This window comes from Schistocerca piceifrons, chromosome 7, assembly GCF_021461385.2.
Source record: "Schistocerca piceifrons isolate TAMUIC-IGC-003096 chromosome 7, iqSchPice1.1, whole genome shotgun sequence".
Taxonomy (NCBI): domain Eukaryota; kingdom Metazoa; phylum Arthropoda; class Insecta; order Orthoptera; family Acrididae; genus Schistocerca; species Schistocerca piceifrons.
In genome coordinates this window covers 169131424-169275602 of record NC_060144.1, presented here as the reverse complement: position 1 = coordinate 169275602, position 144179 = coordinate 169131424, and the positions used below count along the sequence as shown (strand labels likewise).

General features: G+C 41.2%; 1 protein-coding gene across 1 annotated transcript; it reads left to right on the top strand.

Annotated features, from left to right (window-relative positions):
- The first annotated feature begins 58368 nt into the window (after nt 1-58368).
- On the top strand, nt 58369-114159 carry LOC124805530 (lipase 3-like). The gene is made up of 8 exons (XM_047266099.1): nt 58369-58392; nt 95376-95540; nt 101073-101277; nt 106683-106797; nt 108202-108448; nt 109885-110043; nt 113962-114046; nt 114155-114159. Exons 1-8 carry the CDS (start codon nt 58369-58371, stop codon nt 114157-114159), a joined length of 1005 nt encoding a protein of 334 aa, XP_047122055.1.
- Nucleotides 114160-144179: the final 30020 nt, after the last annotated feature.

Below are 144179 nucleotides of genomic sequence, written 5' to 3'. Positions count from 1 at the left end.
CTACTTTCCCTCCCCCAACTCCTTTTGTATTCCCCTCCTCTGCCTACCCCACTCCCTGTCGCGTCTGCCCAGCGCCCCCCATCCTTCTTATGGGTCCTCATCCTCCATCAGCTCCTTTCCCGGCTCCCCCCTTTTTTTATTTTTCCATCATCTGCTCCAGTTTCCCCCCCCCACCTGCTTTCGGCTGTAGTATGTCACATTTTCCATCTTTTTAGTGCAGTGTTCCAGTGACTGTTCAGTGTTGTTCGTCTTTCTCGTGTTGCGAACAGAAATCATGCTGTCGCTGGGTGTGAATTTTATGTCTTTTGCGAACAGAAACCAGACTGTCGCCGTGTTTTTTTATTGTCTGTCTATTGTTTTACCTGTCTGCTTTGTATGTATTTTCTTAGCTTCATCATCCCTCTGTTCTTTCTTTTAAGTTCCACGATTTCTTTTCGCCATGTTACTCTTTAAGTCTCCGGTTTTATCGCCTGTTTTTATTATTTATTCTTTTCATCTTTCTAACAAAGTCTGTAGGCTGAAGAGCGGCATACTAAGCTGCTGCCAGCCCGCTCCCTTCGGGGGGAATTGAAATTCAATAAAGGAGAAAAAAACATTGTGTGTGTTAAATAAGGGACCTAGAAACGACGGAGAGGCTTCATCCGGCCGTAGCCCTCAGTGGTTCACCACTTACCGGACGAGTGTAACCCCAGATGTTTGCATGGTAGAGTAATTATGGTGTACACGTACGTGAAGACAGTGTTTGCGCAGTAGTAGCCGACATAGTGCAATTGAGGCGCAATAAGGGGGTCCAGTGCGCATTCGCCCAGGCAGATGGAAAACCGCCTTAAAAACCATACTGAGGCTGGACGGCACACCGGACCTCGACACAAGTACGCCAGGCGGATACTTGCCGGGGACCGGCACGCCTACCCGCTCGGGAAGCAGCAAGTTAGGCCGCACAGCTAACCGGGCGGGCTTAGTTGTATCATACTCGGATACATTCTCATTTGGGAGATGAATCAAGTAAAGACAAGGACAGTTGTCCCCGAAGCGCGAAGAGAATGAAACTTGTCTGAAGTTTAAAATTATTATATTAATAACGTAATATTATGATAGTTATTGTTATTACAAAATTTTATTTAAAGCATAATTTTTATGTTGTGTTAAGATCTTTTAACTATAGAACTGACGGAAGATTTCATTCTGTCTTTCGGACAAACATTATAGCACACTGACGGATGAGATATTGGGTTTCGATGGTGGCACCCGAAATTACGGTAACTTCTACATGCGCTGCATGCTGTATGCTTGGTCTGGTGAACAAAATCACAGTGACCAACTCTGTAGGAAATTTTATCCTCTTTATTCTCACAAATAATAAACTCTGCCAAGAACTGCATCTTCTTCGAGTTATAAGAAAAAAACGCAAGTCCCATTTTCCATTTTTGACCCATTTCTGGGCCGAAACTTTGGTGGGATCTTTAAAATTCGAATTCAGTAACATTAAAACGTATGAAGCTTGACAAAAAAATTTTTACCAAGCTTTCCAGCAAGAATTACCATTTGAATGGACTAAAAAGTCGTTCCGGTAGGGCCTGTCAGATGTTAAAGGGACCAAGTAAGTATAATACAGTGGATGTGGCAATTCGTGTAACGCCATTTCAGAGATGGCATCCATGGTTTTCTGACTTGCATAGGCACGAGCGTGTTGCAAGAAGACCTATCGTGATGGTTAGCACTTTCCACACACGGCCAACCATCTTCTGTGAATATCGGCAGTGTTCACATCCTCCTACCATAGAAACGACGTCGTCCAGGGCTGTTCTTCACGATCATACTCCATGTTGCCCTAATGACAGCAGGTGGGGACTTGGGCTGTACTGTGCAAAGATTACACCCCTACTGATTATTCTGCTGTCTACGGTTAGACCAAAAGCTACGCACTTGGCAACTGTAATGATGAGTCAAATGGTGCACTACAAAAAATGGGAAAATTTTAAGGGTAAATTAATATAGATCGTTCTTCGTTTATGAAACCCAATAATTACATAAAAATACATTAGCCATATAAGTTTTCTGCTATAGGTAAGTGCTAATCTACTGTATATGCTGTAATTATGTAAAGGTTTAATTTCTTGCCATTATCGCTAGCTGTAGAACTGTTGCAATTATTTCCTTAGTAAAGGTGAATAAGTTTTTTTAGCCACATTTTTTTTTAATATTCTAATACTGGAGTCTACAAATTTAAGTTTTACCTTGTGAAACAACAACAAAAACGACTGCAAAATTCCATGAAGCTATTCTCGGCACAACCCGATTTTGTAGCTGTGGTCGCCATGCACAACTAGTGAGGCAGATCGTTAAAAACATGGCGGGAAACGAAATCTTCATCACCGGTAAGTGTAGTAGATGTAGTGCAACCGTTTCTTTCACAAAGTCCTGGGTTAAATATAGAATCTCTCGACTGTATCCCATTTAGTGAGGAGATGCGACACTATTAAAGGTGATCTGTCTGCGGAATGGAGACAGGAGCTTTTGACTTCGGTAGTCCATTAGGTGTTCTCCAATCGCTATGTGCCGATACCTTACGCTTCTACCAATTTCATATCAATAAAGTTGGACAACGCGATAGTTCACCAGTAATTATCACAATCTTTCACACTATAAGATAATCGTATCTCCTAAGCTTACTGTCAAATGACTCATGATTTTGAGTTTCAGCGTTCCAGGTCAACTGCAAAGACAAAATTAAAATGCAAATCACATCTTCTGGCTAATGCTTACTCCAAATTGAAAATTACCTTCTTCTCTCCTAAAAAATCTGCACATGAACATTTTCAAAACAAACAACTTACTGTTACATTGTCGTCGCAACAAGATGAATTTCAATACATAGGCAATGTCTAATATCGTGAAGAACAGTTAAGAAAAGTCATAATTGATCATATTTGTAACGTGACGACAATAAGTATTTCGGAAGCAAAGCTATTGGTTTCGAGTGATGTCCTTAGGTTAGTTAGGTTTAAGTAGTTGTAAGTCTAGGGGACTGATGACCTCAGATGTTAAGTCCCGTAGTGCTTAGAGCCATTTGAACCATTTTATTAGTTTCGAAGACTTCCTAAACGGAGAGGGGTAACGTATTCAACTCTGTGCTGCAATGATAACTCACATAACTATGAGCGTAGCCCGTAAAGTAATACACCACATTTTTTTTCTTCAACAATTGTTTATTGAACATAATGAGATTTATACACATGAATGAATGGTGTTTTATCTACACGCTCTATTTTTCTACGTAATCTTCATCGGTTCTATGGCCTTTCCGCAGCGCGGAACAAGGGCGTGTGTGCACTGTCCGTACCAATCCTTGTCCTTGCGGAGCCAGTGCTTCTCTGTGTGAATCACCTCCCATCGTCCTCAAAATGGCTTCCAAGAATGTCTTCCTTCAATGGCCCAAATAAGTGGCCCGACGGGGCTAGGTCAGGGCTGTAGGGTGGATGGGGTAATACTGTCCGGCCCTGTTTTGCGATGTGATCACCAGTCCTCAGTCTTGTGTGGGGCCGAGCGTTATCGTGTCGCAGAAAAACATATACTGGGTTGCCGTGGCACCGAAATCGCCGTAAGCACATCTTGAGTTTTGTTAATGGCTGGTTCAAATGGCTCTGAGCACTATGGGACTTAACATCTATGGTCGTCAGTCCCCTAGAACTCAGAACTACTTTAACCTAACTAACCTAAGGACATCACACAACACCCAGTCATCGTTTTGTTAATGTGTTAACGTATTCTTCTGAATTAATGGTACCGCCTCTTGACATATCAATGAGATTCACACCTTCACAGCCCCACAATACAGTTATCATGACCTTACCGGATGAAGCAGTTGCCTTAATTTTATTCTTCTGTGGCGAGTGGGAATGGTGCCATTCCATCGACTGTCGTTTTGTTTCGGGTTCAAAATGATGAACCCAGATTTCATCACCCGTCACATTCGGGGACAAGAAGGCCTCACCCTCAGTTTCAAAACGTTGCAACAAATCAAGACAAATGTTTTTCCACCGTTAGACACCGCGGGACCCATCTTCCACACACTTTTGAACATCCAGGAGTGCGGATAATTGCATCCACACTTCCTTTACTGATTGACAGATGCAGTCCCAACTGCCGAGTCGTAGTGCGTCTGTCCTCGCGAATGACATCATCAGCTCGCTGCAACATACCAGGTGTGACAGCCGTGGATGGTCTCCCCGACCGCTGCAAACCGTAGACCTCCGCTGAACCGCCTTCTGATGACCTCATTCCCGTGTCCAGCGACTAACTGCGCTTCTGTCGACAGCAGATGATCCATAGACTTTGCACAAGCGTTGATAAATATTCCTCACATACATCACCAACAGACGCCATTTAGCAATTTTCAGCTACGCGATTTGTCGGAAGTGACGGGAACTTGGCGCTCTCACTCAGGAAACATCAAATACATACGTAACCTTTCGTATTCATAGCTTTGTTCTCGGCTGAGAAAAAAAAATGCGATGTATTACTTTCTGGGCAAACCTCGTATGACAGTATTTTTCATAAGGAATTATTAGTGACTAAAATGATTAATACTGGTACTAATCTTTCACGGAAACAAATATTTACAGCTGATAATTTTGAAATAATACGAACGCCGGTCCAGTTGAACAAACGCCACTACAAAATCAATCGATCACGGTAGTTCCACAAGTAATCTATAACTGCGTTCACAAGTCGATTACATAATTTTGTATCGTGCCTACTGATGCAAATATTCCTTGCATAAATTTACAATACCTGAATATACTTGAATAACTATGCTCAATAATTGCGACTAAACACCTTTAATACAATAAAACAAAGTGCAATTACTGTAACTTCGAATTACTTTGAACACAATAATAGATAGGCGCCGCAGCACATTGCTACTTACCGACAGAAATTTATTTTTATTTGAATTATACATAGTAGAAAACCAAAACTTCCAAACCACTGAAACTCACTGTGAAATATCATCTGTCGAAACAACGCCAAAATATTGCGCACCATGCGATCAACACACGACGATATAGAAGAATAAAAAACTTTTTTCAATATCCGTTTAGTTCCACCTTTCAAATTAATTATCTATTTTCCACTAAAAGTATACTGGGCCGAAGCCCTGTAATTATGCACACTGGCTGTTAGTTAATTTAAATTTACTTGTGAACTTTCCAAAGAATCGGTAATTGTCATGATTCTATTAAATTCTGTTACTTATTTATGATACTCGGACATGGAAAAAAGAATCTTGGAATAAGGATCATATCCCAGGTCATTATGATATTACTTAGTAATGTTGTCTACCACATAACACTGATGCTAAACACAGTATTAAGGGAAAATTACTGTTTTCAAAAGATTCACTGAGTTTTACAATTTAAATTACTGATCACTCAAATCTTCGGTCATAGTCTCGGGATCCTGGTGCCATCAGACGTCGTAACGTTGTGTGCGAGCTTGGTTAATGACAACAATGGTGCAGAAGCCTTACCTACGTGAAGTTTGTGACAAGTTATTAACATTGTGCAGTTGCATAAACTGTTGTCGAAGTTTTCTTTCTGTGCCCGCGGCAGACCACAAGAGTCATGCTTTCGAGAAACTCACGTGCTGCTTAACGCGCCTCACAAACGCATGCGAGTGCACTTCGCCATTTGAAGTCCTTGAATTCACGATTCTCTTTGATCCATCGTATCCCAGTGATCATAATCCACGAAAGAAGGAAGTGCAAAAATGGTCAGAGAAATTCAGGAACACAGAAATACAAGTCACTTAGGAATAAAACAGACAGGAAGTGCAGGCAACCTAAGGCGAAACGGCGGCATGAAAAATGAGAAGAAATCAAAAAAGAAATGATTATCGGAAAGACTGACTCAGCATACAAGAAAGTCAAAACAGTGTTGGCTGAAATTAAAAGCAAGATCGGTAATATTAAGAGTGTAATGGTAATTCTATTATTAAATGCAGTGGAGAGGGCGGACAGGTGGAACGAGCACATTGAAGGCCTCTGTGATATGGAATCCGGTATTAGAATCAGAATTTAGAAGAGCTTTGAAAGATTTAAAATGAAATAAAGCAGAAGGGATAGATAACATTCCATCAGAATTTCTAAAATCATTGGGAGAAGAGGCAACAAAACGATTATTCACGTTGGTGTGTAAACTGTATGACACTGGCTATATACCATCAGACTTTGGGGAAAAAGAAGGATCCACGCAATTACCAAAATTGCAAGACCCGATAAGTGCAAGAATTATTGCCCAGTCAGCCTACCAACTCATGTATCCAAATTGCTGACAAGAATAACATACAAAAGAATGGAAAAGAAAATTGAGGTTCTGTTAGATGACGAACAGTTTGTCTTAAGGAAAAAAATGGTTCAAGTGGCTCTGAGCACTACGGGACTTAACTTCTGAGGTCATCAGTGTCCTATAGAACTACTTAAACCCAACTAACCTAAGGATCACAAACATCCATGCCCGAGGCAGGATTCGAACCTGCGAGCGTAGCGGTCCCGCGGTTCCACTCTGTAGCTCCTAGAACCGCTCGGCCACCCCTGCTGGCTGTCTTTAGGAAAGGTAAAGGCGCCAGAGAGATAGCTCTGAAGTTGTGGTTCATAAAGGAAGCAAGACTGAAGAGAAATCAAAGATGGTCACAGGATTTGTCGACCTGGAAGAAGCGTTCGATAATGTCAATTAGTGTCAGATCTTCGAAATCCTGAGAAAAATAGGGGTAAGATATATGGAAAGGCGTTTAATATACAGTATGTACTAGAACCAAAAGTGAACAATAAGAGTGGAAGACCAAGAATTACTAGCACCAGTAAGGCAGGGATGTAGTCTTTCGTTCTTGCTGTTAAATCTATACGTCGAGGAAGCAATGGCGGAAATAAAAGAAAGTTTCAAGAGTGAAATTAAAATTCAAAGTGAATGTTGAGATTCGCAGATGACACTGCTAACCTCGGTGAGCGTGAAGAAGAGTTACAGAACCTATTGAATAGAATGAACAGCCTAGTGAGTACAGAATATGAACTGAGAGTAAATCGAAGAAAGATGAAAGTAATGAGAAGCAGCAGAAATGAGAAAAGCGAGAGTACATAATAGCTGCGATCACCAAGTACACGAACTTAAGGAATTCTGCTACCTAGACAGCAAAATAACTTTCGATGGATGGATCTAGCAGGACATATAAAGTAGCACTGGCAGAAAGGGCGTTCCTGGCAAAGAGAAGTCTGCTAGTATCGGTCAAAGGTCTTAATTTTAGGAAGAAAGTTCTGAGAACTTATGTTTGGGTCGCAGCATTGTATGGCAGTGAAACGCGGACTGTGGTAAAACAGGGACAGAGGAGAATAGACGTATTCCAGATGCAGTGCTACAGAAAAAGTGGGAAGTTAAGTGGACCGGTAAGGCAAGGGGCGGGGGAGGTACGTATTTCAGATGTGGTGCTACAGAAAAAGTTGGAAGTTAAGTGGACCAGTAAGGCAAGGGGTGAGGGAGGCTGTCCGCAGAATCTGCGAGGAAAGGAAGGTGTGAAAAACACTGATAAGGAGAATGGACGGGATGATAGTACATCAGTTAAGACATGACGGATTAACTTCTACAGTACTAGACGAAGCTGAAGAGGGTAAAAACTGTAGAGAAAGCAGAGATTAGAATACATCCAACAAATAATTGAAGACATAGGTTGCAAGTGCTACTCTGAGATGAAAACGTTGGCACAGGAGAAGAATTCTAGGCGAGCCACATCAAACCTGTCAAAAGACTAGTGATTAAAAACATCCCATTGATTGCAATAGATATGAGGGTGCGCTGAAAAGTAATGCCTCCGATTTTTGGTTTGAAAATTCTTAAAGTTTTTTGACTAAAATAAACATTATTGTCTACATCTTTATTCTTCACGTCCACTTATTTGCAGCCCTCTGTTGCTGGAGGGCTCCGAATTGTAACGTGTAATATGACGGTGTGAACATAACTAAATCGGTTCGCGAAAAAGCGTGCTGTAATCGAGTTTAGAATTCGAAGAGTTCATCCACACACGGAGCACCGTCTTCCTCAGCATGACAATGCCACACCACACACGAGAGCTGCGAAGTCCACAACAATCCGCAGCATTGGATTCTCTGTCATCCACCATCCTCCATACGGTGCTGACTTGGCCCCATCCAATTTTCATTTGTTATCAAAACTGAAAGAATACCTCCGAGAATGTGACTTAGATAGAGATGATGCGGTGCAAGCAGAGGAGACGGTTTGGTTGCATAAGTAAAACGTACTACAGCGCTCAATCTTTACATCACATGTAACAGGTTGATGTAAAAAAAAAATGAAAGAAATCTAAATTTCGTGCAGTATACGTACACAAATAGGAACTTGAATGATAAGGCGGTGAGAAACAATCTTCAAACTGTATAATAGAGATCTGGTCGCACCGTTAATATAAGCATGTGATGCACGGGTAATAGTAAGGAAAGACCAAAGAAAATTACGGTCACGGTAAAGTCAGTGACTTACATTAGTTAAGAGTTGCACAGCTCAACAACACATTAGAAAGGATATCCGAAGTAGTTAAGTATAAAGCTTGATGAAAAACTAAATGAACTCACGAAAGGAATTATCTCTTGTGCTAGATCGATTGAAAGCTGTAAAATATTTAACGTCTTCGTAGTGAATCAGCCATATACCAGGACAGGTGTAAACCACCCTACGGAGCGACGGACGTCGGAAAAAATAGTTCAGATTGAAGGGTGATGATGACCACTATTTCTGGCTCATAAGTAAGCCCAGATAATTGAGCCAGGCACTCTTCTACACAGTAAAGTCGCTAGTCCACAAATTTATGAGAAAATCCAGAAAACTGAACAAATTTCCGCTTGAGACACACGTCTTACTTAGGAGACGTCACATCCTTACTTCACTGTCACGCATTCTTCTCACAGCATCAGGTTGGCCAAATACTGTACGACTCGAACACTGAGAGTTCCATACAAATAATGTGATTAGCTATATAGGCAGTTCATCCATCTCGGGAAGAACGTATCTCGCCGAGTTTTGATTATTGTCGGTATAAATCAGAAAAGATATAGGTCCCGGGAATTCCAAGACTGTATCAAAGTCTCTAAAGTTGTTCCAGAGCGTAGCCGAAACATGTAGAACGAAGCGAGCAGTGGACTTCAGTCTGTATACAGAGAGAGAGAAGATTTCCTAAAATATTTTTATTTACTTAGTAAAACATGACTATAAGGTACATTTTTTGTTTGCATGCAGTAGTATTTTTCTATTATGCTTTTGACATATGATTATAGCAATGTGAGTTCTAACAGTTAATGGCAAAAAGATATTTTTATGAGATAATACAATTTAACATTTTTTCGGATTTTTCTCCTTTGCTTTCTTCCTGTCTATTTCATGATTCTAGGTCAACGGGACATACTGTATAGGTTTTAATGACTGAGTTTGTGAGTATCAAAATATATGTTATAAATGGCCGTATCTTTTGATTTCATTGACTTAGAAGCTTAAGCGTTGTACATTGCCAAGGGACTATAGACCACAATATGTGACATAAATTTCGACTTGATATGCCAAACTGTTCCTGAGAAAAATGGTCCTTAACAAATGGGCAGAAAGATAGATACAACAAAATTACAAAATTTTTTATCATCTGATATAATTAAAAATTAACATTTTTTTATTTTTCCTTTATTTATATTGTTATACCTCGCTTCTTGTAAAATTTTGTAACTGTAGGATAACGGGAAGCATTCTAAGCATTCTATATGTTTGGAGTAATGAGTTTGCTAGGATCAAAATGTGTGACATAAGCGGTCATATTTTTATTGCGTAGACTTAGAAGCTTAATGTTTTGTAGCACCAAGGAACTATAGACCGTAATATGTGATATAAATTTCAACTTGATACGTGTATCCGTTCCTGAGGAAAAAGGGTTTTTAACAGTCGAACAGACAGACAGAGAGACAATGAAGCGATCGTATAAGGGTTCCGCTTTTACAACTGAGTTACGGAACGCAAGAAACTACTGAAAATTTTACGTATTAAAATAAGACATCCAAGGATCCGAAGCAATGTATGACAGGATAACGCCCTGAACCGAGAGTGACTGAAAAGTTGAAGGCCTCGTGCGGACAGAGCACTTAGTGGTTATCGTACGTGAAAAGCATCTTCGCAACGTTGCTAAGTGATTACTTCACGCTCTAATATGGAACGAGATGCCTCCAGGCTTAAAGCAGTAAACTTGTATTTCCTGCATCGGCCGCCTGCGTCCGGCGATCTAAATTTACATTTGTCATATTTCCCTACATTACTGCTGTGCAATGACGGAACGATTCACAGCCCTACACATCACCAACTGAGACCCTTCTAAATACACTAGTGAGCCAAATCTATACGACCCCTCCTTAATAGCGTGTACCCTTTTTCAACACAATACAGCAGCGATTTCCGGGGGTATGTAGCACCAGACAGCTCCACACAGGTCAAATATTTCCCGTAAAATACAGACCAGTGGTTTGTGGACGTGGAGCTTGCGTCTGATAGCGTCCCAGCTGTGTTCCATCGGGTTCAGATCAAGCGAGTGTGGTAGCCAGAACATCAACATCAGCTCACTGTCACTCTCCTCGAATCACTGTAGCACGACAGTACAGTTATCCTGCTAGAACACCCCATTACAGTCGGGGAAGGGATGCAATAACGTTCTCGTTGTTCACAGTTGTTATGTGACCTTACGTTACTACCACAAGTACTATGGAAGCCCAGGAACATGTCATCCATACCATAATACAGGCTCCACTTACCTGCGTACGTGCCTCGGTGCGTGTTTTGAGCAGCCGTTCTCCTAGATGATGACGTATTCGGGAACGATCATCTTTCTCTTCCTGTTCTTCCAATTTATTAAGTTGTCTCCATTTTCGTTAGCATTAATTGTATAACTAGTGCTCTGGTATACAGGCGCCTCAATCCCTGAGTGCTATAATTAAACAAAAGATAGAATAACCTGAACTGAGTATCTGAAATAAGTGTCAAGTGTTCAGAAAGATTCAGATTTTTACTGAGATAAATACACACTCTAAGCACATACACTCTAAGGCAAGAAGACGACGCGCCACGAAGGAATTATCCGAATGGGACAGAAATTGGTAGGTGTGAGGTACGTGTAAGGACAAGCAAATGATTACAGTTTCAGAAAAACAGGATCGGTTATTCAAGAGAAAGAGTACTGTGTCGTACTAAGAAAACAAATCCGGGGCAGAAGCACCACAGGCTCAAAGAGCTGGTGGCAGTGTCGTAGAGACTGGTCACTTGTGCGAGTTCCACATGCGCCACGGGCAGCGTTGAGGATGAAGATATCGACTTCGCCTCTGCTAACTGCCATTTTAGTACAATCCGCTGATGACAGGACGACAACGGACAAAAGCTATTCGGTAGATAGAAGAGCAGCTCTCGCCCACTTGGTTATATCCCATCGTCCAGGGCTGACCTAGACAAGGAAAGTCGTTTAATGAACGCGTAGAAGTGAACAGACGATTGTTGTGGACTGTGTTTGTCATGTACTGTGAAGTTCACCTATGATTATTTGTAGTTAACCATTGAGGGCCTTTTTGTATTATATTTCATGCGGGTTGCAGACTTCTTTATTCAACACGTCACGAAGATAAGTAAACCTTTTTAACTCATTTGTCTGACTTTGTTACTAACTTGTGGGAGTGTTGTAAAACCTTAGTTCTCCTGCATAGCTTTGTAGTGTGGCAGGGAGAAACAGTCATAGTGGTGTACTGCACCAGAAGTCGTTTCACGAACTCACAAACTCGGCCTACCGAACAATAGTGGCAACTCGGTCTCCCCAGCAACAGTGACTAGGCCGTTACAAAACTGACGACGAGGGGTTACAAAAGAGAGCTTCACAAACCGAGGGAGTCAGTAACCCGTTGGTCCACCTCTAGCCCTTATGCAGGCAGTTACTCGGCTTGGCACTAAATGACAGAATTGTTGTATTTTCCCTTTAAGGAATCCCTTATAGTGCCAAATTCTGTCGTACAGGTGCATTAGATCATCAATATGGGCCCCACCCATAATGTTCCAAATATTGTCAAATGCGGAGAGATCCGGCAACCCTGCTGGCCAAGGAAGGGCTTAGCAAGCACTAAGACGAGCTGCACGAACCATCGCCGGGTGCGGGCGGGCATTATCTTGCTGAAATGCAAACCCAGGATGGCTTGACATAAGGGGCAGCTAGAACATCGATGACGTGCCGCTATACCGTAATGGCGCTGAGGATGATAACCAAAAGGGTCCTGCTGTGAAATGAAATGACACCCCAGACCATCACTCCAGGTTGTTGGACCAAATGGTGAGTAGCACTCAGGTTAGTATCCCACTGGTGTTCAGGACGTCTCGGGACACGTATTCTCTGGTCTTCGGAGCTCAGCTCGAAGCAGGGCTCATCACTGGCGACAATTGCACTTCAGTTAACGAGATTCCAGGCCGGAGATCTTTCTGGAAATTCCCCAGACCACGGTGTGATACGACCCTGACTGTAGCCCGCCATATGGACCATAAGACCTTTCCAATAAGACTGTCTTCAGTTGCTGCTCATTTTTCATACACCAACGACTTCACGTAATATCATACGAAAAAACCCACAGGAGAGTGAGTTCTGTCAATAGCCATAGGGCAATATCTCCCCTTGCAACCCAGTCAGTTGTTCAGCTGTTTACAGAAAGCAACATCCATGCGGAATTGTCCTGTTGAAACCATGTCCACCTGACGATTTCCCTCTGTTACCTACCAGATGTCAAACTCTGCTTCTATACCTTCAACCCAGTCTCAAAGCTGGTTCTGCATTCCCTAAGCTACTACCTTGTTCGCTGGGCGTTGTTATTAGAGCTTTGGAAGACTTGCCATCAACTAGACCAGAAGGAATAGATAACATTCTTTCAGACTTTTACGAAATCATTGAGGAAACGTGGAACCAACGACTAATCATGTTCGTGTTGAGAATCTATGAGCCTGGGGACTTACCATCACACTTCAGAAAAAAATATCGTCCGCACAATACCAAAGGTAGTAAGGATAGATAACTGCGAGGATTATCGCACAAGTAACTTAACGGTTGATCCATCCAAGTTGCTGACAAGAATGATATTCAAAAGAATGGAAAAGAAAAGTGTGGATCTGTTAGATAACTATTAGTGTGACTTTGGGAAAGGTAACGGCATCAGAGATGTAGGTCTGACGTTGCGATTGTTAGTGGAAGCATGAAAAATCAAGACACGTTCATAAGATTTGTCCACCTGTAAAAAGCAATGTAAAAGGGTGCAAAATATTCGAAATTCTAAGAAAAATATGCGTATGTTATAGGGAAAGTTGGATAATATGTATAAGAAGCAGGAGAGAACAATAAGAATGGAAGACGAAGTAGTACGTGAAATAAAAAGGGTGTGAGAAGGGATGTTTTCTTTCGCCCCTATCGTCCAATTTATACATCGGAGAAGCAATGGCGGATATGAAAGACAGCTTCAAGAGTGGGATTAACATTGAAGTTGAAAGGATAGCAATTATATGATTCCCCGATGACATTGCTATACTCAGTGAAAGTCGATGAGATTTACAGGGAGTGATGAATGAAAATAACTCTTGTTAGCACAGAACATGGATTCAGATTAAACCAAGGAAATAAGAAAATAACGAGTAAAACTTGGATGAGATAAGCGATAAACTTAACAATAAAACTGGGAACCGCAAGGTACACGAAGTTAAAAATTCTACAATTTTGGAAGAAAAATACATGCCGCATGAAGCAAGGAGGAGCTAAAATGCAGATTAGATCAGGCGAAGACAGGACTCCTGGCGAAGAGAAATACGCTGTTATCAAACATCGGTCTCAATCTGAGGAGTCGTACGCTGTGACCGAGCGGTTCTAGGCCCTTCAGTCCGGAACCGCGCTGCTGCTACGGTCGCAGTTTCGAATCCGGCCTCGGGCACGGATGTGTGTGATGTCCTCAGGTTAGTTAGGTTTAAGTAGTCCTAAGTCTAGGAGACTGATGACCTGAGATGTTAAGTCCCATAGTGATTAGAGCCATTTGAACCAATCTGAGGAACAAATTTCTTAGAATATATGTTTGGAGAACTGCATTCTATGGTAGTGAATGATGAACTTAGGGGAAACCGAAAAGGAAGAGTATCGAACGTTTGAGATGTGGTGCTACAGAAGAATGTTGAAAACTAGGTCGACTGATATAAGGAATGAGTTATCCTGAGAAGCTGCGAAGAAAGCACCGACAAGGAAGAGAACGATAGGGCATGTGTCAGGACACTAGGAACTAACTTCCATGGTAGTAGAGGGAGCTTTAAAGGGCAAAAACTATAGGATAGCACACGAAATTGGAGCACATCTGACAAATAATTGAGAAGCAACTCAGAGCAGCTCTCAGATGAAGAGGTTGGTGCACGAGATAAATTTTTGACGGACAGCATCAGTCCAGTCAGAAGACCGATGATTCAAAATAGGAAAGGAAAACGACGTTTCGGAACGAGATGTGGTGCTGTGACACTCGTATCAGTCTGGGTAATGTTATTTGCTGTCTTCTGGATCACATGGACAATCTGAAGGCGTTGAGTTATGCAGGAAAATTGTATACGAATTCGTGTCGAATCCCACAAAGGAAATATTGTGAGGACAATGTTCTATTTTCATCAGTGTAATAAATCGGCAGAAATTGAAGAGAAACTTACTATTAGGGAATGGAACCTATGGGACTTTCGGAGGGCGACAGTCACGTTGGCAACACTCCGCTGTCTGGAGCGTCTCCAGAGAGGTCTCCGACCTGTAATCTCGTTGACTGGAGTAGAATGGTCTTCAGTGATCAATCGTGCTTCGAACTGAGCCCCAAAGACCAGCGAATACGTGTCACGAAACGCCCCGTACAGCCAGACTGTCACCCGCTATTTGGCCCAACAACCTGGAGTTATGGTCTGGGTTGCTATTTTATTTCAGACCACAGCCCCTTTAGTTATCGTCCGCGGCACCTTTCCAACACAGCAGTACCTCGACAATGTCCTAGCCCCGTTTTGTTGCCCTTAAAGTCATGCCCTCCTGGGTTTACATTAGTGCAAGGTTCAAATGGCTCCAAGCACTATGGGACTTAACATCTGACGTCATCAGTCCCTTAGACTTAGAACTACTTAAACCGAACTAACCTAAGGGCATCACACACATTCATTCCCGAGCTAGGATTCGAACCTGTGACCGCAGCAGTAGCGCGGTTCCGTTACAGCAAGGTAACACCCTCCCGCGCACAACGACAGTTTCTGTGACGTGTCTTTGTGTTTACCAAACCCTACGTTGGCCAGCAGGGTCGCCACATCCCTCCCGAACTGAGATTTCAGAATATTCGGAGCATTATGGGCAGGGCACAACTCGGGATTTTGACGATTTAATGCGTCAGCACGACAGAATTTGGCACACTATTCCTCAAGAGGACATCCGACAACCTTGTCAATCAGTGAAACAATTTGAGAAGCTGGGTTTCAGTATTTCGGGTCATTAGTCTCATTCTGTGATACCGTAGTAATAATAATAATAATAATTGTTCTTTTTTAATATTATTTCCTAATATTAACATTTATACTAATCATCGTTATTTAGTTAACAGCTACTTTTTCCATTATGTGTTTCCTCAGAAATATGTTCTCTGACACGTTTCTTGGAAAACAATAGCGGTTTGTAACCTTTTTAGTGTCCCGGACATTTGGAGAGAAAATATTCATTTCAGTTTCATATCACATGCTCAAAACATGAACCCAGTACCAAGTAATTCGTTTAAAACATTGTACGATTGGGAGGTTTGAAAAGTACAATTAACAGTTGCATTTAGTCTAAAACATCTCTTACATCACACAGACTGCGTTCAGTTTTTAATACAATTTCGTATCATTACAGAAAAAGTACCCACAGACGATGAAACATCGGCGTCGAAATATGTGCACGGAGTCAATTCATTTTGCAGAGGCACACTTCTATTAGAATACAAAAATCAGTAATGTTTTATTGTATTTAGTACAACTATAGTTTTCATTTTTATTCAGAGATCTAATGTCACTTCATATTTTTGCAGGACCCTGAAGAACTCGTGGCTGGATGAAAGAGACTGCATCTTGGACGTAATACTGTCAACTACGTTAATACCCGTTGCGTGCAGCATCACAGCTGGGGGAAGGATCTGGGTGCACGGTTCCTATTTGAGCTAAGAATTTGGAGAGAAAAGTTTTTGCGTTAGTCCGTACCAGCGGCCATTTGTGTAGTTAATCGAACATCTGTCTTACTATAACGACGAACCGGTGTTGATGCCCAGGTAAATAGTGCAAATCGATTAATTCCTTTTGCAAAAGATTTTAATTTGGCTGAAATTAATTCGCGGCTAATGGCCCCATGCGAATGCTCACCTTTCAAATTTTTCGTGCAAAACCGGTCACCCTTGTTCGTATTTTACGTGAGAAAACATTCACCCTTAAATAACTCCGGACTGGAGAAAGACTGGTAGTTCAAATTTGAACCACCGCAGTATCGAACCTTCGTCTAAGAAAAAGTTCAATCGTTTGAAAACATCTTGATTTGTTTGGATTTTAAGTGCACAAACCACGTTTGTCTGGGAGGTTTTTGGAGCGCACCACTTCTATATTTTAAACTTGCACGATCGGTACAAACTTTGCACGAAGGTAGATAAAGGGATAAAGTAAAAACGATTTTGTTGTCCAATAAGGTGAGCCGTTGTCGAGATGCAGTGGTTTAAAGCAGAGCTAAATATAGCTACTAAAATTGTTCTCACGTCAATTGAATGAACGGAAAGGTTTAAAGCGAATCAAATAAATAAAAATATGCATTCATACGATAAAACTGAAAACTCACTCTCTAGCTCTATTCGTATTTTACGTGTAGAGACACGTTCTACACACACCACTTCCATTTTTAAAACTTGTGCGAATCTGCACAAATTTTGTAAGAACGTAGACAAACACATGTAATTAATGCTCTTCCTGTTGTTTTGAGAAAGCTTTATCCGTTGCCGCAATATAAAGAACATGGTTCGAAAGACAATGAAAAAGCCTATAACCGATCAGTCGTCGCCAGATTCAACAAGAATCTACATCGGTTATCGAGCAATGGTGGTCAAATAATGGTAGGGTAAAAGATGGTAATCAGAACGAAAGATGCTCCTATCGTACCACAAGAAGAGTTGAATATGTCCTGACATACTTCGATTCAAATGTATTTGCAGCCGTCAGATAAGTCTAAAAGCTAGTTCCCTTGTTCTACAGCCCTAACTCTGCCAACGACATATTCGCCTTCTTTCTGTGCTACATTAGGAGTATTTTTAATTGTGGTTATAACAAATGAATGAAAATGACAATTCAGGTTTTGAACTAGAGACTACTCGTCTACCTGAAGTTTCAAATTCGTGTAGAAAACAGCTGTAAATGGGGGATAAAATTTTTTATCAGAGGCAAAGTTAACGCTCTCTGTCTTAACAAGTATGCTTACCGAGAAGTCAACGTATTTTTTCCTACACTAAAGGAATGTCAGCTACGGAATGGTACGTGCTTCTCGGTAGATGGATGTGGAGGAGGACGAACAATACTCTGGGTGCTCCACTGCAGGCGCAGTGCTTGCACACGGAGCCTACACAATGGCGCTCTCCGTGGCTCTGATAATGCCTGCCGATGCAGCGACTGCGTCAGCTCTGGCCGCCTCCTGGACAGAGCACAGCGTGAAGCTGCGACAGCCCAACACGCAAGGCCGTCTCAAGAATACGTCTGAAACCGTACCTGCTGTGGTATTTCTGGCGCAAGGGGTCTTGATCGTTTGTATCTATAATATGCTGCTTTCTGCTAAAGGATACAAAAAGATGTCTTTAGATAAACGCCTATAAGTCTTCCTACGTGGTTAAGTGCTAGTGTTTGGATAGATCGGTGGGTGTAAGTCAGATTTCAGCTCCAAAGATTTAGAGTTCTACCTCTGATAACACAAAAGGTGGAAGGCAGTTGGCCCGGATATACCTTTAGGATTTTGCGCAAATTACACGAAAGAACATTCTACCACTGCAAAAGCATTTTATCTCGCTTGAAGAAAATCATTAGAAATTACATTTTTAAGAAAATTATCGGACAAGTGAGTGTCATTATAGGCAATATACTTGGCTTCAACCGGTAGTAGAATTATGGAACACGTTTTACGCTGCCATATTATGACTTTTTTTGTTCTTCGAACATCTGAACTGAAAATTTTCATTGCTGTTGCAGATTACATGCACAAAATAAGAATACAATCACAAGTAATGCGTCAATAACATTATAAACTTTATTGGCCGGTTTGAAATGTAAAATAAAAATAGTTGTAGTTAGTCTTAGTCCATAATGCGTCTGTCCTTCGTCGCTCAAATTATGTTCATTTTTTAACACAATTTTTTATCGTTATGTACAGGGTACCCCAGGAGGAGTGTTCAGTATTCAGTAATATAACAGCAACGGTCATTCGAAGCAAGAAAGTCTAGTAAACATGGGCTGTAAAATGCATCTCTTAAGATCAATGAACGCTTCATCTTCGATACTGTGATACAAATTTCTACTATTCCAAACTCTTTGCTTTTCATATTTCTGGAGGAGGTAGAATGGGCCAAAACAAGAAAAAAATACCCAGAGAACATTGACTCTACCTGAAGTGCTGCGAGTACTTTTTCATCTTTGTTACAGTGAAATTCATCTCTTCTACTAAACAACTGCTCATAGCTCTTAAGGGGCATTCCAGAGCCCATGTTTACTACACAGCTTTTCTTTACTTGTTTTGGTCCATAGTACCTCCTCCGACTGGAGGAAGAGATTTATTTCATAGTATCAAAGGTGCATTTTAGAGCCCATGTTTACTACGTTTTTATGTTTCGAATGGTCGTTCCTCTCATATTCCTGTATACCGACTATTCCTCTTGGGAAAAATGCATGTATGTGATTAAAGAAGATACATGGTGTAATAGAACTACTCCGGCCGCTGTGGCCGAGCGGTCCTAGGCGCTTCAGTCCGGAACCGCGCTGTTGTGACGGTCGCAGGTTCGAATCCTGCCTCGGGCGTGGGTGTGTCTGATGTCCTTAGGTTAGTTAGGTTTAAGTAGTTCTAAGTCTAGGGGACTGATGACCTCAGATGTTAAGTCTCATAGTGCTTAGACCCATTTGAACCATTTTCAATAGAACTACGTATATGAAATTTTGGAGTATCTTGAGGAGATGATCACTTTTTTGTGTGACAAACCCCAACTAGGAGCCCATGAAGGTTTTGACGATAGTGATTTTCAGAGACGTGTTCAAACTGGCCTGTGATGAACATTGTTTTACAAATGTTACTGGAAATGTCGTCATTTTACATTAAGCAGCAACCATTATTCGTAAAACACGTGGTTGCTTTGAACGTGTCAGTCGATCATTAGGACACAGATGCCAGTTGCACATTAATGAAATGGAATGATCTTGTGACATTATAGGCCGGGAGGCCCCGTATCATTATTTTATTTCAGTAACGCACAACTAGCGTCTGCACGATAATGCTTGCGTAACACGCTAAAAACAACCATGTGTTTCACGAATAATGGCTGTAGCTTCAGCAAAACGTTCAGCCGGCTCTTCTGGCGTGTATATCGGTGTCTGACACACCAAACGCTTCATCTCACCCTGTAGTTGTCGTGGTCTTCAGTCCGAAGACTGGTTTGATGCAGCTCTCCACGCTACTCTATCCTCTGCAAGCCTCTTCATCTCCGAATAACAACTCCTACCTACATCCTTTTGAATCTGCTTGCTGTATTCAGTCCTTGGTTTCCCTATACAATTTTACCCCCACACTTCCCTCATAAACTAAATTGGTGATTTCTTGTTGTTTCAGAATCTTCCCTATCAACCGATCCCTTCTTACAGTCAGGTTGTGCCACATTTCTTTTCTCACCATTTCTATTCAGTAGCTCCTCATTATTCACATGATACACCCAACAAATCTCCAGCATTCTTGTGTAGCACCACATTTTAACATCTTCTATTCTCTTCTTGTCTAATCTATTTATCGTCCATGTTTGACATCCATACATGGCTCCACTCCATACAAACTCTTTCAGAAATTACTTCCTGACACTTAAATCGATATTCGATGTCAACAGATTACACTTCTTCAGAAACTCTTTTCCTTCCATACGAAGTCTGCATTTTATATCCTCTCTAATTCGGCCATTTGCTCCTCAAATACTAAAACTCGTCAACTATTTCAAGTGCTTATTTCATAATATAATTCCCTCAGCATCAAATGATTTAATTCGATTACATTCCATTACCCTGCTTTTGCTTCTATTGATGTTCATCGTACATGCTCCCTGCAAGGTGTTGTCCACTCCGCTTATCCGCTCTTCGAAGTCCTTTGCTATCTCCAACAAAATTAAAGTGTCATCAGCAAATCTCAATTTTTTTTGGTTCTTCTCCCGGGCCTTTACTCCTACTCCAAATTTTTCTTTGGATTCCTTTATTGCCCGCTCAGTATACAGATTGAATAAAATCGGGCATAAGCTACAGTCCTATCTCACTCCTTTCTGAACTACTGCTTCCCTTTCATGCATCTCCTCTCTTGTAACTGCCGTCTGTTTCTGTACAGGTTGTAAATAGCCTTCTCTCCCCGTATTTCCCCCTACAAAAAGAAGTGTATAGAAAGTCAGCAACATCTCTGAAACAATAAACATCACAATGCAGTTTGAACACCATCTCTGAACACCATTATAGTCGAATATTTTCTGTGAAAATATCTTCGCGACAATGAAAAACCCTGTAGCATGCTATCACAAAGGCGTGCAACACACGATACAGAATAATGCAACAACCCTCAAATGCTAAAATACTGTGATGTATTTGCTATTGCTGAGGCAACAGTTCAGCACAGCGTCGTTGTTCCGGTCTTCCACTGCGTTCGGTGCCACACATGTGGAGTACATCGGTAGCTCTTCATCAATAAACCTATTCACACTACTGTGTTTCACAGTTAACGTACAGTTAACACTGCCACAACAGAAGACCCGAAATATAACCGAGCAATGCTGAATACATTCTTGAGCTGGGAGAATGAAGGGGCCTTCAATATTGTCAACAGCAAGCACTGTAAATGAACGGGTCACGTTTGTTTCCAAAAAGGTCTTAAGCACATACTACCCGTAGTTAATCTGTTGCGCAAATATCTTCAATGCAATAAAAGTAAAAGACAACTGGGGTAAGAAATGAAACCAAGTTGAAAAACAAAAAAGATCTGGTGAAATAACGTGGAAGTGTCACACAGCTGCACAAAAAGTAATAGAAGTAACAATAATTAATGTAGAATTTGGAACATATACCGTGTTCGTACACCATCAAATACCTCGAGGAAAAGGATCTATTTACACATAGCATAGATTCAGAAAATGTCGTTCCTGTGAAACGCAACTTGTTATTCACACGAAGTGATGAGTACTATTAACAAGGGAACTAAAGTTGACTCTGTATTTCTAGATTTCGAGGAGGCTTCTGCTACCGTTCCTCACTAGCGACTTCTAATTAAATTGCGTGGGAATGTAGTAACGCCCCATGGTGGGCATGGATTCACACATTTCAAGTTCACAGTTCGTAGCAATTGACGGAAAGTATTCGTGTGAAGCAGAAGTGGTATCTGGCGTTCCCCAAGGAAGTGTTACAGGCCGTCTGATGTTCGTAATGTATAGCAATGATTTGGGAAACAATCTGAGCAGCCCTCTTAAAATGTTTGGAAATGATGCTGTCGTTTGCTGCGTAGTAAAGTCATCTGAAGATCAATACCAATAGCAAAGTGATTTAGACAAGATATGTGCGTGGTGCGAAATGTAACATTTGACTGTGAACAATAAAAAGCGCGGGTTCCTCAATATGAGTACAATAAGTATCCGTTAAATTTCGGTTACCAATAAATGACACAAATTTTGCTGTTAACGATTCAAATAAACGCTTAGGATCTAGGAACACGAATAACTTAAATTCGAACGACCGCAAAGAAAATGTTGTGAGGAAGGCGAATCAAAGAATGCTGTTTTATTGGCAGAACGTTTTGAAAATGCAACAGGTCTACTAACGAGATAAAAACGCTTGTCAGATCTCTTCTGGAGTACTATTTCGCGATATGGGAATCTTATCATGTATGACTGACGGAGCATATGGATAATGTTCAAAAAAAGTCAGCTGATTTTGTATTATTGCGAAATAGAAGAAAGGATGTCAGCGATATTATACGTGAGTTGGGATGGCAGTCATTGAAACAAAGGCGTCTTTCGATGTGGCGAGAAATTTCCATTAAATTTCAATCACCAAATTTCTCATCCGGATGTGAAAACATTTTGTGTGCTCCTGCCTACATAGGGTGCAATGACCTTTGCACTACAATAAGAGAAATCAGTGCGCGCACTGAACGACTTAGGTTTTCGTTCTTGTCACACGCTATTCTAGAGTGGACGTTAGAGGAACAGTCTGTAAGTATTTGTACGATCCTTCTCGCAAACACTTAAGTGTGATTTGCAGAGTAGTAGTGTAGATTTAGATGTAGACGTATTCTCGATCGATTTGCATGAAAGAAATAGAAACAAACTGCAGAAGGACAAGAGGATCGATGTTTGACGTAGAGGCTGGCGGTAGATCCAGACATAACAGTCACTTCGTCGCCTGATGATGTTCGAATAGATTGAAATTGGCTTGTGACTTATTAAATGTTCAAATATGTGTGACGTCTTATGGGACTTAACTGCTAAGGTCATCAGTTCCAAAGCTTACACACCACTTAACCTAAATTATCCTAAGGACAAACACACACACCCATGCCCGAGGGAGGACTCGAACCTCCGCCGGGACCAGCCGCACAGCCCATGACTGCAGCGACCTAGACCGCTCGGCTAATCCCGCACGGCTACTTATTAAAGACACATAAAATAATAGCTTGTTTTGCAGATAACTAGAGGGAGTGATCTATTACTGTTCGGTCACACTGCTGGTGATAAATCAGCAGAAACTGTAACGAAAAATAAATATCTAGCATTATGCATCCGGAGAGACCTGAACTGGACCTCCTAGATAGATCTAGCAGGAGGAAAACCATATTCCTGAGTGACGTTCACTGGAAGTGTCCTAACGAATGCAATTCACCCATCAAAGAGTTAAGTTAGCGAATTTTCGAACGATTTCTTTGTGCAGATCATCAGTCTGTAACCCACATCAGTTAGCACTAACAGAGAAGACACAGAGTGCTGCGTTACAGGTTCACTCACAAAGGAAACTCCCAATCGCAACCTCCCTGAGGTTTAATGGTAAGATGGTCTAGTGGATAGCCCGACAAAAAATGAGCACAAATGAAGAATGAAGCCAGATTTAAGGTGTACTGAACTGCGAAAAAAGGAGCAAAATAGAAAAAGTGAATGATCCAAGCTCAAGATGTGCTACATCGAGAGAACGGGAAGGAACCACGGCGTCATGGTTATGTGTTCATGGTACGTATTCAACTCTCCCTGATGCTCCATCTTCCTTTTTTTTTTTTTTTTAAATTTTGAGCTTCCCGTCCGGTCATTGATGAGTCTGTTCACTTTCTGTATACTACACTTTGGTTATAGAACAAATGTGGTACGAGTATATTACTGTCGCTAGTAAATGTGATGAATAGCGAGAGCAGGTGAGAGGCCGCGTAGACGTTTCACAAAAGTGAGAACACGAATAAAGGGGTGTGAACTATTTTACAACAAAGGAATTAAAGTGTCAAAATTCCAAAACGTAACATGTAGTACTTGTATGGAAGAAATAGGAGGTACGTATGTCTGGAGCCTCATCGTCCTGCAATCGTGGAATCTCAGTGTCGAGGACCGGTGAAAACACACAAGATCTCGCCTGATAAACAAAATAGGAGCCTACGGACTATCAGACCAGCTGTGTGGCAGGATTGAAGAGTTTTTAGCAAACAGAACACAGCATGTTGTTCTCAATGGCGGGACGTCTACCGACGTTAAAGTAACCTCTGGCGTGCCACAGGGGAGTGTTATGGGACCATTGCTTTTCACAATATATATAAATGACCTAATGGATAGTGTCGGAAGTTCCATGCGGCTTTCCGCGGATGATGCTGTAGTATACATAGAAGTTGAAGCATTAGAAAATTGCAGCGAAATGCAGGAAGATCTGCAGCATATAGGCACTTCGTGCAGGAAGTGGCAACTAACCCTTAACATAGACAATTGTAATATATTGCAAATACATAGCAAAAAGGTTCCCTTATTGTATGATTATATGATAGCGGAACAAACACTGGTACCAATTACTTCTGTAAAATATCTGGGAGTATGCGTACGGAACGATTTGAAGTGGAATAATCATATAAAATTAATTGCTTGTAAGACGGGTGCCAGGTTGAGATTCATTGGGAGAGTCCTTAGAAAATGTAGTCCATCAACAAAGGAGGTGGCATACAAAACACTCGTTCGACCTATAGTTGAGTATTGCTCATCAGTGTGGGATCCGTACCAGATCGTGTTGACGTAGGAGACACAGAAGATCCAAAGAAGAGCGGCGCGTTTTGTCACAGGGTTATTTGGTAAGCGTGATAGCGTAACGGAGATTTTTAGCAAACTCAAATGGCAGACTCTGCAAGAGAGGCGCTCTGCAACGCGGTGTAGCTTGCCGTTCAGGTTTCAAGAGGGTGCATTTCTGGATGAGGTATGGAATATATTGCTTCCCCTACTTATACCCCCCGAGGAGATAACGAATGTAAAATTAGAGAGATTTGAGTGCGCACGGAGGCTTTCCGGCAGTCGTTCTTACGCGAACCATACGCGACTGAAACAGGAAAGGGAGGTAATGACAGTGGCACGTACAGTGCCCTCCGCCACACACCGTTGGTTGGCTTGCGGAGTATAAATGTAGATGTAGATGAAGATGAATAAACTTTCAATATAGATCTCTTCCTTACACCTCGCTGTTGCAAACAAACGTTACACCGCGACACAGGCACAATTGAATGCAACGATCAGAAATGTCAGTGACCACACGAATAGTTTATAATTTTTTGAAAAAAAATGGGACGGAAGGGAAATTTGAACGCGGATATCCAGCTTTTCAGCCCAACACCACGACTACTTAATCACTACGCCGTTTCTATTCCAAATTCGCTAGATTTTGCACATCTCGAGCTTGCGCCGTTCACTGTTTCTGCTTCATCTGTGTTCAGTTTTGACGGGCTATCCACTAGGCTATCTTACCATTGATCTGAGGGAGGAAGAGCGATGAGGAGTTTCCATTCTCAGTAGGCGTAATAGCGGCTCATAACTTATTACAAGTGCACACTGAAAAGTTTGCTGTTAAAATTCCGAGTGTCCACGTTCCATGAAAAAGAAATGTATTACTTTCTTCCACTTGTATCGCCTCGAAATGAGCATGGTGTTAAAATTAGAAAAATTCGAACTCATGAGTAAGATTATCGACAGCAGATCTTTCCGCTCACAATTCGGGAATGGAACAGTAAAGGCGGGAAATAATACTGCTTAATAAAGCAACCTCCGTCATATGCCGTAAGGCAGTTCATGGAGGGTAGATGTAAATGTCGGATTATTTTGCCTTCGTTTTTTGTCAGTTCTCGGCAGTCCATGGTACCAACCACAAACCAAATACACTTTTCTGTGATTTTTCAAAGGAACACACCGCCATTTGACTCTATTGTTTTTTTTATTTAATAACGACCCAGGTTTCTGCCTTTTACATCTGGCATTTCGTGGGGAGCGAACATTTTTCTTAATATTATGGCCAATTTTGAGCTTGATGTCCTGCAATATATGTTAATTACGTAAACTCAATAACTTGAAAATGGCATAAAAGGCCAAAACCTGGGTGGTAATTAAATAACCAACAATACAGTCAAATAGAGATGTCTTAATTTAAAAATTATTATATGACTGTTGCTCGGCAACATCAAAAACTGTTTACTTTTCTGTGAGTTCTGCAACAAGCTTTCTTTATTCACCAACTAATTGTATGTTTCTTAGATCAAAATCACGGTGACAGTCACAACTGCAAATGAAATAAGTGTATGACGTAGAGCATTCAGAGCTGTTAGATAAAAGTAGGAGTTACAATATTCCTAAACAAGAGGACTTTCACATAGTATATACTGTCAGTTATACCATTTTTTTGGAAGTGGTTACAGCTCTCTTTTAACGAATAACATTCCATCAGAAGAAAGAGTTTGTGCTTAGCAGGGCAAACCAGTCAGGAATTATAAGAAAGTGACATACAGGTAAAATATTCAACATTGTTGCCAACACCTAAAGTCTCCTGAATAGAGGTAATAACATGGTCAGTATAATATCTAACTATAAAGAGTCAATGAAACCTATAGAGGAAGCTACATACTGAAGAGTCTGGTACAGCCATGAGTTGGCTGAACTTGAGAGTCTGAAGGTAGTTCAAAGAAATGGCTCAATTGGCTCTAAGCACTATGGGACTTAACATCTGAGGTCGTCAGTCCCATAGAACTTGCAACTACTTAAACCTAACTAACCTAAGGACATCACACACATCCATGCCCAAGGCAGGATTCGAACCTGCGACCGTAGCAGCAGCACGGTTCCGGACTGAAGCGCCTAGAATCGCTCGGCCACAACGGCCGGATGAAGGTACTTAAATGAAACTTCTGCCAGGTACTTAAGCGTGAACTACAGAGAAGTCAGGAGGATGTAGATGTAGATGAAAGAATTTCGAGATACCAAGAAGATGGTTCAGCTTTCGCTGAAAACCCTCTTTAAACTCGTCAACTATCATCCTCATTTTTTTCATCAGCAACACTTATTACTTTATCTTTTCTTTAACAATCACTCTCATTTTTATCAGTAACAATGACTACTTTAACTTTTCTATTTCGTATTTAATATTTTATTTTCCATATTACTACTTTGCATTCATTTGTTCATGGTACATGGTATTTCTTTTGCCAGTGATACCCACATGTTCCCACGAATTCACTTCAGATATACAGTGAGGTCACGAAAGTCATGGGATTTCTCCTAATAACTTGTTGCACCCATTGTTGCCAGGCGTAGTGCAGCAACTCGACGTGGCATGGACTCAACTAGTCGTTGGAAGCCCCATGCAGAAATATTGAGCCATGCAGCATCTATAACCCTCCATAATTGCAAAAGTGTTGCCGGTGTAATATTTTGCGCACGAACTGACTTCTCGATTATTTCTCATAAACGTTCGATGGCTTTCATGTCAGGAGAACTGGGTAGCCAAATCATGAGCTCGTATCATCCAAAATCTTCTTCAAATCATTCGTGAAGAACTGTGGCCTTGTGACATGCGCCATTGTCATCAATAGAAATTCCGTCCTTGATTGGAACGTAAAGCCGATGAATGGCTCCCAATGGTCTCCAGGCAGCGAACATAACCGTCTCGCATCAATGTTCGATTCAGTTAGACCAGAGAACCTAGCACATTCCGCGTAAACACATCCAACACCATCAATAAGCCACCGTCAGCTTACATACTGCCTTGATGACAACTTGGGTCCATGGCTTCATGGACACTGCGCCACACTCGAACTCAAAAGTCAGCTCTTACTAACTGAAATCGGGACTCACCTGACCAGGCCACGGTTTTCTAGTCGTGTAGGGTCTAGCAGACATGGTCTCGAGCCTGTGAGAGGCGCTGTACGCGATGTCGTGCTGTTAATAAAGGGACTTACGTCGGTCGTCTGCTGCCGTTGCCAATTAACTGCAAATATCGCCGCATTGTCGTACGGATACGTTCGGCGTTACTCCCACATTGGCTGATTGATTTCTCTGATTATTTCATGCAGTATTGCTTCTCTGTTACCACTCACAACAGTACGGAAATGCCGCTGCTCTAGATCATTACATGAAGACAGTCGGCCGCTGCGTCGTCTGTAGTGAGAGGTCATGTCTGAAATGTATTCTCGGCACACTCTTGGCACTGTTGTTGTTGTGGTCTTCAGTCGTGGGACTGGTTTGATGCAGCTCTCCATGCTACTCTATCCTGTGCAAGCTTCTTCATCTCCCAGTACCTACTGCAACCTACATCCTTCTGAATCTGCTTGGTGTATTCATCTCTTGGTCTCCCTCTGCGATTTTTACCCTCCACGCTGCCCACCAATACCAAATTGGTGATCCCTTGATGCCTCAGAATATGCCCTACCAACCGATCCCTTCTTCTAGTCAAGTTGTGCCACAAATTTCTCTTCTCTCCAATTCTATTCAATACCTCCTCATTAGTTATGTGATCTACCCATTTAATCCTCAGCATTCTTCTGTAGCACCACATTTCGAAAGCTTCTATTCTCTTCTTGTCTAAACTATTTATCGTCCACGTTTCACTTCCATACATGACTACACTCCGTACAAATACTTTCAGAAACGATTTCCTGACACTTAAATCTACAATCGATGTTAACAAATTTCTCCTCTTCAGAAACGCTTTCCTTGCCACTGCCAGTCTACATTTTATATCCTCTCTACTTTAACGATCATCAGTTATTTTGCTCCCCAAATAGCAAAACTCCTTTGCTACTTTAAGCGTCTCATTTCCTAATCTAATTCCCGCAGCATCACCAAATTTAATTCGACTACATACCATTATCGTCGCTTTGCTTTTGTTGATGTTCATCTTATAACCTCGTTTCAAGACACTGTCCATTCCGTTCACCTGCTCTTCCAGGTCCTTCGCTGTCCCAGACAGAATTACAACGTCATCAGCAAACCTCAAGGTTTTTATTTCTTCACCACGGATTTGGCACTGTGGCTCTCTAAATGTTGAATTCTTCAACGAATTCCGAAATTAAGTACCGCATGCGTCTAGGTCCAACTGCCAGTCCGCATTCAAAGTCCGTTAGTTCCTTTTGTGCGGACATAATAATCTCGGAATCCTTTTCAAATGAATAGCATGAGTACAAATGACAGCTCATCCAGTGCACTGCTCTTTTATACCTTTTGTACACGATAGTACCTCCATCCACACTTGCATATCGCTATCCCATGACTTTGGTCACCTCAGTGTAGATCCCAGCAGGCCACTTCTGCTTATCTCTGGTCTACTTCCTTCATTGGACATAAAGCATGAAGTCTGTTGTGAAATTTGCCACTGTCAGGTGAGACAGTCACTGTTTTTCTTATTCTTTTCCTACGGGTGGACGTTGTTGGTTGGTTGGTTTTTTGGGGGAAGAGACCAAACAGCGAGGTCATCGGTCTCACGTGGACGTTGTTATATATCGGTTTTGGCAGTGTTAGTAGCATTTGGTTGCTTGATACCCTTCCTGAAGCCACCACCTGACTGGGAAGAAATCTGTCTACCCCATCCATCTGCATCTGGCGTAGATTCATAGTCATGTGTGATAATGTTTTATAAATGTGAGCGTAGTGTGCACGTGTGGTGGGGTGCAGGTACTAGTCCAGTGTTTATCTAACTGGATACCTGAAATTACCTAAAATCCCACATCCAGTCCTCGTCGTTAAACTGTAAGGGCAGATACGATCCAGGGCTAACTCGCCTCCCCATGTCCCAGAAGTAGGTGCATTCTTGTTCTCAGATATCTGGGCCGGTAAGGCATACACAGCGATCTGACTTACCAATAATAAATTTTAACGTCCTTAATCGGAACATAAAATAATGTGATAACAGGTTTCGGTTGACTAGTAACCATCCTCAGAACTATGGAAACAAAAAGAAAAAATTCTTTCAGTTAATGTGAAAACCTGCAACCAGTATTTAAAAAAATACATTTTATGTAAAAGTATTTAACTTATTTTTAGTGTTTTAACACGTTTATAAAATGTTTATGGTCTTAAAATATCGGTAGGAAGTTTCCACGTAAGTCTGCTTCCGTAGCCAAATGGTCATTGAGAATGTCTTCCACACAGGTGACACGGGTTCTAATCCTGGTACTGCCAGGGATTTTCCCTTGATGGAAGAGCTGCAACACGGTTCACTCAGCCTGGTGACACCAATTGGGGAGCTACTTGACCGAAAAGTGGCGGCTCCACGTCTACTAACCGACAGCGGTCTGGAGAGCAGTATGCTGAACCCACTCCCCCCCCCTCCCCCGTGCCCCTCCCCCATAACGCATTCAAGTGTCATCCACGACACGACGGTCGGCCAAAGTCGACTGACCCGTCTGTGGCCGGAACGTCGAAGGTTTGACTTTCACATTAACTGAAAGGCTGTTCTTCAGCTTATTTCCATAGATATGAAGATGGCTGTTAGTCATCCGAAATAAATTGTCATCTAGTTGCCATAATGATCATTAAAATGTATGACATAAAAGTTAGTATGTGTAGGTTCCTGTCGTGGTCGCTCTATAAGGCATGTGATGTTGTGATTTATTTCTTCTTACGTTGTCTACATGGACAGGACTGTTGTTTTCAAACGTCTTACTCTCCTGTGAATTCTGTGATAGTCGTTAATAGGCGTACAACATTTTATAGTGAAAGGGTCTACTCCCTTTAATGTGTCACAAGAGCCAGAATGAACACGTGCCACAATACGGTATTCGCAAACTACACGAATCATGCATCAGAGGCAGACGATGCTTGGTTACATTTCGGAGCGTGCATCTTTCGAAATACGCCTTCTTTCCCGTAAGCTATTTTAGCATTTTACACACGGGGCACTAGATACACATCCGGGATGTGCAGGCTTCAAATCTTTGTCGAGTCATCTAGTGTTAAATGGGTCACGGAATCCCCGGCACAGCTCACTGATACTATCAGAAGAGGCAGTGGTCGATTTCCAACCTCATCCTTCTTTGCCTCGTTTTGGCCCCCTTAACCAGAACGATAGGACGTGTGTTAAGACGTTAAGAGTATAATATCCCTGACACTAGAGGGAGCTGTAGATGGGAAAACTGTAGAGGAAGACAGAGGCTAAAATATATCCAGCAAATAACTGAGGAAGTAGGGTGCAACTCTGAGGTGCTGAGTTTAGTCATTCGTGGGTTATGCATCAAATCTGTCAAAAGATAAACGGAAAAATAAACGCCCCTGTCCTGTAATATTCGTGGTGTTGTTAGAAAATCACCACATTAAAGTTTTTTCTTTCCTGTCTTTGTTCATACTCCCCATCCATTACGTATTTCTCAATTTTTACAAGTAAATATCAGCTATCGAACAGTTCTGAATTGAAAGGTTATGGACATACAGGGTGTCCCACTCAAACCTCCCTGATTTCAAGGACCCAGGAGAGAAAAACCACAGTAGATACGACAGTGAAAAATGCACCACAATGTAGAGCATCTCAAAGAATTCATATTCCCGCATCATAAGTGCCAAGAATCTTCGCCAGAGTGCAGCATGGTCGCATGAAGTGAAAATAGCGACTCCACAACAGCGTGTGCAAGCAGTAGTGTGGTTTGCAGAAACAAAATCACCGATTACTGTGCAAAGAAATTATCGTCGTGTGTATGAATGTGATCTACCTGATATGAAAACAATTAAGAAATGGTATAAAAAGGTTCTGGCAACAGGAAGTGTTCTGAAACATTCTGGCCTTGCACGTTACGGAATTTCAGAAGAGACAGTGGAGGACATCAGACAAACGTTTCTCAGAAGCCCACGTAAGTCAATTCGTCAAGCATCTAGGCAACTTGATGTACCTCGATCAACATTGCATCGTGTAGTTCGCCAGCGTCTTCGTATGTGTGCTTACAAAGTGCAAATTCTGCAACATCTGCTGCCAAACGACAAACCACGCCGACAACAATTTGCTGTGCATATGTTGCAACGTATTGATATGGAGCGAGCTTCCTTGAAAGATGGTTATTCTCTGATGAGGCAACCTTTCATCTATCAGGAATGGTTAATAGGGATAATATTCGGATTTTGGGTGTGCAAAATCCGCACGTTATCATTGAACGTGTTGGTACCGTCTGGTGCTGGCTAATGCACGACAGAATTGATGGAGCGATCTTCTTTGCGGAACAAACAGAGAATGGGTCAGCGTATCTGGGCATGTTGGAGCAGTCTGTTTACCCTCAGATGAAAGACTTGCAACCCAACATCTTTTTTCAACAATATGGAGCTCCGCCGCATTGGTCAACGGCTGTTCGCAAGTTCCTGGCTAGGAAATTTCCCAGTCGTTGGATCGGACGCTGAGGACCCATTGCTAGCCACCACGTTCACCCGACATTACGCCGCTTGATTTCATCGTGTCGGGATTCGTGAAGGACCGCGTGTATGCGACCAAAGTGGACGATATTCCTACGTTGCGACATCGAATCACTAATGTGATTGCTACAATAATAGAGGAAATGTTGCAAAGAACTTGGTAAGAAATTGAATATAGACTCGATATTCTTCGTGCTACAAATGGTTCAGATGTAGAGGTGACTGATGATAAACAAATAAATTTTTTGAGATGCTCTACAATGTGGTACATTTTTCGTTGTCGTATCTACTGTGGTTTTTTTCCTGGAACTTTGAAATTTGGGAGGTTTGAGTGGGACACCCTGTATTTATTAATAATATTTAGTCGCCCGAAGCTCGTGGTGGTGCGGTAGCGTTGTCGCTTCCCACGCCCGGGTTCCCGGGTTCGATTCCCGGCGGGGTCAGGGATTTTCCCTGCCTCGTGATGGCTGGGTGTTGTGTGATGTCCTTAGGTTAGTTAGGTTTAAGTAGTTCTAAGTTCTAGGGGACTGATGACCATAGATGTTAAGTCCCATAGTGCTCAGAGCCATTTTGAATACAGGGCGTTTCAAAAAGAAAGAGCAGATTTCAAACATTTATTTCTCAAAAACTACAAATGATAGAAACACAATTCAAACGTTTCTTGTCAGAGAAAGGTTCAAAGTTTTTCAATGGTCCGCGCAGAAGTTCCATGCAAATCCGCAGTGGCGCTGGCGTTTGTTTGTAGGAAAATGGCGACGACACCACAGGAACGATCATTTTGTGTGCTGCAATTTGCAAAGTTAGAGTCCATTGTTGGTGTGCAACGTGCATTCCGCCGTCAATTCAACAAACAGCCGCCTCGTCATAAGCAAATTTATGAGTGGCATCACAGATTCGTAGAAGATGGTTGCATCTGCAAGCGAAAAAGCACGGGTCGTCCACGCACATCGGATGAAAATGTCGAGCGTGTCCGTGCAGCTTACGAAAGGAGCCCTAGAAAATCCACGGCACGGGCAAGTCACGAACTAAACATGTCTAAAACAACGGTATGGCGCGTTCTGAGTAACCGTCTGCACATGAAGCCGTACAAACTGCAGTTATTGCAAGCATTGCGTCCTGACGACCACAACAAAAGGTTCGAATTTTCATCTGCAATTCTACAGGACATGGAAGAGGACAATTTTGCCGAACGATTAATTTTTTCAGATGAATCAACGTTTCACATTTCTGGTAAAGTTAATCGGCATAACGTACGAATTTGGGCGAGTGAAACTCCGAGGGACGTTATTCAACATGAAAGAGACTCACCAAAGGTTAACGTCTTTTGTGCAATTTCGGTAAACAAAGTTTATGGACCTTTCTTTTTCATGGAGAAAACTATCACAGGAACCATTTACCTGGACATGTTAGAAAACTGGCTATTTCCTCAACTTCAGGAAGATTCAAATCACTTCATCTTCATGCAAGATGGCGCCCCACCACACTTCTCTGAACCTGTACGACGGTACCTAAATAACACCATTCCAGGACGGTGGATTGGAAGAGCAGGAGCACAAGATCAATGTCATCGTCTGTGGCCTCCCAGGTCACCAGACCTTACTCCCTGCGATTTTTATTTGTGGGGGTACATAAAGGACTGTGTTTATGTCCCACCTATGCCCGCTACTCTTCAAGAGGTACGACATCGAATTGTTGCGGCCGTGAATTCGGTAACTAAAGACCAGTTGCGTCGTGTGTGGCAAGAAATGAGATACCGGTTTGATATTTGTCGTGTAACAAATGGTGCTCATATTGAGGTACAGTTTTGATATTTGTTGTGTAACATTTGGTACTCATATTGAGTGAAGGACCGTTGGAATTGTGTTTCTATCATTTGTAGTTTTTGAGAAATAAATGTTTGAAATCTGCTCTTTCTTTTTGAAACGCCCTGTATTTCGTCTTCAGTTACAACATTTATATTTTTAATTACTGTGCAACCTGTTTCGGAGGACAAATTCATTTTCAAGGGTAGTATAGACGTAATGAACGTTACATTTGCTTTAAGTTTTCATCTAACAGTAACTGAAAGACACAGTTGTTAGAGTTACTGAGGAAACTGTCTCAGGTGGGATGAATTAGAGAAATTAGAGAAATGAAGTACTGTAACGCATTACCTGTTTTTGACCACACAATTCAATCTTCTGTATTGGCTAAAATATTCCCCCATTAAACTTACTTTTTGAAGTGCTTAACGTGTTAATGACAGTTCTACAAGACGCAAATGGCCTGTACGCAACATATGTTACGGTGATGTGATGGAGAATTGAATTTCTTGTTATTTCCATTTACAATGATTGATGAAATAAAACAACTAAGACAAGTGACAGGTAAGAATTTTAGTTTACGTAATTACGTATGGAACATAAGATTTGGCACGTTTAATAACATAGAGAGTGACTCGTTACAATTTAGTTGTCCCATTCCTACTCGTGAGATTTACATAATAGTGATAACATCATGTTATTTTAGTTATTTATACAGATGAAATGAAGAACATGAAAGTGACAGTGAGGAGGTTAAGGGGGGGCAAGGCCGGCGGAGGGGGCAGGAAGGGAGAATAAAGAAACAGAGAGAGAATGAGACAGAGAGAAAGAAATCCACCAGGGTAGGTGCAATGAGATGGTGACGATAGGTTGTGTTTATGTTTGAGACATGGGTAAGGTAATTATGTTCATTGTTTCTTTTGACACTTGTACGAGCAGGTAGTCATTACTGAATACAGGATGTAATTTGTTGTATTCACTATCTGCATGTTCATTCAGCATGTAAGTGGGTTGTCTGTGTTATCTGTGTATATTTGTAGTGGTTCTAGTATATTGAGTTTTGTGCCACAAGGTTATCTATGGCAGACTATGGGAGCTTTATTGATATCGATAAGACTGGTCTGCTGTCATAGAAGTGAGTGTCATCGCAGATTTATGACGTACATTTAACCTAGAGCTGAGAAGAACATTTCAAAAAGTCAGGTCGAAGAACTTTAACGTTTTGTCTATTATATGCCCAGTGTTAAATTTGATGTTGGAATATATTGGCCGGCCGAAGTGGCCGTGCGGTTAAAGGCGCTGCAGTCTGGAACCGCAAGACCGATACGGTCGCAGGTTCGAATCTTGCCTCGGGCATGGATGTTTGTGATGTCCTTAGGTTAGTTAGGTTTAACTAGTTCTAAGTTCTAGGGGACTAATAACCTCAGCAGTTGAGTCCCATAGTGCTCCGAGCCATTTGGAATATATTGAAAACATGTCACCTCTACGTTTGAATGTAAGTCAGTAATCTTCAACGGCACTCACCTTTATGAAAGCAAACACAGTCTTATCAGCATCAATAAAGATCTCTGCCATAAACAACCCTGAAACATAAAAGTCAATATACTAGAGACACTAGAAATACAAATGGAGAACGGATTTTCCAACCCACTGACATTCTGAATGAACATGCAGATGCAGAATACAACAGATTACTTTCTATAATCGGTAATGACTGTATCTTGATGTAACAGTCTCACAAGAACCAATGGACTCAATTTCCTACGCCCTATCATCTCCGTTTCATTCCACCTACCCTGATCTCCGGCTCTCTCTCTCCCTCCGGAGGGTGTGTGTGTGTGTGTGTGTGTGTGTGTGTGTGTGTGTGTTCATCCTCTATCCCTCCTCCCACTAAACTCCAACATCGTACTCACTGTCGCTTTCATGTGTTTTCATTTCATTTGTATGCATAACTAAAATAATATCAAGTTATTACTGTGTTACAATCTTAACAAGTGTAAATTACATATTTAGTAATAGTAGCAGTAAATTTTAAAGAGTATTTTGAGTTACCTAGTATGTCAATAAGTATGCCAAGTCTCGTGTTGAATATGTAAAAATATAAAACTAAAACTGTTAAAAGTCACGTCTATAAGTAATTTCTATCTTTCATTTGTTCCGAAAATGTATGTAACTGGAAAGAATACGAAATTCAGTACTCAATCACATCATTGTAACATAGGTTAATTAACGTGATTTGAGTATGTGATACAGTCATTAATATGTTAAATCGTTTAGAATGTATGTGAAAAATGTGAAAACTTTTCGCCAATGCAGAAGACTTTCGTTATGTGGTCAAAAGCAGGTAATATGTTTCAATGCTTTATTTCTTTCATTTCTATAATATTTCTCTCCTTCATCCGGCCTGAGACAGTTTCCTAGTTAAATCCAACATCTGTTCCGTTCTTTTACCGTTAAGTGAAGTACTCAAGTCAATAAACTCCTTGAAATGGGTTTTTAGCTCCGAAACACGTTGGACAGTAACTAGAGAACGTAAATAGTGTGACTGAAGATGGAATATTATTAATAAATACACCCCTAACATAGAGGTTCCATTCATGGGCAGCCCACAACTTAATATCAATAAATAAAGTAAAATTTTTGTGTTTCATTACCGTCAGCCAGAAATAATAACACACTCTGACTTAAATCTTTCCCTGTTACTGATACCGCAAATACGGTTTTAAATATCTTATTAGATTACCAAATATTCAGGGTACAAATATGGAAGCAGTCTGTGACAAAACGGCATTGGTCGGCCTACTCTCAACAGTAGAATTGATCTTCTATGCATGTTGTAAGCCAAATTCCTTATATTTAAAATGTTCCTCTTTGGATATGTCCGTCAAAACTAACTGATGAATCTTATAGAGTAACACAACAGAGAAAGAAGATATTAAATTATTGTCCATGTTATATTCTGCCTCTATATTCGTATTCAAACAGCTGCAACAGTTCGCCCCCTACAAAAACATAAAACAACAAAATTCCGAAAACATTAGTTTGTGGCATTAAATTTAGTTGCTTATAGACATGTAACAAATGGTTCAAATGGCTCTGAGCACTATGGGACTTAACTTCTGAGGTCATCAGTCCCCTAGAACTTAGAACGACTTAAACCTAACTAACCTAAGGACATCACACACATCCACGCCCGAGGCAGGATTCGAATCTGCGACCGTAGCGGTCGCGCGGTTCCAGACTGTAGCACCTAAACCGCTCGGCCACTACGGCCGGCGACATGTAACACAAATACTTGAAGATAGTAGGATTTCATGTGCGCCCAAGAACTTTAAGTTACGAGAGAACACCGATAATGCAAGTCTAAAAATGTCGAGCAAAATGTAAAGAAAACTGGACATTACATGTCCGCCATAAGTTAGTTTTGAATACAGTTCAGGCTCTCAGTCAATGAGATCAAGTCACAGATTATGTTAGGTTAGCGCGCAAGGCATTAAATGGCGCACAGAACTTTCATTACTTATAATTCAGAAACTCTTATTACACGCGAAATTATAACCAAGCATTTCTTGACTGTACTGTATGATTTTACTGGGTGTAAGTATTGCTGTGAAAAATATCAGTTAAGTTGTAATAAATGAACAAGAGAAGACATTAACTTTGTGTGAAACATCGATGATGTTAGTTTCAATCTGTGTAATTTAGCACTAACTGGTTATTACCTATTTGCGAAACAATCATTTTACAGTTATGGTTTGGAATAGGCTGGCCGTAATTACATGCTATTCGTTATTTGCAGTGTTTATGCTTACGCGTTCATACACATGCAAAATCAGTGTTATAGTAATCAGTTTCAGATTATACAAAGGCATCATCTTTTAGCCAGTCTGAAACTAAAAATCACTGCCCAGCGCGACGAAATTACGAGTTAGGTTAGTTTCAGTATCAGCCATTAATCAACAAAGATAATAGGAACAAAAAGCAGATTTTGTTTATTACAAGATGAAACAATATTTACACACATTTCTTTGATTTATTCCAAAGAGTGCCGCGTGGAATGCCCATGCGATTAGTTGCGCTATGTCACGAACTGCGCGGCCACTGTCGCCGTAGGTTCGAGTCCTCCCTCGGGCGTGGGTGTGTGTGTTGTTCTTAGCGTAAGATAGTTTAAGTTGGTTTAAACAGTGCTGAAATCGTTGTAGGTGCGGAAAGCTGGCTGAAGCCAGTGATAAATTCTGCCGAAATTTTTACAAAGGCACAGACGGTGTTTAGGAAGGATAGATATCATCAACCGGTGGTGGCGTGTTGTCGCTGTTAGTAGTAGTTTATCCTGTAGTGAAGTAGAAGTGGATAGTTCCTGTGAATTATTATGGGTGGAGGCTACACTCAACAACCGAGCTAGGTTAATAATTGGCTCCATTTACCGACCACCCGACTCAGCAGCATTAGTGGCAGAACAACTGAGAGAAAATCTGGAATACATTTTACATACATTTTTTCAGCATGTTATAGTCGTAGGTGGAGTTTTCAGTTTACCAGATATAGACTGGGACACTCAGATGATTTGGACGGGTGGTAGGGACAGAGCATCGAGTGACATTATACTGAGTGCACTATCCGAAAATTACCTCGAGCAATTAAACAGAGAACCAACTCCTGGAGATAACATCTTGGACCTACTGACAACAAACAGACCCGAACTTTTCGACTCTGTAAGCACAGAACAGGGAATCAGTGATCATAAGGCCGTTGTAGCATCCCTGCATATGGAAGTAAATAGGAATATAAAAAAAGGGAGGAAGGTTTGTCTGTTTAGCAAGAGTAATAGAAGGCAGATTTCAGACTACCTAACAGATCAAAACGAAAATTTCTGTTCCGACACTGACAATGTTGAGTGTTTATGGAAAAAGTTCAAAATGCGTTTTAGACAGGTACGTGCCGAGTAAAACTGTGAGAGACGGGAAAAACCAACCGTGGTTCAACAACAAAGTTAGGAAACTACTTCGGAAGCAAAAAGAGATTCACTCCAAGTTTAAACGCAGCCAAAACCTCTCAGACAAACAGAAGCTAAACGATGTCAAAGTGTGCGTAAGGAGGGCTATGCGTTAAGCGTTCAGTGAATTCGAAAGTAAAATTCTATGTACCGACTTGACAGAAAATCCTAGGAAGTTTACGTTAAATCAGTAAGTGGCTCGAAACAGCATATTCAGACACTCCTGGATGATGATGGCACCGAAACAGAGGATGACACGCGTAAAGCTGAAATACTAAACACCTTTTTCCAAAGCTGTTTCACAGAGGAAGACCGCGCTGCATTTCCTTCTCTAAATCCTCGCACGAACTAAAATATGGTTGACATGGAAATAAGTGTTCAAGGAATAGAAAAGCAACTGGGATCAATCAACAGAGGAAAGTCCGCCGGACCTGACGGGATACCAATTCGATTCTACACAGAGTACGCGAAAGAACTTGCCCCCCTTCTAACAGCCGTGTACCGCAAGTCGCTAGAGGAACGGAAGGTTCCAAATGATTGGAAAAGAGCACAAGTAGTCCCAGTCTTCAAGATGGGTCGTCGAGCAGATGCGCAAAACTATAGACCTATATATCTGACGTCGATCTGTTGCAGAATTTTAGAACATGTTTTTTGCTCGCGTATCATGTCGCTTCTGGAAACACAGAATCTACTCTGTAGGAATCAACATGGTTTCCGGAAACAGCGATTGTGTGAGACCCAACTAGCTTTATTTGTTCATGACACCCAGAAAATATTAGATACAGGCTCCCAGGTAGATGCTATTTTCCTTGACTTCCGGAAGGCTTTCGATACAGTTCCACACTGTTGCCTGATAAATAAAGTAAGAGCCTACAGATTATCAGACCAGCTGTGTGGCTGGATTGAAGAGTTTCTAGCAAACAGAACACAACATGTTGTTCTCAATGGAGAGACGTCTACAGACGTTAAAGTAACCTCTGGCGTGCCACAGGGGAGTGTTATGGGGCCATTGCTTTTCACAATATATATAAATGACCTAGTAGATAGTGTCGGAAGTTCCATGCGGCTTTTCGCGGATGATGATGTAGTATACAGAGAAGTAGCAGCATTAGAAAATTGCAGCGAAATGTAGGAAGATCTGCAGCGGATCGGCACTTGGTGCAGGGAATGGCAACTGACCCTTAACATAGACAAATGTAATGTATTGCGGATATGTAGAAAGAAGGATCCTTTATTGTATGATTATATGATAGGGGAACAAACACTGGCAGCAATTACTTCTGTAAAATATCTGGGAGTAAGCGTACGGAACGATTTGAAGTGGAATGATCATATAAAATTAATTGTTGGTATGGCGGGTACCAGGTTGAGATTCATTGGGAGAGTCCTTAGAAAATGTAGTCCATCAACAAAGAAGGTGGCATACAAAACACTCGTTCGACCTATAGTTGAGTATTGCTCATCAGTGTGGGATCCGTACCAGATCGTGTTGACGTAGGAGACACAGAAGATCCAAAGAAGAGCGGCGCGTTTCGTCACAGGGTTATTTGGTAAGCGTGATAGCGTAACGGAGATGTTTAGCAAACTCAAGTGGCAGACTCTGCAAGAGAGGCGCTCTGCATCGTGGTGTAGCTTGCTGTTCAGTTTTCAAGAGGGTGCATTTCTGGATGAGGTATGGAATATATTGCTTGCCCCCCTACTTATACCTCCCGAGGAGATCACGAATGTAAAATTAGAGAGATTCGAGCCTGCACGGAGGCTTTCCGGCAGTCGTTCTTCCTGCGAACCATACGCGACTGGAACAGAAAAGGGAGGTAATGACAGTGGCGGGTAAAGTGCCCTCCGCCACACACCGTTGGTTGGCTTGCGGAGTATAAATGTAGATGTAGATGTAGAACGCAAGTCCACTCAGTAGCACTTATGAATACGTCTCTATTTACACTACTAGCCATTAAAATTGCTGCACAACGAAGATGACGTGCTACTGACGCGAAATTTAACCGACAGGAAGAAGATGCTCTGATATGCAAATGATTAGCGTTTCAGAGCATTCACACAAAGTTGGCGCCGGTGGCGACACTTCTGACGTTCTGACATGAGGAAAGTTTCCAACCGATTTCTCATACGCAAGCAGCAGCTGACCGGCGTTGCCTGGTGAAACGTTGTTGTGATGCCTCGTGTAAGGAGGAGAAATGCGTACCATCATGTTTTTGCGATTTTGATAAAGGTCGGATTGCAGCCTATCGCGATTGCGGTTTATGGTATCGCTGCTCGCGTTGGTCGATATCCATTGACTGTTAGCAGAATATGGAATCGGTGGGTTTAGAAGGGTAATACGGAATGCCGTGTTGGATCCCAACGGCCTCGTATCACTAGCAGTCGAGATGACAGGCATCTTATCCGCATGGCTGTAACGGATCGTGCAGCCTCGTCTCGATCCTTGAGTCAACGGATGGGGACTTTGCAAGACAACAACCATCTGCACGAACAGTTCGACGACGTTTGCAGCAGCGTGGAATAAAAGCTCGGAGGCCATGGCTGCGGTTACCCTTGACGCTGCATCACAGACTGGAGCGCCTGCGATGGTGTACTCAACGACGAACCTGGGTGCACGAATGGCATAACGTCATTTTTTCGGATGAATCCAGGTTCTGTTTACAGTATCATGATGGTCGCATCCGTGTTTGGTGGCATCGCGGTGAGCGCACATTGGAAGCGTGTATTCGTCATCGCCATAATGGCGTACCACCCGGCGTGATGGTATGGAGTGCAATAGGTTTCACGTCTCGGTCACCTCTTGTTCGCATTGACGGCACTTTGAACAGTGGACGTTACATTTCAGATATGTTACGACCCCTGGCTCTACCCTTCATTCGATCTCTGCGAAACCCTACATTTCAGCAGGTCCTGTACGGGCCTTTCTGGATACAGAAAATGTTCGACTGCTACCCTGGCCAGCACGTTCTCCAGATCTCTCACCAACTGAAAATGCTTGGTCAATGGTGGCCGAGCAACTGGCTCGTCACAATACGTCAGTCACTACTGTTGATGAACTGTGGTATCGTGTTGAAACTGCATGGGCAGCTGTACCTGTACACGCCATCCAAATTCTGTTTGACTCAATGCCCAGGCGTATCAGATGGTTGTTCTGGGTACTGATTTCTAAGGATCTATGCACCGAAATTGCGTGAAAATGTAATCACATGTCACTTCTAGTATAATATATTTATCCAATGAACAGCCGTTTATCATATGCATTTCTTCTTGGTGTAGCAATTTTAATGGCCAGTAGTTTATTTAGCTAACACAGTTCACAAATTTTTCAGAGTTCTGGCACTATTCGCACATTGTTTCATTGTCTCAGGTATACGGCCATAGTCAATAGTTCTCGCCAATCCGTCTTCATGCATTCTACAGGACGTTACTGTTCACCAGTCATTGTCCTGCAGCCCTTATTTCGTACATGGAATACAATGTTCAGCCTTTTCAACGTTTTAGCAGATTCACAATGTGCGCAAAATCACGACCAGCCACGCGTTACGATCACGAACGCGAGCCAGCTTGCCCACTTGCGACAGTTCACGCTACAAGTGCTCATCATCAACTACTTATTCAATGAAACACTATGGCGTAACTGATTCATTTCAAATTATTAAGAACACAGGGACAAATGACTAAGCATTATAAAACAAAATAAAAGACTAAGAAAACATAAAACTATTATTTCTGTGTGTTGTCTATAGCTAGACCGCTTCAAATCCTTTCCTTAACACTTATAGTAAACTTCTAAACCCAAAGGTATCATTGCAATTATCTCAACAACGCTTCTGTTAGTCGTTAAGGTTACGCCATTTTCCTAACCAAAAAACTGAAGCATTCAGAAGCGGTCGAGAGGATGTGCGATATTACTTCAGTGATTGCAAAATCCAGTCAAGTACGAAGAACCTTGCAGTATGAGACCACTGATCACTTTGATTTTGCATTCCCTCTGGCCTGTTTTGTATCCCGCCTGGGAGGCGGTGCGTGGGTAAGGAACAGCAACAAAAAAATGGCTCTGAGTACTGTGGGACTTAACAGCTGTGGTCATCAGTCCCCTAAAACTTAGAACTACTTAAACCTAACTAACCTAGGGACATCACACACATCCATGCCCGAGGCAGGATTCGAACCTGCGACCGTAGCAGTCGCGCGGTCCCGGACTGCGCGCCTAGAACCGCGAGACCACCGCGGCCGGCGAACAACAACAGGAAAAGGTACTAAACTCTCAGTACTGCAAATACGGTTTAAGCACCTTTACTAGTGGATAAACATATGCAAACGTATTACATAACTTGCAAGGTGGTGCGAAGTTCAAGCGAAGTATCCTGGCTGTCTGCACCTGATGAAATGGGCTGAAGCAGTCGCGGGGCTCGTAGACCTCGACAGCATCGGCTACATGGCACTGTCGTCGGTGACTCTCGTAGTGCCAACCTAGCAGAGCGGAACTACGTTGTGGCATCGTAGCTATCGATACCACAGCCTGAATACGTGCACTGAATCGATGGGGAAAGCTGTCATAAAGCCGTTGTCTGCGCAAGTTGGCCCCCCAACTGTCGTAACTAGTTCTTGATACACTAGATATGGGCACTGGGACAGTGCAAGGGTCCAAAATGGCTTAAGACACGCCCCATCGGGACAGATCTGGGGATCTTTCTGCCACGGAAGTGCTTCAGCGTGTCGCAGACACTTCAGAGAGACACGTGCCATGTCTGTTCAAGCGTTGTCCTGTCGAAAAACGCACGACAATGCTGTCGCGTAACACGTGACGCACTATGTACGTGACGTAGCTTTGTGTCGTCAGAGTACCCTCAACCACTACTTGCCTTGACGTGAAGTCATACCCGTTGGCTCTCCATATCCCCTCTCCAAAACATAGAAGGAAAGGGACTTCTCTCCACGTCGCCGCTATACTCACCGACGATGGTCAACTAAGGTAGCGCAGAACCATAGTTCATCACCGAACACAATGCGAAGCCGTCCGTCAGCAGTCCGTGCTGCCCGGCCACGTCACCACTCCAAACACAGTCGTTTGTTTGATGGTGTTAACAGCTGCCCACTCACGTGACGGTGACTTCGTAATCCGACCAATGACGCAGGATGACACTGAATGTTGCAGAGACTCCATTGGTTACTCTCCGACGGTAGACGCAGATGTGGAGGGGTTACAGTGTGCTTGTTGACAATACAGTGGATCCTCCCTCGTGGTGATCAGATATGATACACTGGAACCCTGGCGACGATTACGCCTGCCCTCGTGTTTCCATGCAGTCCTAAATTGGACCCGTGTCACATCCGAATGTCCTAGAGATCTAAATATTGCACGATTCTACCAACTGGCCAAATGGAGAACCGCAAAGAGGCGCCTTTCAATCTTTCTTCTGGTAGCGCTGCCTCCAACGAATACGTGGCAACTCGGTGCAAAGTAACCATTCACTATCTGACACTGTTCACGCCCTTTTATATTCTACCAGCCCTCGTAACAACCTAAACATGACCAACACTAATGCATTCTGGTCGTAGTTCTGTCACACAGAATCATTTGCATACTGCAGATATTAACATACCAACCGTTGGCGTGTAACTGTACGAAGTTACATTGACCTATGATCAAATATTCAGCATGCTTCACATTTTTGTCAGGCAATATATATTGGTACATCCACAATTGTTAATCATTTCAAATCATTCATGGCACACAATGACAACGAGTCATCTCAGCCGGAAGGTACGACCATATGATGGCAGTTATAATGATTCCAAAACAAGTAGTTGGATAAAATTATACTGCAACTTCCAGCAACTTTATCTTCCTTTTCCAAATAATCCAAGTTGTGCAAATCATCTACATAAAACGTATCGCTAAAGTAAGTAAATAGTGCTTAATTTGCATCGCAAAAACTGTTGGTCTCCTCACACTGAATAAAAAGATTCTTCCAAACTGCCCCTTCCGGCACACATCTCCCAATATTGCCAGCGAAACACGTTTACCAAAACCGTCCTCACTTGGCCCACATTTCTCTCAATACATCATCACTCACATCTCGTAAGTTATTAACAGTAATGGAATCCATCACGTTGCACTATATCTCGAGCACCACCCTCAGTCTGAATTCAGTCTCGACACTGTAAAAATACTCCCTGTAGCCTCCTCATGTCGAGGTGACTGCAATGAGACATCTGCTCTAGAAACATCCATGCAATGTCTTTGAAGTTTTTCTCAACATTGGTACTTTGTTTCCACCAAAACTGTATGGATAGCAGCAAATGTTAATCTTGTTGACGCCATCGCTACATCCCACTCCGTGTCCCAGAAGATTCTGCCTCACGGGAGACTGGGGACTAACACCGAAGCACTGACTGGTACAAAAATTTAATTGACGCCACATAATACCCAATGAAGGATACTTCACGCATCACATATTGCAGACAGATTGTCTTGCGCAAACGTTCCTTAGGTAGGAAAGCATGTCAGGCGCGTTTTCTCATGTGGGAGTGAATGTAGGACCGTTAGCACGCGAGTGAGAAGGGATGATTCAGACTCGTGGGTCACCGTTTTCCATGACGTTTTCCAACGACGTTCTATATTGCAAATAAGGAGACACGTTTTAGACTTTTCCTAGACATTCTTAGTTCTTTAAAAAATCGAGGTCAAAGTTGATGACAGGAAATCGTATTTGCAATGCTGTACATCGGAAGATGGTCTGAAAACCAACATTTTTATTAATGACGTATGGCGTACAAAGTTAATAATGTTTTAGTTATTAACGTTTTCGTGTTTTTCGTGCTGTAGCTTGGGTATCTGTCATTCGACGTGTCTAGCAGAAAGAGGTTGTCGGTTGAGTGGTGAACTCATTAGACTGTGTACTTCTGGTCCGTGTTTGACTCTGGGTCGTGGCATTATTTTTTTCATTTGATATTTTTGTTCGATGTTTGTGATAATAATAATCTGATTATGCGAATACCTTCCTTTCTTTTTTGAAGTAAACCATTGGCAGGTGTGACTGATGATCAAATAAGTATACATAATATACTGACAACTATTTTGATCGTGATACAAGGCGCGTTACTTAGGATTTCCACAGATGACGGTATTCGACGGACCTGCACCGTAAAAGTGATACCCCTCTTTTCCAACTGTATGATGTTTACTTTTCGCGACAGATAAAGAACTTCATCGCACGACTTCATAATCATACGACATCAGAGCATAGCAAATAATTAAAAGACAGGGCGACTGCTATCGAAGTTCATGCGTTGATCCATAACCAGTTGTCCATGTCTTTCTTTCAGGACATACTTTTATACGCTTGGTGCGCATCCAAATTGTTATCTGATAAATCTGTTTGTAGCAACGTAAGTCAAATGTATTCTCCACGAAAAATGTACTGGATGACATGTCAATGCGTCAACATTTCGTTTGCGTGTTGCAATAGAATTGGAGTGTCAGTCCATCTGGTCTAGGAGATTCATGCATCGCTGCCTTCTTGAGTGTTGCCCTTATGTCATCTTCCGTTACGGGTTCCAGTAACGTAGCTGCATTCGAAGCATCCACCTCAGTGTGCACCTACTGCAATACGTCTTCTCCCATCCGATCTTCCGTCGGCAGACGGGCGGAAAGAAGGCGATAACGTGGCAGAAACCCAGTAGCAGTGTCCTGTAGTGACTTGAAGGGCCGATCGTCCCCATCATGGTGCGCTGTGATCAACGATACGTGCATGTCCCCTTGATACATGATGCATGGGAATACATTCTTCATCGACGTTGTCAAAGCACCTAGCACGGATCGAAAGGCTCTCTAATTAACGTCTCGTTCCAGTAAAATGCGCATCTGAATGCGACGGCCTTCCGGTTGATGCTCGGGCGATGGAGCACCGTTTAGGAACATTCAAGTGTGTATGGGAGCCATCCTGCTTTTATTTCTTGCTATTAGTTATGAGAGCCCTTGCACGCTGTAGCCACCTTGAAAGAACTGTACGGTGTACCGGCAGACGGTGAGTGCATGTTTGCCACGTCTGTAGGGGACATTCGGGATCCACCATTAAGGATGAATTCAGTTTCCACGAACTATGGCTTCATCAGACCTGCTGTCGTGGGAGGGTTAAAGTGTATAAATACGCAAGGTGATTCGTAAAGGCAGTGGCCCAACGTTCGGCAGTCAGCACGTGATCTCGTAGTCTTTCAGAAACATAAATCCGATCCAGTCTGCCCACAGAGTGGCTAGTAATAAATGTATAGCCCTCACGCTGCCCAAAGATCTTTTTACACGTGTCCATCAGCGTCACGTCTCTGTAGATCGAGAGCAATGCACAACTGGAGTTAAAATTCCGGGTTTGATCCTTCGGCGTGAGATGTGATCATATCTGTGCCACGGAATAGGGGCACAGTCTCCTCCGAACAGAACTGCGCACGGCTCCGTCGATTGTGAGATCTGGAGTGTGCGAAATTGTTGACAGTACGAATGCCGTTCACGGTCATCACTAAACCTAGGGTCGAAAGAAGATAATAGAGGTCGCACGTCGGAATCCCTTCCCAGGTCCGGGTCGCTGTGCCACGTTCTACTCTGGAATGGCCCTCGGTAAATGTTATAACCACGCACTTCTAAGACGGCAGCATTGGTGGTTTCCTGTACCAGCAGTGTATCCACGTCTGTGGCGTAGATCATGTACAGTTGCAATTTCATAAGCGATCGTGTGGCATTGATGTTCACTGTTCCCCCCTCGTATGCTTAGTTTTTTGTCGTCGTCATGCTTGTGTAATTTCATTATAAACCCATAGGCTATAGTCCGCTATTCGTGCTCAGAGGGTTGCCCGCCAACGGACTTCCCTCCGTTGCTTTCGTCTTGTGGCGTGCCCCTGTAAGTGAGCCGTCATCGAGTAGGATGCCCACTTCAGTACCTCTTCGACTTGCACTGCTCAGTGACATCGGTCATCAAGTCCAGAAATACCCTCTTCTGTATTTCTATGTGATTGCCGGGTCGCTGCCACTGACACCTCCATCGACCTTACCAGGTTAATCGTTGCCTAAAAGGCAGGACATCTGGTCGCCACAGGAAGGAATCCTGTCGACGTCTTCTAAAGGCACGTGATCCATGTCAGATTTCTCTTTGACTGGATGATCTTCCGTGTCCCTTAGGATAGAGGAGGACGTGTCGCCCGAAGCATGACAGCACTTGTTGCAATGGTTCGTTGAGCATTGTTTCCGCGTCCTGCCTCCTCCGCCGTAGGCGACGCCTCAGGTTGTTCTTCGGGCGCTAGTTGATCCATTGCTGCACCACCTTCTCTACCTCCAGTTCTATACTGCGTGAGGCTGCATAAGGTTACTCCCTCTTCTGCTGTGACGGGGGTGTAGGGGGTGTCCTCCCCTTCATCTCCCTGCTCGCCGCTCTTGCACCAAGATGTCTGCGTCACGCTCCGAACTCGGCAACACCTCCGGGCTGGCCGCCGACATGTATGTCATCCGCAGTGAGAACTTCTCACTGTGACGTTTTTCCACGTGGCAGTTGCATGATACGGCGTTGTGTGCACTCTGCGCGGGTATATCCTTCTGGAACCTAGCCAGGACATGTCCGCGGCTGGCTACCGTAAATCACAATAGCTTGACATACTCCAGTGCGTAAGTTTGAGTTAACCTGTCAGATGCCGTTTAGCACGGGGTAGGTGCTACAATTCGCCCAGCGTCCAGATGTACCGTCCCATATTGTCGCACCGATTCAATGACGATCGATTCTGGTATCTCAAACGGCAGTCGAGAGATCCGAATGATCCTCACTCTCAAGCCTGAAGGAGTCACCATTACATCGTTTATATGGCCATCAGAGTGTCGAAATTTAAATCCTCTTTGTACAGCGGCGATAATGCTAACACGTGCAGCTTCATTAGTCATCATGACGTATATTGTGCTGCTTACAATGGATAGGTGTATCCCAATGAGGTTTGTAGCAGTTAAGCGAATTTCAGCCTTCAGAAAACGCCCTAGCATATGCGTGGTCAAACATAAAAGTTATGTGCCGTGTCCATGCGTAAACATTTCCTGTTTCACGGCCGGGAACAGGTCCGAGCGGCGCCACTGCTGTGCAGACTGACCACCAGCCCACCGCCATCTCTCAATTTGACACGTCTAAGCTACCGTATGAAAACACGAAAACGTTAATAAGGTAAACATTATTAACTATGGACTACATATTATATTAATAAAAATGTTTGTTTTTAGACCTTTTTTTTAAAAGGACGAAGCACATCACTCTGCCATTTTCAGTATAGAACTTCAGAGCAAAATTTGATCAAAATCGATGACCCATATGTCACATCCTCCTCTTGTGAGTCATTCCACTTGGAAACCCAGCGCCTTCACACTATCCCACCTGGAGGCATGGCCTAAAATTTGGTACATTGTTCACATGTACAGGAAATTTGTATCTTTTCCTGCCTATCATTATGGGCATGCAAATAATCGTAACAGTTGGTGTTCCATATTACCTTAAAATTTTTCGTATTCTGTGAATAGTCATGTGCCACAATAAAATAAGTGACCTTTTTGTCATTATACTTTACTTCGTGCAGCTGCGCACTAGAACTGTAGCGCTATTGACCACAGATTACATTTAGTCCGATTCAGAGTCTCCACACTGCTGTCTTCTTCATTCCAGTAATCAAATTAATTGGTAACAGTCAGATACACGCTCCACCCGAGAATAACTTCTCCCGTCTTCTGAAGAGACAATTTCCCATTTCTCCCATGCAATGAAGTCGCTTTGGTGCCTCTGCCACCGCACGATTACACACGTACCATTGGGAAGAGGTGGTTACATTCAGATACATTAAAGGACTGGTGCACTGAATCATCCGCGCAACTACAGCCGCCTTACTGGAATACTACAAGTCGGCAGATTGAAAATTTGTCCATACTACGTTTGTTTCACGTCAGTTTATACTTTTTTCCACCAAAACCTAGCACTGATACAACAAATCATGTTTCTTAGAAAAGTAACAATTATAATATCGATAATAATTGTGGTATTTTCGTGGCGTGGTACAGTCAAGATATACTAACAAGGTGTAAAGATAGTTATCTGTCGATGTAGTCATGTGTGTATCGCGGAGAGGTCGTACCGGGCTTCAGCTGTTTTGAAAGAAATGCAATGAATGGGAAGTCTGTTAATTACATGTTACATCTAACAAGGGAATGGTGCAGTTCAACATGTCGGAACCAGCCCTGAAATTTTGTATGCAGGAAGAACACGACTTAAAATTTTAGTAGCTGAGGGGCACTGCAAGTATTTTTAAAAGCTATTCAAGTTGCTCTTTTTGTCGGATGAAGAAGTGCTTATACAAGCGATTTGTACAGCCCTTCCACCTAGCGCGCGATCGGCCGTGACAAGAGGGCGTAGCACCGCGTAATGTAATTTCCGAAGTGACACACGCGAATTTGAAACTCCTAAACTATACAAAAAATGTCACGTATCATTAATGTTTTGAATAAGAGGCAGTTCGTATCGACAGCCAAACTGTTGCATATCCAATTTTTACAAAGGTGAAGCAGAGAAAAGTGAATCAAGGCAGTGTTGATGTTACATTCCGAGCGGTCTAAGGCGCTGTAGTCATGGGCTGTGCGGCTGGTCCCGGCGGAGGTTCGAGTCCTCCCTCGGGTATGGCTGTGTGTGTTTGTCCTTAGGATAATTTAGGTTAAATAGTGTGTAAGCTTAGGGACTGATGACCTTAGCAGTTAAGTCCCATAAGATTTCACACACATTTGAATATTCTGATGTTGCAGTACAAGCGACTTCTATCAGTCATGACTTTAACTTACTGAAATCATATGTTTCTTACACATACATCAGTTCATACCACTTCCTCTAGTATAGTTCTTACGATACTTTTTGAATAATTTACATTTTAATAACAATGTAACAGATACTGGTATATTTCCAACAGTCGTCACAAGAAATCGACGTAATTACATAAGACACGCCAGACGAAAGAAAAATTAATGCTTTGAGGCACATCACAGTAATTTTCCGTTTTATTTAGACAGAATTGCGGAGGACTAAGAAATTCTCCACGCCATTGCTCTGCTTGTTGTACCGTATAGTCAGCACACTTAAAGCAATTGGTAAAATGTGCCAATGCTAATCCACACGCGACTGAAATTTAAGAATACTGTTCTCCTGATCAATCTCAAATGACTTGGAGCTATCGGAAATTATATTGTCAGACAGTTCCCTTAAAAATACTTTCCACAATCGAAAAGATTCTTGATCTAGAGTCAAACTGGTCGTTCTAGGTGAAAACCGAATTACATGAACGGTCTTTTCAACATCAACCTAAAGACATAGGTATCGATATGTCCAGACCAAGAATGCAGTAAAGCCAACGAATTAATTTCTGCAGTTGGTAAAAAACCGTTTTGAATGAAATGTTAAAAATTAATCTTTCCTATTTTTCCAAATTTTGAAACGTTGATTGTAACGTTTTTTACACTAAAAGGTTCCTTTCCCATTTTTGATCCTACTATGCCTTGATGTCCCTGAAGACAGATATAAAGCTGCGGAAACGGTAATCCATTAATATTTATCAGTGTCATTGTTATGTATGAATGTAACCGCTTGCACAACAGACTCTGTCTTTTTTCACCTCGGTTTCAAGAAACCTGACTAATCAGCGTTAGACACAGCAGTGTGAGGATAACAGCAATCTTTGTCTTCACATCAGGTATGAATCTCCTCCACACTTTTACTTGAAGTAAACTTCGTTGTTCTGCCACTTCCAGTACTGCATGATTCCTTGAATCTGCTTAACCAGATCGAAGAAGACCTGAAATCAGCAGTGTTCATCTCAGTTGCGATTCGGAGGTCCCTGTCTCCTAGATCTCCATTGTTAATGGTGCATTGCCACTCACAAGCAGCGCTAAAATGGTTCTTATCTAAAGAAAACTCCTCTAAATAAGTGTTCTTCGTGTTATTTATACAATTTTGCGGGTTTATGTTGGTTAGTAATGAGAGTAACAGCCTTTGTGGCCATCCTGTGCACAAAACCTTTCGGATAGTTTTCCTTTCACAGTATTGTGAGTTTCATATTGACATGTATTTGTTACTTCGTATAAGTCTTGCTTCGATTTATAAATTTCACGGTCAGATTGTCAGAAGCAAAACGGGTTTTAACGCTGCTTAATATTAATATTAAACATAGTGATTATTAATTCAGTTTTATCTCCATTGTTAACACTTACTCTACTCAAACGCAACTGGGGACTATTATGGATATTTAATGAGTTGCCAATTTGAGTGAACAATAAATGCAGGCAATTGTTTCAGAGAAACTATCAGCGAAAGCTGAAATTCGTTTTACACATTACTATCGCGCCACGTCGTGTTGTCGTGACCGAGAGCAGAGGCGTTTGCGTGGAGTTGTCAGTGCCAATAGATTATCAGCACTGCGTTAAATAAACGCAGAAATCAATGTGGGACGTACAACGAACATATCCGTTAGGACAGTGGGGCGAAATTTGGCGTTAGTGGGCTATCGCAGTAGACGGCTAAAAGCACGACTTCTCCTGGAGCGCCTCTCCTGGGCTGGTGATCATGTCGGTTGGACACTAGACTACTCGTAAACAGTGGCATGGTCTGATGAGTCCCGATTCCCGGTTGTAAGAGCTGATGATAGGACTCGGGTGTGGCGTAGACCCCACGAAGCCGTGAATCCAAATTGTCAAGAAGGCACTGTGCAGGCACTTGTGTAGGCTGTGTTTACATTTAATGGATTTGGTCCCCTTGTCAAACTCTACCGAACATTGACTGGGAATGGTTATGTTCCACTCCTTGAAGACCATCTCTGGAATTTTTATGGATGACAATGCGACATGTCACTGGGCCACAATTGTTCTCAAATGGTTTGAAGCACATTCTGGACACGTCGAGAGAATGGTTTGGCCACACATATCGCACGACATGAATACCATCCATCGAACGTTTATGGAACTTAAACGAGAGGTCAGTTCGTGCACAAACTCCTGCACCAGCAACACTTTCGCAATTATGGACAGCTATAGAGGGAACTTCCAACGACTTGTTGGGTCCATGCCAAGTCGAGTTGCTGCACTACGCCGCGCAGAAGAAAGTCCGATACGATATTAGGAGGAACACCATGACTTTTATCACGTCAGTGTATCATTACTTTCTGTTCCAATATCTCAAGCGTAAACCTGCCAGATATTGTCAAATTCACTGCTTACTACGAAAGCTAACGTAGTTGTTCTGTGAGACGTGAAGAACTAGACTGAAATATATTGTGGAGGTTTACTGGTGCATGTGTAGCAGATTACATAGTTGCCACATCCCCTGTCACAGATAAAATTTACTTTTCCAGGGTCCACTTTTGCAAAAGCCAAGTATAAGGAATCATATGGCTGCTCGATACAAACTGTAAATTGACAATGGTTACAAGTAGGGTGGATCGTGCTAAGAGCTGGTGGCAAATGTTGGGGTGCCTGGCGGCTGTACTCCGATTTGGTCACAGGCAGGTAGCTGGCTGAACTGTTGTCAGCACCATCGTGTTGCTACTACCGCTACAAAAATCTTTGTGGCTGCCGAATACTCCTATTGCGCGTACTTTCAGGTTCCTTACTATGTGCAACAGAAAAAAGCCAAACGAGAAGGCATAGGGAAGATGCACTATGGATTTGTACCCCAGACGAATTTCGTAACTTTTAGTTGTTTTTGTAGTATATGGAATCGTAAAGCATTGCACTAGTTATGAACTAAAAATTGAGGAAACTGCAACAAAAAAAGATATCTTCCGAAGACTTATTCATATCAAACGCAATGCGATACGTGTCTTAGCTAAGATCCATTGCCGAGTGAGTTAGTTTAGTTGTGTGCTAAAGGAAGTATTTCAGTGACTCTGATAGTTTTCTAAATATAACGTGACAAAATTTGAAGCTGTTTCTCGCACGGGAAAATTTCACCGATCTCAAAAAAATTAATATAATGGAATACAGTATTAATGTTCCACATCATTTATTTTATATTTTGTTGTAAACAACCTTGAGCACGCAGACACAGTAGTATTACCAGTGAATTCCTAGACTCCTGCTACCATTCCCTTCATGGTTCATTAATTCCTATCTACATCACAGACCAAATCAGAGTTTGAAAGTGAATGAAAATAAACAAAAGGAATTGGATGCAGTAATTGACAAAATACTTCGTTGAAAGAAGAGAAAGGGTAACAGCATTTCTGTAGCCTCCTCAGAAGGCACTAAATCACACTGACAGCAAATGGTCTCTTGTGTCATATGTAGGTAGAACGTCACAGATACTTTCGAGCAATTTAACATCCAGGAAATGTACACCAGCTTTCTACGCTAGGAATACTGTTCCACACATTCTGCTCTACAGTAAAGTTGAGATTCCATCTCTAGAACAGAGTGGAATTTACAGGATTCCTAGCAATTTTTGTGAGAAATTATATGTACGTCAATCAGGTAGGGCTATAATCTCTTCTACTGACTGAACGTCAATCAGGTAGGGCTGTACACTCCTGTACTGACCGAACCTCAAGAGAATTGGGGTATAAAAAAAGGAAGATTCCACATTTACTGAGCATGCTCTGAAAAAATTTCGTACTTGTGATATTAAATGTAATGTTCTCCTCAGAGCAAAAAAGACGGAATGAAAGTATTGCTTAAGATTCTGGCTATTGACAGACACCAATCACAGAATCGTGACTTAATCCTTAATCTTTAGTGTCCTAATAATCAACCTTGCTAAAGCAGCAGAAGCAATTAACAATTTTTTCTCACCGTGAGATAATGTACCTCATATAAATAGTGTAGCTGTTCCCCATTTCCCACACTGCATTGACTCTTTCTTCCCTTCTGACACTCCTCTTTTTATCTGTTCATAGCTTTCACCAATAATTTTTTCCATATAACATAGTATCTGTCTCAGTACTTACTTGGTGTATTGTTGTATCCTAATATTCTTACTATTTAAATTTTTGAATATAAGACTTATTTATTCTTAACTTCTTTGTATCTGTTCAATACTAATGTGCTTAATGATAGTTTATCAGTTTGCGTATCGTTAAGAGACCATAAATAATATGTGTATTAATTGTTTAGCACAATACATATACGAGATTGGGTTCAAGGATTTAAACATTAAAGATAAAACATGCAATACATCATACAGAATGTTTCTTATTTTGAAACCAAATAAAACTGAAGCTTTGGAATTGTTTCCTGTACATATTGTTGTAAAACTGCCTCGTCTCTTTGGAAAAAAAAATCTCTTTGTTCGACAGAAGTTGTTTCTGATGTTGTGTGGATAGCCTGTTTAGTCTTAAGTTCTCTGATGATGGACTAGAAAACAGAACGCCGGTTTGCAATGAAATATAAAATAAATATGTTTAACTGTCAACTGACTAAACAAATTGAAATAAAAAGGGATGTTACCCAAGGAAGCACCTTATCCATGCCCATGTTAGTTATATCGCTGGAACCTTTCCTGAAACAGCTACAGCAAAGGCTGACAGGCATTACCAATCATGGAACAAAGACCAAGGAACAGAGACCAAGCACATGCGACACAACTAGAGATGGTAACTGCAAAATATTGTTCCGCATCAGGTGCGAGGGTAAATGAAAACAAAAGTAAATTTATAAACATAAAGCGGCTTGCTACCCGCCAGGTTAGCCGAGAGCGCTAATGCGCTGCTTCCTGGACTCGGGTAGGCGCGCCGGTCCCGGATCGAATCCGCCTGGCGGCTTAACGACGGAGGCCGGTGTGCTGGCCAGGCTGGATGTGGTTTTAAGGCGGTTTCCCACATCCCACTAGGTGAATACCGGACTGGTCCCCACGTTCCGCCTCAGTTACACGGCTCGCAGACATCTGAACACATTCGTACTATTCCATGGATTACACTAAACGCAGACAGTTGGGGCACACTACTACTGTCCTGGGGTGTACAGGGTTGCGGAAAGAAGGGCATCCGGCCACCCCTTAAATTAACCTTGCCAAATCCGATTAACCATGCCGACCCTGCGCCATTGCGGGAAAAAAGGCACAAGCAAAAGAAAGAAAGCGGCTTGCTAACTTGTGTATTGAGTGGGCGAACCATGTTGATGAACACAAGGCTCTTGGAATAGCATTTGCAATTTCCCTTTTAAAAATGATAGCAATAAATTGGTGGGAGGTGGTAAGAAAAATCAAGGGAGCTTTGATTGAAAACTGTCAACGTAGCATAGACCAGTTCCAGAGAATACTGTTTATCAACGCGTATATTTTATCCAAGGCCTACTACATAGCACAGGTTCTCCCCATCCCATCATTGGTGGCGAAGACGATCAGTCCACCTTGTCAAAGTTTATGTGGAAAGGGGAATTGTTTCTAGTGACGGTGAAGACAGCAGTGTTGGATCCAACTAATGGAGGAATGGGACGGCCGGTGTAGCCGAGCGGTTCTAGGCGCTTCAGTCTGAAAGCGCGTGACCACTACGGTCGCAGGTTCGAATCCTGCCTTGGGCATGGATGGGTGTGATGTTATTAGGTTTGTTAGGTTTAAGTAATTCTAAGTTCCCATAGTGCTCAGAGCCATTTGAACCATTTTTTTGAGGAATGGGACTAACCGACATAAACTCTAAAGCAATGGCATTGTATGTCAAACGAACATAGAGTATAATGTGTAACGATCCGGGGTGCATTACAGGAAAACTATACGACATTGTCAGGCCAGAAAGTGTAGAGCCGTCGATAAATATACAAAAAATAAGTTTTTAACTAAAACGCATTAAGGAGTTTTATCTTGAGATAAGCTATCTCAGCAAAAAGCTTTTAAACTCCAAAAACGTTACAGCAAAAGCGATTTTAGCAGAAAGACGGAAATATGAAAGGAATAATAACATAGGAATTAAATATGCTGGAATAGCATGGAATGTGGTGTGGAAAAACATCAGTAGTGATGTTCTTTCGTCTGACGTGACAACAACATGGTACAAGGTAGTCAACAACATCATCAGCACTAATGAGCGTCTCTTTGTCATCGGTTTAAGTGACACAAACCTCTGCAGCAAATAAAACCTCGTTGATAGTGTGCCTCATCGGTACACGTGTGGAGATCGGATTATCAGCTGGATGTGGACTAGGGAGAAAATTGCTCTGATATCTAGAACTTCAACAAACAATGTACCGACTAACATTTTCTTCAGACCAGAAGAAAGTTACTACCCTCAGGCAAAATAACGCAGTGATTCGGTGAATGGGCAGATATACAAGTCACATTTTAACAATGCTGGGAGCGATAAACATATTGAATACAAGATGTAGGCCTATGTGGAAAATGAATTCGAGAAAATACTTAAGTATCAGAATCACAATTAGAAAAATGATAAAATGCTCCAAATTGTCTTCAACAGAATGGGTATAGGTTAGGAACACGTAGATTCTTCGGGGAGAGGGGATGGATTGTGTCACGTTCCCGACCCTAACCTCACCTGCAAGTCACACATGAAAAATAAATCAATAGTACAGCAGATACAAGAGTATAACGGCAAACATCTAGTGTCTGTCGTAAAGGAAGACCTTGAACTCCCTAATGATACGTTTAGAAGGCTGAAACTGACAAAAAGTAACAAAGCAGTGAAGGACTTTGCGACGTCGCTGTTCGGGTCTTCTCTTCTGTCCACGTAATTTACCCTGCAAGAAACACACATCAGGGATTTACTGAATGATTAATCTGGGTCTGGGAAATGATGATGAGGAACCTCAGGCTACAGAAGAAGAAATTGTGCATGCTGAACAGCCACCAGTTGAAGGCGACAGTGAGGATGCTACAGGTGTGCTACTGCTAAAGACTGAATGTCATTCCTCATTCTGTGAATGTTGTAATTTGTGAGTGCAATTATCTGTCACCTTATTTACGTCATTTCATTATAAGCTAGACATTTTTGTTACTGTTTTTGATGAATAAAAAAACTTAGAGAAGGACGTGGAAGGAATTCGGTCGAGTCCTTTTCATAAGAATCATAATCGTGTCCTCGAGCGATTTGGGGAAATCACTGAAAATATAAATTTGAATGGCTCCATTCCCGAACGCGAATACAGTGTCTCATCACTCTGGCACCTCGTTCGATAAGTGTGTATGTGTTTGAGTGTGGAGGGAGGGGCAGGGTAAAACTTGTACAAGAAGACGAAGGTTCAGACTGATGTAGGGTGCAGTAGGTGTGAAGATAGGATAAACTATCGTGGAGAGGTGCATCACATCAGTCTTCGGAGGAGTACCATGAAGGACTTAACAACAACTCAGGTATGTTATTAATATGATGGATGCTTACTTTTTAGAGGAGCATTCACACCGTTCAAATCTGTAGCATGTTAAATCTTTTGTTGCCGGTTGGATGGTATGGAGAGAGAGGAACCAGTATTAGAGCAAATGTTTCGGTCTCTCTGGGAGGTACAGTTCGACAACTCTCTGTTGGCAGCACGAAGGGAGTCGGGTTCGGCTCCCAGATCTACAAACGTCTTCAACTAGTTTTACATATGTTTATCCACGTTAAAGATGGTTGATTTCCTTGGGTGTGAACTGAATTACTCGAAGAAATACGGAAACCAGCCACAATTATAATACTTTTATTTATACCAAACAAGTTTTTGGGCTCTCTCCCATCTTCGAGTGGCATAATATATTTATAACTTCGTCAGTATAGCGTTTTTATCAGCTGTATTTTAAATGCTATAGCTGCGTTTTTTTCTGTAATATGTGGCTCCCTTTTCGGCCTCGATATGCACACCACAAATACTTTTTGTTTTGTTCTTGAAGTCTAAGCAGCAGCTCGTAACTATTTTATGAAATATGTGACACGCAGCTCTATATATGCCGCTTGTTATCACTACCGTTTCTATTAAGAACCATCATCACAGAGTAATGGTCATATTGGACTTCACCCTGACACACCACCTCGCGGATACTAGTTTGTCCTTCTTATGCAACTGTAGTAATAAAACTGCCATTCTGATCTACGTCTACATCTCTACTCCACAAACCACCTTATGGTGTGTGGCAGAGGGTACATCGTGCATCACTGTCTCTTTCCCTTTCCCTTTTCCGGTGGGGAATGTTTCGCGTGAAGAAAGACTGCTGCTGGCACTCGGTGAGAGCTCGAATTTCTCATTTTACATTCACGGACTTTTAGCGAGATATACGTAGAAGGAAGTACACTCTCTGTACTTTAACAGTAAACCACACATTGGTGTAGAATGCCTCTCTTCAGGGTATTGTTTGCTAGAAACTCTTCGGTCCAATTACACAGTTGGCTGGCATTCCGTGCACTCGTATTTTGTTCATTAGGTGGCAGTGGGAAATTGTGCCGAACGCCTTCCGAAAGTCAAGAGACATGGCATCAATTTTGGCACCTGTGTCTACTGCTTTCTGTGTCTCGTGGACGGACAGAGCGAACTGAGTTCGACACGTTCGTGTTTTCGCTGTCCAAGTTGTTTCCTACAGAGGAGATTTTCGGTCTCCCGAAATGTCATAATAAGCGAGCATAAAACATGTTCCAGAATTCTACAGGATAGTATAACATGACGTAATACATAATTATATTTGAACTTTTATACTGTGGTGATTGTTAATAGCCCAGACGGGTAGTGACATTAAAGAATACACAGAAAGCTGCGTGTTATACGTTTCATTAAATACTTAGTAATTGTTCGCAATCGCTGTCAAAAATGTTTAAACACAACAAAGTATTCAACTTTTACTTTCATCTAAAAGGAAATCCAAACAGCAGAACCAAAAGCAATACAGGGCTCAAAATGCAGATGATAATAATGTTTCATTGACCAATACATGAAATACGTATTACGGGAAATGAAGCTGGATAATAGCCTGAATCCGTCTTGGCGTAAATAAAGCTATAAAACCAGCTGGTTTTCTTTATTTCTTCAAATAATGTTTTACATAGCCTTTTGAAGCTTTCTGAATGTGGTGCTACAGAAGAATTCTGAAGATTGGTTGGGTAGATCGCGTTACGAGAGAGGAGGTATCGAACCGAATCATGGCGAAAGGAAATTATGGCACAACTTAACCAAAGGAAGGGATCGGTTGTTGTGGCAAATTCTGAGGCATCTAGGGAATGTCACTTTGGTAATGGCCGAGAGGGTGGGGGTTGAAACCGTAGAGAGAGGCCAGGGGATGAATACAGTAAGCAGGTTGAAATGGGTGTAAGTGGAATTGTTATTCAGAGATGAAGAGGTTTGCACAGGATAGAATAAGGTAGACATCTGCATCAAACCAGTCTTCGGATTGAAGATCACAACAATAGAGTTTTACATATAGTAATGTTTCTGTGCAGCTTCTACCCCTTCTCTCACATTCCTGGAAGGTTTTCATAGCTCCAAGTTAATTAATCCTGAATATGGTATAACTGGAAATAAATTGTTCCTTCCTCTGACAGACGTTTTCTGCAGATCTATGTACTTGTCTGTACTTTATACGAGGGATATTCAACAATTAAGGAGACAAACTGATGCAGAAAAAAGCTGTTGTTTTCGAAATGAGACTTTTACTGCTTCTCAACATAATCCTCACCAATATCAATACACTTGTCCAAACGATGACCTAGCTTTTTTTATACCTGATGGCAAAGTAGCCTCTTTTTCCTTGTTTGAGCCACTATCCCACAAATTTGGACGTCTTCGTTCTTGTTGAACTTTTTTCCACGCAGTGCCTCCTTTAGTGGACGAAACAAATGAAAATGCGAGGGAGCCAAATCACTCACGACTGTAGGGAGGATGACGTAGTACGTCCCAACCCATTGTTTCATTGGTTTCTTGGATCTGTTGGGCTGCATATGTCGAGCATTGTCGAGATCCGCTATGTTTTTCCCTCATTGCTGGCCTCACTTTGCCCAGTGGCATGTGTGAGTAGCAGGCACTTTTTAGCATACGCCAGTCTCCCAAAAACTACAAAAAACGACTCCTAAGGCATCCCGAAAGTCAGTCAACGTCACTTCTCCCGCTGTTGTTTACGTTCTGAAATTCTTTCGGACAGGTAAGCTGGTGTACACATGCTTTGTCTTTTGCACTCTGATTCAAAACGGTGCACTCAAGTTTCATGACACGTTAAACTGTTGTTTAGAAAAAGCGTCATGTTTCGTTTCATATCGCTCTTTCGAGTGTGTAAACACTTAAGAGTTTGTTTCTTTGTGTTATTGCGTTAACTCTTCCTGTAGCCACCTTGCACGTGTTTTGATAAATTTGAACTTGTTACTGATAATTTTACGAATAATGTAATCAAGCGAAGGAGTTGACGTTTCAATTGTCCTGCCAGTATGTTCATACAGTTTCCACCACACTGTAAAGTCATTCGAGAAAAGATTTTAGTCTGTTTTTTTATCTTCAGGAAGCAAAAACTAGATCACTAAACGTTGTTCAACTGATGTGCAAACTTCGAGTGCACACGCTATCGTAAAATCCAATACTTTAGGTTATAAACAAAACATTTTTATACGTCAGCTACTGTCAGCTCATCCCAGTGATGCCAACCTAAAGTAATGGAAATACGAAATAACTCCTACAAACGGTTTCATTTCTACATCAGTTTGACTCTTTAATTATTGAATGTTCAAAAAAAATGGTTCAAATGGCTCTGAGGCCTATGGGACTTAACTTGTGAGGTCATCAGTCCCCTAGAACAGAACTACGTAAACCTAATTAACCTAAGGACATCACACACATCCATACCCGAGGCAGGATTCGAACCTGCGACCGTAGCGGTCGCGCGGTTCCAGACTGCAGCGCCTAGAACCGCTCGGTCACTCCGGCCGGCTATTGAATGTTCCTCGTAGTAGTTCTTCATTTCGCACATGCCCTGATGAGTTACGTTTTACGCTATTAACTAGCTCGTACGTCTGAAATAAATCGAACGTAATATTATTTATATTAAATTTTTAATTGTCGGTAACTTGGTGAAGTATTTTAAGGAAATCTGTGGGGAGAGAGTTTTTTTCACTTTGAGAAAACAGAAACCGGATCACTAAACGTTGTTCAATTGATGTGCAAGGGGACATGCTATCGTTAAATCCAATACTGATGTTATAAACAAAACATTTTTACACCTCAGCTATTCTCAGTTCATCCCAGTGATGCCAACCGAAAGTAATGGAAGTACGAAACTCCTCCTACGAACTGTTTCATTTCTACATCAGTGTGACTCTTTAGTTATTGAATGTTCCTCATAGATTTCGCACATGCCCTGGTCAGTTACGTTTAAGCGATTAACTAGCGCCGGCTGTAGTGGCCGAGCGGTTCTAGGCGCTTCAGTCTGAAACCGCGCGACCGCTACTGTAGCAGGTTCGAATCCTGCCTCGGGCATGGATGTGTGTGCTGTCCTTAGGTTAGTTAGGTTTAAGAAGCTCTAAGTTCTAGAGGACTGATGACCTCAGATGCAGAATAAGTAAAGAATGTTGTCGATTGGTTCAGTTTAGTTTATCTGTAAAATATGTGGCAGTACTGTAATGACGTATCAGCTCCGAAAGAAACTGACATTTTTGTTCTAGTCTTTCTTCGATGACGAGAACAAAGTCAGCTCTAATTGTAGAAGAGCGACATTGAAAATGGAAAGACACGAACTAAACTGATTACCTAGATGAACGGTGTACGGAAACAGCACAGCAGGAGACAAATGCAGACGGTGATGGGCCAGACAGCTTTTCGTGCCACGCTGCACGTCGTTGTTCGGGTAGGCGCTGATTGCAGCGGATCAAAGGTCTCATAGTTGCCGTAGCAAGCGTCGGTGCTGACGACTGCGCAACTCTGAAGCTTTACTGCCTACGTCACCGCTGTCAGGCGGCGGCCGGCCTCAGCGAGAGTCCCCTGTAGACAGCGCTTTGGGGGCATTCTCAGCGCGCTAATGAAAATAACAAATATGGCAACAACAGCGATCGCTACAAAGCACCTCAGGAATATGATCTACAATTCAGTATTAGCTTCGTCAAGGGCGTCAAGTACTATAGCGGCATTCATGGAACGGAAATATGATAGCATTAGATGCAGTGCCCAGCATGTTTAATATCTGTCTTGTTGATACTCGCAGCGAATGCAAGTCGCATGGGAAACGGCAATCGCTTTAAATCAAAGGGCATACTTTAATGACTGGGTATCAACGGAATGGCGAGGAATGGAAACTACCTAATCTGTGGCATACCTCGTGACGATGATGGCCTCTGTTACTTTCTTCAGTAGTTTCATGACGGCCAGCCTTGTTCTGTTGCATATCTAACAACGACAACTAATCAATAAATAAGAGTTTGTAATGATGTTTCCGTCAAATGCTCGAGCTTTCACTCGTCCCGCGATCTAGTGACACTTGATGGTACTATTGTATTGCCGCTGTAATTTACTCTCGCGACAGCAGTGGTTCAAATGGCTCTGAGCACTATGGGACTCCACATTGGAGGTCATCAGTCCCCTAGAACTCAGAACTACTTAAATCTAACTAACCATAGCGGTCGCGCCGTTCCAGACTGAAGCGCCTAGAACCGCTCGGCCACAAAGGCCGGCGCGACAACAATTATAATCAGGTCACCACGATGTATACCTGCTGTCAGTAATTTAATTTTTCACTAATTTTCTTCAGTACTTCTTTTGAAATAAATCGGCCAAGAACTTTGAAGTCAATCGGTCAATTACTTTTAGAGCTGTTTGGTAACAACGTTTCTCCTATATATTGTGTAAATTAAAAAAATATATATATGTAGCGTATGGCCGTCAAAAAGTTCGTTAGGGGATCGTACAGAAATTTGAAACGATCAGTCGAGAACTTTTAAGGAATTCTGCTACCGACCTTTACCCTTTATATACTACATACGAGGGTAAGTCAATTATTATCCGCAAATTAGTTATAAAATTTTATTGTAATCAAATAGGAAACTTACAAGAACATCAATTTTCGACATAGTCTCCTTGCGTTTCAACGAACTTGGTCTATCATCGTACAAGCTTCCTGATGCCCTCATAAAAGAAGGTTTCGGTTTAGCTGCATGCTAGGAATGCACCGCTTTTCTCAAAAAATGGTTCAAATGGCTCTGAGAACTATGCGACTTAACTGCTGTGGTCATCAGAACCACTTAAACCTAACTAACCTAGGGACATCACACACATCTCTGCCCGAAGCAGGATTCGACCCTGCGATCGTAGCGGTCGCGCGGTTCCAGACAGTAGCGCCTAGAACCGCTCGGCCACTCCGGCCGGCCAGCTTTTTTTGTAACTTCGTCCAAGGCAAATCGAAGGCCCCTTAATGCCTGTTTCAGTGGACTAAACAAGTGATACTCAGAAGGGGCAAGATCGGGACTATGTGGAGGAAGATCCAGTACTTCAAATTTGAGTTTCTGGAGAGTTTCAGCAGTGTGGGCAGGAGCATGCGAACGGGCATTGTCGTGCAACAACACAACACCTTTTGACAGCAATCCTCGGTGTTTGCTTCGAATTGCAGGCTTTAGCCTGGCAGTAAGCATCTAACTGTAACGTACACTGTTTATTGCTGTGCCCCTTTCCCCATAATGTTCCAGTACTGGACCTTATGCGTCCTAAAAAACCGTAAGCATCAGTTTTCCTGAGGACGGTTGGGTCTTGAACTTCTTCTTGCACGGCGAATTTGGATATCCATTACTTCCTTCTTAAGGCTGCTGTATGTTGTACCGTCCATCATGTCATCAAGTATCTCGAATCTCTTCCTTCCTCGCTTCCTTTTCCCTTCTACAAAACCTTCTAAAATTGTTTTTATCAGTCCGTCATTCTTTCTTAATATATGCCCAATCCAATGTCTTTTTCTTCTCTTTATTACATCTAGTAACTGTCTTTTCTCTCCCACTGTTCTCAGTACCTCTTCATTTCGTACTCTGTCCATCCAACTTATTCTTTCCATCTTCTGCCATGTCGAGATCTCAAAAACCTCCAGCCTTTCTCTGTCTTTTTTCCTCATAGTCCACGTTTCAGCGCCATATAGAAGAACACTCCATAAAAGACATGTTATGTGTCTCTTTCTGAGTTCTCTGTCCAGACCGCTGCAGATAATTCTCCTTTTCTTATAAAACGCCTCTTTTGCCATTGCTATCCTTGTTTTAATTTCTGTGGTGCACTTCCAGACGGTGTCTATCCTGCTTCCAAGATACTTAAAGTTTTGCACCTGTTCTAGTATTTCTCCATTCAGCATAATTTTTATTTCCTTATTTCCTCCTAGTGCCAATACTTTTGTTTTATTTGTGTTAATTTTCATTCCATATTTTTTTCCGTTAGTTGCAATGGTGTCCACCAAATTCTGTATTTATTTTTCCCCTGTGGCTAGAAGGACCATGTCATCAGCAAATCTCAAACACCCTACTCTTCTTCCTCCAATATCTACTCCTTTGTCATCTAATGAGCATTGGTCAATCATATTTTCCAAGTAGAGGTTGAAAAGAGTAGGTGATAAACAGCATCCTTGTCTTACTCCTTTTCCTAGGCTGATCCAGTCTGTACTTTCTCCTCTCACTTTAACTGAAACTTTTTGATTAAGATATAATGAGTTTATAAGTCTTCTGGTTTTCCAGTCCATTCTCTTTTCCCTCATTACAGTCGCCAGCTTGTCCCAAACCACACTGTCAAATGCCTTTTCTAGATCGATGAAGCACATATATAGGTCTCTTCCTTTTTCAATAAACCTTTCTCCCAAGATTCGTAGGAGCCCTATTGCATCTCTGGTGCCCGTATTCCGTCTAAAGCCAAACTGCTCCTCGCCAAGATTCTCCTCCATTACTTTTTCAAGTCTTTTATTAATTATTCTTAACATCACTTTGGCTGCATGTGAAATGCGGCTGATTGTCCTGTGCTCACTGCATTCCTTGGTTCCTTGTTTTTTCGGTAATGGAGTCATTACTTTTGTCAGACAGTCGTCAGGCCATTCACCACTGTCATATATGTTATTACATAACCTCAATATTTCTCTTATTGCATCGTGGTTCAAGCATTTTAGTATTTCTCCCGGTATTGTATCTGTACCTACCGCTTTGCCAGTATTCATTGCAGCTATGGCAGACTTTACTTCTTCCATTATGATGGTCGGTCCTTTCTCGTCATCACTTACACTGTTGTGTGATTCAAGTTCCAGAGTTTCTGGTTTGCTATTTGTGTCATATAGCTCTTTTATATATTCTTCCCATCTCTGGGGGACATCGTCACGACCTTTGTACACTACCTCTTCGTCTTTACTCAAAATTTCCGTAGTAGCACTTCCTGCTCTGTTTTGTTCCCATGTCACAGTCTTTACTCTGTTGTATAGTAAGTCGTATCTTCCCTTCCTGTCCAGTTCTTCATTTTCATCACATTCCTCTTTTAGCCATTTTTTCCTAGCCTGCCTCTGTTTCTCTTCGCAGTTAATTATTTATCCTTCGGTATATCTTTCTTGCATCTTCAGTGTTCTTGTTTTTCAATTTTCTTCTCTCCTCTATCTTGGAAATCATTTCTTGTGTGACCCATGGTTTTTTTGACCTTTTCCCTTTTACATATCCTATATTTTGCTGTCCTGCTTTAATGATTCCTTCTTTCAGCATATTCCAGTACTCGTTGGCATTATCAGGTGCTTCTTTGTCTCGTAATGTGTTTAGAAACTCCCGAGACAGCATTTCTGTAATTTGTTCTTTGTTGGATCTTATCTTCTCTAAATCCAACTTCTTCACCATGGTCGCCTTCTTCAGTTTTTTCATTCTTATTTCTATTTCTGCCATAAGTAAGTTGTGGTCACTATTAATATCTGCACCTGGTAATGTGTGCACCTTATTTATTCCATTCCTGTATCTTTCTTCTACCAGTATAAAATCGATTTGGTTTCTGTATATATCCCCTGGTGATTTCCAAGTGTAGATCCTCCTCTTGTGGTTCTTGAACCATGTGTTTGCCGCTATCAGCTGCCTTTCCCTGCACAAGTCAATTAACCATTCACCTCTGTCATTTCTCTTTCCAAGACCATGACTGCCTACTATGTTTCCCTCTTTCCCTTCTCCCACAATGGCGTTCCAGTCTCCCATTACTATTTTGCAGCATTTTTTTTAATTTTTCGTCCATTATTGTCTCTATTACATTGTACGTTTCCTCTACAATTTGGTCATCATGTTCTGAAGTTAGCATATACACCTGGACAGTTAGTAAATCTTTTTGTGCTCCTTACAGCCTTACACCAATAACCCGGTCATTTGCATAGTCTACATATTCCACACATTTAGCCAATTCCTTTGTCATAATCATACCTACTCCATTAATTCCTTTTACTTCTCCTTCTGAGTAGTAGAATACATATTCATCTGACAGCAACTCTCCATGTCCATTCCATCTTACCTCAGCAACTCCTACGAGGTCCATGTGATTCTTTCCCATCTCTCTTTTAAGGTTTTCTAGTTTTCCTGCTTGTAGCAGAGTTCTGACATTCCAGGTACCAATTGTCGTTTTGATTTTTTGCCTCCTTTCAAGTTGTCCCCCCCCCCACCCCCTACCCCACCCCTGGAGATCCGAACGGGGGACTATTTTACCTCCGGACACTGATTTAACATGAGAGGAAGCCATTTTTTGTGCATAAAATGGAGACTGCATTATGCAGGGAAGATGATCTGCGGTGGTATTCCGTTGCCTTCCGCAGTTCTGGAGGCCGCCCCTAACATGGGATACAGACGCCTTTTGCAGCCGGCCGCTCCGGGTCAGACGCTGCATGAGAAGTATAGGTTGGAAAATGAAAGACCCCTAGCCCTCGAAACCTAACAGCATCAGGGTCGGAAAAGAACAAGAGCTGGCCGAGGGTGGCCAGATAGGAAAGATAAAAGTGAGGAGCCTGGCACAAGTAAGTGGAAGCAATGCCAGGACTCAGCTCGGGGCCCCGTGGTCGCCGTAAGTCGCCATAAGTCGCCTGGTGTGACTCCCAATCTATACTCTGCCATTTACTCTCCGGCTCGTAATGATGGATCCATGGTTCGTCACCAGTAATGATCCTCTCTACGAAGTTGTCCCCTTCGTTACCATAGTGATCCAATGTTTTTTGCAGGTGTCCAAGAACGATTGTTTATGCAACTGTGTGAGTTGTTTTGGGACCCACCTTGCACAAACTTCATGAAACCCAGGCGCATTATTTCGTACACAGGACCATGACTAGTTTGTAGACAATGTACCACTTCGTCGATAGTTAATCGTCTGTCTAAGAAAATCATTTCACGTGAACGCTCAATGGCTTCTTTACTTGTGACGGTAAACGGTCGTCCGGGTCCTTCATCGTGCATAACACTTGTGCGACCATTTCGGAATTTTTCACTCCATACGTAGACACTCCGATGTGGCAAAACACTGTTCCCGTATTGTACATAAAGTCTTCGAGGAATTTCGGCCCCTGATACCCCTTCCGACCACAAAAAACGGATCACTGAACGTTGCTCTTCTTTGGCGCAAATAGATAGCGGAGCAGCCTCGATTAATAGCACGGCAACGATAACGAAACTAACCTAGCAGCCTGAAAATTGCGAAGATACAACAATAAAAACAAAAAGCATGCGTGATCAACGTAAAACGCCAGTACTACCACAATAAAATAAAATTAAATTAAATTTCCGATAATAATTGACTTACCCCCGTACATGCATATTTCAAATCAGAGAATGATCTTCCTCTTGTCTCGAAGGAAGAGAGAGAGAAAGAGAGAGAGAGGTATGGTCCTAAAGCGTGTCTGGCACGGAGTAAAAGTGATGAGCTCTCAGTCTGGCAGTCACAGACCATGTCTCCTTTTGTCTTTGCTCCCTATGACTCACTGAAAAAAAGAAATGGACAAATTGCTTTGTCCATTTCTTTTTTTCAGTGAGTAAATATCTGTCCTGAAATGCAATTCTCGAAGAATGGCAAAATATCACTGATAAATCGACGTATCTGCCAACAGGTTTTTCTTTTCTGTCTGATGCGATCCTGTCAGTACATTTATTGTCAATGTAACACGCAATTTTGTCGCTTGCTGGTTGTCCTGATGACTGCAATCAGGGCTCTTCTCATACAATTTTCAGTCAAGGTGCTACAACAGCGCCGGCCGGTGTGGCCGAGCGGTTCTAGGCGCTTCAATCTGGAACCGCGCAACCGCTACGGTCCTTACGTTGGTTAGGTTTAAGTAGTTCTAAGTTCTAGGGGACTGATGACCTCAGATGTTAAGTCCCATACTGCTCAGAGCCATTTGAACAATTTTGCTACAACAGCACTAGGCAGTTTGTCACTTGGTCCGGAGTTTTAACTTGTCATTCCTCCACTCTTCCTACCCCTTCTCACCCACAAAAACTGCAAATAAAATTTTTTTGGGAACGAATTTCTTGATAAAAATGGGTAAATGTGCAATATACGAGTATAATGTTAACCGTTTTGTAAACTGTTTTTACGAGTGGAAACAAACAAGTAAAACGCATTTTTATAAATAACACAGTGTAACTGATAATGAAAAGTGACAAAGAGGTTAAAAACATAAGCTGCCAGTGGGCATTGATTTATATTAATGGGGCAAGTTGAAAGTTTATCCTAGACCAGGATTCGCACCCAGGTCTTCTGCTTACTAGGCAGATTCACTGACACCTACACGATCCGGACACAGCAGTCACCACACCTGCACAGAGTGCCCTAACACGCCCACTCTCAGCTTATGACGCACGCTACTCGTGTAGTGCCACTGCTCATTAGCATCATTACTCGAGACTTCTCGCCGATTTCCGTAAGAGTTCGAGCTTTGTGTGCATCCCCACTGAAAAGGGGTCTTTGGCCGTCATCGCAGTAATCATATGTTACTTTGGGCATGTCCGAAAGAACAGACGCCACATTATATTAATAATAAAGTACTAATGACCAAAGACGTTCTTATTCATAATTGACTTTAACATGTAGCTTAAAATAGTTTCCTCAGCAACTTCTTCTGCTGAAAAATTTTGTAATGCTTCATCTAACTCGAGATATTTGGCAACACTATATTCTTTTGACAAACCTGACTAACTCGAAAGTTGTGCTTGGCTCATAGCGGACCTTAAATAATTCTAAATTCGTCTTAGTTTTGAATAATTCCTCTCTTAATACGCTACCGAAACATACAAAGTAAAGAGAAATCTCATTGCCAGAATAAGAATGGGAACACATTCGGAAAATTCATATTTAACCATGAGCTGCAATAATCTTAAAAGTATACGACCATAAGACTCTTCTTTTGCATCTTTTATAGCTTGTAGAAATATTAAGAGTGGAGTTTCTGAAAGGGTACCATTTACCGTAATCTGATCGTAACTGTCAAATAATTTTTTTTACAATCGTGGAATGTTCCGTTTCTGAGGTTGTAATCTGGGCTTTGTAACAGCAAAACCATTTGATGTACATACTATGGTTTTATTATGTGTATCGATTTCTTGAAACCTTGTAATTACATCGATAAATATAACCGGCTACATATTTTGCGGAAAAACACCTTTTGTGAATCCACGACACACTAAACCAGATGTTTTCCCCATCCATAGTCTCAATTTTTTACAATCCAGTATCTTCGCTAAGAGAGGATCGATTTTCTTTATTTTACAATTTTAAATATCTGTTTACAACAAAATAATAACAACAGGAAAATCTTCACAGCCCAGCGAAATCATAAACACTTCAGAAACGAACAAGCTATGTTAACGGCGTCCCATGTCCAAAGAAATGTGAAACTGACCTAATTGACATCATTGTCTCAAGTAGTGTCGAATAATAACTCCTACTTAGCAATATTTTAGCGATGCAGTGAGCGTTTGCGTGCAAAAATGGTTCAAATGGCTCTGAACACCATGGGACCTAACTTCTTAGGTCATCAGTCCCCTAGAACTCAGAACTGCTTAAACCTAGCTAACCTAATGACATCACACACATCCATGTCCGAGGCAGGATTAGAACCTGCGACAGTAGCGGTCACGTGGTTCCACATTGTAGCGCCTAGAACCGCTCGGCCACTCAGGCCGGCAGCGTGCAAAAGAGTCAGGCCCAGTCCATAAGCTCTCTCAATGCCGGCGTACTCCTGTGACTCTCAAGAATGAAACGACGAAAAAAACAATATAAAATATTTTTGTAACTCGTACCACATAGCCTAAGAAATTCTGTGACTCCCACGGAGCTGGTATCTCGATGCGTATCGCATCCCCAGCAACCCCCTGGCTACTCCGCTATACACCAGATTACTTGTGCAGCCGCGCGGGATTAGCCGAGCGGTCTAGGCGCTGCAGTCATGGACTGTGCGGCTGGTTCCGGCGGAGGTTCGAGTCCTCCCTCGGGCATGGGTGTGTGTGTTTGTCCTTACGGTAATTTAGGTTAAGTAGTGCATAAGCTTAGAGACTGATGACCTTAGCAGTTACGTGCCATTAGTTTTCACACACATTTGTAAATTTTTTTACTTGTGTTGAAACGTCCCCTTAGAAAAATTATACATGACTGTGCTTAAACTGACACACAATATTTTTAGCGCAACGCAATCTGACTTTCAATAATCCCTACAAAAGAATGGCCCTGACTAACGTTAAACTATACCTTTCACAAACCACTTACCTCACAAAAATCTTCGTTACTCAAGCTACTGCAATACAGCGAGCGCCACTACTGCAGCTAAATGAAAGATTGAAAGTACTGAAGGCACTAACTACTGATAGGCATAGTTAGCAAATGAAAGATTGTGATGGAGAAAAAACAATGTATTTTCCTTAATATGGTTCAAAAGTCATAATATATATAGCAGTTCATGACATCCAGTCTTACAAATGTACTGTCTCTGATGGACACACGTCCAGATCATCAGCTCTCAAAACGCCGCCATTTCTCTCCCCACATCCACCACTGCTGGCGGCTCACCTCCAACTGCGCAACGCTACGCGCTGTTAACATCCAGCTGCCCAACACTACAATGGCAGACAACAATGCAAACCAGCCACAGACTGCACACAGCACAGCCAGTGATTTTCATACAGAGAGCTACGTGGCGTTACCAATATAAAAACCTAAGCAGCCTACTTACATAGCCCCCATGCTCCCCACAAAAAATTTTACAAATTGTTTTGGACAGTGGCCAATACATATTTGTTAAAATTTTTTCACAATTACAATAACAAAGAAATCAAATGCACACACTTATTGATACAGTGTTGGTCAAAAGCTAAAATTTTCTCACAGTCCATGAAGACAGTCCTGATCGTTCATCACAGTAAAATTGCAGTTGTTTTTTTTTTCTCGAAGTCTGAGCAGTAAAAGACAATGCACACGCAAGTAGTGGATTTCAATGCAGTCTTGAAGAAGTAGTGTTGTCCTTCCAACGGAAAGACAGTGCTGACTCTTGACATGCAGACAGGTAATTGGCCACAACAGAGCAAACCCACAGCAGTCAGTCGAAGTTTTGAAGAATATTGGTAGGTAGGTCATCACAGAGCAGACCCACTGTAGTCCTGGTAGATAGTATGGTATCGGTGGGCCACCAGAGGTGCAGACCCACTGCAGTCCTTGTAAAAACGATGGTACTGGTGAGTTATCAAAGGTGTAGACCCACTGTAGTCCTTGCAGAGATGGCCAGCAGCCATCTGCTGCGACTGTGCAGGTGCATAATCACCATCGACGAGTCTTGTGGACAATATAGCAAGTCCATAAACCACCACTTGTGCACTCACAAAGTTTCTGGAATTGTCCTTAGAAGTCTTGCAGACAATATGGCAAGTCCATAAACCACCACTTGCGCACTCACAAAGTTTTTGGAATTGTCCTTAGAACCAGCAATGCTGTTAATCAGTCCCTTGCTGAATTATTAACACAAGTCCAAACAGTCCCAACTTCTCACATATTTTGCATATACTATGACCATCAGAAATTTGATGAACTGGTGTCAATTACAATTTTATAACATGAGAATACAATAACAAAGATACAAAATACATTATTAAAGAACATAACAATACAGATAAATTTGTAGTAGTACAGGCTTTACAAAAGAATAGAAATAAACAGATACATCAGTGTTACAGGAATTATGACATAAGTGAATATATAACATAATGAGAATACTTTTCGAAGCATTAATTTCACACATGAGCATTAAAACAAAACAGAATAAATAATGTCTAAGCATCTTTACAAGGTAAATAACATATTATCAAAAAAATTCTACAACATAAATCTTATTAGCTAAACACATACAGACAGGAAAAACACAAATTCACATAGTGTAATAACACAAAAATACAGGACAGGGTTTGTTTTCCGTATAACATTTGGTACTGCAGTCCAACCCAAAACTTCATTCCATAGATCTTTCGTCTTATTTCAACATTTGTTTCCACCAAAAAAATCCTATCCAAGCATGCTTTCCGTATTTATATGTTCACATATTTATTACCTCATTATTTATTTTCAATTATCTTACCTCATCATTTATTTCCAAGAAAATCCTACCTAAAGCTGTTGTCCCTAAACCCTACTTTTTTGTTAATATCCTCTTTTAAATACTTTTTTGGCCAAACCATTTTCTTACAGCTTCTAAATGCATTTCTTTCCATTCATCACAACTCGTTTTCTTATATAGCCTACCCCATGTTAAGCTAACTTAAATCTACTGAGCTCAGATGTTAAACTAAGGGATGAGGTAATGCAGCAGCGCAAAACAATTAACACAAACAGCAATGATAAAAAATGCAAATCGGCAAAGCAAGCAGCATAAATTAGCAAAGCAAATGCAATATTACAACTAATATAAGGCAATGCACAGCAAACAAGAAAAATAAATCCGTAGCAAAACTAGCTTAACAGAGTCAAATTCAGTAACATTATGCCTGGCAAACAGCAGCAGCAAATGGAATAACTTATATCTAAACATGACAAAGCTCAAGCAGAAAAAATATTACAGTAAAAATGGTCATGTTTAATACCTATGTCACATCTTAACACTAGGGTGATGCATCACCTTAACTTACACTACTAAATAAGTTACCCAGTCACTGACAAAAATTATGTGTGCAATTCCTGTGAAGGGAAGTGTCTTTTTGTGCTCCCTCGTTTTTTTGAAGTAGATTATAAAGTTATTATTTACTGGATCTGTAGGCATAAAATATTTATATTAGTACATCTATAAAATTTTATTTTAACAAATGCTGCAGTGCAGCTAGAAACTAGATATTAAACAAAATGAGCAATCTCTAAACTACAAAGACAATAGACGTAAAATGTTTCTCCTCATTTCATTAGGTATTTTAGTAAATATCATAAATTAAGAGCTCCACAGTGTAATCATATGTTTTCAAGTTTGAGCGTGTCATATTTGTGATGCTTTCGACAAAGAAATGTCAATAGCGAGGATAATGGCCTCTTTTTTTTTTTTTCTCCACCAAATGGCTTTCTTTTGTCAGGCGACTATCTCTCAGCTGGGCGCCCAAAACGCATTACGTCAAGGTCACTTACCTTTCTTACTGAAATATTTACGACAGCAGTTTCCACTACAGTGACAGTCTCATATAAAAATATTTTCACAGGTTGAGAATTTGCATTACAAATGTGTAGAAAATAAAATCCTATAAATATAACAGTGTCCAAAAAATTTTCGACAGTATTGTAATACATTCACACATGTACACACATTTCATAATTCTTAAAGTACGATTCATGGTTTCCAACATCCTTTTCCACAAATGAGAGTCCCTAACCACTACTCATTATTCCTTACCTTATTATACATATACATATTCGCCGACACTTCATCAATATTTCATCATAATAAATACGTAGCATAATCTAATTCCTCATATAGCATCAGCTTATGGATCATAAACATACCTCAACAGCATAATACACATTGTCATCGTAATAATAACATCATAAAAATTCTGCCAAATCTCAAAAACGTCGTAGCTTCCTGCAATAATTTCAAAACCTAAAAAAAATTCTCTGCTCATTTCAATAGTGTCATCTACCTCAAGCGTAATTTAAAAACCGTGATCCCATACCAAATATATCATTCAAAGCTCTCATAATATCACAATGGTTCTGAAAAAATATGAACAGTTCACAAAGCACAGACAAAATATAATTTCGTAAGTGTGAAGTTATCCAACGGTGTAATTACGTAAGCATCTGTCACTGATGTAGTAAAATAAATGTTTGTCTCTCTCAGTTAAATGATCAGATAGCTGTGTAATTTATCTGCTACAGAAATATGGTACCGATGTGTAAAGTTGTATAAGCAAATACCATATTAGCTAGGGCTCCTTGTGGTTGCAAGACACATGGTACACAAAGTAAGTGTACACCCCCCTGAGGATTAATGTAATTATACCCTCTGCTTACCAGAAAGAAAGAAATGGAATTTGTTAAATGCCCAAACGATAGCTAAAGCTTCCAATTCAGTAACAGAATAATTTTTTTCAGATTTTGTTAGCACTCGGCTAGCAAAAGCAATGGTTTTCTGAACAGTAGTGTCATTTTCTATGGCTTCTTGAAATAAATGGGCACCAAGACCGACTTTTGAAAAATTCGTGCTAAGGCAGAAATCTTGTGACAGATCTGGATGAGCTAGTATTGGCGCATTAAGTAGCGATTCTTTCAAAGAATTGAATTCCAACTGTGCTTGTTCGTCCCAGTTCAAAATAATATTTTTTCCAGTGAGAGAACAAAGTTTTGGTGTAACTAGAATTTTCATATTCAGAAAACGACAGCAAAACTTTACGAGACCTAGGAAACTGTGGACTTGTTTTTTTGTGGATGGAACTGGAATGGCTCTGATTGCTTCTAACGTTTCAGGATCCGGCTGAATGCCTTCAGAAGAAATAATGTGTCCCAAAAACTTCACCTTTGTCCTACCGAATTCAGACTTTTCCAAGTTAACTGTAATTCCAGATTCTGCAAAAATATGTAACACGCTGTTGAGGATGCGATTGTATTGTTCCCATGAGGCTTCTGCTATCAGAATATCGTCCACATATAAGGTGATGTGACGTTTTAAGAACTCAAGTAATATGTAATTTATCCCGCAATGAATGCTGCCAAAGAAATGTTCAAACCAAAAGGAACTTTCCGAAACTGATAACAAACGCCGAAACAAAGGAAAGCTGTGTATTTTCTACATTCTGAATGAAGTTCGATCTGATAAAAGCTGGATCTGAGATCAATAGAAGACAACACTTTTACACCATTAAAATTTTGAAGAAGTTCTTCCATCGTTTGCGGCCTGTCTGTTTCAGGAATGATGATAGTATTGATTTGTCTTTAATCTAAGACAAGCCTGATCGATCCATTTTTCTTCTCAACAACATGTGATGGATTGTTGTATGAGCTTACTGCAGGCTCAATAATGCCCTCGTCAAGCATAGATTGTATTTCTGTTCCAACAGGGTCCCTATAATGTGCTGGAATTACGTATGGTCTAACACAAAATTTAGTATGCTCACGAACACGAAATTGGTATTGAAATCCCTTGATTGTTCCTGTTTTGTGAGTAAAAACTGTGGAATGTGCTTGTAAAATCTCAAAAGGATCCTGCCTATCAGTGTCATTGCAATTCTCAATTCTTTGAATTTTATTCTGAATTAACTCATTAGTAACAAATGCTCCATCGATATCATCCCTGTCAGTACTTGCAGAGTGATTGTTAGTGTCTAGTTCCGTAGAAAATTCCGAACAGTTGTCTAACAGAAGGTAAAGCCGATTAATTTCCTCGTCATGGTTTGAGAGCCAATCTTCAAATTTCAAAGCTGTTGACTTACCTTCTTTCTCTAAACTTATTTCAGCATCGTAAAAGTTTAACATTGCTTTGTATTCATTCAAAAATATAATTTCCGTCGACAATAATAGAACAATAAGAAAGTTCATAGAGAAGCTGTGGCTTTGACAAAAGAATTCTAAGTTGGTTTGTTGGCGTACAGCTACACTTTTTCCAAAGATTGCACCTTGTAATTTAATCTTACGTAACGGAAGTGTGGGACAATCGTTCGATTTGTTGTATTTGCTAAAGGCTGTTTCACTAATTACTGAAATGGGACTGCCAGAGTCAAGTACTGCCGTAAATTTTACGTCATTTACTGTAATGTGAATCACAGGATATGCAATGTTGATACGTTTTACGTCGTGTTCCTGGAGTAAGATGTCCCTAATGTCTTCCATTTTTACGTAATTACTAACTACGGCAGCTGCGTCGGCAGTTTCATAAGTACTTTTTGTGGCTGCCAGCGGTATGAGTCATTGCCTATTGTGTCTTTGTTGGCGTGCATCGTTATTGGGATTTGGAGACCTAACTTCTACAAATTCACCTTGTCGAGAGGGCCCTGCCCTGTTTGGATCCCGCCAGTTCTGATGCAATTCAGGTCTGTCGTTATGATCATATCGTCTGTCATCATGTCGGTAGATTCCATGGTTTCTTTCTTGTCGGTCACGTGGTGGAGAATTTCTCCCTGAATCGTAATTGCGCGCTAGACCGTTGCATCTAAAGTTATTCTGTCTCCCTTGATAATAATTATTTTGTTTCCCATATTGTCTGTTTCTCTGATTGTCTCTGTGATAGTCACTACCACGGAGAGGTGATCTTTCCCTGTAATTATTACTACTCTGCCAACGGTTGTCATACGCGTTGTGTCTGTTTTGGTCACGATTTTTGTTGTGAGAATAGCCTTGTCGTGGCCAGTTATTTTTTTCATTGCAGAATTGTGACGGATGTGACCTGTAATGGTTGTGTTCCTGTTTTCGCGTTCCGCGATTGTCAGTGTCAATTTCCAATTCTTGTAACAGTCCCTGAAAAGCTTCAATGTCGTCTTTGCAACGTCCAGCCAAAACAATATGTCGTAAATGTTCAGGCAATTTGATTAAGCAAATGCGGACAAGTTCTGAGGGGCTGTATGGGTTTGACAGGTACTGATTCTTGTGCAACATGTTTTCAAAATATTTCACAAGACTGGAAAATTCAGATTGTTCGAAATGTTTCATCATTATGATGCTATGTTTTACTCGGTCTTTTGTAGCTTGAGACCAATATGCTGAGAGGAAGGCCTGATAAAATTCTCCTTCACTGTGACAATCATGAATGACCAATCGCATTCTTACAGCTGGTTCATTCTCTAAATAGCCACACATAAATTCTAATCTATGCTGTAATGACGAGTTTGGAGGAAAGCAATGAGAGAATTGATGAAGCCACACTTGTGGATGAATGTCGTTGCCGGAATTCTTAAATGTTTTGAATTTATGTGTAGTAATGAACAGCTTATAGTCAAAATCATCATGTCGGCAAGTCGAAAATCGATCACTGTTACTTCGTTTCGGCGGTTCCATCTCAAAATTCGGTGTACCTTGCCAATTTCTTTCATAATTTCCGAAGTGCCTCGTGTTATTATTTTGTGGCTGTTCCATATTTCTATGTCCCTCTTCCCGTATTGGAGCGCGAGTGTCCCCTGAAATATGTAATTCTTGTATTACCTGCGTCAACTGATCTTGTACTTTCCGGCTTTCTCTTTTGTACTGTGTATTGGTTAGATTTTGATTTTGTTTGAATTTTCTAATATGTTCATACTCTTCAGTGTCAGTGAAGGCTATGGGTCTTGTGTCATTCAGATCATCATCTACCTTTGTAGATAAGTTAGTGAACTGATCCGAAAGTTCGGCTGCTTTCTCTGATAGTGAACACATTTCCTCAGTGTGTTTTTCTGAACCAAGTTTCAGAGTGTCCGTTTGTGTTGAAATCGAATCTACTGTGTCCTTTAAGTTTTCCTGAGTTTTTGCAAGTTGCGTAACCGAATCGGTAGATACAACTGAGTCAATTTTAGCTTGCAAGGTGTCGTGATTTTCATGAACAATAGTTTGCAGTTCTTTTATGGCTGCTTCGTGATTCTGTAATGCATTTTCATGCCGCGAAAAAATAGGTTGAAAATGCTCACAAATTTGTGTTTTTACGTCATTACAGACTTTTTGACATTTCGATTCAATGTTATGTAACTCATTAGTTAAATCTTCACGTGTTTGTTCAAGCGTGGTGTCTAACTTCCGAAGATTTTGTTCCATTGTGTCTAACTTTTGAAGCTTTTGCTGTGTTTGTCTCTGGTGTTGTTCCATTGTGTCTAACTTTTGAAGATTTTGTTGCATTGTGTCTAACTTTTGAAGCTTTTGCTGTGTTTGTCTCTGATTTTGTTCCATTGTGTCTAACTTTTGAAGATTTTGTTCCATTATGTCTAACTTTTGTAGCCTTTGTCCCATTTGTTGCATTAACTGTAATAACAATGCACTGGTGCCTGAAACATGTTCCTCAGTGCTATTCGGCAGTGCATTTGAACCGAGAATATTCGCATTTTGAAAAACAGAAAATGTGTCTTCACTTATTTGAGAAAACGGCGAGGACGCAAAACCTGAATCTACAGTATTTGCAAGATTGTGTCCTGTCACTTCGGATTCCTGAGGCAAGCTGTTGCCAACCGATCGATCGATAATGCTTCCCTGTTCACTAATAGTTTCACTGCCTACACCATTATTTGCAGCCCACTCCATTTCCCTATGCACAATTACCAAATTACTACTTTGAACATTAGTTAATTCATTACTCGGCGGCGCTAACACACTGCTTTCGTCTTCACTATCATTTCTCAGTTTACTTTGGAGCCCAGTATTACGTTTTTCACACGCCATTATTGTCACAATATTTCACACGACAACACAGAAAAGCACAATTTGAAGAGCAAAATAAGAAAACACATTAACATAGCACTGAAAATAATATCTACTTAATTGCAAGCGCAGCTGCGAAATACTTGGTGCAAATCTACATACATGCCACAACTGTTTTACTGTACAAGAACGAAAAACTACAATTACAAAGGAAATTCTCTCTACAATTACGCGCTAGCAATAAACAAAGGCTGCACTAATTGCACAAACTACAAGAAAAAATCAGAAGATTCCAGTGAGGTATCCTCGGCTAAGGGTCGACATATGAAACGTCCCCTTAGAAAAATTATACATGACTGTGCTTAAACTGACACACAATATTTTTAGCGCAACGCAATCTGACTTTCAATAATCCCTGCAAAAGAATGGCCCTAACTAACATTAAACTATACCTTTCAAAAATCACTTACCTCACAAAAATCTTCGTTACTCAAGCTACTGCAATACAGCGAGCGCCACTACTGCCAGCTAAATAAAAGATTGAAACTACTGAAGGCACTAACTACTGATAGGCATAGTTAGCAAATGAAAGATTTTGATAGAGGAAAAACAATGTATTTACCTTAATATTGTTCAAAAGTCATAATATATATAGCAGTTCATGACATCCAGTCTTACAAATGTACTGTCTCTGATGGACACACGTCCATATCATCAGCTCTCAAAACGCCACCATTTCTCTCCCCACATCCACCACTGCTGGCGGCTCACCTCCAACTGCGCAACGCTACGCGCTGTTAACATCCAGCTGCCCAACACTACAATGGCAGACAACAATGCAAACTAGCCACAGACTGCACACAGCACAGCCAGTGATTTTCATACAGAGCGCTACGTGGCGTTACCAATATAAAAACCTAAACAGCCTACTTACAGTTTATCTCTGAACAATTGTTTCACGCTTAATGCCAACCGTCATAACACATGTATTTTGAACGCAGGCTACTGTGTCACTAGTGGCTGAAATAATAATATCAACAGCAAAGTTTTTCCATGAGTATAACGACGTATAACTGATTCGCATTTTCAAGTGCTGTGAAAGTTTGCATAATTGTTGCATATCTCTGTTTTTCCGCTTCTCTTTCCCTATGGTCGTCTTATTATTTTCTCAGAAGAATCGGGAAAAAAACGAAAAAGTCATCTTCTGAAATTTTAATAATTTTGATGTTTGGTACATTTGGTAGATCTACAGCAATATACACATACAACAAATGAAAATTTTTTTTAAAATCGCACATCACTAAAAAATTTGAGTAAATTAACTAAACGTGTTGTCCCTCGCATTTAAATGGTGCTGTAACTTTATTATTAACTCATTATTGTTTTGTATTTTTCAAGATACACAATGAACATGAGGAAAGGTAAAACAAGAGTAATGGAGTGTTGTCGAATTTTGTTGGGTGATGCGGAGAGATTTCGTTTGGGAAGCAGACATTTAAATCAGCAAATGAGTTTAAACGACGAAAACAGACGTGAAGAGGATCTAAGATGCAGACGTGCCGTAACAAGGAAAACTTTTCTGAAAAATATTTCCACATCTAATACAAATCTAAAACTTCACGGTAAATGACAGCCAAACGGTTGCAGGATAAATATTTATTGAAATCCCTGACCACCGTTTCGGTGTATGTAAATATACCTTCATCAGACGCAAAAATACACTAAAATCACATCCTGCAGTGGAGATACATAAAACAATCGTACCAAAGGCAATATTTTCAAAAGTTGTTGCTTCAGCCATGTTTAAAATTTTGACAAATCTAAAACAATTGTTTTATTCGGGAATCTGTTCTGGATAGATGTGTCTGGATTGCAGATTTAATAGAAGTAAAACGTGGATGATGAACTGTACAGACAAGAAGAGAAAGAAGCTTTTGAAATGTAGTGGTATTGAAGGATGCTGAAGAGTAGATGCGTAGCTAGAGTAACTAACCGAGAAGGACGGATAGAACCTAGTAAAAAAGAAAGGATCGGTTGACAGGACGCCTCCATTGGCAACACGGCATTTCTTGAAGATGGAATCGGGTTCAACTACTTTAATGCTGGGTTACGTGTATTCACTATCTGCTTTGCTGGTTATCTGTTTCTGGCGTGACTTCACGAGCCCACATCTTACGTATAACAACAAATAGGGAAACGATATACTTGTATATTTTATTCAATAGACGTTGAACACGAAGCTCCCTCATATGTAACTTCCCATGAAAAACATACCTCCTGTTTCTTCTGATGTGTCCTAGGATTCAGATATTTTGTGCAAGTTTAATAACTAAAGCTCCCGCACCGCGTTTTGCACTTTCTCGATATTTTCATTTGTGGTTAAAGTATTTGGATGTTCTTCGCGTTGATCATATTCACGTTATGGAGCGAGCTCTTTAACCGCCTAAAATCTAAGCCGTCACACCGCCATTGATCTTCGTTGACTGACCTCTGACAATACTATTTTCGTTGGATGTACCTAGGAACATATGATCACGTATTCTATCGAAAACTGACACAACAATCTAAAGTGAGTAGAACTTCACATCCTAATCAGTAAGGAAGTTGTTTAACACTGTCCTTCATTGTGTACTAGTTTAAATCGGCATCTTGTATACAGCATTCGAATCAACACTCGTTGAGGAATGTTCTGTGCGATACGGCATGAGTTTTTGTGTCTACCCACGTATACCACTACGGCAGTAGTCTTATTTTAAAGCGTTGACGTATACGGAAGGTTGTTCCCGCTCATACATTCATATGTATACATTTATAACGAGTAACGCTGTAAATTTACTAGCGCAAGACTACGCACTTCAAAATGACAAACAGCTGAAACCAGATGATTGCGATGTAAAGGACAGGAATTATATAACAGCAACAGTGCAATATGGAACAGTCTTTCAAAACTTGTGGCTGTGGCAACTGAAATGAAGAAACGTATTATGTAGGCTAGTTATCTATTTTCCTTCTTACTTTTTATACATTAAAATTGTAAATTTTATAATGCAGTAGCTAAATTGCGGCAATATGACTGCTGCCAGCCTGTCTCCCTTACAGGAAATGTAACAAAAAAAAACCACTTAAATAGAAAAACTAAAGAGAAGAGCAATGAGACATTTGTTATTGCAGGTTTGAGGATCATACCGTCAGCAAGTATATGTATAAATTATTGTACCTGGTATAATCTGTCCTGAGGACAGTGTCCTCTTTTTAGTAGCTATTATATATCTGGCTGAACAATATACTGAATAACTTATACTGTTTTTATAAACGATTATTTCAAAGGGAGCTTGAAAGCAGCCTAAGGAAGAAGCAAATTAAAAGAAAATGTAAAAAGTGTACATTTAATTTTCAATTACTTTTTTTTTTATTTTTCAATGTTGTGGCACGCTTAAACATCATAACAAAAGCCCACATATTAATACTTTGCAATTTTTTTCTTAACAATTTTAGGTGAGTCTAATGTTTCTCGATTTCCTAAGTTCAGAAAGGCAGAGAGTTTCCCTCTCTCATGCATAGTTTTCTCACAAAGGAATTATGAAGACCCCGAAAACCCATACAAAACAAAGAAATTCAAAAAGGCCATTAAACAAATTAATAAAATAAGGCACTCCTACTATTATAATGAAGTATTATGTTCTTCAGTGCTAATACCAAGGCTGTTTTCTTCTCCTTCAAATTCCATTGCGTTTTTTTTTTTTCTGTGCACTGACTGAGGACACTCCCTGTGCGCCGGCCGGTATGGCCAAGCGGTTCTAAGCGCTACAGCCTGGAACCGCGCGACCGCTACCGTCGCAGGTTCGAATCGTGCCTCGGGCATGGATGTGTGTGATGTCCTTAGGTTAGTTAGGTTTAAGTAGTTCTAAGTTCTAGGGGACTGATGACCATAGATGTTAAGTCCCATAGTGCTCAGAGCCATCAAACCACCATTCGGTTCGTCACCCGCTGCTGAAGTATGCAAGAAAAACGTTATGTAAAACAAACATGTGGGTGACAACATTACTATATCACCTAAATATATGGGTAGTTGTGTTACAGGCTTCAGAATTAAACAACGTTTTATAGCAGCTTACATTGCAAACCCTCACAAAACAATAATGTAGTTATTATAACGATTAAACAGTTACTCAGAGAAATCCTAAATCTGTGTCAAAACTGCACGTGATTGAACATTCTAAGTGCTCTACCTGAAATCAGCAACCAAAAATACAGCAGAAAAACCCCTCAGGTTTAAGAAAAAATTTTCATTGCCATTCAGTGTAATCGCCCTTACTGTCAACATCTGACGTTGTGAAAGTTCAGAGTGAAAACCGTGTGTGTTCTACTAATGTGAAATCGTTTTCTACCCTCGACCACGAAGCGAACATTCCATTTCGATCACTAGTCCTGATAGGAAATGAGGACATTGGTATTTAAATTTAAAACAGTTTTTCGTGTAGCTACTTATTGTGCGTTTCAGTAGAGTTGTTAAGTGCTTTTCCCATACTCCAAATAAATGTGTTGTGCTTGTAAAGAAATTTTAACTCCTATCGTAGAATGCACTATCTAAAATTTGAAAGAAAAATGAACTGTTAGCATACCAAATTATATTTAACACTTAGTTTCCCTAAAGGATACTAAAATGATTGCCTAAAATAGTGGCACCTGGAAAGTTTTTGCTGTTGCAGCAAGTCATTTCGTATTTTCATTTTCGATGTAGCCTACTTCAAATTATACTTGAGTTCTTAGGGTAATACTTCACTAAACGGTATAGATATTACTACAACGCAATACAGTTTTCTAAATTTGACGCTCACAGATTTATTTCAAAGTCCAATTTAATATTGTACGGTGCAGGTTGAATAGTTTCCCAAGTAAGATTACGTCAGTTACGAAATACTTATCAATGGAACTGACTAACCCGATAAATTTGGAATTTTCATGCCCCCCTAGGATACAGTAAGCATGTGAACATAGCGAACTGGCGACTTTTGGTGTAAATGTCTTACTTAACGTCCTTATAGCTGCCTCGGCAGTATGGAGCCGCGACGATAAGGTAGTGTGACAGTTGTCGTCCGTGTTCGATGCAAACTATTTTGCCCTCATTTTTTTCCGCTGATAAAAGAGAGCGCTGAAAAGACTTAAGTTATATCTACGCTGCTGCTAACTTCTACTGGAACTGCAGGACACAGACGGCATAGTACACAAATACCTAACAGGCTACCTGCTTCTTTATGCGTAGTTTAACAATAAAATGTATTTATAAAGTACTGATAACCAAAATGACACTTATTCGCATAACAAATCCTTTTGCTTTATTGCATAACGAAAACCATTTCAGACAATTTCAGACGATTCGTAGACTAACAGTTGAAGAAGTTCTTTATGCACGAAGTTTTGGCGCTGTCATCTTTTTACTAGACGATTTCGTCAGGACCCAAGACAATATTATAAAGCAACAATAGATAATTTTAGTTTCACTTTAAATTCAACCTAAATAAAAATTTTATTGTTTTGTTTATCTTTTAATTCTTTTCCATCCCTGATATTACTTTTAATCTTAGTTTCGAATTACAAGATGAAAAGATCTTGAACTCATTACATTGTATAAGTACAATGGGCGTTAATGAGTAATGCAACACATTTTTTTTCTGAAAGCAGTTTGGTTTTATTCAGGGTTCAGTACACTACATTATTCCCCATTCTTTTGGCTATAATACCCTATCTTTCAAAGTAACCTCCGTTTAATGCGACTGCCTTACGCCACATTACTGTAAAGGCCTGTATGTCCGCATGGTAGCACTCTACTGGTCTACATCGGAGCCGACGTAATGCTGCATCAATAATATGTCCGTCACCACGTACTAGTTCCCTAGGATTGCATCCCTCATTAAGCCAAACAAATGCAAGTCGGAAGATGAGAGATCCAGGCTCTAGGATGGATGAGGAAAAACAGTCCAATGAAGTTTTGTGAGCTCCTCCCGGTAGTGCAGATTTGTCTCAGGCCTTGTGTTATCGTGGAGAAGGAGAAGATCGTTTGAATTTTTGTGGCGACGAACACATTGAAGTCATTTCTTCTATTTTCTGACGGCAGCACGATACACTTCAGAGTTTATCGTTGCACCATGAGGGAGGACATCAAACAGAATCATCCCTTCAGAGCACCAGAAGACCGTCGCCATGACTCTGACGTTTGAGGATGCGGTTTGGAACTTTTTCTTTGGAGGAGAGATGGTATGGCTCAACTCCATTGACTGCAGTTTTGTTTCCGGTTCGAAGCGATGAACCTATGTTTCATGGCCTGTGTCGATGTTCGACAAAAAATGGGCACGGCCAGCCTCGTACCGCGCAAGCAATCCGCACAGATGGTCCTTTGTTGCTGTTTATGGTCTTCTGTCAGGTGGCGAGGAACCCAGCAGGCTTGGACGAGTGTGTCAGCATTACCAACAAGAGCGGTCCAGTTATACAGCGAGGTGTTTGATTGTTATCCGCCGATCACTTCGACTGAGTGTCCCACACATGTCAACACTGCTGGAATCACAGCTGTGTGCAGCCTGCCGGCACGCAGGAAATCACACAGGTTTCCGCGACCTCGTCGCGATGATGACAGACGCTGCGCTCAACGACTCACCGTGCTTTTGTTCACTACCATGTCTCCGTAGACATTCTGAAAGCGCCTATGAATATCTGCGATGCTCTGGTTTTCCGCCAAAAGAAGCTCAATGACAGCTCTTTGCCTGGAACGCAACTCTGTTACAAACGCCATTTTGAAGCCTATGTATAGCGCCACGACCAATCGGAAACTTCATAAAACTGTAAGGGCTGAAGTGGGAATACTCCACGATGCCCCACAACAAATTCCACAGTTTTTCAATCAAAGTGGTCGAGAAAAAAATGTGTTGCATTACTTATTGAACACCCCTCACATTTACAGTTAATACTAAGAAGCGAAGTACAGGGGGACGAACACATAAATGCAGCACACATCTTCTGCGAGTTAATCTGGTCTTGTACGAGGTCCGCTGTAATCAATATTCGCTAGATTTATTTGATTCAACTTTGCCGTCAAAAGCCCTGCTTGCCGCCACATTCGTCGCCTGCCTGGGGCACGGAAGCCGTGTGCGCCAACTGTCTGTAAGTTGTGTAAAGTTTATTCTGTGTGAGATCGTTCTATAGCTATCCGTATATCGTATTTTCTGAGGAGGAAACTGGGGACCATCGCAGTATTTGCCTAAATGAGCGTGGAACCCGCTTAGAAAACACACTCAGACTGACTGGTGCACCAGCTAAGGTTCTTAATCCACTCCTCGAATTCGATACGAATGTGGCCCAACTTCCCGTCTAGGAACTTGGGCGCTGCGTGTTCGCTGTAAGAGCAGTTTCATGGTAGGCGAATTGGGCATTTAGATGTTCTGGAAAAAATGCTGCGTGTCTGTAAAGGACATCGACTACAACATCCTTGTGCCACCAACTGTGGTGTATATACGATATTGCACTGCCGACTTTATTCTGATGACGATGCATTGCGGCGACAACAACCGTTACTAAACACATCAGCTGTAGAATGGAATAACGACAGTGAAAATTTGTGCCGGACCGGGACTCAAATCCGGATATCCCGCTTATCATGAGCGGTCCCCTTACCATTTGGCTATGTGTTTAGTAAAGACTGTGGGCGCCGCAGTGCACCGTCATCAGAAAAACGTCGGCACTGCTATATCGTATTTATCTGCCGATACCGGGCATGCGACCTTCAAACACAACGTCTAAGCTGTACAAGGGATGGATGTGCGAGTACAGATCGTAGACGTATGGAAGATAGAGTCTGGCCGTGAGCCGTGCGCAGATAGCCAAATGGTAAGGCGACCGTTCGCGATAAGCGGGAAATCCGGGTTGGAGTCACGGTCCGACACGAACTTCCATTGTCGTCATTCCATTCTACAGCTGATGATAGTAAATGTTCGCAATTGCAAATTCATCTGAACTGTACACTATTGTTACATCATTTCAATTCTTTATCTCGGCAGTACAACAGACTTCAGAGACGCCCTAATAGAATTGTAACAGGTCAATGTAGGCCATGAAATAGTAACAGGTTCTGACTGATCGTTTAACGCTTTAGATGCCTAAGGTTTCCACCAATTTATTAATTTTATTTTCAAGTGCTAATGCCTTTCGCATGCAGACAATAATGCTGTTGAGAGACAGAGACATCTAGTGGTACACTGAAGTACTCCTGGGAATGGAGTGCATTGTAGCAGTCACTTAACAGCGTTCAAAACAACAATCTGCGCGGAGATTGTGCTACGTGATTGAAGACGATTGTGACAAGCGAGATTTTCTTTATAGTGGTCATAGTGAGGAGATCATTGACAGTGGAAGTAAGAGTATATAAAGGTACTAAACGTAAATTTGAGTTTGTACTGCTGCTTTTATGAGTGGTTTCGAAATGAAACCACTGGGACAGTATGTAGTTTTGATACAAAGTTTATTTTAGGCCCGTTTTTGCTTCTCATTAAGGCTTGTAATATTTTTTAGGCATTATGAGTTTACACAAGTGTCGAGATGTCGGATTGTTTCTAGCATAAGTGCGAATTCGCTTTCTGATGCATCATGTGAAATGATGGGTGGTTGGAAACTGTATGTCATAGTGATCCCAAAATGAAACCAGGTCGTTAAATCAATTTAATGCTTAGTTTATGGCAATTTCTTCTTGTATGTGCTGCTTACTATGTTAATATATGTTAATTTTTTGAAAAATTCAAAAAATTCATCCCAAAGTGAAACAATCTCCTGAAACCAATAGAGTGTTTACTTTTAGCCACTTCCTTCTTGTATCCCTTGTTTACTATTGTAGTAAAGGTACGTTGGAGAGAGATTTTAAAATTGTGTATTTTTCATATCGCTGGAACTCAAACGGTTTAGAACATCGAACAGCTAAGGTCAGCATTCTCCTCTTCAACCTCCCCCCCCCCCCTCCTCCGCCGCCCCCCCCCCTCCCCCCGCCGCCCCACCCCCCCCCCCCTCTCTCTCTCTCTCTGGTCAACGAATCCGTCTGCATATAGAGTAAATTCTGAGCGCAAATTTGAGAAAGCATTCTACCTTTTCTGAAACGTGTATTCGAGGCGAAACATGGTAACCGCCCCTCTTCACACCTGTTAGGGCGTGGGAAACCGTCCAAAAATGACATCTGGGCTGTCCGGCTCACCAATCTTCATCATTCATCCGCCAGGCTGATGCAATCCGGAGACAGCGCATCTACCCGTCCCAAAAGCGGTCACGTCAACGCGCGCAGCTAACTGGGCAAGTCTGCAACGGCCGTTCTAGGGATACATAAACGGAACTATTTAGAAGAAAGGGGAGATAGTAATCGCAAAACCTTGTTGAGTAAATTTAGAGAATTTGTATTCGTGGAAGGCTACATGAAGCATCTGCCTCCACTATTCTACACTGTAATTAGATTAAAGAGTACCTGACGGCTCAACACAAAAGTTTTGTCTCAAGTACAGATAGTGTTGAGGATCAGTGGACAAAGTTCAAAACCATCGTACAATATGCGTTAGATGAGTATATGCCAAGCAAGATCGTAAGAGATGGAAAAGAGACACCGTGGTACAACAACCGAGTTAGAAAACTGCTGCGGAAGCAAAAGAAACATCACAGCAAACATAAATAGCCAAAGCCTTGCAGACAAACAAAAATTACGCGAAGCGAAATATAGTGTGAGGAGGGCTATGCGAGAGGCGTTCAATGAATTCGAAAGTAAAGTTCTATGTACTGACTTGGCAGAAAATCCTAAGAAATGTGAAAGCGGTAGGTGGATCAAAACAAAATGTCCAAACACTCTGTGACCAAAATGGTACTGAAACAAAGGATGACAGACTAAAGGCCGAAATACTAAATGTCTTTTTCCAAAGCTGTTTCACAGAGGAAGACTGCACTGTAGTTCCTTCTCTAGATTGTCGCACAGATGACAAAATGGTAGATATCGAAATAGACGACAGAGGGATAGAGAAACAATTCAAATCTCTCAAAAGAGGAAAGGCCGCTGGAATTGATGGGATACCAGTTCGATTTTACACAGAGTACGCGAAGGAACTTGCCCCCCTTCTTGCAGCGGTGTACCGTAGGTCTCTAGAAGAGCGTAGCGTTCCAAAGGATTGGAAAAGGGCACAGGTCATCCCCGTTTTCAAGAAGGGACGTCGAACAGATGTGCAGAACTACAGACCTATATCTCTAACGTCCATCAGTTGTAGAATTTTGGAACACGTATTATGTTCGAGTATAATGACTTTTCTGGAGACAAGAAATCTACTCTGTAGGAATCAGTATGGATTTAGAAAAAGACGGTCGTGTGAAACCCAGCTCGCGCTATTCGTCCACGAGACTCAGAGGGCCATAGACACGGGTTCACAGGTAGGTGCCGTGTTTCTTGACTTCCGCAAGGCGTTCGATACAGTTCCCCACAGTCGTTTAATTAACAAAGTAAGGGCATATGGACTATCAGACCAATTGCGTGATTGGATTGAAGAGTTCCTAGATAACAGAACGCAGCATGTCATTCTCAATGGAGAGAAGTCTTCCGAAGTAAGAGTGATTTCAGGTGTGCCGCAGCGGAGTGTCATGGGACCGTTGCTATTCACAATATACATAAATGACCTTATGGATGACATCGGAAGTTCACTGAGGCTTTTTGCAGATGATTCTGTGGTGTATCGAGAGGTTGTAACAATGGAAAATTGTACTGAAATGCAGGAGGATCTGCAGCGAATTGACGCATGGTGCAGGGAATGGCAATTCAATCTCAATGTAGACTAGAGTAAAGTGCTGCGAATACATAGAAAGATAGATCCCTTATCATTTAGCTACAAAATAGCAGGTCAGCAACTGGAAGCAGTTAATTCCATAAATCATCTGGGAGTACGCACTAGGAGTGATTTAAAATGGAATGATCATATAAAGTTGATCGTCGGTAAAGCAGATGCCAGACTTAGATTCATTGGAAGAATCCTAAGGAAATGCTATCCGAAAACTAAGGAAGTAGGTTACAGTACTCTTGTTCGCCCACTGCTTGAATACTGCTCAGCGGTGTGGGATCCGTACCAGATAGGGTTGATAGAAGAGAGAGAGAAGATCCAACGGAAAGCAGTGCGCTTCGTTATAGTATCATTTAGTAATCGCGAAAGCGTTACGGAGATGATAGATAAACTCCAGTGGAAGACTCTGCAGGAGAGACGCCCAGTAGCTCGGTACGGGCTTTTGTTAAAGTTTCGAGAACATACCTTCACCGAAGAGTCAAGCAGTATATTGCTCCCTCCTACGTATATCTCGCGAAGAGACCATGAGGATAAAATCAGAGAGGTTAGAGCCCACACAGAAGCATACCGACAATTCTTCTTCCCACAAACAATACGAGACTGGAATAGAAGGGAGAACCGATAGAGTTACTCAGGGTACCCTCCGCCACACACCGTCAGGTGGCTTGCGGAGTATGGATGTAGATGTAGATGTAATCAATCGTTAACGCAACCGCTTACACAGCGAGCTGCCGGCCGGCTGGGCCGGTTGCTGTGCCTGAGGCGCGGGTAACTGGAGGTCTGCAGTAAAGTACAGCACCGTTTGTCGCAGTTATTTCTGATATACATAATAAAAACACCTAAAAGAAAAAGCAAATTGGTCACGCATATTAAGCAAGGTGATGCTGGAACCGCCTCCCTTCGTTGTTCAAGCATTTCTGACATCTGCTCACGAAATTTCCCATACTCTCTGCAGTTCCCTCTCAGAAATGTAGAAGTTTCTTGGCGACAGCTAGTTTCATGTGATCTAAAGTCTCTAGATGTAATTTGTACCCTTTTTCTTTTAATTCGCCCCAGAGATAGGCGGGTTAAATCGGGGCAACATGTAAGCCATATTTTGTCAGTGAAAACTATCTTGAAACACGTCATAAATTATCTGTAATGAGAGGTTGATTGTAATTGCCGTCGCAGAATCCGGCTGAAAGGTTGCAGAAGCACTTTCGCTCTCAGTTAACTGGCCAGAAATGTTTTCCACACATCTCTCCCTCTTAATTGTTTCCTGGGGAAACACTCACTATTTTTTGATCACACTGGGGTGCCTCATGTCTTACGTTAGGCATTTCGGAACTCCAGTAACGGTTATTTGGTGAATTAACATATCCATTTAGGAGGAACCATGATTCGTCAAAAAAGAAAGGTAACGGCCAGTTACATCGTCGTGCACTCTATTCAAAATCTATTCACAAAACCGCACCCTTTTTGCAGTGTCATCCAGTCTAAGTAATTACACTGCAGTTTTTTATATGGATGTAACTTCAATAATTTGGTAGCCATTTAAACACAGCCACAGAAAAATTGCATTTGCTGGGAAAGCCATCATACTTATTTTCTAGACACGTTTCCAGAGCAAGAACATAAGGAAATTCCTCTTAAAACAATATTATTCCTGCACATGATGATTCTGTGTGCATGCGCCAATAATACATAAATACGCATTTTCAAATACAATACCTGTATGTCGCCTTTTCATTTGAAACACATTCACTCAATGCACTACATTCCATTGCTCAAAAGCACATACTACCTGTGCGGCAGTTCTACACAAACAAAGGTCTCGCAGCAGAGGGTAATGTACGGTCAGCACCGCCGCCCGTTGGCTGCCTGCGGGGCAGTAAAATGTCCACCCGGGTTGATAACCCTTTATATGCGACGTCCTCATGCCAGCTTACTGGGAGAGCCTGTATGCTTCCATGGTACTACTTTACCGGTCGACGATGGAGCCAACGTCCTGCTGCATCAAGAACCTCCCCTTCATCCACCTACTGCTTCCCGCACGTGCGATAACCGAGCTATAGATCGGGAGAGGAAGAAAATTCCAGTGAAGTCTTGTGAGCTCCTCTCCAGTGCACCGATTTGTGTGAGGCCTTGCAACGAGGTGTTTGATTTTGATCTCTCGATCACCTCGAACGAAGGTGTCCACACGTACCAACACTGCAGGAGTCGCAGCCGTGTGCGGCCGGCCAACACGCGGGAGACCGGACAGGTTTGTGCAACCTTGTTGCGATAATGACAGAGGCCTCGGCAAACAACTCACCGTGTTTTTGTTCACTAACCAAGTCTACGTAGGTACCCTGCAAGCGCCTATGAATGTCTGCGGTGCTCTGGTTTTTCGCCAAAAGAAACTCAAAGGCACCTCTCTGTTTGGAACGCACCACCGTCACAGACGCCATTTGAAGGCTGCGCATAGCACCTCCACCTATCAGAACTTCATGAAACTACATGGGCTTAAGTGGGTATGTTTCACGATGCCACACAACAAATTTCGCAATATTCCAACCGAAATAAGCCGACAAAAAAGTGTTACATTACTTTCTGTACATCTCGCGTATCAGCAGCAAATCGTACTGGTGCCCCGCCATGCACCCGTCAAATTTCCTAACCACTGGCAATGGGCGAAATTTGAGTACAGCTGAATCAAAACTTCATTGAGAAATTTAGGTTTTAAATATATTTGTAAGCATTCGCTGTTACCTTGCAAACGGCTTATTTGCGGACCCATGTTCGCACTAACGTTTCTGTTACTGTAAACTTATAGCTGCAGTAAGCTTTAGTTAAATATATTATTGTTTTAGGATCTATTAGAGATGATTCGAAGCCGGTTAGGACTCCTAGTGAAATATCTGTACAACTGGTTCTTCCATTAAGTTACAAACTTTCACGGATGATGAAGAAGTGTAAATGTATGAGTTTGAGGCAAGGAACCCTTGTCAGGAAGCGACCGAGTCGAAAGTTATATGCGAAAATCGTCCTGATACCTCTGACAGTGGACCAATTCTACTGCAAGTTCTTCGATTTCCATATTTTCGGACGAGATCGTATGGATAAAAACAAGAAAAAATTGACTGGTAAACCTGAGTTACAAACTGCATAATTTAGAGTATGAGCACTTATTCAGTAGAAAAAATGTTTTAGAGCAGCAAAGATGAACAAGTGCTCATAGCTCTTAAGTCATGCACTTTAGAGCCCATATCTACTGGACATTTTTTGTTGTTTTGGTCGATACTACCTTCTCGCAAAATATAGTGGACAACGAACTTGCAGTAGAAGAGGTTAGTGTTAGGGATATCAGAACGACTTTCGCTAATATCTTTCGATTCGGTCGTTTTCGAACCAGGGTTCCTTGTCTCATATCGATACATTTACACTTCTTCATCATCCCTGTAGGTTTGTAACATCATCAAGAAATCATCCTTTATACTGCACCTTAGCAGGTGTAGCTGGTTCAGACCGACATTTTACAGAAAGGTCAGTGAAAATGGGAAGTGAGATTAAGAATAGCACTGGTCGCTTTAATCCATTTTGTACCAGCTATGTGTAGAATTTAAAAAAATGTTTTATTTTCTCTTTTTTCCACTGGTGTGCGCAGTTTTCAAGTGTTGAGAATAGAATTACTGAAAATCTTCGATTTGTGTGGGGTCCATACGATAAACGCCAGTGGTCAATACTTTTCGCCATTACCTTAACAGCCAATGATTAAGTTTCAAATAAAATAATGAAAACAGATATCTGGCATGCACACCATCTAATATATTTGAGGCACTACAAATAAATGCACACGTTGTTTTCTCGGTTGTGCAATCATTCGATAACGAACATTCACGAATTCATACGTTCATTCACTATTCACAATGTTTCGAATGTTCCATCGGAAAGCAGAATTTTCAGGGAAGCACATTACGTCATAGTACAATATGAGGTGTAAAATTGGTTATCAGACTAATACCGTAGCGTTTACAAACCATTAAGTATGCGTGAGCTTTTGTATTAAACTTCCTTCAAGAAACCTATAAATTAAGAAAATAAAACATGCAAGGAGCCAAAAATTGAGGAAAAAGCTTCCTCTTCCATAGCTACACTAATCAAGTGTTATATCTCTTCTATTACTTTGTAATATTCACAAGACTACACTGATTATTAAAAGGTAACTATTAATACAACTACTGAAAGAACAACGGCGTACTTACATAGAGCATTGTGACTTTCCTATACTCGTGAAAAGTGCCTACAATCGCAGAAGCTAGATAATCGCACAGGTTTTGGAGATAGTCGAGAAGCAAATAACGAGTAACCAGGGCACAACGCAAAATGCATATTATGCTAGCAGTTACTTGGTCCATAAATTTTATTTTTACGATCTAGTGCATTACTTTCACCCTTACAATCAACTTTCATAGCCTTATGCTCAATAAGTTTACCTCTGCTCTTCACTACTTGCTCTTTCACAATTATGTGGTAAACAAACAGGAATCACTTCGAGATTTTTAAGGCAAATAGCATTTATCTTTCTCTTAAATACCGTCTAAATGGACTCGAGCAATATCAGAGAAATCCTGAAATAAGAAAGTGCACAGGAAATCGTTCTTTCCGCTATCCGTCCATGATTAGAAATTGAGTGCACGATTTATCGACATCATATGAAGTCTCTACTGCAAATCCTATGTTGCTTGAGAACTGCTAGTATATTACACTTTACAACAAACTCGTTAAATCGAAATCAAGTGACAAATTGTAACGAAAATGAAATTATTCACAGGTGCCGGCGGCACATGGTATGGATGGCGCGGCCGAGCCGCCCGCCTCGTTCGGTGCTGATGTCTGCGTTCTCAGCGCTTCACACATCAGCTGTTCTCCGGCGTTGGTGTTTATAAAGCCGAGAGCTCCACCGGCTCCCTACACAGATTCAGAGGCCAGCAGCCGGGTGAGTGTCTGCTTATCCCAATATGAAACGTATCTTTATTTGGTTCTCATCTGCACTATCTTGCACTCAATTACCATTGCATTATCTCCATGTTTTACTATGTTACCACTATTAGTTTCGTTTATACCTAGAATGGGACATGTTCTTTGTTTTATTCGTTGTACCGAATTTGCTTCTACACCAATCATTAAGTAGCGAAATTTGGATATTCTGCTCCAAGTTGTGTACTTTCCTCTGATGTGAATCTCAACCGAATCACTGATTAGATAATGTAGAAGTTTACGAATATTCGTCGTCAAAGCTGCCTCCAGAGAAAAACGATTCTTCAGGTGACCACCATGGTTAAAGGATCCATAAAACATTAGTTGCACCGTGTTCCGTACTGTTCTATGCTCTCTGATGGTAGAATTGCTTATGGAGCATACGTCTGACCCTACATATTTACTTACAAGTATCCTCGGTATCATTTCATCGTTCAGTTCCAGCTTCCTGAGCAATGTAGGTCACATTTAGGAATTGTGACGTATACAGAACTGAAGTTGTCACTAAGTTACCGCAGAGCTTACGATAATGGTTTTTACTCTTGCGTATGCTCGTAGAGACGTTAAAACTTGTAGAAACTTAAGAGTATCTTCGTTTTAACATAATGTCATTCTTGACTTCCGGCAAACTAATTTTACAGCTGGAGAACAACCGTTCTTCGGAAATTTTAACACTCATTTTGGTAAAGTCTTATTTATTGCACTCTAAATGCAGCAGTTTTACACGGTCCTCAGAGGTGTGGTTTGGCCGAATACCGATATGTGACCAAAATGTAGCTCTTTTTAGGAGAGCAAATTTAAAATTTATGGCTCATAAACATACATTTCTTGCATACGTTATGGTATCGCAGTAAATGTAAATTGTTTGTCACAGTGTATAAAATGTTGTTGAAAGGTTTCAACTAACTCAATATTAAAATTTTGAAAATCATTAACTTAAGAAAATTGTTTGGGAAATACGTTTGAAAACTTACTCCCGTGATCAATTTCTTTCTGTCTGTTAGTGCAATTCAAACGACTAAGTTTGTAGAGATTACCCCTGCGCTCGGTTGTATTATCCCGATATCATACTTCAACTAATCTTCAGTTATCCCACTGTCGTCTTGAGATAGCTGGTACAACGCTTAAAGCACGTCCGCCTCGCTATCCAGATTTTGTTTCACCGTGGCTTCGTTTAATTCGAAAAGTACTTGGATTACTTCCTCCCCGTGCTTGTCGAGACTGATCATAATCTCTGTCCCTCATGACTTTTGTCATCAGGACGTTAAACACAAAACTTCTTTCATTTCTTCTTCTGTCACACGCTGCTCTCTTTAGTTCCGCATGGTATCATAGGACGCCCACATTCAATTTTCTTAAACACGTATCATGGGCGCATCTTACACCTTCAACCAAAGGGAATGTTTAGAGGTATCTATTTTTATATTTACTTGAGAGGAATTCTATCGCTGGGCCAGATCACTGTAATAGATGTCTAACAGTGTATTCCTGTCTCTCTATAAATTTCAGATTTGCTCTGTTGCTCTCTACTTTACCTTTGGCTCTAAATAAATTTCGCATGATTTTTCAATAGGGTATCGATACAGTAATTTCTCAACCTGTTGTTTCGTTTCTGCAGAAATGCGTACCGGAGCGTACCTGCTTCTCGTCCTATGCGCCGCCGCCTGCACCCGGGCGGCAGACTGGCCTCTGGAAACAGCTGGAGGTCGGGACGATGACGTCGACATGGACACGGTAAGCGGAATATCTTCTTAAAAAGGATGGCAATTCTGGGAAGTAATGAGTTACAAAATTTTCGATCTCCTACGTGGCTGAGCACTGTACTACATCTTAAGCTGAGATGGAGCATGTGTAAGAAATCAGAGTTCATGAAAATAAACTCCGATTCCTGCCATTGGTTCGAGACGGAGTAGAAAGCAGGACTGGAAAAGGATGAATAATTTCTCAGAATGCAGGATCTATCTCTCAAGAGGACTCTCTTGATCATCAGCGGCGAAAGATAAGTGAACGAGAGATATGGCGCAACAATTAAGACAATCATACGTCTCGGCAGCAATGAGACTTTCATATTGATTTACATTATTCTTAAGTCACTTCATTCGAAAGTCACATTGCGCCTACTTAAGCGTAGCTGTTGGAAATGGAAATGCCGTGTAGCTAAGGTCTCCCGGCGGGTAGACCGTTTGCCTGGTGCAAGTCGTTCGATTTGATGCCACTTCGGTGACTTGCGTGTCGATGGGAATTAAATGATGATGATAAGGACAACACAACACCCAGTCTATGAGCGGAGGAAATCTCCGACCCAGCCGGGAATCGAACCCAGGCCGTTAGGTATCACATTCCGTCGCGCTGACCACTCAGCTAGAGGGGCGGACAGCGTAGCTGTTCATCCTTGTTTAATCCAAGGTCATACTCCGTCTAGAATGATATCGAAGTCTAGGAGCTACTAAACGGCAAAATTTCTTCAACTCCATATTTAGTTACATCAGTAACTTCTACAATTTCTTGCATCTACATACGTACTCTCCGAATCACTATAAACTATGTGACAGAGCGTTCTTTTCATTCCATCATACCCTGTAGGACAGAAACGACGCACCACAAAGGAATTTTCGCTATGGTACGAAAATTGGTATATATAATTTACATGTACAGAAAAACAAATGATTACAATTTGAGAAAAATTGATTGATTTATTCAAGAGAAAGAGCTTCACAAATTGAGCAAGTCAGTAAGGCGTTGGTCCAAAAATGGTTCAAATGGCTCTGAGCACTATGGGACTTAACATCTGAGGTCATCAGTCCCCTAGAACTTAGAATTACTTAATGCTAACCAACCTAAAGACATCAACACATCCAAGTCCGAGGCAGGATTCGAACCTGCGACCGTTGCGGTAGCGCGGTTCCAGACTGAAGCGCCTAGAACCGCTCGGCCACAAGGCCGGCGGCGTTGGTCCACTTCTAGCTCTTACGCAAGTAGTTACGCGGATTTGCATTGATTGGTAGACTTTTTGGATGTCCATCTGAGGGATATCGTACCAAATTCTGTCCAACTGTCGCTTTAGATCGTCAAAATCCCAAGCTAGTTGGGGTCCCTACCCATAATGCTTCGAACGTTCTCAATTGGGGAGATGTCAAGCGACCTTACAGGGTTTGCAAAGCGTGAAGACAAACAGTAGAAACTCCCATCGTGTGCAGGCAGGCATTATCTTGCTGAAATACAAGCCCGGGATGAAGTGACATCAAGGGCAACGAAACGAATATCGCCGACGTACCGCTGTGTTGCGGATTAGCTCTGGATGGTATCCCACCGCTGTCTTGGGCGTCCACAGACACGTCTTCGGCCTGAAATATCATTAACTGGACTTGAATTGTCTTTAGTGATGAGGCTTGATCAGAAATGAGCCCCGATGACCAGCGAAGACGTGGCTGGAGAAGCCACGAACTGTGTAGGGCTACCGACATGACTGTCGCCGACTACCAGAAGTGATGGTCTGGGGTTCGATTCCCTTTCGCAGCAGGACCACCTTAGCTGTCATCCGTGGCACCTTTACAGCACAGCGGGATGTCGACGATATTCTACGCTCCTTTTTCTTGCCATTCATGGCTAACGATCCTTGGCTTACATTTCAGCAAGATAATGTCCGCTCACACTGCTTGTCTTCGTGCTTCTCAAACACTCCGTTGGCCAGCAAGGTCACCGGATCTCTCGCCAGTTGCGAACGTTTGTAGCATTACGGGCAGGTTCCCCTAGCCAGCTCGGGATTTGACCATCTAAATCGTAAATTGAACAGAATTTGGCACGATAACTCTCAGAAGAATATCCAGCAACTCTAACAATGAATGCCATGCCCAATAGCTTGTTGGATAAAGACCAGACGTAGGCTAAAGCGTTATTGACTTGCTCAATTTCTGAAGCTCTTTCTCTTGAATAAATATTACAAGTTTTCTGAAACTGTAATCATTTTTTGTCTGTGCATCTATGTCACATCTACCGATTTACGCCCTATGCGGACAATTCCTTTGTGGTACGTCATCCTCTTTTTTCTGTCTTAGAGTGAATATTAAAATTTCATCCTAGTTCAGTGCACATGACGAACGTGTGAAGAATTCAATCTACAGAGCACTGAAGAGCTGTCGTCATTTCCTAGCTGAAATCAATATTCCTGGAGTTCTTGAAACAGATTTTCGTGGCAAGTGCAGAGTCTTTCTATGAGATCCTATCAATTTATGAAATGATAATTAAATCAAGACCTTAAGCTGTCAAGATGCGTTGATATACATCAACGGGGACAGTTGAAAAAGTGTACCCCGACTGAGACTCGGGATCTTCTACTTACTTGGCCGACGCTCTATCCATTTGAGCCAACGAGGGCACAGAGCATAGTGTGACTGCAGGGCCTTATCCCTTACACGCTCCCGTGAGACCCACATTACCAACTTAATGTCCACATACTACATTCGTAGTGCCCCTGCCCATTACACTCATTACTCGCGGCAGACAATCTTACCGAGTCCCGTAACAGTTCGGGCAATGCGTGTGCAGAAGAAAGAATCTCCGAAAGAATAGATATCATCTTCATAAATTTATCAATTTATTCCCATTGCAGTCTGTTGCCAGTGACGCAAGCCTGTGACCATTCGTTCCGTTCTTGTTTGTATACGTTTTACACTATGTATCCTGGAAGTCTGACCTGATATAGATATAACATATTTGAGCAGCATTTCATTAAGAGAAATTCATGTCTTTCGAATGTTCCATAATTCCTAGGCCAACTGTAGTTTTTCTACTTTCTTCATCAGCAACTGAATTCATGTGTGGTTATTTTAGTTCACAACAATACACAGTGTCACTTGTAGGAGTTTGTAGGGCGTGACACACACTATTTAAGACTAATTAACCGTGTAGTTAAAGGTAACTACGTTTCTACGTATTGTGAATTTCGTTACTTGACAACAGCTCATCTTACTGTGCTGATTCCTTAGAACCGAGTCGAACATACACACCTCTTCACTGCCACTGTCACGTGACAACGTGGTACTAGATCCACACCATCCACAGCGTCCCAAACTGAACAGCGTGTTCGTTTAAGGGCGCATAGGTTGATCGAACGTATAATACTTCGTTAAAGAGTATCAACAGCCATATTCATCCAAAACTGTACTAATAAAATGAATTTATCATTAACTAAAAAAAAAGCAAATAGTGCTTCATGTTAATTTTCACGTCTGTGAATTACTTCAGCAAGCAAGGTTTCGCAAAGAAGTATGCCAAGGAAACTTTCGTAATTTTCGATTTAAATCGAATAGCAAACCTCATTGATGAATTCTGAAACTGGATCAACAAAGTAGTAGCAAAATCTACTTCCACATGGAGGTTTCGCTATAGCCAGACAATCATTTTACTGTGCCTACTAATCCCAGATGTCAACAAATATACGTGTAACTATCCGTCCTGCACAAAACCAAGCTGGAATTTCTCTTCATTACAGCCAGAGTTGCTTGAGAAGTACGGCTACCCATGTCAAGAACACATCGTGGAGACTGAAGACGGCTACATTCTGCGGATGCACAGGATCCCCTACGGCAAGGCCTCACCTCTCGTCCCAGGGAAACGCAAGCCCGCAGTGCTGGTGCAGCACGGCCTCATGAACAGCGCCGATGACTGGGTCATTATGGGGCCCAACGCCTCTCTGGGTGAGTGACTTTATAGTTCTTTTCACGTCGCATTCATTTTCAGCAGCATCAGTCCGGAAATTCGATAATTTTACATTATTTTAGTCAAACGAAACATATAGGATGTACCTGATGTGGGCATACGTATTTTCACAGATTATTGACTGATTCATCTGATTTGAGGTGTCCAGCCGAAATACCCAATTCCTTCTACTGATATTATGGTAGTATGAGACCTGAGTTTCTCCTGGCGTATACAACTTTCAAATAACTTCCGGGAATTCAGCCAGGTAACACTTTCAGCGACCGCCGATATTTCGGCGGGAGAACACCCCGCCATTTTCAAGGCAAACTGCAACGGACAGGCGACGTACATGCAAATTTAATACCTCGGTTCTCGGACCCAAGCAGGAAAGATAACACACACACACTGAACACTAGTGCCACCAAAGATGGCCAAAGTCAGAGCTATCGATAGTGAGACTATGAATTCGCAGGTGAGGTAGCATTGAGTCTGTCCCTCTGTTTCTTGACAAGGGAGAGAGCCGGATTCTGTTTGGAATCCGGCTCTCTCCCTTGTCAAGAAACAGAGGGACAGACTCAATGCTACCTCACCTGCGAATTCATAGTCTCACTATCGATAGCTCTGACTTTGGCCATCTTTGGTGGCACTAGTGTTCAGTGTGTGTGTGTTATCTTTCCTGCTTGGGTCCGAGAACCGAGGTATTAAATTTGCATGTACGTCGCCTGTCCGTTGCAGTTTGCCTTGAAAATGGCGGGGTGTTCTCCCGCCGAAATATCGGCGGTCGCTGAAAGTGTTACCTGGCTGAATTCCCGGAAGTTATTTGAAAGATTATGGTAGTATCCCTTACGAGTCAGCTGACAGACAGAAGCTGCAGCACTCGCACCGTTACTTTAAGGGGACTGGTCCGTGAATACCAGGGGAAACCCCGAAATATTTATCAGTTTTCTAAGCAGTGCCACTCAAAGAAGATTTGTATGCCCATATAATGCTTACCGTCTTTTTATACATCTTTTGTGAACATTTTTATGTATGAACCACAGATTTAGCTCTCAACACTTTTTTAATTGTATTTTTTTGTTTCACGTGAAATAAACCATGCTAATTATTTCTGTACATCATAGGTACACATTATTCAAAATATAAACAAAGTATGTTAATTTTTCCCCTGTAAGTTCTACATCTACATCTACATCCATACTCCGCAAGCCACCTGACGGTGTGTGGCGGAGGGTACCCTGAGTACCTCTATCGGTTCTCCCTTCTATTCCAGTCTCGTATTGTTCGTGGAAAGAAGGATTGTCTGTATGCTTCTGTGTGGGCTCTAATCTCTCTGATTTTATCCTCATGGTCTCTTCGCGAGATATACGTAGGAGGGAGCAATATACTGCAGGACTCTTCGGTGAAGGTATGTTCTCGAAACTTTAACAAAAGCCCATACCGAGCTACTGAGCGTTTCTCCTGCAGAGTCTTCCACTGGAGTTTATCTATCATCTCCGTAACGCTTTCGCGATTACTAAATGATCCTATAACAAAGCGCGCTGCTCTCCGTTGGATCTTCTCTATCTCTTCTATCAACCCTGTCTGGTACGGATCCCACACCGCTGAGCAGTATTCAAGCAGTGGGCGAACAAGAGTACTGTAACCTACTTCCTTTGTTTTCGGATTGCATTTCCATAGGATTCTTCCAATGAACCTCAGTCTGGCATCTGCTTTACCGACGATCAACTTTATATGATCATTCCATTTTAAATCACTCCTAATGCGTACTCCCAGATAATTTATGGAATTAACTGCTTCCAGTTGCTGACCTGCTGTTTTGTAGCTAAATGATAAGGGATCTATCTTTCTATGTATTCGCAGCACTTTACACTTGTCTACATTGAGATTGAATTGCCACTCCCTGCACCATGAGTCAATTCGCTGCAGATCCTCCTGCATTTCAGTACAGTTTTCCATTGTTACAACCTCTCGATACACCGCAGCATCATCTGCAAAAAGCCTCAGTGAACTTCCGATGTCATCCACCAGGTCATTTATGTACATTGTGAACAACAACGGTCCCATGACACTCCCTGTGTCACACCTGAAATCACTCTTACTTCGGAAGACTTCTCTCCATTGAGAATGACATGCTGCGTTCTGTTATCTAGGAACTCCTCAATCCCATCACACAACTGGTCTGATAGTCCATACTGCTCTTACTTTGTTCATTAAACGACTGTGGGGAACTGTATCGAACGCCTTGCGGAAGTCAAGAAACACGGCATCTACCTGGGAACCCGTGTCTATGGCCCTCTGAGTCTCGTGGACGAATAGCGCGAGCTGGGTTTCACACGACCGTCTTTTTCGAAACCCATGCTGATTCCTCCAGAGTAGATATCTAGTCTCCAGGAAAGTCATTATACTCGAACATAATACGTGTTCCAAAATTCTACAACTGATGGACGTTAGAGATATAGGTCTATAGTTCTGCACATCTGTTCGACGTCCCTTCTTGAAAACGGGGATGACCTGTGCCCTTTTCCAATCCTTTGGAACGCTACGCTCTTCTAGAGACCTACGGTACAGCGCTGCAAGAAGGGGGGCAAGTTCCTTCGCGTACTCTGTGTAAAATCCCTTACGTGCTAGAACAGGTTGTGCATCAAAATTAAGGACTGTTATGACCTTGAGGGAATGAAAAAGGCAGTAAGGACTACCTTTTTTTTCATAGATCCTCCACAGATTACAACCCATGTCAAGCACTCTGCCAACCTGGCAGTGATTCATGGTATGGCTACCAGAGGGCTGTTACTCAAGGTGAGATCTACACCCATAAACATTCTTCATCATATGCTATAATGGAAGTTATAAAACCTTTGTATACGGATCTTTACACTATTATCTTTAAAGCAGACTACTGAAAAGATTGTGCCGTCATAATCTGTGGTACAAAAAATTTAAAGTATTATTATCAAAAATTTTGGAAATTAATTCATGGTTTTTTTCAAAAAAGCATTATCTTTTCAAAGTTAAGTAACAAGAATAATTTAGTTTTTAGTTATGCATGTTTTAAGACAGTATACAAAATTTCTGCTCTCTATCTTTAATAATTTTTTAGCCAAAGTTTACCAGACAATGCAGTAATTTATAATTTTTTACCCAAAGTTTACCAGACAATGCAGTAATTTAACTTCTGGGAAATCCAAGTTAAAGTTAAAACTTGCTTCTTCTATTAAACTTCCATGGCACTAACGCATGCCAGGTCCATATTCATCTAGTTTCCTGTGTTGTTCTTCCTCTCTACTCTTCTTCACACATCTTCTTATTCTTGCTTCTCTAGTGGCTTCCAACACTGATTTTTTGTGCTTCAGAGAGTCTCCTTTGGTCAGTGGCTATTAGAGCTCTATGCATATTTAGTCCACCAGGCACTCCCATCAGCTCCATAACAATAAGCCTTAACACTGTCACTGAAACACAGAACAGCAATTACCACACATATTTTCAGAGTATTTAGTCCTGCTAGAAAGTTTTTGTATCCGTTCACATATACATTTGTTCAAACTTGCGTTTGGATTTTGAGTCCTACCATGTAAACATTTCTCTAACAATCTTGTGTCACTAAGATCCGTATATATAGGTTTTATAACTTCCATTATTGCATATGATAAAGAATGTTTATGGGTGTAGATCTCACCTTGAGTAATAGCCCTCTAGTAGCCATACCATGAATCACTGCGAGGTTGGCAGAGTGCTTGACATGGGTTGTAATCTGTGGAGGATCTATGAAAAAAAAGGTAATCCATACTGCCTTTTTCATTCCCTCAAGATCATAACAGTCCTTAATTTTGATGCACAACCTGTTCCAGCACGTATGACCTCAACTACCTTCACACCACTATTGCCACAATCATTAAGTTGGAAAGCTTTATTTATTAGTTCCGACAGAGCAGGGAGTTCAACAATAATACAACTTGAATCAATACTTGGCTTCTCTGTATTAACAGCATTAATACTTTCAAGCCCATTGTCCAAATATTTCAGTTTTAGTTGCGAAGCATTTGGACTAGTGAAGCTGATTAAAGTGTTGTATCACGTTGCATTTCAGTATTAGCAGAGTTAATCCGTTTGGTTGACCAATTTCCATAAAATTTATGTTGTTTAACACCGAACTTCTTAATTGTTCTCATTGCTTTCAAGTGAAATACGAAACTCGCGCACGCAATAAGGAACTCACACACACATATTACTTCCATGTAAACAAAATATTCGCGTCAAAACAACAGCAAACAATGACTTAACTCTCTGTATAAACAGAAGATAAGCATCTGTAAAGCTTTCGCAGGTTAGCCAACTTAAGGGACTAAAAAGTCATAAAAAGGAAACAAGTGAGAGCAAAACTTTATTTCTAACAGAGATGACCGTGTGCCATGGGGACGAGGTGGTGCATGCAACCCTTTTAAATTGCTCTACTTTTGGTACTTCCTGTGGTTCATTTTCCACGAACTAAACTTTTTCTTGTTCAGAAAACTATAGAGAATTTTTTAAGACAAAAATTAAAAATAGAGTTTTTGACTGTTATTCAAGTACAAGTTCCCTTAAACGCGTGAACCACGGCATCGGGTTAGAGCCACAGAATATACAAGTGTCAGAGATGTTGTTTTGTGACCAAGAGCTTTGTGTTAAACGAATCCACGGTCATGACGAAGTTCCGCCTCCTCGTGTAATGTTCACTCGACAGATGATCTCAAACGTCACTGGCAGTTTCGGCTTTTACTTTCAGTACTTCGTCCGGATATTTTTGAGAAAAGTTGCGCTCCAGATAACTTAATAGAAGGATATATTGTTAAACTCCTTATTTCAGGAACTATGGAATTCCGTTAAACAACCAATATCGTTGCTGTTAAAAACAAATCGTATCATCTTCAGTGTCTCTGTATGTAAAGAAATTACGAGTATAACTCATAGACTAAAATATTCTTTCTTAAGTTTCCACGGATAGTATAAATTTGAATAATATCCTTTTCGGCATTATGCCACGTGATTTTCGGATTCAAAACTACAATTAAAACGAACGTCTGTACTTCAGGCGACTGAAGAAAACTTTTGCAAAGGTTCTGATACTTGCTTTTAGTTTCATAATGACGCGACGCGCGGCGCAATGCTCAAAACTATTTTATTCACGTAGGATTTAACCTCTCCGCTCCCTTTCTTCGCCAGTCTCCTTTTATAGGATTATTGTATACCTGATGCTACTGAATAAACCGACAAAACCGGAGCACTGCAACTGGGGCATTCATTTTTGTTATTTTCCAGATATATAACTACGTTGCCAATAAGACGTTGAAGTGGTTTTATTGTTCTTCGTGAACGTACAGAAACACCAATACATTTCAAGACTGCACATACTGTCTTTTCGTTTCAGCATACATTCTGGCTGACAAAGGGTACGACGTGTGGCTCGGCAACATCCGTGGTAACTGGTACTCACAGAGGCATCGTACCCTTTCTCCAGAAGAGGACAAATATTGGCATTTCAGGTACGGCTACAAATATACAGTAGGCTGTGAATCACACTTATTCACACATCATACTTCACTGAAGGCAGAGACTCTACATGTTGAGCAGTCTGTTCTGGAACGTTTTAACTTACCATTACATGATAGGAGAACCGTTTGTCCCACCCGAAACCACTCACCTAGCATCCTTCTCACAGGAAAATACACTGATTGTAATTACCGTTTATCTGGTTAAAAATCACCTCTTCGATACAGTGACTAGAACTTGTACTCTGTATCTCTGTCAGTCACTCTTTTTTCGGCGCTTTTCAAAAACTGAAAACTGAAATCAAACATGTTTCAAAGAATTGTCTTTCCAATTCTGCGGTCCCACTTAATTAAATAATAATTTCAAACCAGAAAACAATATGATATAAACGGGGATGTTTTGAATTGTACAACACTGTAAACATATTATGTCGATGCACCGAAAGCGCTCACAATAGTAAATAAACACGACTAAGACTGTTTTTACAATCAGTATATTACAATCGCTGGAATTCGACAAAGATTATGTCTACATTTATTGCATAATTACGTTCTCATAATTTCTATAGTTCAGACAAAACTAATAATTTCTTAGGATCCTCGGCAGTACCAGGCACGTTAGTCCTCGGAAAAGTAGCAATCGAACGAGTTTATAGTATCAATTTTTTAGTCCTCTAATTATCACCCAGTAGAGAAATGAAAAGTGGCTCCAAACTGGCGAATTTCGAGAATCTGTGTATGAAACAGGTAGAAGAATCCTTAGCAGAAGATTAGGAGTGAAAAGTTTCCCTTGAAAGCATTTATGCACCAACCATACAATCCCGATCCTTCCGAGTGCGATTTGCATATTCTTGGACTCTTGAAGAACGATATTGGTGGCCCTTGGTTTCCTTCGGACCAAGAGGTGCTCGCCTGGGAACAATCCGTAAGCATCCGCAAACATTTTTCCATGAAGACATTGACCGTCTTGCCGCTCAGTGGGATAAGTTTGTAACAGTTATAGCGATTACTTTTGTAATAATAAACAGTTTACTTACTGTTTTCCATCTGTCTCGGTTTCACTTGACTGCCCCTTGTACAATACCGTAGTAATAAGTCATTTAGTTGTCTATGTATTTTATAATTATATTTAAGTTATCATTTAGTATTTTGTGTTCTTAATCACCGTCTGATGACCATCGCAATGGTAGAGTCTACGCAATCCTTATTACCTAAATTACGACATATCATTGACGTGTACGTTATGCAGTTGGTAACATAAATTGTTCCGAATGGCGTTATTGAATTTCACGGGCAATTATTACCCACTTGTTCATTGATTTTGCTTTGAATGTTCCCTCAGGAACAAAAGGAATGACATTTTTTCATCGTCGTAACAGTCCATTTTTCTGTTTTTAGCTGGCACGAACATGGCATTTATGACATGCCAGCACAAATAGATTATGTCTTAAACGCGACTGGCCACAAGCAGATCTACTACATAGGACATTCCATGGGCACGACCATGTTCTACGTCGGAATGTCAATGAAGCCTGAGTACAACGAAAAGATTCGTGCCATGTTCAGCTTGGCGCCAATTGCTTACATGAACCATATGATCAGTCCACTGTTCCAACTTTTGGCACAATTTACAACATCCGCTCAGGTAAGAATCTTTTCTAACATTTTTTATATTTGCTCTATGCACGCACTTTTAACGTAAAATTTAAAATATTCTTTCTTCACTTCTTGCATGAACGAACTGTTGTTTCTGTATACTGACCTTTTATCTCTTTTGTTAGTTGTACGTTTGTCATTTATGGAAACCAAATGTCTTTTGTCTGACAAGAATGCGAAATAGCGTAAGAAAATAAAATCTCTTTTGAAACTGGTAAGTAACTGTACCTAGAACTGCTTAAAAGGGATGTTTCTATTTAGAACCATCTGCATAAACATTTGATTCCTTCTCATTAACGTAAAAAAGTATTTCTGTTCTCTAAACCAGTCTTTTTGGAATATTCATACATTCTCTCTTCAAAGTTTGAAATTTTCTGCATCACTTACGCGTGTTTTGCCTTTTAATGGGATCGTTTAGAGAACAAATATTAGTGGCTATAAGTAGATTAGCAATGCAAAAGTCGGTCAACAATTCATTGAAGTAAAATTTACTCCTAAATACGAAACGAAGGTAATTTTAATCTCTACTGAAATAATATTTTTCATGGAAACACTACATGTGAAACTGCTACTGAAGAACTTAGAACTGACAACAGACTTGTACTTTTGCAATATTTCTACTGTAACGGTATTCATCCTTAAATTTGTAAAGACAATGAATTCACTGATTTTAGGATCCACAACAAGAGTGTGTGAAACTTTTAGAAGTACTGATAATAGCATCTGTAAAGAAATTAGTTATGTAGAGAAGGTGTGAACAATTACGAGGTGTAACAGACCAGTAGATCCAATTGTTAATTGCATGATGATGATGATGATGTTTGACATTGGTACCTGTACGGATTTTGCTTCCAAATTCAAGCAAATCTAAACTAAAGAACAGTATTCATTCGAGATACATCAGTATATTGCTATGAAAATGACATTACTATTCTGTATTAAGTACATATGGCACCCATTATGTACATGTAATTTCATGACAGAACAATACTAATGACGATGATGTAGGTGCTACAGTGAAATAAACAATAGTTTCACAAAAAAGGACTTTAGCAATAGGTGTGCATGAAGTAATTATTTATGAGTAATGGAACTACAATAATAGCAGAAATAAACTGTTTAATAAGATTCAGTGTTTGCACTAACATTAATCAAACAATATTTCATGAAAAGCTGAGTCACAGACTTCCGTGACATTACATTGCCAAATGGTAACTGTAAAGAAAAGTCCACATAGAAGTATACCTATTTTTTTTAAATTTGCAGTGCCACTATAATCTTCTGACTAGCAAATTCAATTAGTCCATATATAAATGTACTTCATTTTACCTTTTTTTCGTAGAACCGAATGATAGTTGACTGTGCACATTGTTCTAGAAGTAAATAGTTAAAAGATCCATCTGTATTTCTGTATGTGTGTTTCAGGTGCTGCTGCATCTAATTGGAGCTAGCAAATTTACTCCCAGCCAGGAATTGATAAGGCTAATACAACCAAAGATCTGCAATGACAAAGCCATTACTGAACCAATATGTACCAATGTCGTATTTATGATCTGTGGTTTTGATAAGGAACAGGTCGTGGAGGTGAGTTACTACTATTCGTTTCTTAGATAACTGAACTAGGTGTAATGTGGAACTACGACTTCGACAGTTGCTACTTAACATCGCTGAAATTTACTGTCTCGAGCGTCTATTTGAACTCCGCTTCTTCCCACGTTCTTTGTACCTGTATTCATTTCCAAAATTGATTGTACCGTCAAAAATTCCATTTTAAGACTCTTTGTGTTTCTTAGAGCATCTTCCAACTTTGGTTTCACTGAGATTGTTTCCTTGACCTTATCGTCTAACTGTGTAAAAGTTTTGTATGTCTTCTCTGGTGTAAACATTCCATAGTACATCCTTGATTTCGTATGGTATTATCTTTTTCATTTACAACAGGCAACATGACCTTAGTAACCGATGCGCGGCGAAGGTTGTACCTTGATGAAAATTAATTAATACGCAGAGATGCTAAATGAGTACCGACAAGTTTTTAATTCGTTCTTTTAAACACAGGGTTACAATAATTCATTTCAGTATTATTGTCGTCAACTATCCAGAATTTGGTTTCCAGCTTGTTGATGTCTCATCATTCATTCTAACGCTTGCGTGCTCAGCATGCATCTCTTCCCCTGTTCGGTACTCTATTACATTAGGTAGGCATTCCCTCATCCAACTTTTCCATACATTGTAGACAGCGTAATTTGTTGACCTTAACGTAAGTTAGTTTACGGTAGATTAAGTAGTGTGTAAGCCTATAGGAACTTACCACACATTTTCACTTTTTTTTCTATTTATAGGGGACCTGGTATAGCACTGGTTCTCTTAGGTACCTCTGTGTGATGTGATCTGCAAAACTACAGTCATTTTAAATTGTATTTTTGCTGCCGCAATATTGTTTTTATAAGCTCTACGAAAGGGCCGTACTCTAAAACCACGCACGAATGTTTGAACTATCAAATTTGCATAAATTTCAAGTTACGACTATGTCTGTTTCCATTTTGAATCTTTCTGGGTACTTACCATTTTTCAGCAGCTGGTGTGGAGTCTTCTCAGGTTGTGAATGATGCATCTACTTTGAAGCTTGAGCCTTATTCCAACTATTTCACGTGTGACAAGTCTTCAACTGACTTGTTACGTAGCACCACCTGGTCAAACATACTATTAGGTTGGTGCATACGGTCGTAGCGTTGTTGTTTAGCATGTTGGTATTTCGGTTGCTGTGGGTTCATTTATCGATTGTCATTTTTTATCCGTAGTTAACTGTTGCTATTCCAGGTTATATATAGTCATTTTGCCATTTGGAGTGAGTGGAGCTCTGAACGCTAGGAAATGGATTGGTAAGTGGAGAAATCTGGACATTCCCGTCATATTCTTCTATTTGAGTTCAGTAGAGGGGTGACAGTAGCGTAGGCAAGCAGAAACATTTGCGCCGTGTATGGGGATAATGCCATTGGATACAGCATGGCAATAAAATCCTTTTCTTGTTTTAAGGAGGATCGCTTTGACATTAGTGACACTCCATGTTCAGGAAGATCTTCAGGGTTTGGCGAAGGTTGTTTAAAAGCATTAATCCACAGTGATCCACGTCACTGTACTATAGAACTGGCAGATGTGATGAACTGTGATCATTTTGTCGTCGTGCGACATTTGCATGCAATGGGAAAGGTTCCAAAATGGGGTTATAGGTACCGCATGCTCTAAGTAAAAATCACAAAAATCTGAGAGTGGTCATATGAGCTACTTTGCTTGCTTGTGATCAATTGGCTCGTGAACAAGACCAATCGTTCCTATCCTATATCGTTACTGGATATGAGAAATGGTTCCTTTATGCTAACTTGTGGAAAATAAACGAAAGGTTGAGGCCAAACAAAGCAGCAACTCCACGCATGAAGACCAGAGCGCACCACAAAAGATATTTTATTATGCATCTGGTGTGGTGTCCTACAAATTTCTTCCCCGAGGTGTACCTATCTCTGCTGACAGTTATTGTCAACAACTGAGACGTCTTGCAGACGGAGCCCAAGAACAACAATCAGGAGGACTGCGTGAAGCGATGCTACTCCACGATAAGGCCCGCGTGCAAGCTCCGAAACTGACAGAAAACACTATACAGGAGTAGGGTTAGGAAGTCATTCCGCACCCACCTTCTTCACCTGATACTACGCCATCAGATTTTCAGATTTTCTGCTCTCTATCGAACAACCTTCAAGGATTTCCTTTCCGGATGAAACCGCGCTTCGAACATGGCTCTTGCTTCAGAACCATGTGACTTCTGTAGTAGCGGAATCAAAAAGTTACCACAAAATTAGGAGACTGTAGTAGATAGTAAAGGTAAATACATTAGTGATGACTAAGCCTCTGTTATGTATACCTATTGCTTTCATTAAACTTATGGAAAAAGCTACGAACTTTTGCATCAACCCAATACAATACAATGGAGTTTAATTACACTCCACATGATTCGAGAGACGCCATGAAAATTCCTGTACCCGTGCTTTGTATGCCCAGTTATATGTCTCTGTCTTTCGCCACGTGTACTTCGTTGGTTTCTCAGTAATCACTGCCTTGCTTAGATCATGAAGTACCTATTATACGGTGAAACACAAGTTCTGATTTATCTATTATTTTGGTTGTAGCGATCTGTAATAAAAATTTTATATTCTAAAACTCTTGCTCCATTGCTACTGTCCGCCCAGCACTTCACGCTAATTTGCCCCCAATTTTGCATTCTAGGAAAGCGATTCAGCGCTTTATAGTGTTTCATTCTCATAATTTATCCTACGAAAATTAACATAATGGCCATTACTCCTTATCTGACGCTACAGTAAACGCTCATTTCGTAACTGTAAGCTGTTTTTATTTTGAGACTTCCTGCCAGCTTAAAACTGCTTTCCAGCCAGTGACTCGAAGCTGAGACCTTTCACCTTCGTGGTCGAGAGCTCTGCCGGCCCAGCTGTCCAGCCACGACTCAGTAACTGCCCTAACAGCTAAATTATCTCCATCTCTATGAAGACGGCATGCCGCGCCTACACCTAAATTTCTTTCTTTACAACAGCCACTTTATTTATTATTTTCCTATTGTCCTACTGCCGTCGAAATACTGCATATAGTTTTCCGTTTTATTTATTTCTTTATTTTTTTTTTAAGTTCACTCTGTCTAATGTGTACCAAGTCCAAAATGGTGGCAAACATTCAGTTACAAATCGCCTCCTCTAGCACCTCCGCTGGAAACCGTATCGCATACATAATGAAGCTATTCAGCAATACATTCATAATATTAACCAGACCTTAATCATATGTCTCGTTGCAAAGGCTGCAAGTTTTTATTCATTTTATCACCTGTCTGTACCGTTCGAGTACCGATATGACGCTATTTATTTTTCATTTAAATTACCTGTTTCTCGCCCTGTCTGCTTCACTTGTCGTATCCCTTCTAACGTATCTGTAAGTTCACCTCTTCCTCTCCTATGTCTTTCATCACGCCCATACTTCTGTGGTCTAGACTCTCCCCAGAACAGAAGTAAACTACTTTTCCTAGTGTAGTTATTTCTATTTTTCTGTCATTATTTGTAAATGTTACACCACATACTACATATATCAGATACTGAAACGCAAGTGTCACGATAGATTTCAAGATAAAATATGAAAAAGACCCCAATATTTCCGTAATAAAAAATCCGAAAAGAAATTAATTTATAAGCGAGAAGAACAACGAAGATTACTGTCTTATAAGGTTGTGTCGTCAACGCGTGTTTCAACACTGCTCCGTACATATAAAGAATGTACAGATTATATTATTCACATCACTTGCATTTTGTATACCTCTAATTATCTTGTCACCAAAGGGACCTGAAATATTAATCTCGATTCTTCCTTGACCCTTGATGGCAGATATGTAAGTAAGATATCGATAGAGTTCTTCCAATCAACTTAAAGAATATCTGTGTTTTTCTTCCCCAGGAAAAGCTAGCAGCAATTTCCGCACATATCCCTGCTGGATCCTCCACCAGACAGTTCATACATTACGCGCAAGGCATAAACAAAGGTAAGTTTGTGATAAACATCATCTTTCATGAGGTGAAACGCGAGCTACTTTCAGAAACATATCATAGTTTTATTATTTTAGTTTTTGATGTCTTACAACCTGTTTCAGGATAACATACAGAAATTTTAGTTCATTTTCAGAGTGGCCATTCGTACATTTGTAGCCAGTATTCAGTACGCCAGATTATACCTTACACACACAATTTTTTGCATTTCAGGCCATTTCAGGCAGTACGACCATGGTATCGTGGAAAACATCAAACGTTACAAGCAGCCTACACCGCCTGATTACAAGCTTAACAACGTCAAGGCTCCGGTTTATCTGTTCTACAGTCTAAACGACTGGCTGGCGGGACCTAAGGTAATCAACAGAATGCAGAACGATTACGTTCTTTTACTTTATGTATCTGTCCATATATACTCCCGACTGAATTAGTCAGTTTGGTAAGAGAGACAATTCCAGAACTAAATATAAATACAGTTAAAATTATCATTTTATCTTGTCACTCGTCCATTGATCCGTTTTTGCATAAAAACAACAATATGGGATTGTTGGTCCATCATGATTTACTTCATTTTGTTTCCCAAACTATTAAATGAAACAACAAGTCTACTGTTACCAGTCACTGTTTATTTATCTCCACGACTCGTTTCAAAGGTTTAAACCTCCATCATCAGGTGGATTTTCATTTGTTAATATGACATTTGTGGGTGTGTTGTGTTACGATGTTTTGGGGGAACTTGTAGCACTGTCTCCTGTGGTCACAGGTTCCTTTCACTGTCGTAGCACGTCACATGTATACTGTCATATTTTGTACAAAATATGACCGTATATATGTGATGTGTTACGACAGTGAAAGCAACCTGTGACCACTGGATTTTGTACAAAATATGACAGTATACATGTGATGTGTTACGACAGTGAAAGGAACCTGTGACCACTGGGGACAGAGCCACAAGTTCCTCCAAAATATCGTAACAAAACACATACACAAATGTCATATTAACAAATGTAAATCCACCTGATGATGGAGGTTTAAACCTTTGAAACGCGTCGTGGAGATAAATAAACAATGACTGGTAACAGTAAACTTGTTTCATTCAATGTCAATAACAGTCACGGTAAAGCCTAACCTAACATGTTCGCATTTAAAGTTTCCTAAACTAGTTTCAGTGACAATACCGCTATGATCAGTGTTTCTTTTTCTTTATTCTAGAACATGCGTAAATAGCATCGTTATAAACATTATTATAAGACTACTGTTTGGTACCAAATATGGTGTTCTGTGAATACTTCCACAATACTTCATTTACTTTAATTCATAGCATGGTTTTGCGTTTGTTGCCGTTATTTCCGGTATATCTTTTCTGCGCTTTTATTGCTGTTTCGTCAGCATACAGTTTGAATGCAGCAGTATGAGCGGCTAGCATAGAACAAATATGGAAAAGTGAATTTGCATACGTCAGCGTTACACTACTGGGAATTGCGGTAGTGTCGTGGCTACAATTTTGGTGCGTACTAGGCTTTTACGTAATTTGTCATGTAATCGCGTTCACTCGTCAGTTTGCAGTTGCGTTTAAACACAGAAAAACGTAGCTTTTGCACTTTGATGATAATTCAAAACGTTACGCCATCTTGCTGTTCGCATATGTTGCAATAGTGTATTGTATATTATAAAGTTTGAAAATTGTAGCGGGACGCTTCTTCTGTTCCTTATTTATGACTCTGTATGTGATTGGGGAAGTGATATATACATAAACATATGGGGGGAGGGGTGTTCCTGTTCTGTGACCTGTCTCAGTTGTCTTAGATCCGCAAAGAGTGTATTGCTGCACAGTGTTGTGTTTTAATTTATTACGTTTTTCCGTTCTGCTGTAGCCTTTTATATGTAACAATTTTCTTCTATTGTTAGTTTTCGGAGTAAACTGCCGCCGTGTTTCGGGATGTGTAGATCAGTTTCGCTTTTAATCTTATTTATATGTTACTAAAGATCAATTTCAATTATATCTAAGTTTAGCTTCATAATGTCGAAATACTTCACTTCTAATTAAGAATTATCTCCGATAGTAATTGTATTTTAAATTTGAAAGGAGTTGGTAATCTTGTAATAGCATAATGCATAGTACTCTCGAAAAAGTGAATACTTCCTAATTTACTTAACATAGCTTCTTTATTTCGTGACATTACAATACGTACCACAATTATGCAACACTTATCCAAAATTTATCTGTTCTTTTGCAGGACATCGATCGTTTGTACACTCAGCTAGGAAATGCAAAGAGAAAGTTCAAGGTTGCGTACGAGAAATTTAACCATCTCGATTTCACATACGGAAGAGATGCGTATGATTTGGTGTACAAACATGTGTTTGACTTGATGGACAAGTATGAACAAGGAGACTTGTAAACAGATGACCCTTGCAGGACGAATGGCAACTTCATTGACGCTCATACAACCATTCTCTGAAACATATTCCATTATCATTGCATGTAAATTTTCAGTTCCTTAAATAAATCATTTAGCAAAAATGTTTGTTAATATTTTTTGTGTATCACTCATTGTTTTACGTGTAACGGCTTATCCTCAGTTAATGAATTGCACATATCTGTCTATACCACTCGATGCCAAAGTCTATGAACTATTTCAATAATACTGTAAGCGACTCAAACAGACAGCGTATTCGATTTTTTCAACGTTGTTTATAATTATTCATTATTTTCGTTAAAACAGCCCAATGGCATAACATTTAAAAAATGTTCATACACTATCATTCATATTTAGTGGATACGAGCAAATCATAATACACCGAGGTGACAAAAGTCATAGGTTACCTCCTAATATCGTGTCGGACCTCCTATTGCCCGGCTTAGTGCAGCAACTCGACGTGGCACGGACTCCACAAGTTGTTGGAAGTCATCTGCAGAAACACTGACAAGGGAACCTCCCCGTCGCACCCCCCTCAGATTTAGTTATAAGTTGGCACAGTGGATAGGCCTTGAAAAACTGAACACAGATCAATTGAGAAAACAGGAAGAAGTTGTGTGGAACTGTGAAAAAATAAGCAAAATATACAAACTAAGTAGTTCATGGGAAGATATGCAATATTGAGGACACTAGGAACGCAGGAGCGCAGTGGTCTCGTGGTAACGTGAGCAGCTGCGGAATGAAAGATCCTTGGTTCAAATCTTCCATCGGGTGAAAAGTTTAATTTTTTATTTTCAGTTTATGTGACAAACTCTTATGTTTTCATCACTTTTTTGGGAGTGATTATCACATCAACAAGAAAACCTAAATCGGGTAAGGTAGAAGAATCTTTTTACCCATTCGCCAAGTGTACAAGCTAGGTGGGTCGACAACATTCCTGTCATGTGACGCACATGCCGTCACCAGTGTCGTATAGAATATATCAGATGTGTTTTCCTGTGGAGGAATCGGTTGACCTATGACCTTGCGATCAAATGTTTTCGGTTTCCATTGGAGAGGCACGTCCTTTCGTCTACTAATCGCGCGGTTTTGCGATACGGTCGCAAAACACAGACACTAAGCTTATTACAGTGAACAGAGACGTCAATGAACGAACGGACAGATAATAACTATGCAAAAATAAAGAAAGTAAAATTTTCATTCGAGGGAAGACTTGAATCAAGGACCCCTCGTTCTGCAGCTGCTCAAGCTACCACGCGACCACGGCGCTCCTGAGCTCCCGTTCTCCATGATGTTGCGTATCTTGCACATGGACTACTCAGTTTGTATATTTTGCTTATTTTTTCACAGTTCCACACAACTTCTTCCTGTTTTGTCAATTGATCTGTAGTGCAGGATTTTGTACACGAACTGAATTCACGATTTTCAAGACCCATTTCGGGCAATCTGGGTAGCCAAATCATTCGCTCAAATTGTCTAGAACGTTCTTCAAAACAAACAACTGTGGCACACTGACATGTCACGTTGCAATCCACAAAAGTTCCATCGCTGTTTGGGAGCATGAACTCCATAAATGACTTCAAATGGTCTGTAAGTAGCTAAATGATTGGTTCAGCTGGGCCTCTGTTGGACCAGAGAACCTAGTCTATTCCGTCTAAACATCCATGCAAAGTCTGTTAGTTCCAGTCGTGCGACCGTAATTACGTCGGAAACCTTATCGCATGAACCACCTGAGTACGAATGATAGCTCCGCCAGTGCACTGTCCTTTTGTACTTTGTGAACCGACACTATCGCCATCTGTACATGTGTATATCGCTATCCCTATGACTTTTGTCATCCCAGTTTACAAGATAGGGGAAATTATATTCAAAGAGCAATGCTCTAACTCCTAAGTAATTTTAATATATTTGCTAAATGGACAAAGACGGCGGTATTAGCTGAAAAAAATTAAGTTAGAACCAACATAGCGACTAACAACTGGGTACTTCAGGAGTTACAGTGACAGAATTTCCAATGCCACAAATAAATAAGTACCTTTACACTACCAAAACGTTAATATTAAAGGTCGATTAATCACCCATCAAAGCCTATGAGAGAATATACAGGGAATAAAGGGTGTAGGTCTGTTGATATCCCTGTGTTATAAGCAGTGGAACAAGAAAACCATACGGATGTTACTTTAAGTCCTCTAGACTTAGTGTTTTGAGCCTTGTGGGAGCGTTTATAGATCTAAACTCTGTACAAAGCACACCCCTAAACTTCTACTACTTGTAGGTAAGCAACATTTCAAGAAGCAGCCAGTTTCTGACGCAGCCGGAAGTCTAACACTGTTTGACGAACATCACTGTGGGATTAATAGCTATAAAAAAATTGACTGTCATTGTTTAAAGCAAAATGGAAATGTTCGATATGCTTCCTGAAAATTATAAGTTTTTAACGTATCGACAAAAAAAAATTTCAATGTGCGTTTTGTGGTGATTCGGACTCAGAGCACTGGATTACAAGCCACGACTGGTCTCTCTGATGACACACAGAGTTCATCTACAGTCGTACATTACCGAATCATCTTCCGCAATAGCCACTGGAGGAGAATGCGTATTAACAATATAATCCAACATCATCAACAGACAGTCCTCTCTTGGACCGTTTCACAATAAAAGATTATGAGAGAAACTGAAGGATCACAGGTATCATCTCTACCAACTTTAACACTCCAATCCCGATTCTTTAAAGAGTCGAATTCATGTGTATGAAGAACCTTCAAACGTCTGATTACTTTACAAATGAGTTAATGCGTTAAATATTTTACTTTAAGCGTAAAAAATCTTTATGGGTGAAGGCTAAAAACACTCAGTGGCACATGTGGATACTGTCTATAAAATGTGTTGCGAATAGAGTTAGTAATAAATAAATATTAAATTGAAACGTCAAAACAGATGTTGAAGTTTTACTGCATGAACTGCGAAAACGTGGTAAGTGCTAAACTTGTTTCCCTTCGATATCTTACGGGATAGTGTCAGTGACTCATAAGAGACTGATCGTGTTCAATATTGCTATCTGCAATTCGTGGCCGTGGTAGCCGAACAGATAGGGAGCTAGTTTCCACACCTAGTGGTCCACTATCAAATGAGTACCGGAGTTCTTTCTGGGGATAAAAGTGTGCCGTGAAAACAGGTCCTCCGCCTTCCCCTCTCAGTAATGACGGCGAAGAAATGGTATACTCTACCTACAGTCAGGCCAGCAGTAGCCCCAAAGTCTGTGCGCTACAGACTTTATATGTGATTCAGTTTGTATCCATGTTGCAATGTCAAATGTAACCACTTGTACCCATGTTTTAAGGAGGAAAGAGCACACCTGCAAGATATCAGCCCCAACAATCGATGCGAAGTGAAAATTTATGATAGTATGCAATTATGGCCTTCTGAAAGAACAGCTTTTAAATTTTGGCGTTCACCAGGTGTTTTGCGGTCGCCCCACCCCACTGCAGACACTTAACGGTCGAGTGTGAAGTTCTTTACAGCGGAGTGACGTCCAGAGCTCTCCTATTCGCGAGATGTTGAAGGCAACGGAACAGGGCGAAGTGGACACATCCGTCCAATGTATTTTGAACTCTTGTTCTTTGGTAGTCCATATTAATGCAACAAATGACATAGCCTTACAATGCTTCCACGTGGGAAAGTTATTCTATGTGTTTAGAATGACCCCCATTAGCAGCCAACGTCACCGCTGCTGAATTGTTGGCCGAACTACGGCTGTCAGTGTTACTGGTGTGATAGCCGCACAGGACTCCTCGATGGTTTCTCGTAGCTCGTTCGGTGTACCTGCCTTCTGTTGATAAACTTCACTTTTCAAAGGCCTGTATATGTAGAAAACAAGAGGTGTAAGATCTTGAGACTGTGGCGGGTAATCAACAGTTTCTCTTCGAACAGGTAGATGTTCATCCAAGTGGGCTCTGACAACTATGTGGTAGTGAGGTGGAACGCAAGCAAGCTTGTTGTAGGTAAAATCTTTCATTCCCCAACACCTCTCGGATGGCAGGTAAAATCGGTGTTTGTAGCATATGAAGATACACCTCACCAGTTACACTACCTTCAAAGAAGTATGGGCCAATCAAATCGCGCGAGCACAGACCACACCGTGTATTAACACTCTATAGTTTAACATGTTTGTCCACATGTACGTGAGGATTCTCAGGAGCCCAGTACATGCAGCTGAAGTGGTTTACAGTACCGTTCAATTTGAAATGCGCCTCCTCAGACCAGATAACCTCCCCTGTAAACCGTTCATACTCGCAAAGCATACTTTCAAACCATTCCACACCTCGACCCAGATCGTCTTCGTTCATAGCGTGCAGCGACCTTGAAGCGTACGATTTTAACTTTGCAGTCTTCATAATTCGTTGTATGCTTCACCGGCTTAACCCGCTTTCACGTGCTTCCCGCTTCACAGATTTTTGAGGTGACCTAGTAAAATGTTGCAACAGAGCAGCGCTGGAAGCTGGACATGTTGATATTTTTATGCTGACAGATCTTGCCTCATGCGCATCCTGAACGGCACCGTCAGCTTCAAATTTATCCCGAGTACGGTACATTGTTGTACGTGGCCGGCCAGGCTGGCCGAGCGGTTCTAGGCGCTAAAGTCTGGAACCGCGCGAGCACTACGGCCGCAGGTTCGAATCCTGCCTCGGGCATGGATGTGTGTGATGTCCTATCACTAAAAGTGATTAGCGATTACCGATCGGAGATTTGTGAGCGGTTAGCTGACGTTTGGTTGCTCCTCATATATATTCCGTCGGGCTCAGATATGGCGAATCTCGTGACCAAGACATCAACGACAGTTTCTTATCATGCTCCTCAAACAACTGTAACACGATTTTGGCCTCGTGATACGGGCAGTTATCCTGCTGGAAGACATCATCATTGTCGAGGGAAGTCAACAAGCATGAAGGGATGCGGGTAGTCTGATATATTGCCTGTGATTCATCAGACCAAGCGACACGTTTTCAGTGATCCACGAATCAATCTCTACGATCCCTTCATTGCTGCTGTTGTAACTGACGATGTCTTTGAGTCAACATGGAAAACGGAGGGATCGTTTACTGCAATGCCCCATGTCCAAAAGTGTGCGCTTCATGGCTTATTCGTAACACCTGACCTGCACCAGCATTGACTCTATCGTCAAACCTAACACAAACCACCTCCTATCCCAGTGTTACACAGTGGGCAGACCTTCGACTGACACGTCCAACATATTGTGCCAAAATGTGGTGTCACCGAGCATCACCCAGTCTCCACGGATGCTCACGACAGAACCATATGCACCAGAACTTCGTCAAAGTCGCTTATGTCAGTGTATTTCCGCATTTGCTGCTCTCATATACTTTCCTCACTTTGTGATATGACTTCACAGCCACCGGGCGGATCTCACTCTCGCGGTGGGCAGTAAACCAAGCTGTTTCAAGTCGATTCAACATGGGAATTGTGGTGTCACCGCCAGACACCACACTTGCTAGGTGGTAGCCTTTAAATCGGCCGCGGTCCGTTAGTATACGTCGGACCCGCGTGTCGCCACTATCAGTGATTGCAGACCGAGCGCCGCCACACGGCAGGTCTAGAGAGACGTCCTAGCACTCGCCCCAGTTGTACAGCCGACTTTGCTAGCGATGGTTCACTGACAAATTACGCTCTCATTTGCCGAGACGATAGTTAGCATAGCCTTCAGCTACGTCATTTGCTACGACCTAGCAAGGCGCCATTATCAATTGCTATTTATCTTGTGATGCATGTACCGTCAGACTGATGTTCACCAATTATGGATTAAAGTTAAGTATTCCAGAAGCTACGTACCTTTTTTGCTAGTCTCTTTTCCTCTAACTGTTCCAGACCTCACGCCAGCCTGCGTGAGCTTAAACGCGTGCCTTTCGGCTTCCTCTCATAGTGGCTAGGCTGTCTTGCCAAGTCACAACAGGAATTAATATACATTTGGAAATATTCATGTCACCGTGTTGAGAGTTCTGCACTACTATGTTGTTGTTATTGCTGTAATGTATTATTTATCCCGGGTGTCCATTTTGTTTCAGTGGATGTTTGTTCTGGAGCATTAAATAAACGCTTATGAACTTCTCATAATCTCTTTTGTAAAAGCCGCATTCAAGACAGACACAAATCCAAGACCAACTCATAGTAGTACAATTTTATGCTACTACTAGTTCCGCGTATGAAGAAGATATTAAGAGAAACTATTATAAACTGAAAGAAATTGTTCAGATCATCGAGGGAGTCTAAAATTTAATTATGATAGTGCACTATTACTGAATAGTAGGAAATGAAACAGAAGGAAACATAAACATGGACTGGGGGAAGGGAATGAAAGAGCAAGTATGGTATAATTGACACGGAGCACAATTTAATCACTGCTAACGCTTCGTTTACAAAACGTACGAGGAAGGTTGTATAAATGGATTAGGCCTGTAGACCCTGAAAGATTTTAGGTATGTTACATAATGGTAAAACAGAGAATTCAAAATTATATTCTAACCTGTAAAAGATTTCCAGCGACAGATATGAACTCTGAAAATATCTTACTGGTTATGAATTGTATTTTAAAACTGAAGAAAATGCAGAAGAGTAATTATTATAAGATCAAACAACCAGAGGTAGACGAGAGTTTCAAAAAGAGCAAAAGGCACCTATTTACTGAAATAGATTGAAGAAACAGAATATGAATGTGCATCTCTGACAGACGGTGTAGTGAAGGCAGCAGTGGAACAACTTGGCAAAGAGACAAAGCCCCTTCAGAAACCTTGGTTAATGCACTAAATATTGAAAGTAATTGAGGAAAGTAAAACTCAAAATGCAGCAAGCAAACTAGAAATGAGAGGAAGTGCTAAATGGCAAAGTAGAAATGCTAGATAAAAATTTCAAATCGATAGAAGTATGCATGACTATAAGAAAGATAGATAATATCAAATTAAATAAACCTTCGTAAGAAAGAGGAACAGCTGTCTGAATTACAACAGCTCAAATGGCAAACCAGTACTAACCAAGGGAGGAAAGCCTGAAACGAGGACGCAGTGCATAGAAAAGCTATACAAAGAAAACTAACTTGAAGACAATATTATGGAAGGAGAAGTAGATTTTGGCGAAGATGGAAGATACGATACTGTGTCTAGCGGCTGCTCATAAGCCACATATCGCACCGGTAAATGCTAAAAGACGCCCTGCTTGGTGTAAGGAGCGTAAACATTGGACGATTGAACAGTGGAAAAACGTTGTGTGGAGTGACGAATCATGATACACAATGTGGTGATCCGGTGGCAGGGTGTGGGTATGGCGAATGCCCGGTGAACGCCATCTGCCAGCGTGTGTAGTGCCAACAGTAAAATTCGTAGGCGGTGGTGTTATGGTGTGGCCGTGTTTTTCATGGAGGGGGCTTGCTCCCCTTGTTGTTTAGCGTGACACAATCACAGCACAGGCCTATACTGATATTTTAATGACCTTCTAGCTTCACGCTGTTGAAGAGTAATTCAGGGATGACGATTGCATCTTTCAACACGATCGAGCATCTGTTCATAATGCACAGCCTGTGGTGGAGTGGTTACACGACAATAACATCCCTGTAATGGACTGTCCTGCACAGAGTTCTGACTTGAATTCTATAGAACACCCTTGGGATGTTCTGGAAAGCCCACTTCGTGCCAGGCCTCACCGACCGACATCGATACCTCTCCTCAGTGTAGCACTCCGAGAAGAATGGGCTGCCATTCCCCAAGAAATGTTCCAGCACCTGACTGAACGTGTACCTGCAAGAGTGGAAGCTGTCATAAAGGCTAAGGGTGGGCTGACACCATGTTGAATTCCAGCATTACCGACTGTAGGCGCCACGAAATTGTAAGTCATTTTCAACCAGGTGTCCGGATACTTTTGATCACATAGTGTACTTTTCTACGTTGTTTTACTTTTTCAGCTCAGGCTCCGTTCTTAGCCCATTAGATATGGAAACATTTCTATACGTCTTCCTTGTATCGACAACGCCACATTTGAACCAGGTAACCAAAATCGGAACTAACTTTTTTCGAGCGTAAATAGTGCCACATTAACTTCTTACAATATCTACGATAATTACAGCGCACACTGGAACTCTGAGTGGTGCTGCACTTTAATTATAAACACTCAGTACTTGGAAGAGCAGGTGAACAGGATGGATGGCGTCTTAAAAACAGATTATACAATGGACATCAACATAAGTGAAATAAGGGTACGAGACTGGAGATGAATTAGCCATTGCGAAGGGAATTGTAGTAGAAAACGAGATATTAAAAGTAGAAATGTAGTGGATCAATGTTGAAGTTGTGACAGAAAAGTAACTGGCGGTCAAAGTAGGAAAGAAACAAAGTAGAACAGAAAGAAAAGCATTTCTAAAACTGAGAAATTTGTTAACATAGATTCTTAGGAACCGCTCTCTGAAGGCATTTGCTTTGAGTGCAGCCTTGTACAGAAGTAAAAAGTTTGATCACAACCATTTCAGGTAATCGAACGAATTTTCAAAAATGTTCCTACGAAAGAATGCTGTACATTAGATGGGTAGATCGAATAACTAATGAGTAGATACTGAACGTAATTGGTAAAAAGAAATATGTGTCACCACCTGACTAACAGAAAGTATCGATTGAGAGAATACATCCTGAGTCACGAAGAAACCATCAGTTTGGTTAGTTTTTTGCATCGTATGCCACAACCACAGATGGAAAAAGGAAGTGCTATTTAGTCAATTTGGTGATCGAGAGGAATATAGGGGTAAAAATGTACAGGAATACCAAGCCGAAAATGGAAGTATGTTGCAACTGTTCGCAGAGATGAGAAGGCTTGTGAACTTCATCAAACCGGACTCAAGACAGCAGTAAAATGAACAACAACTTCTGTGAGTACATCAAGTTGAACCCGATATCCGTTGTTATTATTTCTACACAGTTGTCATCCATCTTGAGATCCAGCCACTTGGCCCTGAGAAAAGATAGATTGGTGAGATGATGTTCGGAAGGCTGTAGTCAGGAGATGTAGCCCTACCGTAACACTTGATATTTTCTAAAATGCCGTAATCATGCTGCCTAAAATGACCTGTAAGACAGGAAATGATCTATGAAAGTAATTGCTTATGGTTCGACTAATTACTGCAGTGAGACTCGTTTGTGATGTTGGTGATCCGGATGAAAATCACTTCTTCTGTACAGTATGAAAACATTCCACTAAATGCAGAATACTGAGTTTACAACTTCCGTGATCCAGTTTACCACAGTGCATGAAATGGATTGTGCTCCATTACGAGCAACAGTATTGTACAGATGTTCTTACTAGCGTGTATAACTAATATGTATAACGTTCTCCCTTACTGTAAGTGGTATGTGTACCAAATTTGGTTGAAATCGATCCATTGGTTTAGGAGGAGAATTGTAACATACACACGCACATACGTATAGATTTGGCATTTATTTAACAAACACATAGTCACCTCATATAATTTACAGTTACCATTATTGTTTACAGCTATTTGCTTTGGAGTAGAGGGTCGGAAGGTTGTCGTCGTCAGTCTTCTGAGTGGTTCGATGCGATAGACCACAACTATCCCAGCTGTGCCATCCTCTTCGTCACAGAGTAGCACTTGCATCCAGTGTCCTGAATTATTTCTTGAATGTGTTACAATTCGTGTCTTATCCTACAGTTTTTACCCTTTTCAGCTTCCTCTAGTACAATGACTCTATTACCTGATCACTTAACACATCAGGTTCTAACATCCTGTGCGTCTTCTTCTCAGTGTTTTCCACACATTCCTTTCCTCGCCAATTCTACGGAGAACATCCTCATTCCTCACTGAACCATTCCACACAATTTTTCAGAATCCTTCTACAACACCACATCATAAACCAGTCGACTCCCTTTTTCTGCGGTTCTCCCATATTTCATGATTCACCACCAGACCATGCTGGGCTCCAAACGTACATTCTCATAAATTTCTTCCTGTGTTTGACATGAGTACACTTCCTTTGGCTAGTAATGTGTTATTCCCTTATACTGTACCGTCTTTTATGTTCTCCTTGCTACACCCTTCATGTATTGTTTTGCTTACAACGTAGCAAAATTCCTTCATTCACTTCGTCTATTTCATGCTTCATAATTTTAATTTTAAGTTTCCTGCTATTCTCATTTCATTCTCGTGTTTCTTAGGTTTACACCCAATACAAATTCTATTCTTATCATACAGTTCATTCCGCATATTCTACAGTTTCTACAATTCTTCCTCATTTCAGCTCACAGCTCCAATATCAAGAGTAAATCTCAGTGATATCATTTCACCCTGAATTTTAATCCCACTCCTGAATCTTTATTTTATATCTTTCATTGCTTTGTCTAAGAACAGACTGAACCGTAGTGGAGAGAACTGCATCCCTGTCTTAGACTCTTTTTTAATTCCAGTGCTTCTTTCATTTCTTTCGTGCTTTTAGTTCCGTATTGGTTCCTGTACGTATTGTGTATTACCTGTCATTCCCTATAGCTTATGCCTTTATGGGATTGATGTTATAGCCAAGCAGTGGAGGTCATATCTAACCAAAAGAATGCAGGAAGTTGTACGTAGGAATTCAACGACTGTGTCAGGGAAGATTCCTCTGACTGTGGAAAAATCGTATATAGATTTCCCCAAGGCTCAGTCTTAGGTCCGCCATTGTTCCTTACGTACGGAAACGGTCTTCCGTGTAATATAAAACAAGCACAATTAGTTCTTTTTGAGGAATAGTGCTGGTATTGCAATCAATCCACGCATACGTGCAGAAACAGAAGAAACTGTAAATAACGTTCTTGGCGGTGTCGTTGACTGGTTTCCTACGAATAGTCTCATTCCTAAATTTTAAAAGACACAACGTATTTGTTCCTGCACATCTGGAGGTAATACATCAATGATAAGTGTAACACACCGTGCGGAAATAATAAGTAGGGTGAAAGCGTAAAATTTTTGGCTGTCGGTATGGTAGCAATTTAAACCAGAAAAAAACATCTTTTGGATCTCCTAAAACAACTCAATTCAGCTACATTTACACTTGAATTAATTGCAGATCTTGGGGAAAGACAAATCAGTAAGTTGACATATTCTGCATTTTATCATCCAATAATGCCACATGGAATAAACTTCTGGTGTAACTCATCTTTAAGAAAGTTTTCACTGCTCAGAAACCTGCTGTAAGCATAATCTGTGGTGCTGACCACGATCATCTTAGTGACATTTGTTTAAAGATTTGGTCGTTCTGATTGGTGCTTCGCGGTATATTTATTCCCTCATTAAATTTGTTCTAAATAATTCACTACAGTTCAAAATGAACGATATTATACATATTTACAATACCAAAAGAAAAAATGACATTCGTTATTTCACATTAAGGTGGTCTTTAGCACAAAAATGGGTGTACAATGCCGAAACTAAAATTTTTGATAAGTTACCCAGTGATCTAAAATGTCTGACAGACAGGAAAGAAAAAAGGTTTCTTCTTGACAGCTCTTACTATTCCGTAAAGAATTGCTATTATTGTAACGTGTAATAGATGGTGGGTTGGAATGACTGACTCATCTATGTATACCGAATAATAATAATAAATTTATTTTACAAATTAATTTGGGCCGTAAATGTAAAATGAGTTGTTACACTTCATTACGATTATTGCGCAATTGCCCCATGAAACATGAAACTAATTAATTAACTAACTTCTTTTTTAATATCAAGCTTCTTGCAACATTTTATGTTGTCGAATCCTTTTTCTAGGTCGAGAATTTCTATGACAAAGCCTTGCTTTTTCTGAAGTCTTTCGTTATGAAGTGCGACGTCAGAACCGCCCCTCTGGTGCCTCTACCTCTTCTAAAGCCAAATTTATCGCAGTCAAACAAACGCTTAATTTTCTTTTCCGTTCTTCTACATATTATTCTTACCAGAATAACGGATGCTTCAGTTCCTAAGCTGATTATCGGATGCTTCTTGCTGTCTTCGGGATTGTGTGTACTACAATTTTTTCTGAAAGTCTTCTAGTATGTCACCTGACTTATAGAGTCTACACATTCAGTTAAATAATCGTTTGATTAACACTTCAGCAAATTATTTTAGAAATTAAAAAAATTTCTATCACTTCTGCTTTATGTTATTGCAAGTCTTCCAAAGCTCTCTCGGACTCTGACTCTAATATTAGATGTCCAATGCGTCCCAAATCGACCCAAATCTATTCTTCTATAAAATCAGCAAACAGTTAATTCCCCTTGTAGAGGCCTCTTTCCACGTATCCGCTCTCTCCTGTAGCTTGAGTACTGGAATTCCTTTTGCATTATTTACTTTTAATTTCACAAAAGGTTCCTTTGATTTCTCTACATGTTGAATCCGATCTTCCAACGACAGTTTAATCTGATATATCCAGTATTCTCTGCAGCTTTCCAAGCACCCATGCACTTCCTTGCTTTCATTTCTAATTAAATTGTAGCATTAATGGACCAAAAATTTCATAATTCAACCACCACACTTTTTTACACATACGTATTCCCACACATACACTCTCACATCACAGTTCTTAGTCTTGCACGTGTTAGGAATAGATGATAACAAAGATTTTTTCCGTTTTCCAAAATAACTATTGGTCCTTAGAAACATTCACCAGCAGTTACGATTATGCAACTAATAGTTCACAGTGGCCGGAGTTAAAACAGTAGGTGTCTGAAGTCTTTCGACTGCTATGAATTCAGAGTTGGTAACTTAGTCAACAAAATATTTTCAGACAGTGCAGCTTGATACTGTAGACCTCCACCAGAAAAACCTATTACCTTTGTGAGAATACTGTATGTTATTCATCCTCCATGTTCTTATCCTATGTCCATGTAAGTGTTAGAGGAATTTTTCTCTGTAGTACTTTTACTAGAATCTCTTCCACAAATACAACCTCGGGCAACCGAAGATGAAGATTAAGTTTTTTAACTCTCGTAGAATTATCAGCAATCGCATAAGTAACATTCAACAAAATTCTGTAACCCCCATTTATATCCCTCTATAGGAAACGTTAGCGGCAATTTCAGCACATATTATGCTGGATCTTCTATGAAGCAGTTCATATATTATGCACAAGGAGTAGACGGAGGTAAATCAGCGATAAATATGAGTTTGTTAAAAATATTCGTTCAGAGGTGTCAGAAAATGAATTGACAAATAATAAAAAAAATTTGTCATTTTTTAATGTAATGTCTTTGAACACCAATTTAGGAGGTAAATGCTTACTCGTCAGATAAATGTCTTTTACAGGTTTTAGTTTCGTGCTTTTCTGGTTCTCTTTATCCTTCCTATTGGCAGGGAAATGTTAGAAATGGCTCTGAGCACTATGAGACGTAACTTCTGAGCTCATGAGTCCCCTAGAACTTAAACCTAACTAACGTAAGGACAACACACACATCCATGCCCAAGGCAGGATTCCAACCTGCGACCGTAGCGGTCGTGCGGTTCCAGACTGTAGCACCTTGAACCGCTCGGCGACACCGGCCGGCGAAATGTTAGAATTACGCAATTCGTCTCAGATAGAGAATCACTGTGAACATCTTCACTATTTGTATAAACTGTTCCCGGTGCACTTTTTGCGTTAATTCACTATGAAAATTCGAGGTTTCGATATTAACCACCGTTGTTTTCGTGAAGAGAGAAAACGAATGTCGAAGATGTAAAGGAGGCACACAGATGTAATGGGTGGAGTAGCGTCAACGACGTAATGTCATTCCCAGCGTCTTTGGTGTAATGTGATAGCTAGTCGCAGTGACCACTACATCTTATGCATTTTCGTGAATCCCTTACTTCTTCAACAGCCAGTTGCTTTCTTGGCAAAGACAGTGCTGATTGTTGTCGAAAGCTTGCATTTTATCAGTTAATTAACGCGACAAGCACGCACAGAACATTTTATACAGCAAATCTGTTGTCATCCCTTTATTATTTGATATAGATACTCGTTTTCTATTAGCAGCTGAAGATATTGATTCCTACACAACTGCGTGATGGAAATTCCATTATCAGTACTGGAACACCCATACCAACTTTAGTTTTGAAAAAAGCGATGCGGATGACGTTTTATATAAGTGTCGCCTTCAGATTTAAAACGAAAATAAAGAACTGTTGCTACCGCCAGCGTCGGCTGCTGTGCGTTGTAACAACTCAAACGACGACTTTGTCTCAGCGATGATGTAATACTTTTTCTGGAAATGTTGAAGAGTGAATGCTCGCTTAGAAGTTATTCTTTGTCAGCCTTTGGCTCCAGCAGAGCTACGAGGAAAGTGGACACGGCCACATCAAAGTACTACATGGTGCCCTCAAAAATGCGATTCAAATCATCTGGCTGGTCTGACATGTTCTGAGGGTGTACCATAGAGTGGCATTTCGTTGCTGATTTCTACACGCGGTGCGTAGGGTTCGTGCTGAACGCAGCGGATCAAAGGCCGCACAGTGGCTGCAGCAGACTCGTGCTGACAATAGCGAAGCCGGGTGGCTGGACTGCTTACCTTGCCGCCACCAGCCGCAAGCCTGTGCGTGAGTAGAGCACGCCCTGTCTGCTAAAGAAAATAACGAGTATACCAACCACAATAATCTGTACTGAGAATCTGAGGAACATGGTCGATAATTCAAAGTTGGCTTCGTCAAAGGCATCAAACTACAGGGAGTAAATGAAAGGCATGCTTGGAGCGGAAAGAGTATATCAATATGGTGCTAAAACGTGTTCGGTACGAGGTTCAAGTGATGAGCTACCAGCCTGGCTGTCGAACAACGTGATTATTTTTGTCAAAAAGCATTCACTTTTATACGAAATTCTCTTTCAGAACAGAGCACTTTGTCCAGTTTTTTTCCCCGGCGAGTAGATTCTTCCATTGAAATGTATTCTGAAGAGTGGCAAAATATCGATTTACAGCTACGATTAGTGCTTATTTCGACACTAATTTAGGATCACAGCTTCCCTTTGACGTCTGAATATTTGAAAACCACAGGTTTCAGTCGTTGGTAAATACGGTGTAGAGTTCCCTTCTTGTTGTACAGCTATCGACAGTTATTGTTTGTCGCTTAATTACGTTCATCATAACAGACGTATTTTCGAAAGCCAGAAGTTGTGTGCATAATGACTAAAATAGTAAAATTATGTTACTACACTACTGGTCATTAAAATTGCTACACCAAGAAGAAATGCAGATGATAAACGGGTATTCACTGGACAAATATATTATACTAGAACTGACATGTGATTACATTTTCACGCAATTTGGGTGCATAGATCCTTAGAAATCAGTAGCCAGAACAACCACCTCTGCCCCTAATAACGTCCTTGATACGCCTGGGCATTGAGCCAAACAGAGCTTGAATGGCGTGTACAGGTACAGCTGCCCATGCAGCTTCAACACGATACCACAGTTCATCAAGAGTAGTGACTGGCGTATTGTGACGAGCCAGTTGCTCGGCCACCATTGACCAGACGTTTTCAATTGGTGAGGTGTCCAGGACAGCAGTCGAACATTTTCTGTATCCAGAAAGGTCCGTACAGGACCTGCAAAATGCGGTCATGCGTTATCCTGCTGAAATGTAGGGTTTCGCAGGGACCGAATGAAGGGTAGAGCCACGGGTCGTAACACATCTGAAATGTAACGTCCACTGTTCAAAGTGCCGTCAAAGCGAACAAGAGGTGACCGAGACGAGTAACCAATGGCACCCCATACCATCACGCCGGGTGATACGCCAGTATGGCGATGACGAATACACGCTTCCAATGTGCGTTCACCGCGATGTTGCCAAACACGAATGCGACCATCATGATTCTGTAAACGGAACCTGGATTCATCCGAAAAAATGACGTTTTGCCATTCGTGCACCCAGGTTCGTCGTTGAGTACACCATCGCAGGCGCTCCTGTCTGTGACACAACGTCAAGGTTAACCGCAGCCATGGTCTCCGAGTTGATAGTCCAACGCATGCAAACGTCGTCGAACTGTTCGTGCAGATGGTTGTTGTCTTGTAAACGTCCCCATCTGTTGACTCAGGGATCGAGACGTGGCTGCACGATCCGTTACAGCCATGCGGACAAGATGCCTGTCATCTCGACTGTTAGTGATACGAGGCCGTTGGGAACCATCACGGCGTTCCGTATTACCCTCCTGAACCCACCGATTCCATATTCTGCTAACAGTCATTGGATCTCGACCAACGCGAGCAGCAATGTCGCGATACGATAAACCGCAATCGCGATAGGCTACAATCCGCCCTTTATCAAAGTCGGAAACGTGATGGTACGCATTTCTCCTCGTTACAAGAGGCATCCCAACAACGTTTCACCAGGCAACGGCGGTCAACTGCTGTTTGTGTAAGAGAAATCGGTTGGAAACTTTCCTCACGTCAGCACGTTGTAGGTGTCGCCACCGGCGCCAACCTTGTGTGAATGCTCTGAAAAGCTAATCATTTGCATATCACAGCATCCTCTTCCTGTCGGTTAAAGTTCGCGGCTGTAGCACATCATCTTCGTGGTGTAGAATTTTTAATGGCCGGTAGTATAGTAACGTTTTCCATGTGTAATTTATTCCCCTTGGTTCCGCCACGTGCTGAATACATACACCACAGAACTCCTCGAACATCCGACAAATCGTGCAGTTTCCGAAATGCTCGTGCGAAGCGTTCGGGCGATCACAATCTGACCTCTGTCAAACTCAGATACATCGCGCGTCTTACCCAATATACACAGGGCCAGCTTATTCATTGGTACTGCATGCACCGTGCGGGTGTCTGACTAGCAATCATTCCTCGCCAGGTGATGCTGCTGTTGCGTGGACGGGTTTGTATCGACAGCAGGTGGCCATAATGTTCTAGTTGATCAATGTAAGCAAATACACAAAAATATATGTAAACACACCACATCCAAAAACTACGTAACATTCTACAGTACTGAAACACGTAATAAATTATCTAAATGCGTTTTGCTACGCGTGTAAGAACGTAACTGGTGCAGTAGCTTTATTTTTTTAAATCATTATTCGTCCACGTTGTCCAAGGCACTCACTGAACACGACTAAAGGTAAAACGGGAGTAACGGAGCGTTGTGAATTATGTCAGATGATGCAGAGGGCATTCAGTTAGGAAAGAGTCACTAAAATCAGTAAATGAATTCTTCTATTCAGGGTGCAAAGTAACTGACAATGGCAGAAGTGAAGAGAGTATGAAATACAGTCTTGCAATAACAAAGAAACCTTTTATGAAAAACAAAAATGTTTTCACATCTAACATACATTTGTGTGTGAGGAGTTATTTCCTGAAAATATTTGTCGGTGAGAAGCAAAAATTGTATACAAAGAGAAAAGTTTTGCTATTGTAAACTGTTTCAAAACGAAGTAAGTTGCAATAGCTAAGCGACTTGAACAGTTTAGAGTACAGAGCTAAACTGCGCAAACCAGTTTTCGGATTGAAGACCACCACTACAACAACAATATGAAGTATTCCTTCTGTATTCAAGGAAACACTGCCCACAGACTTTCTTGAAGATGAAATCGAGTTCGCCAACTTTGATACTGGGTTACAGGTTTTCACGATCTGCTTTGCTTGTTATACACTATATGATGAAAAGTATCCGGACACCTGGCTGAAAATGACTTACAAGTTCGTGGCACCCTCAATCGGTAATGCTGGGATTCAATATGGTGTTGGATCACCTTTCGACTTGATGACAGCTTCCACTCTCACAGACATACGTTCATTCAGGTGCTGGAAGGTTTCTTGGGGAATGGCAGCCCATTCTTCACTGAGGAGAGGTACCGATGTCGGTCGGTGAGGCGTGGCACGAAGTCGGCATTCCAAAACATCCCAAAGGTGTTCTGTACGATTCAGGTCAGGACTCTGTGCAGGCCAGTCCATTAGAGGGATGTTACTGTCGTGTAACCACTCCGCTACAGGCCCTGCATTATGAACAGGTGCTCGATCGTGTTGAAAGACGCAATCACCATTCCTGAATTGCTCTTCAAGAGTGGGAAGTAAGAAGGTGCTTAAAACATCTGTGCTGTGATATTGCGACGCAAAACAACAAAGGGTGCAAGACCCCTCCGTGAAAAACACTACCACACCACAACACCAAAGCCTCCGATGTTTACTGTTGGCACTACACAAGCTGGCAGATGACGTGCACTGCCAATTCGCCATACCCACACCCTGCCATCGGATCGCCACATTACCGGTGCGATATGTGGCTTATGAGCAGCCGCTCGACCACCAAAGCCAAGTTTGCTCACCTCCCGCCTAACTATCATAATACTTGCAGTGGATCCTGATGCCGTTTGGAATTCGTGTGTGATGGTCTGGATAGATGTGTGCCTATTACACATTACGATCTTCTTCAATTGTCGGCGGTCTCTGTCAGTCAACAGACGAGGTCGGCCTGTACGCTTTTGTGCTGTACGTGTCCACTTCACTATCACATCGGAAACGGTGGACCTAGGGATGTTTAGGAGTGCGGAAATGTCGCGTACAGACGCATGACACAAGTTGCACCCTACCACGTGAGCACGTTCGAAGTCCATGAGATCCACCAAGCTCCCCACTCTGGTCTCACACGATGTCTAATGACTACTGAGGTCACTGATATGGAGTACCTGGCAGTAGGCGGCAGCACAATGCACCGAATATGAAAAACGTGTGTTTTTGGGGTGTCCCGATACTTTTGATCACATAGTGCATGTGTCTAGCGTGAGTCACGGGCCCACGTTTTAGTTATAATAAACGATCGAGACAATAAATATTTTATTTGCTAAACAATGAATATACTGCTAAGAAATTCGTCTTATCAGTTGCTTATAGTCAGTATTCAATCCCGTCGAACATGAAGCTTTCTCATATCTAATTCCGCATAAAAGAACGTCCAATACTTTCTCTTTTGATGCACCTAAGGATCTAGCTATTTAGTGTATCTTTAATCATTAATCATGCAGACAATTTATTAAACATCTTAAAAATGCTATATTTGGCACTGGACCATCAGTGTTGTGGTCAGAATTATTGGATGATGTCTATCGCGTAGATCATGTTCACATTATTCGGCGAGCTCTTTATTCGTCTAATTCGTCCCGTCGTACTTTAACCTTCAGCGACCATTTTTGCGAATACTATCTTTGTTGCATCTAGCTAGGAACTTACGATCTTACTTTTTGAGGGAGGCTGATACAATGAAACATATGAGGTAATATGTTTCACCAATAACCAGAACTTAATTTCTCTGTAAAGAACCTGGGTGTAACGTTAGTCTGGTCAATAAGTACTTCTGTTATCCTTATTTGGACATCATCCACGAGGACATAGTTAATTAGAATCAAATAATTCGTTTCTTACTTCAAGAAACAGCAATAACGAAGTTACTAAACGAAAACCCAAAATCTCGAAACTAAAGTTAGCGTAAGCGACAAATAAAAATAAAATTTCTTCTGTAGTGATTTATGATGTTATAGTTGCATTTTTCTCTTTCGGAATGTCACGAATAAATTTCAGTCTTTGCACTTCCCGTGCAGTAAAGTAACATTTCTGAGGTGGAGTAGAAGCCGAGTTATTCACAGATATGAGCAAGAATAGACCGTGAGGTTGTCAAAGAAACCCAACCCAACATTCATATGAAAGGATGGAATATAACTAACAAATGATGGATGATATTCAGGACAGGGTACTCCCCGAAATCCAAATCCATTGACATACGTACTACTTATCCTTTCTCATGACCGTAAAAAATGACAGTCTACATTATTTCATCCATCGGTATGCTAATAATACAAGGATTTATTAAAAATTTTCATACAGCTAAGTTCATCGACTACTGCTTTGCAAACAAAAGTATATCACAGTTTGACGAGAAAAGTCATTCAACTTCTTCCATCTGTGAAATGCATTATAATACTCAAGGAACGATTTCGTACGTATGGCAGAACAGTATCACACAGCAGACCATCTATGCAGGTTTTAGAAGACCCTTCACTGTTCAACATGTGTCACTTTCCTTTAACAAAGCAAGTTTTGAAGATCGAATTTAAATTCCGGCGACTAAAGGATACAATTTCTCCGTAAAATATACTCATGGAGTGCCAGTCACTGTGCTTCAGTTAAGCGACAGTGTACTGTCGATGAGAGGCACAGTCGGCGTCTGCGCATGTCACCAACTGCCCATGTAATTGGGAATTTCAAAGCACTGTTGAAATAACACAGTGACGTATTCAAAGATATAAATCCACCATAACACCGAGAAACAGAAACTTAAACTAAAAATTTGCGTCTACACTCTGCAATCCATTTTATGGTGAATGGCGGGTGTTCTTTGTGTGTTCCACTGTCACTTCCCTCTTTACCTCTTCCACTAACGAATAGTTCATGGGAAAGACGACTGTTGACAAGCCTCCGTGTGAGATCGAATCTCTTTCATTTTAACTTCATTGTGGGGTATACGTAGGGGGAACCAGTATGTTAGTTTAGTTTACTCTTCTGGGAACCTACGTTCTCAGAACTTTAACAGTAAACAACGCCGTGTTGTAGAACGTCTGTCTTGGAGCGTATACCACTGGAGTTCGCTGAACATCTCCGCAACACTTTCACGCTCGCTAAATGAACCTCTTACAAAACATGCTGATATTGATGATGAAGTCTTCTCGGGTTATCAGCCGAATCAAGGCGTCGTTCTGTGGCAAGTTTCAACAAGTTTCCTACTTGTGATCTTCAGGACGGAAGATGACAGGCAGGAAACCTGCTGAAAAGCTGCCGCTCAACGACGCCTTGACTCGGGTGATAACCCGAGAAGACTTCATCATCGAGATTCTCCTAAAAAGTCTAAATTCGCATATAACGTGCTGATTTTCTCTATCAATCCTATCTGGTATAGATCCTAGACTAATGAGCAATAATCAAGTACAGGTACAATGAGGATTTTGTAACCTGCCACATCTGTGAGTGAACTATATTTCGTGGGCATACTCCCAATGAAACTCAGATTCTAGTAACTGAGCAATTTTTCCTGGCCTTAGACGTTTCTTCACACAGTTTGCATGTTAATCTGGATTTGACAACTTTAGCGTTAGAGCGTTAGCAAAAGATTCCGGAATATCCCACTTTGGATCTCCGGGAGAGTACTGCCAAACAGGAGGCGACCGTGCGAAGAAGACTGAATAACCAACGAAAGGATAACGTTCTACGTGTCGGGGCGTGGAATGTCAGAAGCTTGAGCGTGGTAGAGAAGCTAGAAATCTATAAACGGAGATGCAGCGGCTCAATCTCGATATAGTAGTGTGAAGACAAATGTAAAGAAGACTAGGATTTCTGATCAGATGAGTATATATCGACAGCATCAGAAAATGGAACAACGGGAGTAGGCTTCGTTATGAATAGGGAGGTAGAGCTGAGAGTGTATTACTGTGAACAGTCTGGTCAAAGGGTTGTTCTTATCAGAATCGACAGCAAACCAACACTGATAGCGATAGTTCAGGTATACATGCCGACGTCGCAAGCTGAAGATGAAGAGACAGAGAAGGTATATGAGGATATTAAAAGGGCAATACAATACGTAACTGGAAATTATAATCTAATAGTCATGGGGGCTGGTTCAAAAAAATGTTTAAATGTGTGTGAAATAATATGGGACTTAACTGCTAAGGTCATCTGCCCCTAAGCTTACACACTACTTAACCTAAATTATCGTAAGGACAAACACACACATCCATGCCCGAGGGATGGGGGACTGGTATTCAGTTGTACGAGAAAGAGTAGAAGAAAAGCTTAGGGGAGAATATGGGCTTTCGACAAGGAATGAGAGAGGAGAAAGACTAATTGAGTTCTCTAATAAATTTCAGCTAGTAATAGCTAATACCTTGTTCAAGACTCACAAGAGAAGGAGGTGTATTGAATACGGCAGGGTGATACAGGAAGATTTCAGTTAGATTACATCATGGCCAGACAGAGATTCCGAAATCAGATATTGGATTGATTCTAAGGCGTACACAGGAGCCGAAAGAAAATCAGATCACAATTTAGTTTTGGTGAAGAATAGGCAGAAGTTTAAGAGATTAGTCAGGGAAAATCAACGCACGAAGAAGTGGGATACCAAAATACTAAGCGATGACGAGATATACTTGAAGTTCTCTAGGGCTGTAGATACAGCAATAAGGAATAGTTCGGTAGGCAGTACAGTTGAAGAAGAATGGACATCTATAAAAAGGATAATCGCAGAATCTGGAAAGAAAAACAAAGGTACAAAGGAGGTAACTCCGAAGAAACCTTGAGTAACAGAAGAAATACTTCTAAGAATGAAGTACAAAAATGTTGAGGGAAATTCAGGAATATAGAAATACAAATAGCTGAGGAATGAAATAAATCGGAAATGCAGGGAAGCTAAGACGAAATGGCTGCATGAAAAATGTGAAGAAATTGAAAAAGAAATGGTTGTCGGAAGGACTGACTCAGCATATAGGAAAGTCAAAATAACCTTCGGTGAAATGAAAAGCAAGGGTGGTAACATTAAGACTGCAACGGCAATTCCACGGTTAAATACAGAGGAGAGAAGGAATGGGTGGAAAGAGTACATTGAAGGCTTCTATGGGTGGGAAGATTTGTCTAATGTGACAGAAGAAGAAACAGGAGTCGATTTAGAAGAGATAGGGGATCCAGTGTTAGAATCGGAATTTAAGAGAGCTTTGGAAGACCTAAGATTCAATAAAGCAGAAGAGATAGATAACATTCCATCAGAATTTTTAAAATCATTGGGGGAAGTAGCAAAAACACGACTGTTCACGTTGGTTTGTGGAATGTATGAGTCTGGCGACATATCATCTGACATTCGGAAAAATATCCTCCATATAATTTCGAAGACTGCAAGAGCTGACAAGTGCGAGAACTGTCGCTCAATCAGCTTAACACCTCATGCATCCAACTTGCTGACACGATATATATATATATATATATATATATATATATATATATATATATATATATATATATATATATATATATATATATATATATATCTTCTTAAGTTGCGGCTAATAATGGAAGCACGACTAAAGAAAAATCGAGACACGCTCGTAGGATGTGTCGCCCTAGAAAAAGCGTTCAACAATGTAAAATGCTACAAGATGTTCGAAATTCTGAGAAAAATAGAGCTAAGCTATAGAGGGAAGCGGGTAATATACAATATTTACAAAAGCCAAGAGGGTGTAAAAACAGTGGACGACCAAGAAGGAAGTGTTCCGATTAAAAACCATCTAAGACAGGGACGCAATCTTTCACCCATACTGTTCCATCTGTACACCGAAGATGCAATGATGGAAATAAAATAAAGATTCAGGAGTGGTATTGAAATTCAAGGTGTAAGCATATCAATGATACGATTCGCTGATGGCATTGCTATCCTCAGTGAAAGTGAAGATTTATTACATGATCTGTTGAATGAAATGAACAGTCTAATGAGTACAGAATATGGATTGAGAGTAAATCGAAGAAAGACGAAAGTAATGAGAAGTTGCAGAAATGAGAACAGCAAGAAACTTAATCAGGATTTATTTTCACGAAGGAGATGAAGTTAAGGGATTCTGCAGCAAAATATCCAATGACGGACGGAGCAAGAAGGACATCAAGAGCAGACTAGCACTGGTAAAAAGGGCATTCCCTGCCGTGAGAAATCTACTAGTATCAAACATATTTGAGGCAGAAATTTCTGAGAATATATGTCTGGAGCACATCATTGTATTGTAGTGAAACATGGACTGTGGGAAAACCGGAACAGAAGAGAATCGAAGTATTTCAGATGTGGTGCTACAGACGTATGTTGAACATTCGATGGACTGATAAGGTAAAGAATGAGGAGGTTCTGCGCACAATCTTAGAGGAAAGGAATACGTGAAAAACACTGACAAGGAGACGGGACAGGATGATACGACACCTGTTAAGACGTGAGAGAATGACTTCCATGGTTCTAGAGGGATCTGTAGAGAGCAAAAACTGTAGAGGAAGAAAGAGACTGGAATACATCCAGCAAGTAACTGACGTAGGTTGCAAGTGATACTCTGATATGAAGAGGTTGGCACAGTAGAGGAATTCGTGGCGGGCTGCGTCAAACCAGTCAGAAGAAATGGCTCTGAGCACTATGGGACTTAACATCTATGGTTATCAGTCCCCTAGAACTTAGAACTACTTAAACCTAACTAACCTAAGGACAGCACACAACACCCAGTCAGAAGACTGATGACTCAAAAACAAGTGGTAGAGGTTTGCCTGTTGCACTTCCTCTTGCCACCCGGGCATGTCAGTCCGAAGTCACGCGAATTACATTGATCCCTTCACTCCCAGAAATGTGCCAAGTTAGACTGTTCATATAATACACTGAAGCACCAAAGACACTGGGATAGTCTTGCATATTCAGAGATATTTAAACAGCCAGAATACGGCGCTGCGGTCGGCAACGCCCATATAAAACAACAAGAGTCGGGCGCAATTGTCAGATCGGTTGCTGCTGCTACAAAGGCAGTTTATCAAGATTTAAGTGAGTTTGAACGTGGTGTTATAGTCGGCGCACGAACGACGGGACACAGCGTCTCCGAGGAAGTGATGAAGTGGGGATTTTCTCGTACGCCCATTTCTCGAGTGTACCGTGGATATCATCAAGCCGGTAAAACATCTGATCTCCAACATCGCTGCGGCAGGGAAAAGATCTTGCGAAAACGGGACCAATGATGACTGTAGATAATCATTCAACGTGACAGAAGTGCAATCCTTGCTGCAGAATTCAATGCTGGACCATCAACAAGTGTCAACGTGCGAACCATACAACGAAACATCATAGATAGGGGCTTACAGAACCGAAGGCCCACTCGTGTACTCTTGATGGCTGCGCGATACAAAGCTTTACGCATCCCCTGGGCCCGTCAACACCGACATTGGTCTGTTGATGACTGAAAACATGTTTCCTGGTCGGACGATTCTTGTTTCAAATTGCATCTAGCGGATGGACGCGTATGGGTATGGAGACAACCTCACGAAGCCACGGACCCTGCATGTCAGTCAGCAAGGGTCTGCTCAAGCTGGTGGAGGCTCTATAATGATGTTGGGCGTGAGCAGTTGGAGTGATATGGGCCCCCTGGTCTAGATACGACTCTGACAGGTGACACGTACGTAAGCACCTGGTCCAATCACCTGCATCTATCCATGTCCATTGTGCATCCCGACGAAATTGAGCAATTCCAACAGAACAATGCGACACCCGACATGTCCAGAACTGGTACAGAGTGGCTCCAGGAACACTTTTCTGAGTTTCAACAATTCCGCTGGCCACCAAACTCCCCAGGCAGCAACATCATTGAGCGTATCTGGTATGCCTTGATGGTATGCCTCGCAACGTGCTGTTCAGAAAAGATCTCCACCCCCTCGTACTCTAACGGACTTATGGACAGCCCTGCAGGGTTCATTGTGTCAGTCCCCCCCCACCACTCCTTCAGACATTAATCGAGTCCATGCCACGTCGTGTTGCGGCACTTCTGCGTGCTCGCGGAGACCCTACACGATATTAGGCAGGTGTACCAGTTTCTTTGGCTCTTCAGTGTGTTAAGACAATATGTGTATCGCCTTTAAAGTCCAAAATGTATACTTTGCGCAAGTTCTTTAAAACACCGTCTCCTGCTGAGTTGAGTCCATATGAACTGCTTTTGAGTCATAGCCGACTGTGATTATGTGTTTTAGCAATTAAAGTGGTTTTGTCCTCATGACGGCGTGCAGTAGTTATGGCTCTAGTTGTATTGTTTTTATTGTGTACTGGCTGAGAAATCCAGTGTTGCCCTGGTATTATTAACTGTGCCCGAGACTACTTACACAGTAAATTTATTTTTGACCCTTGGCAAGGCCTTCCTTGTACCAGAAGATTTCGCCATCGTCTAAGACTAGTTTATAAAAAAGCAATAGGTAATTTCATTTTTATTTTAATTTCAATTAAATAATATGTTTCTTATTTTGTTTCTTTTCATCCATTTACTTTCCACAGTTCTATTTTAAACTTTGTATTGCAGTCTTAATTTCGGATTACAGAATCAGTAGTGAACATATTCAGCCCGTTACATGGTATATGTATTGAAAGTGAATACTACGAAGCGAACTAGAATGAGACGAACACTTAAGGCCAATGTTATGGAAGAGTCTAATTTTTTGGAATGATTGTGAGAAAATGCAGTGCATCTGTAAAAGAAATAGATTACAAACCACCTGTGTGTTCATGTCTAGAGCTTTGTTACAGCTCTTAAAGCCTTTATCAAGCAGTCAGGAAGGTAAGCTGAAAAGTGGAAGGAATATATAGAGGGTCTATACGTTGGAAATAAACTTAAAGGCTAGAGATCAGCTGCTAACAGGTGTAAATATTACCGAACTATCTGTTTAAGATGTCAGGGTTATGAAACACTGACATGAATTATTTACAGAAAAATGGAAAAACTGGTAAAAGCCGACCTCGATCAATATCAGTTTTGGTTCCAGAAATGTAGGTATACACAAGCCAGTAATGACTCTACGAGTTATCTTAGAAGACAGGGCTAAGAAAGGCACACCAAAGTTTATAGCATTTGCAGACTAAGAGAAGGATTTTGACAATGATGAATGGAATAAACTCTTTGAAATTCTGACGCGCATCACAGGGATTGAAAGCCTATAGGTAACTTTTACGGAAACCAGACTGCACTAATATACGTCGAAGAGCGTGAAAAGTAACCATTAGTGGAGAAGAGAGAGAGAGAGAGTCAGGGTTGTACCCTGTCGCTGACGATAATCTGTACCTTGAGCAAGCTGGAGACAACAAAAAGAAAAATTCTGAGAAAGAATTGGAGTTCAGAGAGAAGGAATGAAAATCCAACGGTTTGTCAATAACATTGTAATTACGTCAGAGGCAGCTAACGAAACTGAAGAGCAGTTAAACCAAAAGGTGAGTGTCTTGAAAGGAGGATATAAGATGAACAATAAGAAATGCAAAAACAAACGGTAACGGAATTCAATCGAATTAAAACAGGCAATGCAGAGGGCACTGTGTTAGGAAGTGAGACACTGAAATTAGCAAATAAGTTTTGCTATTTGGGAGGCAAAATAACTGATAATGGCAGAAGGAGAACTTAGATTAAGTTTTAACGTCTCACCGATATCGAACTCGTTAGACAAGGGCTACAAACTCGGCTTGTTTCAAAGATGGGGAAGGAAATATATCGTGCTCTGTCAAAGGAACCATCTCAGCGTTCGCCTAGAGCGATTTAAGAAAGTCACGGAATTTTTAAATCTGGATGGCCGCAGTCGGGTTGAAACCGTTGTACTCCTGAAAGCGAGTCCAGTGTGTTAATCATTCTGCGCCATCTAGCTCGATGGCCTAAGTAGAGAGGAAATAAAATGAATAAAATGCAGTGGCTGTGAGCAGGAAAGCATTTCTGAAAAAGTGGAATATGAAGTCTTTTCTGAAGGTATTTGTCTGGAGCGTATCCATAAAAAAATATAGGAGAGAAACCTGGACAATAAGCATTTGATACACGTGGAGAATCGAGGCCTTCGAAATGTAACGCTAATGTTGAAGATACTATGGATATACTTGTATGGCGTAACGTATGAGGAGAAACTGAATGGAATTGGTGAGAAAGAGAATTTGTGGCACAACTTG

Bases quoted from the DNA above. Each gene is read 5' to 3' on its own strand.
- LOC124805530 (XM_047266099.1), top strand. From the start codon at position 58,369: ATGAAGGACTTAACAACAACTCAG. The intron at 108,449-109,884 runs GTAAGAATCTTT...TGTGTGTTTCAG, and splicing joins AATTTACAACATCCGCTCAG to GTGCTGCTGCATCTAATTGG. The intron at 110,044-113,961 runs GTGAGTTACTAC...TTTCTTCCCCAG, and splicing joins ATAAGGAACAGGTCGTGGAG to GAAAAGCTAGCAGCAATTTC.